Source organism: Salvelinus namaycush, chromosome 18 (genome assembly GCF_016432855.1).
Source record: "Salvelinus namaycush isolate Seneca chromosome 18, SaNama_1.0, whole genome shotgun sequence".
Classification (NCBI taxonomy): Eukaryota; Metazoa; Chordata; class Actinopteri; order Salmoniformes; family Salmonidae; genus Salvelinus; species Salvelinus namaycush.
The window spans coordinates 13,941,294-14,060,157 of NC_052324.1; the positions used below are offsets into that span (position 1 = coordinate 13,941,294).

The window sequence follows — 118,864 nt, forward strand, 5'->3', positions numbered from 1 at the left end:
ATTTCAGGGATTTTTTTTTAGCTCATGAAACATGGGACCAACACTTTAAATGTTGCGTTTAGATTTTTGTTCAGTGTAGCTTGCTAATTCTCTGTACAGACAGACCAATGACTATGACAGCAATTCAGTTCTAACCATATATTCATATTTTGTGGCACTGGCCTGAGACGACTGAAGTTCAATATGTAGCCTAGATGTAGCCTAGTAGGCTCACGTTAACTAGCTAGCTAACTTCGTTTGTTCATTGTTGCCCATGCAAGAAAGTTAGGCTAGCAAGCATTTTAGCTAGGTAGCCTATGACAACAAAAACTAAAAGTGTACTGTATGACAGAGTCATAGACCGTTTAGCCAACATGAATGAGAGGAGGATGACATTGGCATTCAACTAGTCTACATGTAGGTCAAATTTTTTTAATTTTACTTGCGCACACACACATAAATCAGTACCATGGACAGCAACATGATATTTAGCAACAATGATTGAACTAAATTGTTTTTTGATATCTAAGTTTGTTTTCGGTGTATTAAACTAACATATATAGCCTTGTTGATGTGTAAATGTTTAAGTTGAAATGGTGCTGGGAAGCGGAGGCAGTGCTCCTGTTGTCTTTGTGCTGACTTGTGGTAACTCCTTGGTTCTAAATCAGTAGTTAAGTAAATTGTCAAAAATATTCCATTGGGTCAATGCGGGTAGTTATTTGGTTAAGTATTTAACTAACTATTTAGCAGTGTTATGGCTTGGTGGTAGAAGCTATTCAGGGTCCTGTTGGTTCCAGACTTGGTGCACTGGTACCACTTGCTGTGCGGCAGCAGAGAGCACAGTCTATGACTTGGGTGGCTGGAGTCTTTGACAATTTTTGGGCCTTCCTCTGACACTGCCTGGCATAGAGGTCCTGGATAGCAGGGAGCTTGGCCTCAGTGATGTAAGCACAACTCTGTAGCGCCTTGCAGTTGGATGCCAAGCAGTGATGCAGCCAGTCAAGATGATCTCAATGGTGCAGCTGTTGAACCTTTTGAGGATCTGAGGGCCCATGCAACATATTCTGAGGGGGAAGAGGCGTTGTTGTGCCCTCTTAACAATTGTGTTGGTGTGTGGACCATGATAATTCCTTAGTGATGTGGACACCGAGGAGCCTGAAGCACTCGACCCTCTCCACTACAGCCCCGTTAATGTGGATGGGGCATGATCGGCCCTCTGTTTCCTGTAGTCCACGATCAGCTCCTTTGCCTTGCTGACGTTGAAGGATAGATTGTTGTCCTGGCACCACACTACCAGGTCAGTGACCTCCTCCCTATAGGCACTCTCATTGTCGTCGGTGATCAGGCCAACCACCTTTGTGTCGTCACCAAACTTAATAATGGTGTTGGATTCGTGTGCGGCCACACAGTCGTGGGTGAACAGGGAGTACAGTAGCGGACTAAGCACCCACCCCTGAGGGCCCCGCGTGTTGAGGCTCAGAGTGTTGTTGCCTACCCTCACCACCTGGGGCAACCCATCAGGAAGTCCAGGATCAAGTTGCAGAGGGAGGTGTTCAGTCCCAGAGTCTTGAGCTTAGTGATGAGCGTTGAGAGCACTATGGTGTTGAACACTGAGCTGTAGTCAATGAATAGCATTCTCACGTAGGTGTTCCTCTTGTCCAGGTGGGAGAGGGCAGTGCAGAGGGAAATAGAGAATGCATCATCTGTGGATCTGTTGGGGCGGTATGCGAATTGGAATGGGTCTAGGGTGTCTGGGATGATGGTGTTGATGTGAGTGATGACCAGCCTTTCAAAGCACTTCATGGCTACAGATGTGAGTGCTATGGGGCACTAGTCTATTAGACAGGTTAACTTAGTGTTCTTGGGTACAGAGACAATAGTGGTCTGCTTGAAACATGTAGGTATTACCAACTTGGTTGAACATGTCAGTGAAGACACCTGCCAGCTGGTCAGTGCATGCTCTAAGTACGAATCCTGGTAATCTGTCTGTGAATGTTGACCTGTTTAAAGGTCTTACTCACATTGGCTACGGAGAGAGAGATCACACAGTCATCTGGAACAGCTAGTGCTCTCATGCATGGTTCAGTGTTGCTTGCCTTGAAGCGAGCGTAGAAGGAATTGACCTTGTCTGGTAAGCTCGTGTCACTTGGCAGCTCGCGGCTGGGTCTCCCTTTGTTGTCCGTGATAGTTTGCAAGCCCTGCCACATCCGACGAGCATCAGAGCTAGCGTAGTAGGATTCTATCTTATTCCTGGTTGACGTTTTGACTATTTGATGACTCGGAGGTCATAGCGGAATTTTCCGCTTACTGAGGCAAAATGTCACTGAAGTCAGATGCCAGTGTAGGTTACACAGGCTTGGCCATTTCTCTGTCCAATGGTTTAATTTTAGTATTTTCCCTTGATATAGATACGCACATATTAGATTTAATAGACTTAAATTCCTGAATTTCCCTGTAGGCTCTCTATCATGGATTACTATATAAGAACTGTGAAATTTGATTTAGAAAAATACATAACCTTACAGCACAATAAAAGGAATGTATTGAGAACAAAGGCCTATTTTGTCAAGTAAGTACCAAAAAGTACCCATTGTTACCCCCACTTATGGGTTCCCGAGTGGCGCAGCGGTTTAAACTGCATCTCAGTGCAAGAGTCGTCACTACAGTCCCTGGTTCAAATCCACGCTGAATCACATCTGGCCATGATTGGGAGTCCCATAGGGTGGTGCACAATTGGCCCACGTTTGGCTGTCATAAATAAGAATTTTAAATAAAGGCTAGATTTTTAAAAAAGAATAATGTTCTATTAAATACAAAGAAAATACCAGTGGAAAAAGTCATGTAAAATAAAGTGCTACCGTAAACAGAAAGAAAAGTTTCCTTGTTCCATTGTGTTGTCATCAGCTAAGACGACGATTACACCCCAAGGTCACAAGTCTACAGCTCTAGTCACCTAGCCTGGTTAAACCAGCCTAAACGTGGAGCTCACCATTGTTAAACATTTAACCAGCCTACTAATCACCTATTGACACTGTTTAAATCTGCCCCATGTCCTGACTGTGCCAACATGCTGCAACTACTGAGCTGAAGAGTCAACTGTGAGTTGGTGTGAGACTTTTGGCCTTTTCTCCACCACCATTAAACCTGCTAATGGTGTGTAAACGGAGCAATGTGCAGCTGCTGGACACAGGCATACAGCCTGTGGGAATGGACAGGCGACTACTCTTAATCCATTGGGGATACACTAGACTAGAATCATACTTTATTAGGATGATAGAACTACAGTACCAACAAGTTCTCTATGCAGTTATATCCCCCTTAATCCATCCTCAGTTACACAGCATTCCGGTTGTTTACAATGTATATATACAATATTACTATGTATATACGTCTGTGTCTTTTTGCTGTGCTAGTATTGATATATGGTAGAGAAATTGCACACATTATGCAGTACATGGATTTATTGTTGCTCAGCAAACTATAGAACTCTTTTAAGGCCAAACAAATTTGACATTTTCAACACAACACATAGGCCTTCAGTGTAATCATATTGAATCAAAGTATCATTTACTGTGTCATTTATGCACGTTATTTGCAGAAAACATCCAAACACAGTAGATGCTTCAATGCTAACTCACTAGCTACTGAAAATCAAATCTGTATTCTGCTCATCTCATTCAAGTATATTTGCCTGATTGACTATTCTCTCCCAAGTACAGGGGTAATGGTCTATTGACAGCACATTTCCTTATCTGCGTCTAGCACACTGTCTGAATCTGTTATCACAATGGACCAGATCAGTGCAGGCAAGCCCTCTCACTCCCGGCTGAGGCGCCATGAAAAAGAATTTCTGGAGCTGGGTGCCAACCGATAGGCCCTGAGCTCTTTATCCCCTTAAACCAATTCACACTCTGCATGTTTAAATATTTCAGCCCCCCCCCCCCCTTCCCTATCCCCTCCTTTCCTCCCCCTCTTTTCTTCCTACCCATTGCTCTGGTCTTCCCCCAGCAGCGTCGGCAGGGAGAGGAGGGCAGCCCAATGAAGGATGGATGCAGGTGCAGGCTCATCGGCGGAAGGGGGACCCCATTGTTGGCTGGACAGCACCCTCTCCTCTGGAGCACTTTCTTACAGGGCCTGACACAGACAAACCCACATTCTAATCAGATTATGCAAATGTATACTTCAAAAAGCAACACGCTGTAACCCACACCCAGGCGCTGAGAGGGAGGGAGAGAGAGAGAGAGGGGTTGGTGGGAGGGAGCGAGAGAGAGAGGGGTGAGAGAGAGAGAGAGAGAGAGAGAGAGAGGGGTTGGTGGGAGGGAGCGAGAGAGAGAGGGGTGAGAGAGAGAGAGAGAGAGAGAGAGAGAGGGGGGGGAGGGAGAGAGAGAGAGAGAGGGGTGGAAGGGAGAGAGAGAGGGGTGTAAGTGAGAGAGAGAGAGAGGGGTGGGAGAGAGAGAGAGAGAGGGATGGGAGAGAGAGAGAGAGAGAGAGAGAGAGAGAGAGAGAGAGAGAGAGAAAGAGATTACTAAGGATGGTTAGAAAGAGGAAGGAGAGCAGAGGCAGCCGTTTAGAGAACAACAACTTATAGTGTATACTGAACGCTCCACGCCAAAAGTTCACCTTATTAATATAATACCCACGTCCTTCATCATAAAAGTAGCATCGAACTATAAAAGGAAGGCTGACTTTCTTACAGCCAGGCAAATTAAGCATTCAAATCCTTATTGTTTTCACAGACACTCCTGGATCCAATGTCAAAAGGAATCTACAATGATAATGAGGGGGGCCAGAGTGCCATGTAGGAGATGACATTATTTCCCAGAGAAAAACAGTCAGTCACAATACCACAGCTTCCTAAAGGACCCTGACCCTGGAAGAACTCTGTGGCCCCACACTCAAACCAGCTGCCTCATTCACCTGATCACTATACTAGTACTACATTTCACATTAAAAACAGAGATTGGGTCATCTAAAATAAACTATACTATACTTAGTGAGAAAGTTTACTTAGTTTAGAAATGTCTATTCCCAATTATAATAATTGTTTGTCACACACATAATAGTAACACAAACATTTACAATAATGACTTCCATTCACTTTTATATTTGTTCTACTCTGTTGACTTTCTCTGTTTTTTTTTTTAACCCTGTTCAGATTTACAATGTAGGCTTTTACTTTTCACCCCCAAAGACCAGCTGTTGGCTCTTTACTCTGGTGACGTGCAAATCATTGAGTGCAACTATGATTCAGAGTTAAAGTTATTCTGTTAATGTTTGCTTTACTTGAACGACTAGTTTAAAAAGGGATTGATTACAGCTGAAAGAGTGCATACCTGTTTGAATAATCATACAGTTATATGTATCATAAGGCACATAGACTGTTGGAAGCATATTAGTTTGGCCCACTGAAGCCAGTCACTGGATCAACTTCAAGCATGTATTGGACACTGATAGACAGAGGACACAATGTTACTGTGCTGGTGCACTGTGCTTCTCTATACACGGACCCCACTGAATGCTGTTGTTTCAGCTATGAACCTTTTCATTTCTCGGTCTCTGTGGAAGCCTTGGAGGATTTCCTTGAGGAGTTCATACACTTCTCCGTGAACGAGATGGACTACCTGTACTACTAGCAGATCAACTTGAGACTTCATGAACTTATACAAAAATAAATTCAGTTTAACATGCAGATTTTGAACTTTTTGGACTGTTAAGGTAGGAGAGAGTCATGGGGAGACTGAAAGAGGTCAAGTACAACCAACTGTTAGTTGACCCCATTTAGCGGTGAGCTGATGACTGAGATTCTGGCCATTCCTCTCGTTTAGAACCTGCGTTTCTCTATCGCCCACACCTGGGAGAGGCTCTGTGAGCAGCTTCCCACCCCACGGTCCTACGTCCCCGGTGCCATGGTGAAATGAATGGGCAAAATAAGCTTCCTGTTCTGAATTTTCTGTTCTCTGCGTCCCAGGACATGACAATACAGTCTGTGGCCATGATACTGATACTACAGTGAGGCTATGGGTGAGCTCATTTACAATATCATTGGATGAGGTCAATTTAATGATCACACCACAAAACAACAGAGTATAGTGTATTTTTTAAAGTTTAAATGGATGTTCTAATGCCAATACTACTCATGTTCTACTGATTTGTAGTAATTTGTAATGTCTAATTTTATTGGAGAAATTACTTTATTACTGACCTGGAGCTGCACTCAATGTGTGTATGGGGTGCATTCCAATACTCTAGCAATGATACCAATAGGTACTCAAGGGCTACGCCCCCTGGTGGCGTGTATGTGTATTATGGTTAATACCACATTCCTCCCCTCTTATTAAATAAGTCCTTTATTAGGATATACAATATAATACATTCCCTATGCTCTTCTATTGCGTTAATGAACTCATTATGAAATAAAGTTCCTCTAACTGAAATATTCTTTATAACTTGTTATGTACTCTACTGATCCAAACAATAAACATGACATTTCACATGTTCACAATAATTGAATTTTCTTTTCACATGCATTAGGTAACTGTTATGTATTTAATTATTGAGTCTCATTTACTGTGAGTCTTTTAGTTGTCTTTTAAAAAACAATTTATATCAGTTCTTTTTTTTCTTGTTCAGAGTTAAAGGTTTTTTAAGCAGCTTGGAAGCTCTGCATGCCTCTGAACGACGAACACTGGGGGTAGTATTTATTCTCAACGGTGGGAAAGCCACCCGCTGTTTCTGAGCCAGGCTCAGAGTATTTGACTGAAATTGGGTTTTTCTCTTGGTGAACTGTTTTCTCTGTTACAGTCTCTGTCTGTGGCACGTGCACCACAGAAGCACTTGGATAGCTAGAGAACAGCCTGTCCTCTGCCATCACAACTGGTAACTCACTTGTTGTTCCTTCCCATCTGGAAATAGTCGGATCAACATGTCTGCAAACCACTTTACCATCTCCCAACATTACCTTGTAGGAGACAGGACCAGTCACTGAGTCTATGAATCCAGAAATCCATTTTGACCCCTGACTGAAATTTATGGTAAGGACAGGGTCCCCTTCTCCAAAACTTCGGCCCTTGGTGAATTTGTCGTGGTTCTCTTTCTGTCTGTTTTGTTTGCGTTCAACTTTCCTTTTCAGGTCTGGATAGACTAGGTCCAGTGTGGAGCATTGTCTACGACCTCGTAACATCTCAGCAGGAGAACGTCCTGTTGTGGGTTGAGGTGTTAGTCTGCAGCTGAACAGAACACGTGACACTTTTGCTGCTACGCTCCCTTCTGCACTTTTCTTCCTCATTTCTTTGAATGTCTGTACTGCGCATTCCACCAGTCCATTTGAAGATGGATGATATGGAGCAGATGGCACATGCACAATACCGTTGTTTCTGAAGAACTCTTGTGTTTCTGTACTCATGAAACAGGTTGCATTGTCGCTCACCACCCTCTCAGGTATCCCTTGATTACTAAAACTCTGTCTTAGGCCATGAATGGCCCTGCGTAGTCTATATGAAATCTTCTCCAAGGTTTCTCTGGGAAGTCCCAAGGGTGGAGGGAAGCTGTTGCTTTTGCCTGTGTTCCTGACATGTGTTACATGTCTTGACTAGATTCTCTATCTCCTTATCTAGTTTAGGCCACCATAAGTAACTCCTAGCCAACCCCAGGGCGACTCTGATGTAGCTGCTGTAGGATAGCCTGGCATGCTGATAGTGGAATAATCACTCGTGCTCCCCACAAAACGCAACCATCCTGTACGCAAAACTCTGTTTTCCTGACTCTGAAATTCAATCCCTTCTGTTTGTTGTGGTCATCCCCTTAGCATATATTGTCTAACTCTAGACAGTACTGTATCTTTACCTGTCCAGGTTCTCACTTGCTCTGCAGTCACGAGTGCCGTGTCTGTCCACGAACATCAGCACTCTGTCCTCTTGAGCTGTCATGATGGCGTTGAAGATGGCTCAAGGCATCTACATTCCCATGGTACTTTCCTGCCTTGGAAACGATGACATACTCATACGCCCTCAACGTCACTGCCCACCTCTGAATTCTCAGAGACACCATCTGTGGAACTGCCTTCATTTCTTTGAAAAGAGACAGTAAAGGTTTATGATCTGTACATATGGTAAACTTCCTGCCATATACAGTGCATTCGGAAAGTATTCAGACCCCTTGACTTTATTTTTCTTCAAAAATGTATACAAATATTCCTCATCAATCTACACACAATACCCCAAAATGACAAAGCAAAAACAGGCTTGTAGAAATTTTTGCAAATGTATTCAATATAAAAAAATGAAATATCACATTTACATAAGTTTTCAGACCCTTTACTCAGTACTTTGTTGAAGCACCTTTGCCCTCTTCTTGGGTATGACGCTACAAGTTTGGCACACTTGTATTTGGGGAGTTTCTCCCATTCTTCTCTGCAGATCCTCTCAAGCTCTGTCAGGTTGGATGGGGAGCGTCGCTGCACAGCTATTTTCAGGTCTCTCCAGAGATGTTAGATCGGGTTCAAGTCCGAGCCCTTGCTGGGCCACTTAAGGACATTCAGACTTGTCCTGAAGTCACTCCGGAGCTGTCTTGGCTATATGCTTAGGGTCGTTGTCCTGTTGGAAGGTGAAACTTCGCCCCAGTCTGAGGTCCTGAGCGCTCTGGAGCAGGTTTTCATCAGATATCTCTCTGTACTTTGCTCCGTTCATCTTTGCCTCGATCCTAACTAGTCTCCCAGTCCCTGCCGTTGAAGAACATCCTCACAGCATGATGCTGCCACCACCATGCTTCCTCGTAGGAATGGTGCCTGGTTTCCTCCAGACATGACGCTTAGCATTTAGGCCAAAGAGTTCGATCTTTGTGTCATCAGACCAGAGAATCTTGTTTCTCAGGTGTCGCTTATTATCCCCGGTGTATATATCCCTGTGTTTCCTGTCTCTCTGTGCCAGTTCGTCTTGTTTGCCAAGTCAACCAGCGGTTTTCCTTGCTCCTATTTTTTCCCTATTTTTTTTGGTTCTAGTCCTCCTGGTTTCGACCCTTGCCTGTCCTGACTCCGAACCCGCCTTCCTGACCACTCTTCCTGTTCTGTCTTCAAGCCTGCCTATCCCCTTGTACTGTTTGGACTCTGATCTGGTTACTGAACCCCTGCCTGGCCTGACCTCGAGACTGCACTTCGTCTGGTACTGTTTTGGACTCTGACCCGGTTTATGAATTCTCGCCTGTCCCCGACCTACATTTGCCTACCCCTTGGATTAATAAATATTGGAGCTCAACCATCTGCATTTGTGTCTCGCCTTGTGTCCTTATAGTCTGAATACTTTCCGAATGTACCCCAAACTGTACTGCTAACCCCTCTTTGTCTAGTTGGGAATAGTTATTTTCTGCCGGGTTAAGAAGCCTCCTGCTCTTTCCCCTACTGCCACTTTGTCTCTTTACGCAGTAGTGTGTGAAGAGGTGCAGAAACCTGTTATAATAGTTTAGCAGTCCCAGGTAAACTCAGTCACATTTGTAGGAGCAGGTGCATTCTGGATTGCTTGTACCTTGTCATTGAGTGGATGGATACCCGTGGCGTCCAATCTGTGTCCTAGGAACACTGCCTCGTTCCCTATGAAGGTACACTTACTCCGCTTGAGACGTAAGGCCGCACTCTCCTCCCCGTCACCAGGACGTCATCTCTCCTCCCCGTCACCAGGACGTCATCTCTCCTCCCCGTCACCAGGACGTCATCTCTCCTCCCCGTCACCAGGACGTCATCTCTCCTCCCCGTCACCAGGACGTCATCTCTCCTCCCCGTCACCAGGACGTCATCCAAGTAAATGGTGACATGTGGAATCCCTTGACGTACACCCTTGATGGTCCTCTGAAAAATAGCAGGACTGCTGGAGACACCAGAAGGTAAAAGTTTATACAACCTCTTGTGTGTGTTTACTGTACAATACTTCTTAGATTCCTCATCCTGTTGCTATGCATGGCTCATATCTAACTTTGTGAACTTCTGTCCACCAGACAGATTTGCAGATAGATCCTGTTTTTGGAATAGGATACTGCTCTAATTTGGATACTCTCTTAACAGTCAATTTGTAATTCCCACAGTATTGTCAGGTTTCAAAACAGGCACTATGGGAGCTGCCAATTCCAAGAATTTGACTGGTTCCATAATGTCCTCTCTCAAGAGACGGTCAAGCTCTGCCTCTACCTTTGACTTCATGTTATAAGGCACAGGTCTTGGTTTGTAAAACCTTGGTGTGTCCTCCTCGTCTACATAGATTTTAGCTGGGGAACCTTTCAATGTTCCTCTTTGAACACATTCTCATGCTTTGTAAACACCTCTTCCAATGTGCACCGTTGACCCTCATCAATCTGATTTAATGTTCCCCATTCTAACTTCAGTTCTTTTATCCTGCCTCGACCTAGCAGGTTCTGATACAACTCCTTCGGGTAGCTGAGTCACTGTGTATCTGTGCTGCACAGTTACATTAGCTGCACCTAATGTGTCTCTCACCTGTGTACGTTTTGAGATGCAGAGAACAAGTCAAGCTTGGAAATGTTGCACTGTCCTACAACTTTGAGTACTCTGATCTGTTCATTATGTTTACACTGCACCCTGTATCCACTTCAAACTTCACATCTGATTCAATGACTTTCAATTTCAATGTGATAGGATCCACTTTTGGAATGTCATCTGACATGTTGTACATTGTAAACATATCCTCTTCTTCCTCTTTGTTTTTTGTTCAGCTTCCCCACTGATGTAATGTGTCCCATACTTTTGTACAAATGTTTCTTAGTTTTGCTTTCCTCACACTTTTGGATTGGAACTCTCTGCAGGGGATTCAGTCCTGCATGCACGTTTTATAGATCCTTGTTTACCACAATTATGGCACTTCCTCCTGAAAATGGCACTCACTTCCCATGTGATCACCTTCGCATCTGTAACATACTTTCACATGCTCACCTAGCTCGTGCTGGTTCGTCTTCCTGAGGCATTCTCAGCTTGTGCACACTTCCCTGGTATGTCCCTTGTTTCCAAGTCACATTAGCACTGTCCACACATTTTCCCTGGATTTCTTTTACACCCTTGTTGGCAGGAACAATGCTATAATCAAATGTAAGTCCAGTCTCGGATAATAACTTCAGTTGGATCCAGTCATTATTTATGCTGCAAACTAGCCTCTCAGAATTTCCTTCAGATTGTCCCCATAATTGCAATCTTGTGCCAGTATACGCAAGACAGCTACACAGTCCACAACACTCTCATCTGCATTTCTGTTGCTTGAATTGAACTTAAACCATTGCACAATCTCACTCGGCTTCCGGTTTAAATGTGCTTTTCGCAAACTCCACTATATCCTCAAAGTGTTTATCCCCAGGCTTACCAGGACCATGCAGATGTCTCATAAGATTGTAGGTTTAGCTCAACAGAATGGCTCTTTTCTTGACATAATCTACAATTTCATTTGCCTTGAAAAAATGACCAAGTACTTCACAGTATTCCTCCCACAATTGTGTCTGATGATAAAAGGGAGATACCTACACAGATAGAACAATGAAACAGATATTTCACTAGAGGTATAAATGTGAAGCATCTGACTGGCGTTTCCACTCACTACCAAATATGACATTCTGCTCATTTTCTCATCAATGAAACATTTGATCTCACTACAGTTTTCTGCTCCCAAAACTCCCAAAACTACACTCTGTTACGAACAGAGTGTACTAAGTTTTGTAGACTTTACCCTTTGCCAAAGTAAAAAAAGTTGCACTGTTTAGAAGGAGTGCAAAAGCGAATTGAGTTATTGCACACGTGCACTTCACACACAAGGCGTTCCTTAACGGAAATACGCAAATGTCGCTAGAAGGTGCATTCCAATACACTTAACAATGATACCAATAGGCACTCAAGTGCTACATCCCCTGGTAGTGAGTATGTGTAATGACGTTAATACCACATTACCACACTATCCCTATTTTTCTGGGAGGGTTGCCTGTTTTGCATGTTATTTTGGTATTAATACGTGTCACATGTCACTTTGCAAACAATGTAAAAAATTAATACAAATCATTGAGTTAATAAAGCCGCATTCAAGCATGGTCTCTTTGTTTTCTTGAGTAAGGCAGCTCCAAAATGCAGGTGTTTCAGTCTAGCTCAGTGCTTTCTGTGGTGGTGGGGCAGCCAGCTGAAAATACGGAGCGTAGGGGTTGGTAATGTTCTCTAGTTGCGCCGTGATTGTCTCAGTGTTCTGTCACCAATGGGGACACTACGTCACTGACAAATCTAAGGGTAGAGCTTGAAAATTCTAGCCCCTTAGGTGCTGCCATGCAGTTACATTAGAAGTGCCCATCCAAGAAGGCTCAAGGTCATTGGCCACAGATAAAATTGTCAAATCACGTTATATCGGCCTCCCGGGTGGCGCAGTGGTCTAGGGCACTGCATCGCAGCGCTAACTGTGCCACCAGAGTCTCTGGGTTCGCGCCCAGGCTCTGTCGCAGCCGGCCGCGACCGGGAGGTCCGTGGGGCGAGGCACAATTGGCCTAGCATCGTCCCGGTTAGGGAGGGTTTGGCCGGTAGGGATATCATTGTCTCATCGCGCTCCAGCGACTCCTGTGGTGGGCCGGGCGCAGTGCGCGCTAACCAAGGGGGCCAGGTGCACGGTGTTTCCTCCGATACATTGGTGCGGCTGGCTTCCGGGTTGGAGGCGCGCTGTGTTAAGAAGCAGTGCAGCTTGGTTGGGTTGTGCTTCGGAGGACGCATGGCTTTCGACCGTCTCTCCCGAGCCCGTACGGGAGTTGTAGCGATGAGACAAGATAGTAATTACTAGCGATTGGATACCACGAAAATTGGGGAGAAAAGGGGGTAAAATTTAAAATAAATAAATTTAAAAAATATATATATAAAAAAAATCACATTATGTCTACAGTAACTTTGACTCATGTCAACATCATACTTAATCTTAGCTAGCAGTCATCATCATGAATCAAGTCGACAATCTGCTGGCAAAGCCTTTTTAATCCTTGTCATATGAAGAGAAGAATTTATAGATAAAACGTATCGGAGCTCATCGGCCATTGGACTTAAACATTACACAACAAGTTGGAAATTGCAAATTCAACAATGAGTGGTTTGGAAGGAATCAGTGGTTAACTGCATGCATTGCAAAGCCATCACTAGCCTGCTATTCAGTGGAGTGGGTGTGTGGTTCCAAGTCTGGGATTAAGGGTCTCTTTTCAAACTTAAAATTATAAACATTCAACATTGACCATGCTGTCAATCCAGCATGATTTCTGCCGCGCTCAAAACAACTGTTAACTAGAAACTGGGAAATCTGACTTCCGTGAGTACAAGACAACTGGGAACTCGGGAAAAAAAGCAACTGGTATCGATAGACTTTCCATATCGGTGCGCATTCAGTAATAAATAGTTACTATTAATAACTAATGCAGCTTAACTCACCTTAAGTGCACAGAGGTCAGTTTCTAAGCGTTGGCCAATCAGTATAGTCGCTGCACTGACAAAGCTCAGAAGAGTCTCCTGAACATCTCGTATGGACGAGCTTGTTCCTTTCACATTAACTTCACTGATGCCTGAAAACCTGAGCAGGAGAGAGCATTAGTGACTGCGATGCCATCTTTGTTTAAAATGCTGGATAAAATAAAGCAGTCTGTCAAGATTCTATATTCATTCTGGAGTGTTATGTGGCCCTTCCTGGTGTTGTAGTCAATGACTTCATTATCAGCTTTCACAAAACGTGTCATAGGTTACCTGCAAACTGGAGTTGACAAAAGTCACTCTAGCCAGCTCCAGACCATGAGTGGTATAGCACTGAAGGAAGAAAGACTAAATCTATTAGTCATACAGTAAACAAAATAACTTTACCAGATCACTACTATGGCAATGTGGACATTGATGTTCAAAACACACTGACCTAACTTTAATTGGCATGTCATGCAAAAGGTTGCCTATGATTTCCATAATCAGACTGTTGAATCTCACCGTTTCACAGTCGACTGAGAACACCTCCAGGCAGCCCTAATCAGAGGCAGGTCTAGGAAGGGTACTGACAAAGGCATCCAGGCTAACTGTGTCGTGGACATGCAGCTGAGGGGGAGACGTATGTGGGGGATACGAAATGTTTCATGACATCTTTGAAAAGTCTTATGGAAAACAGGTGCTATGCCTTGTTTGTCTTCTTATTACCTTGAAAACGTGGCATCCAGGGCATCCAATGACACCCTCACAGCAGCTATGGCGTGTTTCCACTCCACCTGGAACTGTACAGTAGTAACAAGTTACTCAAACAGAATTACATTTCTAAATTCAGAAATGTGGAACATACCGTAATGTCCTCACCCTTCTTCTCAACTCCCTTCCCATTGTGGTAGTTACACTCCTCCTTGCGAGTGTGCTTTCCCACTTGGTTCATAGAGTAAGTGGCCCCACACCGACAGAAAACCCTCTTTAAAGCTTCCTTACCCAGAAACAAAAAACACACAAGTTGCCAATTAGGAGTAAAACAGGACTAGCCCTGAATGCAAATACATCATAAAGCTGAAGTATGCCCTATTCTGGCATGATGGTCAATGAACAGAGCACAAAGAACAGGCCCATGTTGACTACAATACCCAAAGTAGGACAGTCCTAGGGAAATGAATCATACCACAGCCTATAGGATATATTGCCTACACCAAGCATGTAAAAGGCATGCTTATGACTAAATCTGTCACATTTCAAGAGGTGCATTTTTACACTTGGTCAGCCCTCAGCAATATACAACTGAACAATGCTTTGCTTCATACTTTACTCACAGTCAGTGAACATCACTGAAGCCATTTTAGTCCACCTCTACATCTTTAAGTTTGCACTCACCTTAGCAGGGATGAAGGCAGTAGGGAACAGGGGAAATGGGTGAAACTGGTTTGACTGGGTATGAACTGGAGTGACTGGAGTGACTGGAGAACTAACTGAAGTGATGGGCAGAGTATAGCTTCCCTCTGGGAGGATGAAGTGCAGGTTGTTGCCCACCTGGATGGTTGTTCCCACAGGTATGATGTTCACACAGGCTAGCAGGGAAAAAACACAAGAAATGACTTCGTACACACAATATCAACATGTTCCCATATCCAACTGTCCAAGTATCCTACCCAATGCGTGAGAGTGTGGGTGTACCAGCCTGGTCTGTTGATCCCTCTTCAGCTTGTTGGCTTCCTCCAAGAAGATACGGTAGCATTCCTCCACAAAATCACTATCAGATAACTCAATACTCAAGCTCCTCAGAACTCAAAACTTGTTCATTCACTTCTTCTATGGTAAGTGGTTCAAAAGGAGCAGATTCTAATTCTATTCCATTAGTTAGCCAATATAACAGCTGGCATTTTGTGATACCCGCGGAAGTGGCTGCTTGCTCTACAAAGTTTGTTGCCGGAACTGGACTAGGCAAGGCAAAATCATGCCCTGGAGTTTGGCCTGGTATTTTCTGAAGACATGGCACTGATGATACGCTTTGTACAAGTGACCAGAAGCTCTGTGTTGCTGTCTGCTTATCTCTCTGGGTCTCAATGGGGAGTTTATGGGGGGAGGAGATCGAGGGAGGGACTAAAACATTGTGAGGTAGTGAAGATACATGTCCATATAAGACTTCATTGGGTTGAAGAGGGTTACTGTTCTCAACACAGTTGGAGGCAAGCTCACTTTCAAGCAATTCAGGCTCTGCCATCAGTAAGTCGACATCCGCATAACCAACTGGATCATTATGGTGACGTGTCTGTAAAGATGAAGCATCCATTTTGGGACATTCAAGTTCTGTCTCAGTTACTTTCCGCAGTGGCCTCAGCCTCTTAGTAACAAACTATTCTCTCACTTTAACTCCTCAGCTTTTCCAAGCATTTTGAGAGGTCATCGAACACACTCTCAGCACTGGGTTTACCTTCAATTTCCTGACAAGCAGAAACAGTAGATATGACAACACTTGTAACCTCATCTTTCACAATCTCAGACACTGCAGGTGGGGATATGACTTTGAATACTTCAGGACTAGGAGTGGACACAGGAAGTGGAATAGCAAGTGGAGCATCAGCCACAGCAGGAACAGCAACAGGAACAGGGTGGACTTCCGCTTTGACTTCCTGTGGAAGGTTTGTGGTGGTCTTACAGGGCTTCTGAGCTCGACTCTTCTTCCTGTCGCTCTCCAGAGGTGGAATATCAATGATGAGGACCCCTTCTTCATCAGTCATCAACTAGCTTGTTTCTACTAGCTTGTGAGGGAGTGAGCTCTTGAGAAGTTTGGTTTGGTTCCCCTTACAAACATTCTCTCTCGTCCTATTCACACTTTGTTTTAAGTACAGGGATAAGTGGGCAATGACTAGATCACAAAGAAGCTGAGACGTTGGACAAGGGCTATTATTCCAAATCAGTCCTCTGTTTGGAGTTGTCAAACACGTACTTCCTCCTAGAAGGAGAATAGACTGTAGTGGACTGCCTGTGTGAAGATTTGGTGCTATTTCCATTCAAATCGTCACCTGCCGTTTCAGATTTGGGAATCGAGACTTTCTTGGACTCTATGCCTTTACTGTTAATCTGCACAGTTTGGTAAAGGGATAATCTCCTCTGCTCCTTCTCTACCTCATTCCCATTCTCTATTTCCTTGTTAATCCTCTCCAACTCCAAAAGGCAAGGGTCTTTGTCCTCATTGACCTGTGGGGCTCTATTGATGGAAGTGGAACGGGTTTTCCCATACACCTGTTTATGGAGAAAAAGTCAATTTTAAACAGATTTGTCATTAAGAATATTAAACGATGTAATAAAGTCCATTGCTACACATCACATTACACTTTTTCCAAAGTGAAATAAAATGCAGCCAAATGATATTGCCTTCCATCATTCCTTACAAAGGCAGGTTAATGCAATAAGGTTATAGGCCGACTTGAAAACAAGTAATCAGATCGCAAATTGATTAAATAAATGTGCTCCTGCCCATTACCATTTGAGAATGGCATGTTGGAATTAAGTAATAGGCCTATTTTGAAAAGTATGGCGAAACCAAAGGCAAGCTGAAGAAGAGATACTTTGGGAAATTTGCATGTAAATACATTACAATAAAACTAGACTAACCTGCCACTTCTGTTACCGGTGATTCATACAGGTTGTTGTCCAACATTCCTCCCTCGACTTTGACATGCTTGTACAGACAGTAAGGCCTATCACAGAGGTCACGTCTGAAAAATGGATAGTATAATTCAGCAAAGAACCCACTGGAAGGCAACATCGGCAACTTATAATTTATCTGTATTCCCGGTATGTTTGATCAAATTCATTAGCGCGTGCACGCTTTCCATCAGTGGCCCACTCACATCACCATGCACCTGTCATGATGTCAGTGTTAGCTGGGGTTTTATAGCTTCCGTCATGGCGGGACATTCTGCCAGAAAGGAAGATGCAAAGCGAGACGGATAACTGGGAGCCCAACAAGCGAGGAGTTTTTGAATAGAGGTCAATGAGAGTGTCGAATTTGGTTAACATTTATGGGATATTTGATCAAAAGTTTCGTAATGATTAGGGTACGAATATACATATATATATAAGTAGGACACACAACTTTGAGAAAAAACACTTTATATTGGAGTTGTGCCTGGTCGTCATTAGTTACCACAGCCACAAAGTCATGGGATTTGCTCCATTGGTTTTGTTGGTAGACCTACATTATGCTGAAATAGCCTGTTGGCTACTGTTTTAAACTGTAAGGGTACAGCCTTAGTGTTCCCTGTAAACGTGTGCTGGAAGTTGCACAAAATTCTCAGAATGTTTACATTTTTGCACACAAGACCAAAAATTTGCTCAGTGCCCCAAAAAATGTGAGGGAACATTGGCCCCCTCCTGTACTCCCTGTTCACCCATGACTGCATGGCCACGCACGCCTCCAACTCAATCATCAAGTTTGCAGACAACACAAGTGGTATGCCTGATTGCCAACAATGACAAGACAGCCTACAGGGAGGTGAGGGCCCTGGCGGAGTGGTGCCAGGAAAATAACCTCTCCCTCAACGTCAACAAAACGGAGCTGATTGTGGACTTCAGTAGACACCAGAGGGAGCATGCCCCCATCCACATCGGCCGCAGTGGAGAAGATGAAAAGCTTCACGTTCCTTGGCGTACACATCACTGACAGTGTGTTGAAGTAGTTCTTCAACATCAGGAGGTTAAAGAAATTCAGCTTGGCCCCTAAGACCCTCACAAACCTTTACAGATGCACCATTGAGAGCATCCTGTCGGGCTGTATCACCGCCTGGTACGGCAACTGCAATGTCGAGAAGCGCAGGGCTTTCCAGAGGGTGGTGCGGTCTGCCCAGCGGATCACCGGGGACACACTGCCTGCCCTCCTGGACATCTACAGCACCCGGTGTCACAGGAAGGCAAAAAGATCATCAAGGACCTCAGCCACCCGAACCACGGCCTGTTCACCCTGCTATCATGCAGAAGGCGAGGTCTGTACAGGTGCATCAAAGCTGGGACAGTGAGACTGAAAAACAGCTTCTAACTCAAGGCCATCAGACTGTTAAATAATTAAGGCAGTTATACATTTTTAAAAACATTACAGTACATTCACAACAGATTTCACAACATATTAAGTGTGTAGAGTAGAGCTTATTGATGCTCAATGTAACCCATAGCTGTTGTCAAGCCATTCAGGTCTTTACCTTAACCCATTCTGGCCCATTTCAGGAGTTAGTTTAGTTTATTTGGATAGGAACAAATACAAACACATTGAACAAACAATTGTCCTATAGTGTTTCCTAACTCACGCTCATTTTCAACACCTATCCCTAGTTGGACTTTAATGGAAACCAAAGCGAAGAAATAAGTGCATAATCAATGTTTAAAATAATAATAATCACATAAAATAACATATCTGTACATTATCATAATTATATCACTAAGCAGATGTCAGTCAACAATTAGACGTACAAAGCAAGTCTCAAACATCCAGTATATACCCCTAATATTTACAACTTGGATGTACAGCGCTCTTAATGGAAGCACTTCATACAGTTAATACATGATTGCAATATTGGAGCTGTAGCAACCAGTTGTTGGGGTTTCTTTTGAAACATGTTCCAGCAGTTTATGTTCTTCTGATAAAGTGTTCCATGCATGTGTCTCCTCGGTAAGAGGACTGACCTATAGAAGTTTTATATAGAGGGACCTTGCAGTTTCCCCTGGTGCACCCCCTGGTGGACATTCCAGGCCACTGCAGCTTCTGCATGTGTTTGGTCAGGGATTTTGTGGCAATACCATTGAGACACTTAAACACAAGCTTCACATTTGCAAATCTGATTAAGTTTTTAAACGCTCAGTACATTGTACTATTTCAGGATGTAACAGTGATGGTACCGTACAATGGCTACCCGGACTATTTGCATTGGGTTGCTGCTACTCTCTGTTTGTCATATATGCATAGTCACTTTAAATATACATTCATGTACATACTACCTCAATTGGGCCGACCAACCAGTGCTCCCGCACATTGGCTAAGCGGGCTATCTGCATCGTGTCCCGCCATCCACCACCCGCCAACCCCTCTTTTACGCTACTGCTACTCTCTGTTCATCATATATGCATAGTCACTTTAACCATATCTACATGTACATACTACCTCAATCAGCCTGACTAACCGGTGTCTGTATGTAGCCTCGCTACTTTTATAGCCTCGCTACTGTATATAGCCTGTCTCTTTACTGTTTTATTTCTTTACTTACCTATTGTTCACCTAATACCTTTTTGCACTATTGGTTAGAGCCTGTAAGTAAGCATTTCACTGTAAGGTCTACACCTGTTTTATTTGGCGCACGTGACAAATACACTTTGATTTGATATGCTTTTGGACCAGTATTTTCAGCACACACTTATACGGTGACTCTGAGGGTCTCAGCACTGTCTGGCTGGCCTGGAACCAGGATGTTATACAGTGTGACATGTGAGAGAACACCATTGCATGTAAGAATAAAAAGGCACTGTCAAGACACAGACGAGGTCTTATTAGTCTGAAACAGTAGAAGCTTGCTTTGATAGTTCTGATCTTTTTAGCGTGTTTGTCAAATTTGACCTCTGTGACTTGTTAAATTGTCTCTTTGATGCGGACAGAGAGCGACTGTCACTGGCAGCTTCCTTGTTCAGAAACAGATTGAGACTGTTTTCTTTACATTCAGTCAGACAAGTCAGACAGAGTCCAACCAGGTGGCCACTGAGTCCAGGTGTTCTGTCAAATGTTTAGCGACATCAGCACATGTTTTATCAGACACATAGACAAGTGTCATCAGCGTACATTTGAAGGCCGGAACTTGGGCAGGTCTCTGGTAGATCATTAATGTATAATGAAACGAGAATTGAGCCAAGCACCGGACCCTGTGGAAGTCCCATTTTTTTGGTTTTGGAAATGTGGATTAGGTGCTATTGATGACCACACATTGTCCACGGTTTTCCAAATACGAACCAAACCAGCTTATTGCTTTGACTGAGAAATTGAATGTGTGGAGTTTGGGGAGCAGTACACTGTGTCAAAGGTCAAGGAAGACTGATCCGACCACAATTCCCTCATTCAGTGATTTCTTGATGTTCTCCAGTTGGAAACAGTTTGCTCTTTCAGTGGAGTATTGTTGTCTGAATCCAAATGGTTCCCAGTGCAAGTACTGATGCTCTTCCAGATGTGACATGAGCTGTTCTGCTAGGACTTTCTCCAACACTTTACTTACATCATTGCCACTGGTGGTATTTGGAGGATGAGCAAACGTCATGGCAAGCTCCGTCACCTATTGTATAAAAAAGTTGTTAAATTAATTTCCAGTCTGTCCTTGATCAGACAACACTCTACCCCAACACTCTAGTCACTTTTTGTTTTACTTGTGGATTTATCAGGCTATTTATTTGTTTGCATTTTATTGTACTATTTCCTTTGGCCTCTGTTAAAACGTTCACATAATGTTTCGCTTTTGCAGCACGTAGTCCTTTTACCACAAGATTTCTTAGTCACTTGTATATTTGCATGTCAGTACTCCTGCGACTTTTCAGAAACGTTTATAATGCAGCATCGAGTTGTTTCATGAGTTATATCGGATGGTGGGTTTTATTGACCAGTTCCTCTTTGTTGGTGAAAATGAGGTCAATCCGTGTTAGGCATGTTTTGCCAATTCTAGTTGTCCCTTTCACCAATTGAGAGAAGTGTGATTTGGTCATGACAGATTTGAGTTTCTTTTTGCCTTGCTTGTCCAGCCAGTTAATGTTGAAGTTGCCTAGGATTAGCCATTCAGACTTAGATTTAAAACCTTTGATCAGTTCATTTAATTTATCATAAAAGGCAACAGTACATGCTCCCGAGTGGCGCAGCGGTCTAAGGCACTGCATCTCAGTGCTAGAGGCATCACTACAGACCCTGGTTCGATTCCAGGCTGTATCACAAACAGCCGTGATTGGGAGTCCCATAGGGTGGCGCACAATTGGCTCAGCGTCGTCCGGGTTTGGCCATCATTGTAAATAAGAATTTGTTCTTAAACTGACTTGCCTAGTTAAATAAAAATAAATAAACAAGAATGTTGAAGTCCATTTGTGCTGACAGAGTAATATTTATGCCAAGACATTCAATGTCGTTGTCAAGTAGGACTTCATAGGGTCTTTGATGTAAATCAATACTCCCACTCCTGGTGTTTCTATCGTGCTGCTGTGCTGTTTGTTGCGACTTGGCTACCTGCCAAACGTTTAGTTTTTTACTTTTAATAACGGTTTAATCAAAACTCTGCATTTAACACATTTACCAATGTCTTAGTTTTCCCCTCGCTCAACTTTTTTCATTCGACTTTTTCACTCTGGACGCTTTAGTACCTGGATACCAACAACCGAGCCAGGCCACCAAGAGCTCCACTCATACAACGCTCTCTATAGAACTACTAAAGGAAAGTGCTTATTTCCAGCGTGTGAGTGTGACTCCAATTGTTGTACATGTTGTAATTGTATGTTTTGTATCCCCCACGACTACAGACACTGGGGACACGCCTGAGAGGCTACACCAAATGCTAACACGTATTCGGGCCAGTGCGTAGCAAGGAACAGCCGGTGACCTACAACTGACCCAGCAGCCATCACCCGCCCCGCAGCACTCTTCTTTCACTCTTCACATTCAACAAGAGACAGACAACAACAGTTGTGAGAGGCGCTGGGACGGGCGCCTGCGGCAATGGAGGGAGACAGACTTTCAGGACACTTAACAAAGAGCTTCAGTTTGTCAGGTTAGTTGAGGTTATTTGTACATGTAAGTAGGGGTAAAGTGACTATGCATAGATAATAAACAGCAAGTAGCAGCAGTGTCAGAGGAAGGCCCTAAAAATTGTCAAAGACCCCAGCCACCCCAGTCTTAGACTGTTCTCTACTACCGCATGGCAAGCGGTACCGGAGTGCCAAGTCTAGGACAAAAAGGCTTCTCAACAGTTTAAGACTGTTGAACAGGTAATCAAATGGCTACCCAGACTAAGATATTGACATGTTGAATGCACCGAGCTGTCTGTTTGAACTACCGGCACACAGCTCAGACACCCATGCATACCCCACAAGACTTGTCAGCAGAGGTCTCTTCACAGTCCCCAAGTCCAGAACAGACTGTGGGAGGCACACAGTACTACATAGAGCCATGACTACATGGAACTTTATTCCACATCAAGTAACTCATGGCAGCAGTAAAATTATATTTAAAAAACAGATAAAATATACATTATGGAACAGTGGGGACTGTGAAGCAACACAAACATGGGCACAGACACATGCATACAAACACATGATAACATACGCACTATACACACACAAACACATGGATTTTGTGTTGTAGATATGTGGTAGTAGAGTAGGGGCCTGAGGACACACACTAATATGTTCTGAAATCTGTTGTAATGTTTAAAAAAATGTATAACTGCCTTAATTTTGATAGACCCAGGAAGCAGCAGCTAATGGCGATCCATAATAAATACAAATGAATCGGTGCATTAGCGATCGTCTAACTCAGGTAATACTCACATCACACAGTGTCCATGATGGTTCTATCACCCTTATACTACCTGGGTGGGCTTTCGTGACTGTCTTCTTCATTTGTGATCTGGGGACTTTGGTCCTGTTAATCATCATTTTCTTTGCCTTCTTTTTAGCTGGATAACCTGTTTCAGACAGTGAGTTCTTTTCCCTAGGCTTCTTGCTTGCATGTAGAACACCTAGGGACTGAAAATAAGATAGAATAGAGGATGGATTCCCTTCTTTTGCACTCCCAAGTGAGTTGCACCTCCTCCTGTTCATCTTGCTATCTTCGGTCTTGCCTTTCTCCTTTTGTTTTACTGAGCAAAACAACAGGTCAAGGGCAGGCAGAGGTCAATAATCCAGGGTGGTGTGACAAGGTACAGAATGGCAGGCAGGCTCAGCGCAGGCAGAATGGTCAAAACCGGGAAACCAGAAACTAGAAAAAGACAGGCGCAAGGGGAAAACCACTGGTAGGCTTGACGAACAAAACGAACTGGCAACAGACAAACAGAGAACACAGGTATAAATACACTGGAGATAATGGGGAAGATGGGCGACACCTGGAGGGGGGTGGAGACAAGCACAAAGACAGGTGAAACAGATCAGGGTGTGACAGGTGCAGGGTATTGTGCCGGGCCGGCATGACGGTGTTCATTGCCCTGTCCATAGTAAAATATTTTTGACCCCGTGTGGATCGATCTTTGCAGAGCGGGGTATGGGCAGAGCGGGGTATGGCCTCCTCCCTTGTAAAGATTTCTCTCTCCAAAATGAAGATAGGAAGAACAGTTTCCTTTGACGTGTTGCGCCTGGCAGCCTCCTTTTCTAAACCATTTTCCTTGATGCTGCTTGATGTGTCAGCCTCCATGTACTCGGCCATGTTGACTGGTTCTGATTTCCCAATATTATGTCAAGAATCACAACAAATGCTTCTATCATCACAAAAATACTTATCCAACATTGTCGCGAGTAATGTAGTGAATATAATTCCTGCTGTATAAACATTGGATGGTTGATTTTGTACTATATATTCACTAGGCCACCAGACTGCTAAGAGATTTCAGGCCCTGGGATTGATTAGTGTGCAGGACTTGCAGCTCTTCCCATTGGTTGACCTGGTGAGGGAGTTCGGAGCCTCCAACGCTCATCGTCTCCAGAATCTAGCCTTGGGCATAGATGACACTCCAGTCACCCCACTGAAAATGAAAACTGATAAATGAAATGACCTTGTGATTTAAACAGTTTTCAGCTAACACTGTTACAGTGCACATATTGATATGTCTTTCTGTCTTTTGTATACATATCGTCATAATATCCCAGTCTATTAGCGATGAAGACTCCCTTCATGAAAAAGTCCTCAACCAAACATTTGTTGAGTAGCCTTCTAGACAGTTATTCATAAGGTTTGAACTGCAAGGTGCAGAAACGGTTAAGTCTGTAAGTAGTGTTTCTGCTTTTAAGTTTAACTACAGAATGCTGTCTTGGTTTTAGGATGCATAAAGATGGCAGGCAGCCTCTGACATTTCAACTGACCATCAGGCGCTACTCAGCAACCAACAAATAGTTCAGCCGGGAGAGCAGGCAGTGACCATCCCCAACCACATTGAGCAGAAGATCACCTCTGGTATTGGTAAATAATTCTCACACAAATAAGGAGTATATTTTGTCTGTAAGTCATTACGATTTGAAAATGGACTACCAATGGCTTTGGCAAATATGCAGTAGCTATTGATTAGAACCTACTGTACTGTAAATCTACCTTTTAACAGTACATTCATTTCTAAGGCTGGATTTCACAGATCTTAAATGGTAGATCAGTTACTATACATTTAGCAACTAACCTCACTTAAATCTGCCGTGTTGTTCATCAGGCAACAGTGATGCCTTGGCACAACTGGTCACCATGGCCATGAAGCTCTACCACAAGATGGTGGACACCAGCACAGGCTTCCACCTCACCCTCCTCAACATGTGCTTCAGTAACATGCAGGCCAGGTGTGCTGCTGTCAGCAAGGCATACATCTGTGCCTTCTTCACACACAGATCTCTTGAGAAAACCCAGGCCTCCTCTGTGTCAGGTAAGACATCTGGATTTCACCCATAAGATATCAACTAATATCTCTGTCTCAGGCCTTACCCCTGCAATGTGCACTCCCTATGTGTCATCTTCGGAATTCTAAACATGTGCATCATTTCTCTCTCTCTCCGTCCGCTATAGGATGATCCGTCTCAAAGTGTGCTTGGTAACCTCACAGTGCAGGCTGGATCTGATGTTGAAGGTAGGACAGAGTGGTTGACTGGTCAGGATGCATCACAGGGGATACCAGACACAACTTCCAACCTTAGCATAGCCCTGAGGCCTCCCAGCAGCAGCCAAGGTTGGGTGAGTGCTGCATAGGTGGAACAGTAGATGATAAAAGGACCAACAGTCCTGGGATGACAGATTTTCCTTGATTGCCCCCAAACATTGACCCTGAGGTGTTCAGACTCCTGCCTGGTGACATCCAGAAGGAATTGTTATCACCTGCCTACCTGAGACCGTCCAGGGCCACCTCAGCCGGAGCCAGCAGACAGCCCACTCATCTCACAACAATCTTTCAGAACAGCCTGTCTCTCTCTCTCAGCCTGTTCCATGCAAACTTAATGACTAATTTCACAGCACTCCCAGAGACCATAAATAAACTGCCAAGGGCTTTGACAGACAGCCCAACGCACCAACAACCAACAAACACAAGGAACTCACAGTCACCTCCCCGCAGTCTTCACTCACAGACCGTTTGGAGGAGGGAAACTCCTCTACAGGCCTTGTGTCACAAAGGGAGTCGGCTGACTGGGGAGTTCCAGGAAACGTGGAGATTCATACAGATACACTATACAGTTCATTCGGAACGTATTCAGACCCCTTGAATTTTTCCACAATTTGTTAATGTTCAGCCTTATTCTAAAATTGATTAAATAGTTTTTTCCCCCTCATCAATCTACACACAATACTCCATAACGACAAAGCAAATGTATAAAAATTTAAAAAAATAAATATCACATTTACATAAGTATTCAAACCCTTTACTCAATACTTTGTTGAAGCACCTTTGGCAGCAATAACACCCATGAGTCTTCTTGGGTATGACGTTACAAGCTTGGCTGTGTGCTTGGGGTCGTTGTCTTGTTGGAAGGTGAACCTTTGCCCCAGTCTGGGGACCTGAGCGCTCTGGATCAGGTTTTCATCAAGGATCTCTGTACTTTTCTCCGTTCATCTTTCCCTCAATCCTGACTAGTTTCCCAGTCCCTGCCACTGAAAAACATCCCCACAACATGATGCTGCCACGTCATAGGATGCCACCTTTCCAACAAGTCAGTTTGTCAAATCTTTGCCCTGCTAGAGCTGCCCCGGTCAACTGTAAGTGCTGTTATTGTGAAGTGGAAACATCTAGGTGCAACAACGGCTGAGCCGTGAAGTGGTAGGCCACACAAGCTCACAGAACCAGACCGCCAAGGGCTGAAGCGTGTAAAAATCATCTGTCCTCGGTTCCCTTCACTCAGTTCCAAACTGCCTCTGGAAGTAACGTTAGCACAATAACTTTTCGTCAGGAGATTGATGGGTTTCCATGTCCGAGCAGCCACACACAAGACTAAGATCACCATGCGCAATGCCACGCATCGGCTGGAGTGATGTAAAGCTTGCCTCCATTGGACTCTGGAGCAGTGGAAACGCATTCTTCCCCTCTCTCTGTCCTCGGACACTAGATAAGGGTTCAGAGGTCAGGGATGGTCTCTGTGTCCACACAACGGTCAGGGTGTTTGTTGTGGACAATCAGAGGGATGGCCATTACTGGCCCATTGAGAGGGAACAAGGGCTTTACTAGACTAGGGGATCCAGAATGGACCAGTACAAACAGCTGTACTCTTGACTTACTGGATCGGCACTTTCTGTTACATTAGTAAAAATGGCTGCATGGTGTCAATGGAATCCTCTTTTAACGATAAGAGGATGGCATTAATTACTTTTCATAAATTCAAAAAAGTATTTTTTTATTAATTTACAAATCATTTATTAAATAAATAGTTCCTATAAATAACATATTAACAACATAATATTAACCAACATTATACAAAAAGCATATTAATCACAATTGCCTTGAGAAAAGATGGTAAAATAAAAATCTTTGGCTACATGACATGCCTATTGTACAAGAAGAGCAAGATGAATAAATACTTGAACGGACAGACAACTATTCCTGTTATGTGTTCATACAACACAGTCCTACAATTGAAACATATTTCAAAGAGAATTGTCAGTTGATATCCTACAGCTCATTCCCTGTCGTCCAAATAAATAATCAATCAATACTGTACGTAATCAATACATATAAGATCAATGTGTCACTCAAGGAATGTGGTCATATTGCAGGATTTGAAACGTGTTCTCTGGAGTGATGAATCACGCTTCACCATCTGGCAGTCGGACGGACAAATCTGTGTTTGGTGGATGGCAGGAGAACGTTACCTGCCCGAATGTATAGTGCCAACTGTAAAGTTTGGTGGAGGAGGAATAAGGGTCTGGGGCTGTTTTTCAGGGTTTGGGCTAGGCCACTTAGTTCCAGTGAAGAGAGATCTTAATGCTACAATGACATTCTAGACGATTCGGTGCTTCCAAATTTGTGGCAACAGTTTGGGGAAGGCCCTTTCCTGTTTCAGCATGACAATGCCCCCGTGCACAAAGCGAGGTCCATACAGAAATGGTTTGTCGAGATCAGCTGGGAAGAATTTGACTGGCGTGCACAGAGCCCTGACCTCAACCCCATCGGACACCTTTGGGAAGAATTGGAACGCCGACTGCGAGCCAGGCCTCATCGCCAAACATCAGTGCCCGACCTCACTAATGCTCTTGTGGCTGAATGGAAGCAAGTCCCCACAGAAATGCTCCGACATCTAGTGGAAAGCTTTCCCAGAAGAGTGGAGGCTGTTATAGCAGTAAAGGGGGGACCAACTCCTTATTAATGCCCATGATTTTGGAATGAGATGTTCGACGAACAGGTGTCCACTGACTTTTGGTACGTAGTCTAGACCTGGTATAAAAATGATGTACAAACGGTGGGTGACACAATACAAGTTACCCCCACATGCCTACCCACAAGTTGATCTCAAGATGATGTCCTAATGCATTAGAAAGGGAAAAACTCAGTTTAGAGTATTAGCCAACTTGTTGAGATTCCAGAAGAATAAGAGGGAGAAATGACCTTTAGGGGGTTTACAAAGCTCACAGTTTGCTGAGTTCCACGGAAATCCACATAAGCACACATTATTTGTAGACAGGGCCGCAATCCAGTTATTAAAGAGCTTTTTCCCCCTGAGAAATACCAGAAAACACAAGGTCTGTGAACACCGCACTCTGTGGTTCTTTTTTTAGCTGGAAACTCCTCCCTTATAGCATGTGAGAGGGGGAAAGGTTCAGGCAATAGCTATGTGTTTGCCAAGGACTGGTTGAGCTCCCTGAATGGAAGTTGGCAGTACCTCTGGCTAAATCGGTAAGATTGAATTTATTTAATCTTTATTTATTTATCGTTTTTCTCCAATCTTGGTAGAGTGAAGTTCATGCATTTTGTAGCAGCATCATTGAGTGGCATATTGGTTCACTCATCTCCAGGCATTTCATCAGGCATTGTATTGTCTGTCACACTGTATTGTTGGGGGCATTATCGTTGGCCTACATTTTCTGAAAAGGCATTTTGAGACGTTCCTTACAGTGAGGGGAAAAAGTATTTGATCCCCTGCTGATTTTGTGTTTCTTCCATTTGCGAATAATCACACCAACTGTTGTCACCTTCTCACCAAGCTGCTTGGCGATGGTCTTGTAGCACATTCCAGCCTTGTGTAGGTCTACAATCTTGTCCCTGACATCCTTGGAGAGCTCTTTGGTCTTGGCCATGGTGGAGAGTTTGGAATCTGATTGATTGATTGCTTCTGTGGACAGGTGTCTTTTATACAGTTAACAAACTGAGATTAGGAGCACTCCCTTTAAGAGTGTGCTCCTAATCTCAGCCCGTTACCTGTATAAAAGACACCTGGGAGCCAGAAATCTTTCTGATTGAGAGGGGGTCAAATACTTATTTCCCTCATTAAAATGCAAATCATTTTTGACATGCGTTTTTCTGGATTTTTTTTGTTTTTATTCTGTCTCACTGTTCAAATAAACCTACCATTAAAATTATAGACTGATCATTTCTTTGTCAGTGGGCAAACGTACAAAATCAGCAGGGGATCAAATACTTTTTTCCTTCACTGTATGTGCATAATGGCCATTTATCTTCAAAAGAATCTGCTACAGATTCATTTGTTCTATGGATAATTTGCACATTCTCTGCATACAAAATAAATATTATCCAATGTCTTAAATATTTCGGGCATCACAGACATATGCCATTGAAAGAATTTCCTCCAGCCTACTTTTTCTCATCTTTCAATAAAGACAACAGACAACTGAGCAGAAATATCATATTGATAATCCACACTGGAAATGAGTCAGCATTTCATATTGGCATCTCATTCCTTTTTCAGTGCCTAAGGAATCTGAGTCGTATGACAGGCCATTTCCAAGTATGAAGCAGATTTGGAAATAAAACATTTTAAATGAACAATAAGGCTGTGCTTTTAGACTGTTCCCAACACAATAATGGATCAATTGATGTCCATGGCGGTAATGATGTAAAAATGTCAACGTCCCTTTTGATATTTTCTTCCACTTGATCTTCATCCACATACTACAAGATGCTTTGTCATGCTATTACTCAAATAAAGAGTTACCAGTGGAACTGAATAAGTTACAGGAGCCCAAGGTCGTTTTGCACTCTTTGTATTCTGTCTCTGTACTATTTGAGAGTGTACTGTATGTAGACAATGAATAGAAGCCACAGTTTAGAGTTTTCCTGCAGCTCACACAGGACAGCCACTTGACCGCTCATGTGAAAGCTGGGTCGAGTCATGTGCTAGCTCTGCTCTGATCAGCTTTTAATGACTCGAAGTTGTGACGGCCTACTAAGCCCCTGTGATCATGAACCCACTGACTGGGAATTTCAGCTATGTGTTAGGCCAATGTTTGCCTATTTGTTCAATCCTTTTAGGGCACTTTGTAGTATATTGGCTATATTTACAGTACTTACAATGAAATTACAATAGCCTATATACAGTATATGTATGACAGTTTCAAAGTATATTCGTTAAGGGCACGAATCAAGCCAGCAATGTCTTCTGGGAGACCTGTATTGAATTTTCTGAAGTCCTGGCAATGTAATAGTAATTAATAGTAATGTATTCATTGTTGCTGTATTAATTGTAAATGTGGTGAATGTACCACTATTCACAGTAACGTCTGTAATATCAGTTATGGCTATATTTACGAGTAAGATATGACTATAATAGCCTACAGTACTTTGGTTTCATATTTTAGGGCAGGTTTGGCACGAGGCTGCACAATGACAACTGATTGGGATTATGACTACCTGATCAAGCTCTTGTCGTTAGGGGACTCTGGAGTGGGGAAGACCACTTTCCTCTACAGGTACACCGACAACAAGTTCAACCGCAAGTTCACCACCACAGTGGGAATAGACTTCAGGGAAAAGAGAGTGGTGAGTCGTGATGCTTTACTTGTGTGCAGCCCATGACATTCCTTTCAAACATATCATTCATGTTCAGTCATCCTTGCTCCACACCAGCTTCCAATGATAATGTGGTTATACAAATTCAAATGTTGAAAAAAAAACATATTCCAGAGCAGAAGAGCATGCCTTTGGTCCCAGCTCTTGAGATGACACTTATTCTACAACTTTCTTGTTTCTTCAGACGTATTTGGGGACTGGCTCTAATGGAACGACAGAGAAGACTTTTAAAGTGCACCTACAGCTCTGGGACACAGCAGGGCAAGAGAGGTAGGCCACAACAAGCTGACAGTACATGTGATATCTGAACTGTCCTGCTCTGCAAGTCTGTCACATTTCACGGTATTTGCCGTTTTTCTAGGACTATACTGTATTTAGAAATTCAAAGGCAATTTTGTATCATTGTTTGATTAGCATTTTCAATGGTATAATCCACATCCATAACGTTACCAGTGTTCGAACATTGTTGTAATTGTATAAATTCCAGGTTCAGAAGTCTCACTACAGCCTTCTTCAGAGACGCAATGGGCTTCCTTCTTATGTTTGATCTGACCAATCAGCAGAGTTTTCTGAATGTCAGGAACTGGATGAGTATGTCTCAGCACACATATCTGCTAAAGCACTTAGATCAATGTCAGCCTATAGTCAGTTTGAATCATCCATTTAGTAGAGCCTGTAAGTACAATACCACATTGATAGTGTATTTTACGTTGAATTTGGCATTATAGTAAATTATCTCAATCTAGCAGGGTAGGTTACTGTTTGTGATTCAAATACTAACTTACACATCCATCAATAACTGGAATTTGATTACCTCTTGTTGTGATTGTTCAGGTCAGCTACAGGCAAATGCCTATTGTGACAGTCCAGACATAGTCTTAGTTGGCACCAAAGCAGACCTCAAAGACCTGAGAGATGTACAAGGAACACAAGCCAGGGACCTGGCGGACAGATATTGGTAAGTGAGATGGATACCTGCTTGCTCAGGACAAAGTTCTGCTATCTCCACAAAATGTGATCTGACCATTGGCACGGCTCTCTTCTCCAGCGAACCTCCATGAACTGAGGGTGTTTGAGTTCATACTTTTAGCACAACTGTAAAGCATTCGTACCGATCTAGAGCGAATGCTCCAAACAGAAGTAGTACTATTGTACTACTTCTGTTAATTCACCAGGAGGTTGAGTCAGTTAGCTACTACCACCCACTCTATGGAGCCTCTTCAGCATCTTTAAAGGACCAGTGCAATCAAAAATGTGATTTCCTGTGTTTGATATATATTTCCACACTGAGGTTAGAATAATACTGTGAAATTGTGAAAATTATTATAATGACCTTTTAGTGTAAAAGCTGTTTGAAAATACTGGCTGAAATTTCAGCCTGTTTAGGTGGGATGGAGATTTGGCCTGCCTTTTTAATTCACCAGGTGGTAAATTAGTTATTAGACCAATAAGAAAGAGTTCCTAACCTCTCTGCCAATAACGGCTAGTGAAATTTCCCCCCCTCCCCACTCAGACAACTCCCAGACAGTCTGAGGAATTCCTCAGAAAACAATCACAGTAAGGTACTTAATTGTTACCCAGAATTGATTTGATATTAAGATACAAACGGCTGCATTAGACCTTTAAAATAAAAATGACCCTATTAGAAATAAACCACAACTCAACTGAACGTTGTGGCCTTTATCCATTCATTAATAATCACTATAATCAGTATAGTGTTCAGGTTAATAAGTCCTTCCCTTTCTCCCTAGTGTCCCCTACTTTGAGACGAGTAGTGCCACAGGGGATGAGGTAGACCAGGCAGTAACCACTCTGCTGGACCTGGTGATGAGGCGCATGGAGCAGAACACAGAGGGGCCTGTGTCAGAGGCTGCCAATGGGAGCGCAGTCATTAACAAAGTGGCCGAAACCTCCACCAGCAGGAAGTGTGCCTGTTAGGATGTCAGCCACATTTCATGGACATGTGGTTGGCTGCATTCAGAATGAAGGACCATCCATTCAAATGTGTAACTATTGCATCATAGGAGTTTTATTATATTGGAAAGTTCAATTATCCCATACAGTATTTTAAGGATGTGTATTATCCTCTTATGCAATAATGTGTGTTTATTTTTGGATTGATAACTGCTGCACTGGCTATTTATTCCCAACCTGGTTAGTATTATTTTCAGAGTCTGTACTTGTGCTGTATGTTAATGACCCAGATACAAGTAATATAACACACAATCCAGTTTTATAACATTTGTAAAATGATTAAAAAGTACATGAAAGCACCATGTGTAGATCTCAAGCCAATATTTGTAATATGACTAGGCTTTGTGTGATTCTAAATTGATAAATACTAATCAAAAGTGTTTGAAGAAGAGTCATATGTAAAAAGTATGTTTTTTTTTATTTGACACATTGAGGCATCGATGGAAGGAAAATGCAGCCACATACATTTATAATTGACAACATATAATCCAAAACTGATTATGCAACAACTCATTCACAGTCATGGTTACATTTCTTATATATGAATGAGAAAATCTATTATTGTGTTACACAAACATAGATAGCAATGTGCATTACAGGATCCATGAGTTCTACTGTATACGACAAGGAGCACATTTGGTACTAAGCTTGATTATTACTGGAACAAAATTATCATGCACATTTAAGAAAGTATAGAAAATGTTTAGAGGTCATAAGTACTGACAGAAAAAAATATGAAATAGGTTTTAATACAAAGTCTTAAGAATAAATGCTGTCATTTTAAACACAATTAATGCCAGTTTTACCAATGATTGCCTTTTGACATAAAAATGTCTGGCTGCTTTGATGACTTATCAGTTTGTTCTTATCAAATAAATACATGCAAGCACAAACTTGGGGTGATTTGCAATCCGGGGTTCTGTTAGTACCATTCCTTTTGAACACAAACGCGTCTGCACACACATTACTACACACACATTACTACACACACATTGGACATTTTGCTCTAAGGAAATGTGGGGGAGAATACATTCTCTTCATTTATGTGAGTAGTACTGTAGTTTTCTTTGGAGATGATCAGTACATGGAAGCATTTAAAGGAGGACATTCATAGAGGCATTATAATTCAACAACAGAACCCATTAGACAAGACATAAAAGGCAAATATACCACACAACTACCCAAGTGTTTTCTATGTCAGGAAATCATTTGACAACACATCAAATAAAAAACATAAATTGAATGAAATATATTGTTGTACATTGGTTGCCATACTTAAGCCAACATTTTAAATCACATCACATTCAGATAAATAAGTATCTCTTGTTTAATGGCTTTCTTTGGTGTATTTACTTTTAAGAAATAAACATGAGTGAAAATATAAATGTAATTTAATCTAAAAACGAATCTACACGACCAGGGTATGGACTAAGAGTAAACTACTACCTAACAAATTAATGGCACATTCGTATCATATATTTGTGTCATAATAATGATGACAGACAGTACTATGATGGGAAAACAAACCGGCCTGTTCTAAAATACTTCTGTGAGGATGACACCCATGGTCGATGTAATACTGAGTAACTTGTCTTTTAAAAGTACCAATAATCTGGTTCATGAGCATAGTAAATCTGAACTCATAAGCAAAATATGTTAAGGTAAATTCCTAAGATTTTCTACCCCTGCTCATAAGGGCAATCCCATATCTTGTGCATGACATGCACACTATGACGCAACCCTCTGTCTAATAAATACAGCCAACTTGTGGTGTTTTTCACCAACCTCACGTCCTTCCCAATGTGAGCATGTGCTGTGAGTCATCATGTGGCTATTATATGGTACCGCTTGAGCAAAGTCAATGTACAGACATCAATGGTTAAATCCTGAAAGCTACAGTACCAATCCATACCCAATCCTCTAACATAGTGGAGCTTGACTTGATACAGTATATGTTTCATGTAACATTTTGTTGAGGAGAGTAAATATAATCTAGAGATATAAAAATAAAGTTACATTAGTTCTTTAATTGTCAGAAAGGTAAAACAAAGAATTTTGGTCCCAGTGGTTTGATAGGAATTTCTGCCTTGAAACAGCTTTCATACAAAGTTTCAATTAGAATATCAGCACAAATAATTTGTTAGTTTCTTACATGCAGTGTCATTCAATAGTGTATCATGCTCTTTGTACAAGATGCTACAATTATTCAACAAAACGTAATTTCTCTGGTTTATGTCTCAAAAGTCAAAGTAATGTATACACTGAGTGTACAAAACATTATGAATACCTTCTCTTTCCATGACATAGACTGAACAGGTGAACGCTATGATCCTTTATGGATTTCACTTGTTAAATCCACTTCAATCAGATCAGTGTAGATGAAGGGGACGAGACAGGTTAAAGAAGGATTTGTAAGCCTTGAGACAATTGAGACAATATTAGGAAAGTGTTCTTAAAGTTTTGTACACACAGTGAATGTGGTGGGAAGCAAAATGTTTCCCTGCGTTGATACATGGGTCATAACATGAGTTATGTGTTCAGCGTTTGACTAAAACAAAAAATGCTGTTACGGTATGCATCCCACAATGTAAAGACTGGTTGGTGAAATTCCTTTTACCTTTAGCACCATGGTGTTCAATGGTATTTTGAAAATAGATAGAGTTGAAGTCATATGCAACTAAAACAGAATTCTGACACTTTTTCTGAATGTTTTGTTCAATTACTCAAGAACAATTCTTAATCGGGATGATAACAACAATATATATACTTTAAAGTGTACTGTAACTAAGCTCAGTCTATGGCTTGGTGTTGGAATGTAGATGACTAATTGGCAAATTTTAATATTACCAGAGCTATCACCAGAATCTCAGTAAAATAGTGGGACTATGGCTATCGCTACAGTATCTTTATCTATATAGGGCAGCAATTATATACATTAAGGGGCATTGTAAACAAATCTCACTGCTACAGTAGTTAGCAGTGCAGTGTGCTGGCTGGGCCCATTGTCTGTCTGCTGGCACCTGTGGTACTTCACTGTATGCTAAAAAGGGATGGAAAATAGACAGTGTGTCTGTTTGCACCTCAGTGGGAGCATTTGAATCTGATAAAAAAAATAACAACATTCCTTCTCTTAACTCCTTCCCTGAGACTAAGCAGTGATATCAAAAGAACAATCAAATCCCTTTGAAATAAGGCTATAGCCTAATAATAATTATGCCCCCCACCTCACACCTACATTCTGGAAAAAACTTTTGTTTGGAAATAGTTATTATTTTTCATAAAATGTCTGTGTGTTTTATTGATCTATTTATCCACACAATTATGATAGCAATGCAAATAATGTGATGTGAAATATTGTATGATAAGTACTATGATAGTGTGACATAATATATTCAGCATAATATACATCATAACGACATCATCAACCAGTAATCCAAATTTGAAATACTGTGCCATGTTCCTCGCAACCTAAAGTGTGAATTACATACCCTATGACGAAGCTGAAAGGCAAGATGCAGTGGTGGTATGATGGTGTGTTTCTGGAGTGAAAGAGTAATACGTCTTACTACTAAATCATGCATTGTCTGCTTCGAGTCGCAAAATATATTACGTGAGCGCAAGGTCAGCTGCTGTGTTGGAGCTCTACCAAATTAAATTCTTGACGCCCTGTCACCCAGGCTGGAATGTCTAAGAACAGTGTGAAAGGCTCAGCTTGGTCACACCTTCTCCATGCATCTTGTAAAGCAGCTTAAACTCACTGGGCAGCTGGTGGGTCTCCTGCCACTTGGTGGTGAACTTGGTTCCTTTCTTGTCATAGTAGTGGTAGGGCAGCTCCTTGCCTGTGTTGGGATCCCAGCCGAAGGGCCAGAAGCCATACAGATGGATCTCCTCACACATGGCCGATGCCAGAGTGTACATGAGGATACCAGTGCTGAGTCGCTTCGGGGACAGGTTCTTGGTCTTCCAATATCTATGGGAAAAAAGTAAACACTTTTTTGGACACTGAAGTGTTCGACAGATGGCAAAAACAGTTAAAAATAAATCATAAGGAATAAGGTTTTGAAGTGTCTGTCCTATATCTAAGAGATATAAGAAAGCTTAGGAAATATTTGAGCTTTTTTGGCACAAAACTACCTCCATACTTCCATTCGTGTTACCTTCAGACAAGTCCCGTGACACTTGTGTGGGTCATAGAGCAAAACAGAAAGTCGCACCTTTCCATAGTGGGGTCCTATTTGTTTTGTAAGCCAAACTCTTTGGACGCTACAGACGTTTTCATGAAAATATCGATTTTTGGTATGTCTCATGGGCTGACAAACACAGCTGTAGCTCGGCCACTTTCCGGATATGTCTAGCTTAAACTGATGGATTTTGATGGATTTTTTAAATTATGTTACTTAGATAGACACTTAAAAATAACCCAATTTGTTTTTTTGGTTAACTCAGCACTGGGTAAATATTGGACAGAACCCACGGTGGGTTATTTTGACCCAGCCAGTTGGGTTGCGTAAATAACCCAACATGTTGGGTTGTTAGGATTACCCAAACATGGGTTAATTTAACCATCAGTTGGGTTTTATTCACTTTCATGCTGGGTTGACCCAGCAGCAGGTCTTTTTTAATGTAATCCTTATTATTTTCAGGAGGTATGGCTTATTAAGGGTGTGGCTTTCAGATAGTTATTTTTGGTCACCCATGAGAGTAAATGTCATGCCTGTTCATTTGTTCTGTTCTATTGTATCACATGTTAAGATTGTACAGTGTAATTTTAAATGTTCCTTAAATATTTTTGGATATTAACATTATTAATTACATATTGTAATAAAGTGGTAGCTATCCCAACACTGGAACTTGCATAGGTGCTTCAAGATGGAATCCGCAGTAGTGGGAAACAGCGCCAGTGGCCACCCCACCACCAATGTTTTTTTGTTTTGTTTTTTAGAGCGGAGGAGCGTTGCACAGCATGATAAAAAAACAACAATTGGAGTACATATTGTGCTCTTCTATCTCGCATCCAATAAAAAAATGTGACTGTTTCACCATTAAGGACTCCAGCTTTATAGGTCCAATGCAGACATTTGTATCTCAATATCAAATCATTTCTAGGTGTCAGTTAAGTACCTTACTGTGATTGTTTTCAATAAAAAATATAATACAAATAAAAGCTTCCTAGCAAAGACTCTAGCAAGAATTGTGCTAGGAATGTCTGGGAGTGGTCTGAGTTGGGAGGATAAAACACAAAACTAGCTGTTATTGGTCAATTGGTCTATTAACTAATTTACTGCCTGGTGATGTGACCGGGCAGGCCAAAACTCCATCCCACCAGGCGGTCTTTGCAAAGTGCTCTTACACAAAAAGGAAATTATCATATTTTTCAACATGTTCACAGTATTATTCCTAACTCATAGTGTGGAAATATATATAAAATACAGGAAATCACATTTTTGATTGCACTGGGACATTAAGGAACACAAAACCTCTGTAAGCCTTCTGTAAGCCTCATAAAAGCTTCAAAACTGCCAGTGTTCAACCTTAACATGTGGTAACAATACAACAGAACAGTTTAACAGGAATGGCATTTACTTTCACAGGTGGCCAAAAATAACTATCTGAAAGCCACGCCCCTACTAAGCCACGCCTGCAGTCTATTTCAATAATCCAGCATCAATAACCCAGCATTAAAACCCAACCTTGCTCTTTTAAAAGAAACAACCTAAGTAACCCAATGCCTACAACCCAGCAGTTGGGTCATTTTTTGTGTGTACAGTTTGTAGTAACAATGGTGTCTGAAAGTGAGAACAAAACCACCAATGACAGTTCTGATTCCCAGAACTCTGGCACAATAAACTCAGTCTCTCCATACTCACTTGTTGACATCCTGCATGATGTTTCCCGGCCAGGCCAGCTCGATTTTCAGCTGCCCCTTGTGCTCAACAAAGAAGTCCACCAGGGTCCGTGTGACGGTGGCCGAGGTGTGGAGGAAAAACGCAGGGATCCACAAAATGGCCCCCTCCAGCTTCTTCAGGTTGAGGAAGAAGTTGTTGCGGTCCTGGATGGTCAAAAGGTTGTTGTAGTACCTCTCCAGGATGCTGGGGTTAAAGGTGGTGAGGTTGGTCTTCCGGCCCACATCCTTGTAGTAGGAGTCGGTAGGGGCGAAGTTGCAGCGGAAGATAAAGTCGGCACTGTCGATCTCTGGCCCACAATGACTACCAGTCAGGATCCCACTGTTACCCACCACGGCACACACGTTGTAGTGCTTGTTCTGGATGGGTGAAGCATCAGGAAGCAGTGACTTCAGGTTGTTGCTTATAGAGAAGACATACTTGTGACTGGAGTAGTCGAAGTGCATCAGCTGGCCGACGCGCACACCATTCTTGGTGAGGGAGAAGTTGTTGGCCACATCAATGTAATGGAAGATCTCTTTCCTGAAAAGTTGTAAACAGATCAAAATATCAGCTCAGAGCTGCTGTTTCAACAAAATGCAATGTTATGTAGCCAACTGCAAACGACAAATAAACTGAAATGTTCTACTAAACACATAAACAGTATTCTGTTTAAACCGAACACTCCATTAAAAACAAAAGAAAATATTTCTACAGATTATCACAGATAACCCACATAATAACAATACCTTTGCTGATAAAAAGCTGTCCTATTGAATTTCCATTTGGAGGGTTTCCCTTGCAGCTCCTCGTTCAGAGCATTGGTTAATGGGATGAAGGATGGGTCCAGGAAATTCATGGCAAACTGTGACCTGAGAAGAAAACGGTTTTCCTTAGTAAAGACGCTATTCATATTGTCAGCATGTCCAAGCCCACTCATAGCATGCATTCATGTGTGGGCTTGTAACAGTATAGGCACAATAACAGCTAGCAGCACCTTGGACAGTTCTCTTGATTAAAATTGGGCTACTGATGGAACAACGATATTTTGTGAAATATGTCTATATACATATACATATAAATATATACAATTTTATTTTGGGGGCAAAAACCTACTGTCGATGATTCTACAGTTGAAATGTCATTAAAAATTAAATGTAAGGCTAATTGACGCAGGGGTTTGCATTAGATTAGGCTACTTCCGCTTGCAGAGGAATTATTATTTATTTTGATTATTTATTCAGGCCCTGATTCCTCTAATACAGTTGGCCATATAATGCCATAGCCTACAGAACAATGTAGACATAATCAATCATTAAGATTACGTTGGAAAAAATTGTAACGCGTGCGCCTTGTCAGAGTGAAATAAATCACATATTATCGGACAATATCAGGAATTTTACCTGCGTCATATCAAAATAAAAATGATGAGCTTCCAAATCTTGGTTTAGCCTACTCACCGAAATCCTGCATGGAACATTATCCGTGGTCCTCCCATATTGTCATTTTTTGTGGAAGAAAAGATGCTGTCCTTTCTAATGGACACATAACTTATTAAGGATAAAATGAGAAGAGCAACCATCAATATGACCAGACCCAGGGCGTTTGCGATGCGGACCATCTTGGAGCGTTTTCATTCCTTGAAGAACAGCGATGGAAATGTGCCAGCCTTCATCACCTCGATTCTAGATGTTGATTTTGGCTATACATATTGTTTTTATGATACAAAATAAACATGCTTTTCAATGTAAAATGGACGGCAAATATGCAATGTGGTTGAAATGGTAGTTAGCGATTTGTCTTCGTGCACTCACATCATCCCTGCTGCCTTGCCTTCGCGCTGAACTACAAATTCTCTCAAGGCAGGCAGATGAATACCATTAGGGCGATGCATCTGAAATTCACGTCAATGTATCAATCCAGCAAAATTCTCACCGGTCTCGGCTACGCAACCTCTCCCCATTAAATCATTTCACATATTCCGGTGCAAATGGAGAAGTGTTTGTTGAGCCCAGATGAAAATACGACTAAAAGTGTCATGACTGTATTACACCTCCGTGGTTTAGAGATGGGAGCAATAAACTTAGTGTGTTATGCATACCAACGAATATTACTTGCTGACTGTACAAAATATTGTATCACATAATATTTTGCAAATGTGCAAGCCTGATTAGCATCTGAATAAGGGATTTCCCTACAAATACTAAAGTACATCTCATTAATAGTAGCATATCAGTGTAAAGGTCCAATGCAGCCGTTTTTTTCACGATAACAAATAATTTCTCTGTAGAAATTAAGTACTTTACTGTGATTGTTTTCAATTGAAATGGTCAAAAAGAAGCAAAAATAGTTTCTCAGGAAAGAGCAATTTCTCAAGCAATAATTTCCTACGACTGTCTGGGCATGGTCTGAGAGGGAAGGGGGAAAATAGCTGTTATTGGCAGAGAGGTTTGGAACTAATTTCTTATTGGTCTTTAACTAATTTACTGCAGGCAGGCCAAAACTCCATGCACCAAAACAGACTGACATTTTCAAACAGCTCTTACACTGAAAGGGCATTATCATGTTCACAGTATTATTCCAACCTCATGCTGTGGAAATACACTGCTCAAAAAAATAAAGGGAACACTTAAACAACACAATGTAACTCCAAGTCAATCACACTTCTATGAAATCAAACTGTCCACTTAGAAAGCAACACTGATTGACAATAAATTTCACATGATGTTGTGCAAATGGAATAGACAAAAGGTGGAAATTATAGGCAATTAGCAAGACACCCCCAAAAAAGGAGTGATTCTGCAGGTGGTGACCACAAACAACTTCTCAGTTCCTATGCTTCCTGGCTGATGTTTTGGTCACTTTTGAATGCTGGCGGTGCTCTCACTCTAGTGGTAGCATGAGACGGAGTCTACAACCCACACAAGTGGCTCAGGTAGTGCAGTTCATCCAGGATGGCACATCAATGCGAGCTGTGGCAAAAAGGTTTGCTGTGTCTGTCAGCGTAGTGTCCAGAGCATGGAGGCGCTACCAGGAGACAGGCCAGTACATCAGGAGACGTGGAGGAGGCCGTAGGAGGGCAACAACCCAGCAGCAGGACCGCTACCTCCGCCTTTGTGCAAGGAGGTGCACTGCCAGAGCCCTGCAAAATGACCTCCAGCAGGCCACAAATGTGCATGTGTCAGCATATGGTCTCACAAAGGGTCTGAGGATCTCATCTCGGTACCTAATGGCAGTCAAGCTACCTCTGGCGAGCACATGGAGGCCTGTGCGGCCCCACAAAGAAATGCCACCCCACACCAGACTGACCCACCGCCAAACCGGTCATGCTGGAGGATGTTTCAGGCAGCAGAACGTTCTCCACGGCGTCTCCAGACTCTGTCACGTCTGTCACATGTGCTCATGTGCTCAGTGTGAACCTGCTTTCATCTGTGAAGAGCACAGGGCGCCAGTGGCGAATTTGCCAATCTTGGTGTTCTCTGGCAAATGCCAAACGTCCTGCACGGTGCTGGGCTGTAAGCACAACCCCCACCTGTGGACGTCGGGCCCTCATACCACCCTCATGGAGTCTGTTTCTGACCGTTTGAGCAGACACATGCACATTTGTGGCCTGCTGGAGGTCATTTTGCAGGGCTCTGGCAGTGCACCTCCTTGCACAAAGGCGGAGGTAGCGGTCCTGCTGCTGGGTTGTTGCCCTCCTACGGCCTCCTCCACGTCTCCTGATGTACTGGCCTGTCTCCTGGTAGCGCCTCCATGCTCTGGACACTACGCTGACAGACACAGCAAACCTTTTTGCCACAGCTCGCATTGATGTGCCATCCTGGATGAACTGCACTACCTGAGCCACTTGTGTGGGTTGTAGACTCCGTCTCATGCTACCACTAGAGTGAGAGCACCGCCAGCATTCAAAAGTGACCAAAACATCAGCCAGGAAGCATAGGAACTGAGAAGTTGTCTGTGGTCACCACCTGCAGAATCACTCCTTTTTTGGGGGTGTCTTGCTAATTGCCTATAATTTCCACCTTTTGTCTATTCCATTTGCACAACAGCATGTGAAATTTATTGTCAATCAGTGTTGCTTCCTAAGTGGACAGTTTGATTTCACAAAAGTGTGATTGACTTGGAGTTACATTGTGTTGTTTAAGTGTTCCCTTTATTTTTTTGAGCAGTGTATATACAGTGCATTCAGAAAGTATTCAGACCCCTTGACTTTTTCCATTTTTTTTTTTTTTAATTGTCCTCATCAATCTACACACAATACCCCATAACGACAAAGCAAAAACAGGTTTTAATATTTTTTTGCAAATATATACAAAATTAAAAACAGAAATACCTTATTTACGTAAGTATTCAGACCCTTTGCTATGAATTTCAAAATTGAGCTCAGGTAAATCCTGTTTCCATTCATCATCCTTGAGATGTTTGTACAACTTGATTTGAGTCCACCGGTGGTAAATTCAATTGATTGGACATGATTTGGAAAGGCACACACCTGTCTATATAAGGTCCCACAGTTGACAGTGCATGTCAGAACGAAAACCAAGCCATGAGGTCGAAGGAATTGGCCCTAGAACTCCGAGACACAGATCTATAGAAGGGTACCAAAACATTTCTGCCGCATTGAAGGTCCCCAAGAACACAGTGGCCTTCATCATTCTTAAATGGAAGAAGTTTGGAAGCACCAAAACTCTTACTAGAACTGGCCGCCCGGCCAAACTGCGCAATCGGTAGAGAAGGGCCTTGGTCAGGGAGGTGACCAAGAACCCAATGGTCACTCTGACATAGCTCCAGAGTTCCTCTGTGGAGATGGGAGAAACATCCAGGACAACCATCTCTGCAGCACTCCACCGATCAGGCCTTTATGGTAGAGTGGCCAGATGGAAGCCACTCCTCAGTAAAAGGCACATGACAGCCTGCTTGGAGTTTGCCAAAATGCACCTAAAGGAATCTCAGACCATGAGAAACACAATTCTCTGGTCTGATGAAACCAAGATTGAACTCTTTGGCCTGAATGTCAAGCGTCACGTCTGGAGGAAACCTGGCACCATCCCTACGGTGAAGCATGTTGGTGGCAACATCATGCTGGGGGGATGTTTTTCAGTGGCACGGACTGGAAGACTAGTCAGGATAGAGGGAAAGATGAACGGAGCAAAGGACAGAGAGATCCTGGATGAAAACCTGCTCCAGAGCGCTTGGGACCTCAGACGGGAGGCGAAGGTTCACCTTCCAACAGGACAACGACACTAAGCACACAACCAAGACAACGCAGGAGTGGCTTCAGGACAAGTCTCTGAATGTCCTTGAGTGGCCCAGCCAAATCCCGGACTAGAACCCGAGCGAACATCTCTGGAGGGACCTGAAAATAGCTGTGGAGTGACGCTCCCCATCCAACCTGACAGAGCATGAGAGGATCTGCAGAGAAGAATGGGAGAAACTCCCTAAATACAGGTGTCCAAGAAGACTCAAATCTGTAATCGCTGCAAAAGGTGCTTCAACAAAGTACTAAGTACAGGGTCTAAATACTTACGTAAATGTGATATTTCATTCTTTTTTTGTATTTATAAATGTGCAAAAAAAAAAAAAAGCCTTTGTCATAATGGGGTATTGTGTCTAGATTGATAAGGGGGGAAAACTATTTAATCAATTTTAGAATAAGGCTGTAACGTAACAAAATGTGGAAAAGGTCAAGGGGTCTGAATACTTTTCCGAATGCACTGTATAAAGTACAGGAACAACATTGACTGCACTGGGCCTTAACAATAATAGGGAATACACAACAGGGTTTAAAAATTGTAATCCTTTTATTTGCAGGGTTCTTTTTTCCAAGCAAACATGGTTTGTTTATAACAACATGTTGATATACAGTAACATAAAATGGCTTATTCACAAAGAATGATAAAACATTCACTTTTTTTTATAATTTCTTATACAAGTTATGCAAATGTGTTATTAATTTACATATAAATATTTTGCACGTGTACTGAATCAACATCATTCTCTAACAGAATCCCATTGACATACTTCCATACAAGCCACCATTAATAGAATACAGTATCATCCTGCATATAATCTCACGAACACATTACAAAAACATGGTGAATTGGCAACTATTACATTAATACTATTCTATAAAACCGGTAAAACTTGCACAATGTACCGATGTTGGGTATTTCCCATTGATTGAACAGTTAGTGTGCGGGACGAACATCCTAGGTAGAAAATAATTTTGCCATTGTGCTTAAAGGGATAGTACACCCAAATGACATATTCTATTGGTTTCATTACCCTGTCTATGGACAAGGAATGACAGCAATCCATGCTTTGGTTTAGCATTCCTAGCACTGTTTCCACATGCTAAAGTTTTAGCATTTGTGGAACAAATCTAATGTTGTATTTTTCATGCAAAATGTTTCAAACATCTAGAAGTGACTTTGTTGAGCTTCATAATCAATTTGAGATACTTTTGTATGATTTGGTGTAGGTGCGCGAAAACAGCTAATTCCAATGACTTGAATGGGATTTGTGCCACAAATGCTAAAATGTTAGCATGTGGAAGCAGTGCCAGGGAAACTAAACCAAAGCATGGATTGCTGTCATACCTTGTGCATAGACTGCTTATAACACGGGTAAGGAAACTAATGTGTCATTTTATAATTTGGGTGAACTATCCCTTTAATGACAACTGGAATGTGTCAAGTTTTGACGTAGATTGACACCAGGAACATATTTAAAAAGGCATTTTAAGATCTTATTGCCAGTCAGCTGCCAAGATATTGCAATTTAAATTCCACTAAGATCTTATCTAAAATCATAACAAAATTGTAAAAACTGCACATGGATTAACACAGGCACTTGGTAGGGCCTGTCGTTCAGTATTTCCAGAATACATACGTATGTAGCAGAGGTGGTTTGTTGAATACGCTCCGGTGATCAGTAACCTTACTTTGGACCGGAAGATTTGTTAGCTTCCACACCTAGGCTTTAGCTCACAGGTCTAACAAGTCGCGCAGGCAACTTGAGTTAGATACCCATCTGTCACACATACTGTATAGTAATTAACATAAATGTTTTACGAACGACAAGGAAAGTTACATTTAGGGAAAAGTTACAGTTAGCACCCTGGTTACACATACAATCTCTATCGAGAATTTAAGCTCATCAAAAAGAGAGGAGTATCAGTTTCTGCCCTGGTTGCAAAACTCTGAGGGGAAGAAGGCTCCCTCTGCGTCACTGCCAGGAGAGCCGCACAGGCTGTCCTCTTCACAGCTCATATCCTCACAGGAATCCTCACTAAATATATGCAGGGGAGAACAGCTGTAATCATTACTATCTTCAGATTAGTGAGTTAACTTTTCTTTCTTCCCTGAAACATCATAGCAATGTAGAAGTGATGTGGTGCATTACGTTGCAGTTCAATTCAATAATTAGCCTTTATGCTCACACAGTAGCTCTAATGTAATCAAATGTTATTATATTATTAAACAGTGAAGTGCATTAAAAGGGGCTGTTTGTTTACCTCTCACTTTCATCCCAGCTGCCCTCTGGAATAGTCGGCAGTTCAGGGACACTGAAGTGATTAGCGTGCAAATTTTGGGCGGTTCGTCTGGACACGATCCACACCAGTTTTTTGTTGTCTGGTTTGTTACATTCACTTGAGCTGTACTCAGTCATGCATTTGGCCACGAGTCCCCTCCAGTAGAGTAACTCACTGTCAACAATCTGTGAAGGGAACAGGAAACATTTGAGAGGCTGGTGGAAGACATAAATATAATAAATAAATAGAGTAGTCATCCAAGCCAGAAGGTGGTAGTTTCCATGTAGCATGTTGTCAGATGACTTCACTTGTTCAGTGCCAGGGTAAAGTATAATGTCAGTGTCAGCCTCAGTGGGTCTTTGTATTATAACAATATAATAACTGTCATTGGTCACAACACCGTCATATCAAACTGAGGGCTCTGTAAGTAAACTGTATAATACCTTTAGGTGCCTTTGGAGTTCTTGGACAATTTCCAACATGGCAAGAGACTGGAGGGCATCAAATTCCTGAGTAATGACAGACAGTGCCAGCACCGATGGCTGAATAAAAAAATTAAAAAAAACGTATCAGTCCTAACACAAAGTTAACATTCTTGTCATTTAAAAGTGTATTGGCCTGAGAATAATTCTTACTTTTGCTTTAGAGAAAATAAGCTGGCATAAGCAGGCTTTTAGCTGGGCTTCCAGTCTCCCAATGCTTGGGATCTCCCCCCTTAAAATAAAGGGAACTCTCATGTGATCCTCATGTCAACTGATCATTAGGATAGCAACTTTACAGCTTCTAGCCATTGTAAAAATACATCACTGATGACATAACGCGAAAAGTGATCAATTGAGAAACAAAGTGCTCACCTTTCTGATGTAAGTGATACAATGACAGCATGGTATAAGTGTAAAAAAGTTAAGGCTGTGATGGCTTTGAGCTCCAAGTTGAGTTTTTCAGAGATGATCTTCTCCATTCGGCTGACGTCAGAAACAGTGAACTTGCTTTGGCTGATGCGGATGAGTTCATGGGTGGGTGAGATGTTGCACTCATCCTCAACCATTTTGGCAGCAATATGGAGACAGGAGACTCCAATGCAGGGCAGGTGCTTAGGTTGGACCTGTGAACATACCATTATAGTGATACACTAGTCAGCATTAATGGGCTACTTCTGCAGAGTTCTATTAAAATAAAAAACGAAATAAAAGGCATGCAAATGTACATAACGTAAACAACAACAGAGGTATCAAACAATAATTTAAAAAATGCATACAATATGCCAATTATGTAGAATATTCAGTATGACCACATCACAAAACAAATATCTTTAAAATACACACCTTCATAATGGCTAAGAACCTATCCAGTAGATTGACAGCTAGGACAAATGTCTGGGTGCTGAAACCAAAGAAACTGGTCAGGCTCCACAGGTCTTCAACTTTGGCATTTCTGCATTTTGCAGAGACTCCGTTGTGATTCTGAAAATGAATGTTAAATACCACAACAAAACATCAAAATAGCACATCAAAACACTACTGAAAGGTAAGTACAGTATATAGAACTGAGTCACTGGGTTAGCAATACCTACCTCTGCTGCAGACTCCATTATATTGAGGCCAGTTTCCCTCGGTAAAAAGTCTGCTTCTTGAGCAATGTATGACTTTAGCTCTTTGACAAGCCAACATGTTTCATTGTCAAGGTCTTGAAGATCCTGCATCCTGAAAAAACATTTAGTTTTATGTGATTAGATCCAAAACAAATAAACTGTGACATTTCCCTCAGAGAAAGGGGGACTGTTTTACCCCACCCACAGGGTGTCAAAATGTCAATGGCAGCCACCCATAATAATAGCTAGCTAGATTGCTAGCTATGTATTACAATAGGCCCAAAACAATTCTTAAAAAACGAAAAGCAAAGCATTATTGATTATTAAAACAGTGACAGGCAAATGTTTCTCAGTTGTAAAAATAACAACAGCTAAACACAAGAGAAAATAATCAGCAATAATATTTTGTTTAGATTAGATTTTGTATCCTTGATATAACACTTAAGCATGACCACCTGTCAACATGTGCCTTTGAAATGCTTGGAATTGGTCATTTCAGGTCATTGTGAAAATGCCATCATCTGAAAAGGTTCAGTTATCTGATGTAAGTCACAATTTCACACATCTCTGAGCTCACATGCTCGATATTGTACCGTTGAGAACACAATCAGAACTCGATTTCACGTTTTACATTTGATCCAGCTATTTCAGTCAGGAAATCATCCGTTGCTGGGATTTTAAAGTATTTTTCCCTTTTCACTTGCCCTGCGCCATGAAGCTGTCGGCAGTAGGTCAGGTTTATGCTGCAGAATAGAGCTCGCCAGTTTGTAGTCCTAAAAAACGGAAATTAAACCTCTGGTTCGTTCAGCCATTCCTATGAGGGAAATTTAAGGGGAAAGACTGGGTTTTTGGGATAAACGCCAAAAATAAGGTCTGAGGTTAACACAGGCTTAGAAGATCTTATACGTTTTGTTCTATGAGATAACATCAGTCAGTTAACATGACCTTTATGAATTATGAAGCCTTATTTTGATTACATAAATGCTTCAAAATTCACAAAAAGTTACATTAGATGATCACGTAGAACAAAACGTATAAAATCTCCGAAGCCTGTGTTTACCAGACCTTATTTTGGGCTTTTATCCAAAAACCCTATTACATTTTCACATAGGCTTTAACCAACGAGCGATGGAGCAGTTAAGTCTGTTGCATGTTTCCCAGTCAAAACAGTTTTTTCCGCCTGTTCGAGCACACACATTTTTTTCTTAAGGCAAGTCGAAGTTCGGCAATAGTGTGTAACTGCAACTGTCTACCAGTCGCCCACCGCTAGCACAGCGGGCGAGGCTTGGACAACACTGTGTGCTAGCTAACTTGCTAGTTTAGCGACACCAGGGGCGGAAGACGCCATCTGCCCGTGTGTACATTGTCGGCCGCGTCTCTTCTGTGGGTTTTATCGGCGGTTGGAATCCAACGTCATAGTGCATTACCGCCACCTACTGTGTCCCTGCCCCTCCCCGTCTATGTACAGGAGACGCGGGAATGTCCCGAATTGCAGTTGCACCCTTCTCATATTCTGTAGCCGAAGCCTGCACCCCTTCGTCGGTGATTGGTCAACAGTACTACTCCTAGTAGGTGTGGGCACACGAAGAATTTGTTGTCATTCAACGAGAGACGGCTCGTTTTCATGCACCAAACATCTTAGCTAGATGTAAAATTGCGCGACTAAGACCTCTTCGGAAAAAACTTCCAAATTAATGACAGATTTCTTGATTTATCTTAGATTAATTCTTACTATTTGAGGAAGTGTTTCTGGCTATGTTGTTGCTACTGTGGTTCAAGAGGAACAAACAGTAATATTGATGCTATTTCAAATTTTTCAAGTGAAGGTCTTTAGGAATTATGCGACACAGACGGCTGCTGTTAACAAAAAATGACAAAACGATTAGGTTCCAGTTTAACAACGTTTAATTAATCGTATTTCCACAGTACATAGTTGCCATTGCACTTAGGCCAGGTCCATCTCCAGTGAGACTCTTGCGCAGGCGTACTAAAAACAGAGTGATAGAACCATAATGACAGAAATATAGGGATACTTAAAACATGAACTTAAACAGTTGCTTCGCCTTGCCGAGTTCTGATAGGAGCGAACGGAAACTATGTATGCGCACGCCTTAAGCCTCCGTTAGTGCCTACAAAAAGACGCCATTACTATTGCTCAATGTTTTTCATTTAACTAGCTAACAGTAATAAAATCACTTCAAACTTCACTGCTGTTTACAATTATCTTTATTTAGGAACAGTGCTACAGTGGTGAGAGTATTTGAGATTGAGAAAAAGATTTAACGGAATTTTGCCAGGAGAGGTCACATGGATATCCTTGGTTAGCTAGCTTAGACACAATAGGGCTAGCGAATGTTTGCTAGGTAAACGTTTGTTCAGAGTACATATTATTTATTTTTCAGAGTACATTTAGCAGAAAGGGTCTAGCTATATGGCAATATTTGATCAGAAATACAATAGCTATATTATTATATTAAAAAGTAAAAAAAAATAAAAAAAATACTGATTTCAGCAACCAAAGAATAGCACACAATTACACAGAACAATCTTGTGTGTAATTGTGGGCTGTTCTTTGGGTGCTGAAATCAGTAGCTAGTTTAAAAAAAATTGAAGTCGCCGCTCAACTCTATTGTAAACGCTGGAGTTAATCAGCTAACAAAAGCCAAATCTGTAACTTGTGTTGCTTGCAGTATTGTTCTTTTCATTTTGACCTGAAATGATGTCCTCAAATGATGTTATGGACAGAAATTACATATTCACCAAAATGTAGAAATAACAGCCCAATGTAATGATAGACAAAATTGCGGTTGAGGCTTATTTAATTAAACCTAAATTAACATTATTGTTTCATGGTTTACATGGAGACCTTTGTCTGTCATCTTTAACATTATTTCTTGAAAAGGATCCACCAAAATCTTATTGATAGTAGAATGTATGGATTGAAAAGCAAGGCCGTCTAGTCTCATAGGCGGGGCACAATTGGCCCAGCGTCGTCTGGGTTAGGGTTTGGCCGTGATTGTAAATAAGAATTTGTTCTTAACTGACTTGCCTAGTTAAATAAAGGTTCAATAAAAAACATCGAATTATTACTATATTACATTACTATATTACTTAGCTTGCTGCTAACGTTAGCTGAAAACAACGGTCGTATATAGGTCACGTATCAAGCTCATATTGGGACATTATTTTTGACGCAATTAATTAACGTTAATCATTTCTTAATGAAAAACGATCCCATGTATCTCAAAATTACATGCTAAGAGTATACAGTATACCAGCTGCAAAGCAAAAAGGGTCAACAAGCTAGGCTAGCTAATGTGAGCTAAGTTAGCTAACAAGACAGAGCCATTTCGTACCTTGCCAAACGCTTGGAACAAGACGAATCTGTGCACATATCAAATCAGTATTCACATTTCCATTTCGATTATGTTAGCTATAACGTAAATTAACACTATGTTTCCTAAATGGTCATCTAATGTAATGTTGGTGTTGATAATGTCCGTCTTGAACTCAATACAACAACGCTTGAACTACAGATAGAACAATGAGAGATATTTTGACGAATGTATAAATGTGAAGCTTCCGCTTGGCGTTTCCAATCACTACCAAATATGATAGTGGGAAGAAGCCCAGTGGCCGGCAGTGGGAGAAGATGGACCGAGATAGATTTTGTCCGACATTCTGCACATTTTCTCATCGATGAAACATTTGATCTCAAAAAGGTTTTCTATTCTTAAAATTATAATATGTTATGAGCAGAGTGGACGAAGTTTTGTAGACGTTATCCTTTGCCAAATAAAAATAAATCGCGTTGTTTAGAAGGAGTGCAAAGGCGAATTTAGGTATTGCACACGCGCACTGCACGGAGTAGGCGTTCCCGAACAAAACATGAAAATACTTGCTAGAACGCGCCAATAGGATCTCGCTAGCTCGGGCGTGGCTCTGCCCACCTCCTTGCTTGTTCTGCCCACTATGACTCATTTGTCCCCATTGGAAACTACCGGCTGTGGTCCGTCTTGGATTAGTTATAAAATCTTTGCATGAACTGCGGATTCAACGACTGTCGTCTCGTAAACTTCGAGAACTACAACATCCATCGGGCACCGGTGGATGACAACAGGTTCTACTACCCTTTAATATGTTCTATTTAACAGTAAAGTAAATATCTTTCTGTTAGTTCTTGAGATAGTATCTATAAAGACAGGAACATGTTTCAGGAACAAGTTTGTGGAGTTAGCTAGTTAACGTTTCTAAAATCCACCAACTCTGAAGAAAGCACGAAATCAACGGTTTCCATGGCGAGCGATTAAGCTTCCCTAACGTTATAGTAGTTACTTGTAACTTGCAGGCGCTTATGGATTTGCACATGCTATCCCACAAGGATAGATAGCTAACCAACTGATAATGTCATCTGTATCTCAAAATTCCATACATAAAGATAGTGATTTATCTATCCATAAATCGTCTGAATTGTTTGATGATGGATTATTGCACGAGATTCCAACAACAACAACAACAAGTAAGTCAATTAACCCGACTAACTAGTTATAACCTCGTTAGCTAGGGACGCGTATTTGTCATAGTGCTGATCCCTAGCGCCATCAGCAGTGGCAGCACTGAGCCACCCCCTTTGGATATCTAATTAAGATAACTACCCCTACCTTACAGGTACAAATGACACCAGTACTGTCCCTAAAAGGTACAAGAATCTGGATGAGTTGAGGTAATTTTTCCACTTTAAGTTTCTCTAGCTAGATAACACGTTAACGTTACCTGTTAAGTGCCCTACCTCCTTTTTCAAAACCCTAACGTTAGCTACCTACCTGTATTTGAAAAGAGTCTGCCTTTTGCACCATGAACCATCATCCATTTGGAAGCAAATTTGTTAGGTTGGCTTTCTTTACAGTGAGGAGCTCAACAGACGAACCAAGGAGACCCAAATGCTGCAAGAAGAGGTGGAACATGCAACTAAAATTGCCATGGAGCAAATGGGACGCACATTTCCCAGCAGCTCACCCTCACAAATAAATTACTTTCCCATTTTTATGGGTGAGTATGAGGTTTTCTTGTATCAGTAATAAAAATATAGCCATTGCAAAGCGTATACACTAGCTAGCTAGTACTAGCTCTATACAGTAACACATCAGAATATGACACTAACCTATTTTGAATTCTGGAACTACCAGTAGTACTTTGCTGTGATATGTTTTCCCTATTGCTCCCTTTTTTTTTATTTTTTTATTTTTACAGATGGTTCATCGGAGGAGAACTCAGAAGTGCTGTCTCCGTACCGACCGTCTTTGATCCAGCCTCTTACATATGACCGAGATGGCCTGGATCTGAAGGTGGTCAGAAGTGGCGTAACCTTCCCTGGGAAAGATGTTTTGGAAAATGTAATAGAGGACTACTCTCAGCAGGTGTCGGAGCTCCAAAAGCAGCTGAGTGAGGTTAGTCTGAGATGGAGGACTATTTATTTTCCTTTCCTGCTGAGAGTTGTTGATATAATCTGGTTGAAGGAGGCCTCCTGAACTAAATTATTCAAATCAAAAGCCATGCAATTCTGTGCCACAGAGTTGCCATTGATTGCAGCACATTTGCTAATACTTTTTCAGATGTGTGCTTTTCATGAACAGCAGAAGTTCAAATTGCGGCAGTCCATCATCAAGCTACAGACAAAGTTGCATGAGGTCCAGATTGAGAAAGATGCCCTGACTGATCTAAGGTATTTCATGCTAAAACCCTTGCAATGTAGGCCATTTGTACTGTATACCTTTGGACAGATCTCAGCTCATTTTAACTGTAAAAGTAAGGAAGTAAAGGATATAAGTTGCGTCAATGTTAATTGTTTTGCCCCTCAGAATGAAAGAGAGCAGAAAACAGGCAGATGTAATGGGGAAAATGCATGCAATAATCAGAGCGCTGCAAATCAATAAACAGACAGGGGACCAGAGGCTACTGGAGGCTGAGGAGGAAGCAAAGTCACAAAGCAGGAAAGCAGAGTCAATGGAGCGTACACTACAGGAGGTTCACTCCACACTGTTGGCTTATGAGAAACGGTGTAGAAACGATTTGTACACCAGCCATGACGCACTGGGAGTTGCGGTGGAGAAAGTATTACAGGACTTGGAGCATGAGAATCACAATCTGAGAGAAAGATTCCTGCTGGTAATACAGTCAGTCTTATGTATTATGCCACTCAAAACACTTTTATCAAAGGTTTGACGTGTTGTTCTTGATATTGTATCTTTCTATTCCAAACTCATTGTGCCAGGTGGAAGAGCAGATGGAGACTCAAGAACAGAAATGCCAAGATAAAGCAGAGATACGGTTGAAGGAGCAAAGGGAAAAGTACTTTTTCATTAACTTTTGACAATTCTTGCCTCAGTCACTTGGGTTACCTGGGATTAGTCATTCATTCACTTCTCTGATTTTTTTAAACTGTAAGTATGTTTACGACATAAGTTCCTTGAGGCGACATGTCAAGTTGCCTTGCTTGGCTTGCTTTGCTCTCTTCCAGACTGGAGCAGCTTATTACCCGTCATGACCAGGAGGTGGCGATATTGACTGAGAAATTGAGCAGCTCCCGAAGCAGTGCCTCCAGTTTGTGTGTCCAGGTGGAATTGTTACAGTGAGAGACTTGAATTAACTAGCAATACAATATCTACACATTTCCTGAGTTGAGTTGAATTCAATTCAAAGCTCTCTCTTTCCCCCCCAAATGAATTATATCACCTATATTTTAATTTAGTTGTAAGACATCAGTCTTATCTTTCAGAAAGTGTCCAAAAACATGTATTATTTCCTTCTGATCAGAAAACAAGGTGAGAGTCAGGCTTCGGTGCACCAGTGTCAGGTCAAGGACTTGGAGTCAGCTTTCTCCATCCTGCGCTCCGATCTACTGGATGGCCAGCGGGTCCATGAAGACAAGGTAATGGCTACATATCCCTATTGTGTTTTAAATGATTAGAATAATGAAAGTGGCCCTGGCCTATTCAAACAGAAGTTTAGGAGGTAGACATTGTAACACAGGAGGTTGGTGGCACCTTAATTGGGGTGGATGGGCTCGTGGTAATGGCTGGAGCGGAATCAGTGGAGTGGTATCAAACACATGGTTTCTATGTGTTTGATGCCATTCCATTAGTGCCGTTCCAGCCATTATTATGAGCTGTCCTCCCCTCAGCAGCCTCCACTGCATTGCAATATTCTATGTGAAGGTTCCGAAGGTTTGGGTTGTCATGATGTTGTGTGCCAGGTGAGTGCTCTGGAGAAGCAGTTGGCTGAGGCCCAGTCTCAGGTGGAGGAGGCCCAGAGAGGGAGAGACGGATCTCTCCAGCAGGCAGAGGAGCTGGACTCTCAGCTCTGCCAGCTCACGGTAAGACAGCCCAGCCTCAGACATAAACAGGGAGGATACAGCCATAGTGTGCTCCCTGTTGCTGTGGAAAAAGCACACTGCACATTTTTTCAATTCCAGAAAGCCTACATCTATCAATGTATTTGATATATAAATGGTAAAGTGGCTTTGATTTTAAAAAAATGGTTTGAATAAATCCAAACATATGAACACAAACAGCGATGAGTGGGTACTGTGTTATGTGTGGGGTTAGTCAGAGCTCCGGCAGGCTCGTGAGGAGTTGGCCCACGAGAAGGAGGAGACCAAACAGCTGTGGGAGCGGGACACGGGCCACAATGTGACCAGCGACGGGCTGCGCAGGGAGCTGGAGGAGCGACGCCTGGGGGTGCAGCAGCTGGAAGTTCTGGTGGGATCTCTCAAAGACGACTGCCAGGCACAGATGGAGGCTCAGGTGAGAATGAAATTAAAAGCCTTGAGCTGTTTGTTTAAATGTTTTTTTTTAAATAAAAAATGACACCAAGGCTTTAGTTGTCAAACACTGATAATTTTGTATCTCCTCTGCCAGGTGTTGGGCGAGAAGCATCAATGGGAGGAGCTGGCTGTGCTGCGAGGGGAGCTGAAACTGACCACAGACCAGCTGAACAGGGCCAGGGACGAGGAGCTGAGACTGCAGGCCCTACAGGGGGACCGGGACCAGGCGCTGCTGGAGGAGAGGGACAGGGAGCTGCAGCTGAGGCAACAGGAGGCGCAGCAGGGCCGGGCCAGGCTGGAGGAGGCCCAGGGCCACTGCCAGGCCCTCAGGGCAGAGACTGAGGTGCTGAGGCTCAAGCTGGAGGACCGGGAGAAGATGGTGGACCTGCTGCGGCTGCAGATGGAGAGCACCACCCAGATGACGGTACAGCATGGACGTAGCATTGACTCCCTGCACGACGAGAAGAGGCGCCTCAGCAACCAGCTCAGTGAGCACAAGCTGGAGATCCAACAGCTAAGGGTTGGTTTGTTAGTTAGCTAGAGTTAGTTGACTACTTAGTTTTGATCATAGTTTATTTGCATCATCCTACTTTAATTTCATGGTTGGTTGTTTCCTCCACCTCTGGCCCAGAGGTCATACAGGCTGCTAAAGGGAATCCTCAGTTAACACCAATAATTGTTCCTTGTCTTGGATTATAATACTCCAATGTTTTCTTTTTGGGTGTGTTTTCAAAGCTATCCTACCAATAATGTTCAAACCCTGCTGTGTCCCACCCTGTACAGACAGACTTGGAGCAGCGTGAGGAGTGTTTGGCAGTGCTGGAGAAGGAGAGGCGAGTGCAGCAGGCTGGCCTGTCCGAACAGAGCCACTGTGACAAGGAGCTAAAGCTGGAGAAACAGAAGCTCACCGCTGAGCTAGAGATGCAACGCATGCAACTGGTCACCCTCACAGGTACACTAGCTGCCATTTATAGATGGCTTTCATATGAGAATATTCCCCGTGCACAGATAAAATGAGAGGCACCCACTCTGTCAGTTCTTTCATCAGCAGAATAATGTTGTGGTTATCCGTCTTGCGGCTGGCTCCCTAATCAACATAAACAATTGTGTTGACGTCGTGTCCTTGATTTATCCAATTAAATGTTTTACTCCTGTGACCAAACCGTTATTTGTTAACGTTTCTCTATGAATTATGATCTTTATTAATTCTGTAATATTGAAGACCTTTCAATGATTAGATATAACGGCCTCCATTTCTCCAGTCTTTGGGGTAATACAGGTCTTTAGTGGCAAAAGGCAAGAATAATGATGAAGTTGCTACACTGTGTTGGAAAAACACTTCAGCATGTACTGTATGTTTTTCATGTTCACCAAGCCCTCATTGTGCTTTGTGTGTGTGTGTCCATCTGTCTGTTGTCCAGAGGAGCATGAGGAGTTGAAGAGGCTCCACAGCAGTAAGAGTGAGGAGCAGGAGGGTGTGGTGGTGAGTCTCAAAGCCCAGCTGAAGACCACCCGGGCTGAGATGGACCAGGCCAGGAGGACCCTAGAGGAGGCGGACAGACACGGTCAGCACTGCACATCTGACAAACATCACGGAGAACATTTATAATATAGCAGAGAATTTTGTGTTTGTATGATTATGGGAAATATACACTGTGTTTAGGAATGAGGTTTTTAGTTGAGAGAACTGACTATTGCAACGGATGAGTAAATAGCTCTGGAAGAAATACATTTTTCCAACCAACATATTTCCAGACTAACCCATCTTTCCCAGTAAGGGTCTAAACCTCTCCCTTTGTACCATTTCTATTGAGATTGCTCCCCAAAATAAATTGTTTACCTAAGAGTATAATCATATTTCCAATTGTTTGATCGTGGTTCTTCAGATCTCCTAACAGTACTGTTTGTAGGTCCATCTGAACATAGACATTATGACTTAACAACCAGTCCTGGACCTGACACCAAAAGTGAGCCACCGAAGGACAGACCCAAAAGAGATGATCTATTGGTTGTGTTTCCTAGTGGCAGAGTCTGCACAGGGATGACTGTTCAATGCCCCATATATTGAGCCTTCTTTCTGTGGCGAGAATTTTATATAATAGTTTTAATTGAAAACAACGGATTGATGTGTCGATTGTTGTTTTGTCTATCAGTTCATAAACCCGATGCCTTGGCATAGTTGTCAAACCTCTCGACCTTAAGTAAAACTGATACATTTTACAATTTATACTAGTCATTTTAAGCCATGCATGGATTTTCTTAGGAGGCAGACCAACCAATTCACTCCTTTCTCTTTTGAGCAATTGCCTCTTCCATTTTTGTGGCAGAGCTGTGACGAGTTTGTTATACTTTTGTATTGAGCATACACCTTTGTTAATAGCTTGTGTGACAATTTTACTGTCTTTATTTACAATGTCATTCATAAACATGATACCTTCCTTATACATTTTTATTTTCCAAGAAAATTGGTATTTTCTCTATCAGTAAATTGGAGTTTTAACCATATTATTTGCTGTAATACTCGTTCTGCCTCTTCTGGAGGATGAAATTGGAATTGTAACCAACTCTGTATCGCTTCATTTAAAAAAAAAAAAAACAGGATACTTTTAACAGGAATCCATTGTCAATCCACCAGAAATGGTTGGTTTTAATCTGTATAAAAAAAAATAACTTTTGAACATTGGATGCCTCTTAGTAGCATCCTGGAAAACAAGTTTGGATGTAAATATAATTTCAGTTTAATGGAGGCTTTAACTAATTCCCCCCCTCCATTGATTAGACAGAAAGAGATGAGAGTAGATGAACCTTGACTGATTTGTCCCCTCTGCCCTGCCTCCTCTTTTCTGTCCAGGCCTGAAGGTTGCCTTGGGAATGCAGAAGCAGATAAAAACTAAGCGAGACCAGGTCCACTCTCTCCAGGGCCGACTCCAACTACTGGAGGAAACCATGGGCAAAATGAGCCAGGTAGGAACACCTGACGGTCTGCTTTAGGGCTCCATGATGCAAAACTCCAAATTCTGAGTTAATCCCCATTCTCTCACTATTACACATGCCCTGGCTTCCACACAGAAAAAATGACTGTGTCCTTAATTATGTAGGGATTTTAAACAACAAGGGATTCTAGTGTTTACTTAAATGTATAATAATCTGCCATTTCAATATGGTCTCTCTCTTCCCAGGAAAAGCATTACCAGAGTCTGGAGAGTAAGCGGCAGGTCCAGGAGCTGGCCTCAGTCACAGAGGAGAGGAGACAGATGGCAGCTGAGTTGGAGACCGTCCGTTCCCTGGAGAGACGGCTCAGGGAGAAAGTGGCCAAACTGGAGACGGCCCTACACAAGGTGGGGTGGCACTACCTTGTATGTAAACTCACTTTATCACACAGTATGGATATATATACACTGCTCAAAAAAATAAAGGGAACACTTAAACAACACAATGTAACTCCAAGTCAATCACACTTCTGTGAAATCAAACTGTCCACTTAGGAAGCAACACTGATTGACAATAAATTTCACATGCTGTTGTGCAAATGGAATAGACAAAAGGTGGAAATTATAGGCAATTAGCAAGACACCCCCAAAAAAGGAGTGATTCTGCAGGTGGTGATCACAGACCACTTCTCAGTTCCTATGCTTCCTGGCTGATATTTTGGTCACTTTTGAATGCTGGCGGTGCTCTCACTCTAGTGGTAGCATGAGACGGAGTCTACAACCCACACAAGTGGCTCAGGTAGTGCAGTTCATCCAGGATGGCACATCAATGCGAGCTGTGGCAAAAAGGTTTGCTGTGTCTGTCAGCGTAGTGTCCAGAGCATGGAGGTGCTACCAGGAGACAGGCCAGTACATCAGGAGACGTGGAGGAGGCCGTAGGAGGGCAACAACCCAGCAGCAGGACCGCTACCTCCGCCTTTGTGCAAGGAGGTGCACTGCCAGCGCCCTGCAAAATGACCTCCAGCAGGCCACAAATGTGCATGTGTCTGCTCAAACAGTCAGAAACAGACTCCATGAGGGTGGTATGAGGGCCCGACGTCCACAGGTGGGGGTTGTGCTTACAGCCCAACACCGTGCAGGACGTTTGGCATTTGCCAGAGAACACCAAGATTGGCAAATTCGCCACTGGCGCCCTGTGCTCTTCACAGATGAAAGCAGGTTCACACTGAGCACATGTGACAGACGTGACAGAGTCTGGAGACGCCGTGGAGAACGTTCTGCTGCCTGCAACATCCTCCAGCATGACCGGTTTGGCGATGGGTCAGTCATGGTGTGGGGTGGCATTTCTTTGTGGGGCCGCACAGCCCTCCATGTGCTCGCCAGAGGTAGCCTGACTGCCAATAGGTACCGAGATGAGATCCTCAGACCCCTTGTGAGACCATATGCTGACACATGCACATTTGTGGCCTGCTGGAGGTCATTTTGCAGGGCTCTGGCAGTGCACCTCCTTGCACAAAGGCGGAGGTAGCGGTCCTGCTGCTGGGTTGTTGCCCTCCTACGGCCTCCTCCACGTCTCCTGATGTACTGGCCTGTCTCCTGGTAGCGCCTCCATGCTCTGGACACTACGCTGACAGACACAGCAAACCTTTTTGCCACAGCTCGCATTGATGTGCCATCCTGGATGAACTGCACTACCTGAGCCACTTGTGTGGGTTGTAGACTCCGTCTCATGCTACCACTAGAGTGAGAGCACTGCCAGCATTCAAAAGTGACCAAAACATCAGCCAGGAAGCATAGGAACTGAGAAGTGGTCTGTGGTCACCACCTGCAGAATCACTCCTTTTTTGGGGGTGTCTTGCTAATTGCCTATAATTTCCACCTTTTGTCTATTCCATTTGCACAACAGTATGTGAAATTTATTGTCAATCAGTGTTGCTTCCTAAGTGGACAGTTTGATTTCACAGAAGTGTGATTGACTTGGAGTTACATTGTGTTGTTTAAGTGTTCCCTTTATTTTTTTGAGCAGTGTATATATATATATATATATATATATATATATATATATATATATATATATATATACACGCTTTGACTGATCCCCTTTTGTTACACTTGCTACGTTCCTCAGATGTCTGGGAGCGTTATTGACTGTCAAGACTTCATCCAGTTGCAAGAGCAGGCGTTTGTGCGACTGAAGCTGCAGCATGCTCAGGATGTGAAGGTACAGTTCAGTAAGACGGGTGTCCATTTGCCTCTATAGCGGTCTAATGCATATGATGTTTTGTTGTTTCTGTCTCTACCTTTTCTACTGTGTGCTTTTTCCAAGTGCTGTGTCTTTTCAGCAGGAGGTGCAGGGTCAAAACCTGCGAGTTACAGGGAATGCTCAGCGTTCTTCCCCTACAAGCCCAACAGCCCAGAATGCACTACCCTCAACCCAGCACCGCTCTAACTTCCTGCTAGAGGTAAATCAATACAGAAATCTCCTACAAAATGGCTCCAATCCTCCCAGGGCCTGGCTTTATTGCTGTTTATTCAGCTGTGGAAAACAAAGATACAAGCTCAGCACATCTGACTTCCCCAAAATTAAAAACACACCCTGATTGCATTCCTGTGGTAGCACGACAGACTCGCTCATCAACCGTTTGACTTGACTCTGGAACGGCCGGATTTAAGCCAATTTATTCAAAGCATGGAGGGATTCCAGCTAGTAAACAAAATATTTCTGTGTAGAATATACTGTAATCCTTATTGGTATTTTACACAGCACCTCTTCACCCCTCTTGCAGTTGAAGTCTCAGCGGCTGCTTGAAAGCCCCACTATGGAGCTGCGTTCTCTAGTCAAAGAGCTGCGACGTGTGATTTCTGAGAACCCCGGACCACACACCAGCATTATCAAAACGACGTCTGCTCAAGAGAGAGCGCACAGGACCACCCTGTAAGTCATCTATTAGAGATCATGTGACCATTAGAGGTCATGATGTTACTAGTGTTCACCCCACATTTTATAGTGCGCGCCAATCTGTTTATTTCACAACCACTAGTGACCTTTTACTCAAATGTTTACAAAGATTGTGTTCTATTTGGTTCTCAATCAACCCATGAACTAAAATAATGTGGAGCCTCTTATTTAAATGTAATACAATCAAATATTTATCTTACAGCAATGAAGTCACCAATTTTTTTACAAACAATGCCAAAACGACAAAGGGGACCTACAGCAGGTAAGAGCCTCTGTGTCTGACTGCCTGAGCATGGCAGTTGGCAACCGGGCCCATACCCGTGTCTTGGCTTTTCTACTCCTCAGGCCACATGCATGTGCAGTGTCTGTGGCATCGTTCTAATGCATGTTTGTGTATGCAATATGTGTAGTGGTGTTCCTCACCTCCTTAGGACAACTGATCTGGATGAGCGGAATTTAAACAGCACCTTCTCAAGCGAGAGTGAGTTTGTCTTTGTTGGTACGACCAACCACTTAAACACAGTTAACAAAGCATGTGCTTAATTTCCCTTATTTCACACGTTTCGTATCACTCTTCTAGTCTCCTTTATCATCCCTGTGGTCCCTTCAAACATAATATGATTAATTTCTACAGGCCAGGACATCTCTTTTGTTGCATCTCTGCCTTGCTACACATCGTCACCTCGAGCCATGGCACTAGGCCGCACGTCCCCTGTACACTCACTCCTGACTACTGACCACAGCCCCACGGATCTACAACCGAGCAGGCCTCTGCCTCAGGCAGGAAGCCCTCTTGCAGACATGTGCACCTGTAAGTCCTACTGCCTTCAGTATTATTACACCTCTGTTGTGTAACCAATGTGGGAGATGACAGGCCTTTGCACCAGTTAAATGGGCTTGGAGTTCCTCTGTTACTACAGTTTGTCGTCGTAATAATGTTTGAATTTCTGAACTCTAATCTGTTGACCTCTGAGTGAGTGAGTTGTGGTTTCACTTGAAATGTTTGTCCAGTGGCCAATCCGCAGGCTGAGTTGACAGGACACACATGCAAGCACTTGCAAGGAAAACTGGACAGCCTTCAAAACATGGTGGATGACTTGCAGATGAAGAACCAAGGTTTGTTGAGCAAAGACACCATTTTTTGAGTTCATATGACTGTTGTGCAGTGGTCGGTGACTGACATCAGTGCTAAAGAACTGAATCTGTATTTAGAGTTGAATTAGCCTAGATACCAATGTTGTCCACACTCTACAGTTGTGAGAATCCAGACTTATGTCTGTCCTTCCCTGCCTCATGTAGCAGACACATCTTTAATAGGAATGTAATCAGGAAAAAGAGGATATTGGCTTGGGGCTTGGTCAATTTCATGATGTACCAGTGGGGCAAAAAAGTATTTAGTCAACCACCAATTGTGCAAGTTCTCCCACTTAAAAAGATGAGGCCTGTAATTTTCATCATAGGTACACTTCAACTATGACAGACAAAATTAGAAAAATAAATCCAGAAAATCACATTGTAGGAATTTTAATGATTCATTTGCAAATTATGGTGGAAAATAAGTATTTGGTCAATAACAAAAGTTTCTCAATACTTTGTTATATACCCTTTGTTGGCAATGACAGAGGTCAAACGTTTTCTGTAAGTCTTCACAAGGTTTTCACACACTGTTGCTGGTATTTTGGCCCATTCCTCCATGCAGATCTCCTCTAGAGCAGTGATGTTTTGGGGCTGTTGCTGGGCAACACGGACTTTCAACTCCCTCCAAAGATTTTCTATGGGGTTGAGATATGGAGACTGGCTAGGCCACTCCAGGACCTTGAAATGCTTCTTACGAAGCCACTCCTTCGTTGCCCGGGCGGTGTGTTTGGGATCATTGTCATGCTGAAAGACCCAGCCACGTTTCATCTTCAATGCCCTTGCTGATGGAAGGAGGTTTTCAGTCCAAAATCTCACGATACATGGCCCGATTCATTCTGTCCTTTACACGGATCAGTCGTCCTGGTCCCTTTGCAGAAAAACAGCCCCAAAGCATGATGTTTCCACCCCCATGCTTCACAGTAGGTATGGTGTTCTTTGGATGCAACTCAGCATTCTTTGTCCTCCAAACACGACGAGTTGAGTTTTTACCAAAAAGTTATATTTTGGTTTCATCTGACCATATGACATTCTCCCAATCTTCTTCTGGATCATCCAAATGCTCTCTAGCAAACTTCAGACGGGCCTGGACATGTACTGGCTTAAGCAGGGGGACACGTCTGGCACTGCAGGATTTGAGTCCCTGGCGGCGTAGTGTGTTACTGATGGTAGGCTTTGTTACTTTGGTCCCAGCTCTCTGCAGGTCATTCACTAGGTCCCCCCGTGTGGTTCTTGGATTTTTGCTCACCATTCTTGTGATCATTTTGACCCCACGGGGTGAGAACTTGCGTGGACCCCCAGATCGAGGGAGATTATCAGTGGTCTTGTATGTCTTCCATTTCCTAATAATTGCTCCCACAGTTGATTTCTTCAAACCAAGCTGCTTACCTATTGCAGATTGTCTTCCCAGCCTGGTGCAGGTCTACAATTTTGTTTCTGGTGTCCTTTGACAGCTCTTTGGTCTTGGCCATAGTGGAGTTTGGAGTGTGACTGTTTGAGGTTGTGGACAGGTGTCTTTTATACTGATAACAAGTTCAAACAGGTGCCATTAATACAGGTAACGAGTGGAGGACAGAGGAGCCTCTTAAAGAATAAGTTACAGGTCTGTGAGAGCCAGAAATCTTGCTTGTTTGTAGGTGACCAAATACTTATTTTCCACCATAATTTGCAAATAAATTCATTAAAAATCCTACAATGTGATTTTCTGGATTTTTTTTCTTCTCATTTGTCTGTCATAGTTGAAGTGTACCTATGATGAAAATGACAGGCCTCTCTCATCTTTTTAAGTGGGAGAACTTGCACAATTGGTGGCTGACTAAATACTTTTTTGCCCCACTGTATAAATAGATGGTTTAGCTGACAACGTCACAAACGGTGCACACGCTTCAATGGGGCAGAAGTCCGTGACTTGTTGTGATTCTGGATGGCCAGATAGCTACCAACAATGACAAACTGCCATGTGGGGAATCACAATTGAATTGTTTCATCTTATTCTTGATACCATGTCTTGTTTTGACTGATTTCATGTCAATGCTAATATGGATAAAATTCACGAGCTAGCTAACCAACAACTGTATCAATGTATTTGTGAGACAATAAGTGCTCATTGTGCAAATGTATTTGTTTTTAAATAAACATTGGACACAAAGTATAGTTTACATGTTGTCAACAATCTAAGTCAACTCGTCTGTTTTTCCCCATTGTTGAGCATGCATCGGTTTTGTTGCTAAACAACCAACCCGTCTGTTTTTTATTTAAATGTCAGAAAAACATGAATTCCTGATTTAATCCGGAGAAATTCCATTTGATGTTTGTGTCCGATAAACAGGATTGTCCTAAAGGTGGAATTTGACATGAAAACTCACTTTCTGTGAGGCTTTCTTTTTTTCTTTTTTACAGATATGTCCTCTATGATAAAGGGTCAGGAGAGGAGGTTGATGTTCAAAGACAAAGGGAGGCTTTATAACAAGCAAGGCTCTGGGTGAATGTCTACATGTGTAACAAAAATAAACTTGTATTTGAATGAAGGCACTCTGATTATTGTGAATTGTCTTTTTATTATTCATTCAAATTGCCAATGTCCATGGCATGTTACTTTCAACACAGCAAGATTGGCACCAAATATGATGACAGAAGGATAAACAGGCTAGCATCTCTTGTTCATAAAATGTCATTTATTCAAGGTAACAGGATGATCTGTGATGTACATGCATTGACAGACAGTCAATGTTTTCTAAACATGATCTGGAAACTCATGAAAAATTAAGATCCAGTTTTTCTTTTTTACCAGCATAGTGTCTTATTCCTGTGTACTATTGTGAAACTGACCTACGTAATGCCTATTGAAACATGCCTGAATGACCAATTTCCCTTTCCGTGTTGAAGCAGAGCCTGCTGCATCTGGCCTTGATCAATTGTCTCGCTCCTCTTCTGCAAAGACAAGACTCAGAAACCGAAAAATAGAAGAAAAGTCCAAGTTAAAAAGCCAAGTAATCTGTATATAATATATATATATTTAATCTAATTAACGCCTGTGCTGGGAAGCAGTCACTACGTAAACGTGAAGCAATGTTGTCATACCCTACCCTCAGCCCCATGCTGATGATGAACACGAGTCCCATGCATCTAAAAGAATTTCAGATCATTTGAACTGAAATGTCAAGGGGGATTGATGGTCTCTCAAAATCATTTGTCTCATAAATACCCACAAAGAACAAGGACGAGTTATATCAAAGACCCACCATTTCACTTGGTTCTGGTGGAAACTCAATGTCCTCAGGGATGATATTGGGGTCTCGTAATGGGTCATCAGCATCTCTTTACTTCCATGTTTTAGCATCTAGGAACCATGCTCCATATTTGGGGCTTTTAGTTCCTGGTTTGCTCTGTTGAACATTTTCTTTTTATTTCACCTTTATTTAACCAGGTAGGCAAGTTGAGAACAAGTTCTCATTTACAATTGCGACCTGGCCAAGATAAAGCAAAGCAGTTTGACACATACAACAACACAGAGCTACACATGGAGTAAAACAAACATACAGTCAATAATACAGTAGAAAAATAAGTCTATATACAATGTGAGCAAATGAGGTGAGATAAGGGAGGTAAAGGCAAAAAAAGGCCATGGTAGCGACGTAAATACAATATAGCAAGTAAAACAATGGAATGGTAGATTTGCAGTGGAAGAATGTAGAAAGTAGAAATAATGGGGTGCAAAGGAGCAAAATAAATAGATACAGTAGGGGAAGAGGTAGTTGTTTGGGCTAAATTATAGATGGGCTATGTACAGGTGCAGTAATCTGTGAGCTGCTCTGACAGCTGGTGCTTAAAGCTAGTGAGGGAGAAGTGTTTCCAGTTTCAGAGATTTTTGTAGTTCGTTCCAGTCATTGGCAGCAGAGAACTGGAAGGCCAAAGGAAGAATTGGTTTTGGGGGTGACCAGAGAGCTATACCTACTGGAGTGTGTGCTGCTATGGTGACCAGCGAGCTGAGATAAGGGGGGACTTTACCTAGCAGGGTCTTGTAGATGACCTGGAGCCAGTGGGTTTGGCGACGAGTATGTAGCGAGGGCCAGCCAACGAGAGCATACAGGTCGCAGTGGTGGGTGGTATATGGGGCTTTGGTGACAAAACGGATGGCACTGTGATAGACTGGATCCAATTTATTGAGTAGGGTATTGGAGGTTATTTTGTAAATGACATCACCGAAGTCGAGGATCGGTAGGATGGTCAGTTTTACGAGGGTATGTTTGGCAGCATGAGTGAAGGATGCTTTTTTGCGAAATAGAAAGCCAATTCTAGATTTAACTTTGGATTGGAGACGTTTGATGTGAGTCTGGAAGGAGAGTTTACAGTCTAACCAAACACCTAGGTATTTGTAGTTGTCCACATATTCTAAGTCAGAACCGTCCAGAGTAGTGATGCTGGACGGGCGGGCAGGTGCAGGCAGCGATCGGTTGAAGAGCATGCATTTAGTTTTACTTGTATTTAAGAGCAGTTGGAGGCCACGGAAGGAGAGTTGTATGGCATTGAAGCTCGTCTGGAGGGTTGTTAACACAGTGTCCAAAGAAGGGCCAGAAGTATAGAGAATGGTGTCGTCTGCGTAGACGTGGATCAGAGACTCACCAGCAGCAAGAGAGACATCATTGATGTATACAGAAAAGAGAGTCAGCCCAAGAATTGAACCCTGTGGCACCCCCATAGAGACTGCCAGAGGCCCGGACAACAGGCCCTCCGATTTGACACACTGAACTCTATCAGAGAAGTAGTTGGTGAACCAGGCGAGGCAATCATTTGAGAAACCAAGGCTATCGAGTCTGCCGATGAGGATGTGGTGATTGACAGAGTCGAAAGCCTTGGCCAGGTCAATGAATATGGCTGCACAGTATTGTTTCTTATCGATGGCGGGTAAGATATCGTTTAGGACCTTGAGCGTGGCTGAGGTGCACCCATGACTAGCTCTGAAACCAGATTGCATAGCGGAGAAGGTGCGGTGGGATTCGAAATGGTCGGTAATCTGTTTGTTGACTTAGCTTTCGAAGACCTTAGAAAGGCATGGTAGGATAGATATAGGTCTGTAGCAGTTTGGGTCAAGAGTGTCCCCACCCCTTTGAAGAGGGGGATGACCGCAGCTGCTTTCCAATCTTTGGGAATCTCAGACGACACGAAAGAGAGGTTGAACAGGCTAGTAATAGGGGTTGCAACAATTTCGGCAGATAATTTTAGAAAGTAAGGGTCCAGATTGTCTAGCGCGGCTGATTTGTAGGGGTCCAGATTTTGCAACTCTTTCAGAACATCAGGAGAAGGAGAAATGGGGAAGGCTTGGGCGAGTTGCTGTGGGGGGTGCAGTGCTGTTGACCGGGGTAGGGGTAGCCAGGTGGAAAGCATAGCCAGCCGTAGAAAAATGCTTATTGAAATTCTCAATTATAGTGGATTTATCGGTGGTGACAGTTTCCTATCCTCAGTGCATGAGCATTATATATATTTATATATATTTTTTATTTTTTACGTAGGCAGGAAACAAGAAAAAAATACAGACTGCTATATCGGTCTGCTAATACAGGACTAGTAAAGGCCCAGTGCACTACTTCAGTGAAGAAAATAGAGTTTTCAGGGGGTGCTGCCACACCCTCAGAACCCCTACTTCCTGTGTTTATGTACGCAGTCCTCCTCACCTTCTTTATGGTCATGGCCGGTTTGTGTTCACTGTGCTTACCAATGAGGCGACCCAGTCACAGAAAAGCTTGACTTTCTTGATGTCCTCCTCTTGAGATGTGGAGCACAGTCGTTTGACATTGATTATCTGGTCTGCCTTGGCACTGCTCTGCTTTGCTTGCAGCTCTTTGGGCAGGAATCGTACATCCTTTAGAAAAAAAAGAAAAGGGTTAACAACAGCACAGACTGTTGGCTATATATAATACATCACCGGTACTTATACCAGTAGATCAGGGTCGGCTCTAGCCTTTTGGGGGCCTGTTATGCCAAATAGTGTCCCCCTCTGCGGGACATTATTTGGCATGACAGGCCCTAAGTGAGATTTGGTTGAGGGGGCCCCCACCTCACGGCAAAACATTTTCATGGCCCCTCTCTTGACGGTGGAGAGAGGATTTTTACTGCAATTCTACACATTTTGCAATGACTTATGCCATGTTGATATGATATCTGAGTGAGAATGACTAACAAGTAAGAATGACTTAAGGTCAGGGCACATGCCCTGCATGTCCGGTTGATATTCGGCAATGATTACTACACATTAAGATAGATGGCAAGACTATTCTTACTCTCAATAGTAAGTCGAGATCCCGACTGAGTTATTTTTGTTCAGGGGTCTGTCATGCTAAATAATACCTGCCAAAGAGTGTCCCCCACTGCATCACAATGGGATTCCCACTGTGACGCAGGGGGGATGCTTTTTGGCAGGTGGACACTATTTGGCATGACAGGTCCCCTTGTGGCCTGGCGCCCTAAGCAAGCGCTTATGTCTTACCATCTACCTGCCACTCACCTCTGGGGGCATGTCATGCTCTTAATGTGGGTACAGAGTCACAGGATGCTGTTTGAGTTTGTGCTCCACTGCAGCCACATGCTCCCTGTGTGCCTGCTGCAGAGCATTCTGCTTAGAGAAGCAAGCCTGCTCTTTTGAGAAGCACTTCCTTTGTGTTTTATCAGAGAGAGACCTAGGACATCCCAACTACCGAACCATACAATGATGGGATTTATAAATGAATTACGACGCTGGGCCAACTAAGTCAATTAAACATATGACAAAATATGTCAGCCAGATATTAAAGTATGACTGTTATCACTATAACAAATGCAACCCAGTGCTGTCTTTAACGTTAGCTAGCTACGGTGGGAGTGACTAAGGACTTAATAAATGGAACACTAGTCACTTTAATAATGTTTACATATCTTGCATTACTCATCTCATATGTATAGGTATTCTATACTATCTATTGCATCTTAGCCTATGCAGCTCTGACATTGCTCATCCATATATTTATATATTTTTATTCCATTCCTTTACTTAGATTTGTGTGTATTAGGTATTTGTTGTGGAATTGTTAGATATTACTTGTTAGATATTGCTGCACTGTCGGAACTAGAAGCACAAGCACAAGCATTTCGCTACACTCACAATAACATTTGCTAACCGTGTGTATGTGACCAATACAATTTGATTTTATTTGACATATTTGAACTTCTTTGGCAAATATGTCCTCTTGGCTCCAGGACCATCTCTCAAGGAGTTATTGTACCATCTTCCATCTTCATGTTACTGTCTTCTGATAAATGTGGTATGTGGTTCAGAACACTTGATAATAAATAGACCTTACCAAGACTGTACTGTATACAGTATATTAAAGAAGTATTAACGTATTCAAAATATGAAAATGAGTTTGAAATGGGCTTGTTTGCATCCTAAGATTGTTAACCGTCACTGTAAGATTTTAAGGTTTTGAAGAGGTGTAAATTCTCCATATGTTGTAATCTCAAGCATTTCTAGTTGGGAAACGATTTCATCACTTGTGTCATGGATTTATATTGACTGAAATATGACACGTTTGGAAGTTGTGATCACCTGGATGATGCCTCCAAATAGTTGCGTTGACCATGGTCCGACTCCCTGGAGCCTTGCCATTTGGCAGATCCATAAGAGAAGTAAATATTTGGATCGAAAAGGATCTCAGGATTATTTGTCCGACATACTCCCAAAAAACAAACACTATTTACATGTACAAACTTTGGCACTGTGACGCGTGACATACTTGAACTTCAAAGTCTGATTGTAAAGGTGAAGTTGTCAGTGTACTTTAACATTAGTACTCCTTGCATGATGTAAACTTTCTAACTAACTTAAGTGGGTGTGTGTGGAACTATTATTCTATGGCTAATCATATTTTGTAATATATTCCATTGTAGATCTTGTTCCATTTGATGTTGGGGGTTGACAATCAAGTACGCATTTCCAAAAATGTCCCAACAACTTGGGAACCAAAGCAACAGGACAACATTAGTGTTTTTTATAATCATCTGCAATTCGTAGATTTCAGAAATCTGCAGAGAAGTAAAACAATAAAAAAGGTGAGGCACTGTCAGGCTTTTCCTCAAATTGTGTGCAATAAGATGAAGATATAAGACATTTATGTTTTGTATTGTAGTCTGGTTCATCCTTGGGACCAATTTCCAAACGCCTGAAGGTACCACGTTCATCTGTACAAACAACAGTACGCAAGTATAAACACCATGGGACCACGCAGCCATCATATCGCTCAGGAAGGAGACGCGTTCTGTCTCCTAGAGATGAACGTACTTTGGTGCGAAAAGTGCAAATCAATCCCAGAACAACAGCAAAGGACATTGTGAAGATGCTGGAGGAAACAGGTACAAAAGTATCTACATCCACAGTAAAACCAGTCCTATATCGACATAACCTGAAAGGCCGCTCAGCAAGGAAGAAGCCACTGCTCCAAAACCGCCATAAAAAAAGCCAGACTACAGTTTGCAACTGCACAGGGGGACAAAGATTGTACTTTCTGGAGAAATGTCCTCTCGTCTGATGAAACAAAAATAGAACTGTTTGGCCATAATGACCATCGTTATAGTTGGAGGAAAAAGGGGGAGGCTTGCAAGTCAAAGAACACCATCCCAACCGTGATGCACGGGGTGGCAGCATCATGTTGTGGGGGTGCTTTGCTGCACGAGGGACTGGTGCACTTCATAAAATAGATGGCATCATGAGGGCAGAAAATTATGCGGATATATTGAAGCAACATCTCAAGACATCAGTCAGGAAGTTTAAAGCTTGGTCGCAAATGGGTCTTCCAAATGGACAATGACCTCAAGCATACTTCCAAAGTTGTGGCAAAATGGCTCAAGGACAACAAAGTCAAGGTATTGGAGTGGCCATCACAAATGTGTGGGCAGAACTGAAAAAGCGTGTGCGAGCAAGGAGGCCTACAAACCTGTCACATTTACGCCAGCTCTGTCAGGAGGAATGGGCCAAAATTCACCCAACTTATTGTGGGAAGCTTGTGGAAGGCTACCTGAAATGTTTGACCCAAGTTAAACAATTTAAAGGCAATGCTACCAAATACTAATTGAGTGTATGTAATCTTCTGACCCACTGGGAATGTGATGAAATAAATAAAAGCTGAAATAAATCATTCTCTCAACTATTATTCTGACATTTCACATTCTTAAAATAAAGTGGTGATCCTATCTGACCTAAGACAGGGAATTTTTACTCTGATTAAATGTCAGGAATTGTGAAAAACTGAGTTTAAATGTATTTGGCTAAGGTGTATGTAAACTTCCGACTTCAACTGTAGAAGTGCTGGGACATTATCATTCAATTGCATTTGACATCTCATGTTTTGTCTGAGAAATGCTTCACTGTTGTGCTACAGGTACTGCCTCCAAAGTGCAAACCAAGCGCTATGGGCACACTTTCTTGCTTCTAGGACAGGAACTTGTGAGAAAACAATGAATGATATGTGGGGAAAACAGATACCCAGACGGGTTAGATTAGAAGAATTTATTCAAAATGATTTACCTTCTAATTAAAAGTCTCCTTGTCCTGGTATGTATGAATGGTTGCCTTATTTGCACACTGGACTCTTTTAGAGTGCCCAAAGGATATGTCCCTTGCACCCAAAAGTTTTTGTTCCCAATATGATCAAATAGTGTTGTGCGTATGGGCCGTCAATTTTTATTTATTTAACTAGGCAAGTCAGTTAAGAACAAATTCTTATTTACAATTGACGGCCTACCCCGGCCAAACCCTAATCCGGACGACGCTGGGCCAATTGTGCGACTCCCAATCACGGCCGGTTGTGATACAGCCAGGAATCAAACCAGGGTCTGTAGTTACGCCTCTAGCACTGAGGTGCAGTGCCTTAGACCGCTGCGCTACTCGGGAGCCTCTCTTAGGAGCAACTACAAATAAAATCAGTTTTCGCTTCACTAACCAAACCGTTTTTCCCCCCCAGAAACAATGTTGCTGCATTACTTGCCTATTATCATTCTTCCCTGATGATTTGCTTCAGTATTTTTCGCTTCTCTTGTTTGAACAGATGCCACCCCCCTCCAGCACGGCCCGACCCCCGGGATTGTTATAGTACTTATTAGTACATTGAAGTAACACGCAATTATATTCATTTTAGAGTACACCCAAGTAAGTTCCCTTTTGTTAAACAAGCAACATCTAATAATATGATGTATAACTTTTCCTATGGATTATAATCAATGGGCATCTTTTGTCTGAATACAGGGAATGGCATGCAAAAGGTTGTCTGAGGTAAAGGTTGTTGCATGACTGCACTCAACAGCTCAGTCTGTAGCCTCCAATACTGTTCAAACAGCATTTTAGCAGGATGTAACCTATTGGCAAACCAAATTACAATAAAGTCATGGTGATAGTGAAAAGTTGGGTTCCTGAGTGGCGCAGCGGTCTAAGGCACAGCATCTCAGTGCTAGAGGTGTCACTACAGATCCCGGTTCAATTCCAGGCTGTATAACAACTGGCCGTGACTGGGAGTCCCACAGGACGGTGCACAATTGGCACAGGTTTGGCCGGGGTAGGCCGTCATTCTAAATAAGAATTTGTTGTTAACTGATTTGCCGAGTTATATATATATTTTAAAATAGTCAATGGGAAACAGATTACATTTTAGGAGCCGGTCTACTTGTGAAACTTATATTAGTTTGGTGCTGGATTTATACCTCATTGTAAAATAAGAGTGGCTGACTGTTTTGCCAACAATAATTTCAGGGCGGATATGCAAAGTGTTGGCAGTCTTTAGGGCCAACACCCAATGACTGTTCTTTATAAATATTTGCCTAATTATCCATGTCAAGAAAATAAGAGACGTTATTGGCCGACTTATCCATTTCCCTATGCTTAACCTGTTATCTGACCGCTAATTCACTCCATAGAAGTTCTGTGTAAATACATGTCCTTGAGTCAAGCAGCAGGTGTTATCTGTAAATAAGGATGGTTGCTCACAATGTGCTCTAAAAGCACCCGTGTCCTATTACACCCAACTGTCCATCTCAAGTTGTGAATGACACATAATCCAAAAGGTCGTTTGAAAAATGTCCCTGAAACCACATATGGTGGCAATGAGCTTGAGCTATGACACCCTGGCATCCAGTCTCAACATGGCGTGATCTGTTTCTGAAGGTTAACTTGTGTGACTGTGAAACAAATTAACCTAAAAACTTGATAACAGCCCCCTACAGAACACTGGTTCTCTGCTATGCAAGGCCCTCCTATGCAAGGGTTCCAAAATTGGGGAGCGTTGTCAAACTTTTTTTTTTTGCTTTGGGGAGGGTTGTATGTTTTTTTGGGGGGGGGGGGGGGGCACAGGGAAGGGTAGTACGTTTTTTCCCCTGGTTTAAATTCACTCCGCAGGTACTATATAATTGCTTCCATCCTAGCCAAATTTCCTCATCTGCTTGCTTGCCCCTCCCCTATATCAAGGTGTTTTGGTTCTTTCCTTATGCACTACGCTTTTCTCCACACTAAATTTTACTATACCACAGGTCAATATAGTCTACCAGTCTAACTGTCTATCCTTCCATCTCATTTGTCCAGATCTGCAATAGGTTAACTAGCAATCATATCACACATAAAAGCATTCAAAGCTGCATACATTTTCAATATGAATCCACAAGAACAAATAGCAATAGCGGAGAGGCAGCGGAGAGGCCAGATGCATTCTTACAATGGTGCCAGAGGGGATGGCTGCCGTTTTATGGGCTCCTAACCAACTGTGCTATTTTTGTGTGTTTTTTCACATTGTTCTTAACTTATTTTGTACATAATGTTGCTGCTACCGTCTCTTATGACCGAAAAGAGCTTCTGGATATAAGAACAGCGATTACTCACCTCGAACTGGACAAAGTTTTTTTCTTTAATGAGTCCGACGCGAAGGATATAAAAACCGATGCCGGCACTAAGACCGTACTCAACGAGCTGTATAGGGCCATAAGCAAGCAAGAAAATGCTCATCCAGAAGTGGCGCCCCTAGTGGCCGGGTCACTTTAATGCAGGCAAACCTTTTACCATTTTACGTCATTTCTACCAGCATGTCACATGTGCAACCAGAGGAAAAAAAACTTGAGACCACCTTTACTCCACACACAGAGACACATATAAAGCTCTCCCTCGCCCTCCATTTGGCAAATCTGACCATAATTATATCCTCCTGATTCCTGCTTACAAGCAAAAACTAAAGCAGGAAGTACCAGTGACTCGCTCAATACGGAAGTGGTCAGTCAAAGCGGATGCTACGCTACAGGACTGTTTTGCTAGCACAGACTGGAATATGTTCCAATCACTGGCTACATCAATAAGTGCATCGACGACGTCGTCCCCACAGTGACTGTACATACATATGCCAACCAGAAGCCATGGATTACAGGCAACATCCGCACCGAGCTAAAGGCTAAAGCTGCCACTTTCAAGGAGCGAGACACTAATCCAGACGCTTTTAAGAAATCCTGCTATACCATCAGATGAACCATCAAACAGGAAAAGCATCAATACAGGACTAATATTGAACCCTACTACACCGGCTCCGACGCTCGTTGGATGCGGCAGGCCTTGCAAACTATTACGGACTACAAAGGGAAACCCATCCACGAGCTGCACAGTGACGTGAGACTACCAGACGAGCTTAATGCCTTTTAGGCTCGCTTCGAGTCAATCAACACTGAAGCATGCATAAGAGCACCAGCTGTTCCGGACGACTTTGTGATCACACTATCCGTAGCCGATGTGAGAAAGACCTTTAAACAGGTCAACATTCACAAGGCCGCGGGGCCAGACGGATACCAGGACATGTTCTCAGAGCATGTGCGGACCAACTGGCAAGTGTCTTCACTGACATTTTCAACCTCTCCCTGACTGAGTCTGTAATACCTACATGTTTCAAGCAGACAACCATAGTCCCTGTGCCCAAGAAAGCGAAGGTAACCTGCCTAAATGACTACCGCCCCGTAGCACTCACGTCGGTAGCCATGAAGTGCTTTAAAAGGCTGGTCATGGCTCACATCAACACCATCATCCCAGAAACCCTAGACCCACTCCAATTCGCATACTGCCCCAACAGATCCACAGATGACGCAATCTCAATCGGACTCCACACTGCCCCTTTCCCACTTGGACAAAAGGAACACCTATGTGGGAATGCTGTTCATTGACTACAGCTCAGCGTTCAACACCATAGTGCCCACAAAGCTCATCACTAAGCTTAGGACCCTGGGACTAAACACCTCCCTCTGCAACTAGATCCTGGACTTCCTGACAGGCCACCACCCAGGTGGTAAGGGTAGGCAACAACACGTCTGCCACGCTGATCCTCAACACGGGGGCCCTTCAGGGGTGCGTGCTTAGTCCCCTCCTGTACTCCCTGTTCACCCACGACTGCGTGGTCAAGCATGACTCCATCATCGTCATTAAGTTTGCTGACGACACAACAGTGGTAGGCCTGATCACCGACAACGATGAGACAGCCAATAGGGAGGAGGTCAGACACGTGGCAGTGTGGTGCCAGGACAACAACCTCTCCCTCAATGTGAGCAAGACAAAGGAGCTTATCGTGGACTACAGGAAAAGGAGGGCCAAACACGCCTCCATTAACATCGACAGGGCTGTAATGGAGCGGGTTGAGAGTTTCAAGTTCCTTGGTGCTCACGTCATCAATAAACTATCATGGACCAAACACACCAAGACAGTCGTAAAGAGGGCACGACAACACCTTTTCCCCTTCAGGAGAGTGAAAAGATTTGGCATGGGTCCCCAGATCCTCAAAAAGTTATACAGCTGCACCATCAAGAGCATCCTGACCGGTTGCATCACCGCCTGGTATGGCAACTGCTCGGCATCCGACCGTAAGGCGCTATAGAGGGTAGTGCGTACGGCCTAGTACATCACTGGGGCCAAGCTTCCTGCCATCCAGGACCTATATACTAGGCGGTGTCAGAGAAAGACCTTAAAAATTGTCAAAGACTCCAGTCACCCAAGTCATAAACTGTTCTCTCTGCTACCGGATGGCAAGCGGTACCAGGGCGCCAAGTGTAGATCCAAAAGGCTAATTAACAGCTTCTACCCCCAAGCCATAAGACTGCTGAACAATTAATCAAATGGCCACCCGGACTATTTACATTGCCCCCCTCCCCCTTTACCTCTACCTACATGTACAAATTACTTAAACTAACCTGTACCCTGCAAATTGACTCGGTAACTGGTACCCCCGGTAGATAGCCTAGTTATTGTTATTTTATTGTTTTACTTTGAATTTTATTTTGTAAGTTATTTTATTTAGTAAATATATTCTTAACTCTATTTCTTGAGCTGAATAGTTGGTTAAGGGCTTGTAAGTAAGCATTTCACAGTAAGGTCTACACCTGTTGGATTCGGTGCACGTGACAAATACAATTTGATTTGATTTGATCACTGCACATGAAAGAACAGTGAAGACTTGAGACACGCAGCTCAAAAAAGCTCCCCTATTGATCTTGTTTAGGGACAATACAATTATCCGACCTAGACTAGCCTACAACACTAAAATGCAATGAATAATTGCATTATTGTTTTCAAGTGAGTACAAAATTCTACTCTAGGTGAAAATGTAATTTGAATAATGGCGCAATGGCCCTATGATTTAAATGTTTCATTCCATTTGGAACCGTTGTGGGTCTACTCTCGACAGTTTATAAGGTATAGAATGGCACAGTAGCAGGCCAGTCTGGCTGTATTTCTACTTCTGATACTGGGATGCGCTGTCTGCTGCAGATCATCATTCTCCCAAGTCGTCCTATAATAATGTGGCGACATATGCTCCCGGCAGGCCCAGTTATTCAGGAAGGTTTAACGAACGCTCTGCCTCCTCTCCAATCAGAGAGGCTGTTCCTCATGCCCCCTTGAACCTTGTGCTTCAATATAGCCTAAATATTTATCATTTAACTTTTGAAATGTATTATCTTTTATATGTGACTTAAACACAACCAGTCACAATGTTTTCATCTGATTAGGCTACTTCAAAAGTATTCTGTAGGCATGAGCACGTTTGTCCAAAATATAATTCCAGCAGTCTCAAAATGGCTTGACATTAACCAGGTTTACGTCCAACCTTTTGGTACATGTCGGATTAAAAATGTCACGACATCATGGCATGCAGTTTATTAGGCTACAAATTAAATAAATGAAGATAAACTTCACAGTGTGGTGAAAGTGCATGGTGATGAGCTTGATGCTCCTTTCAATAAATACCAAGGGTCTTATTCTGCTGACATGATGATCAATGCTTGGCTGCCATTTGACAAATATAAATAATCTTGCACTTTTGTCCATAATAATATCATTGTGTATTGTAGGCTATACCCGCACTGTATCTACAAACTGTTGGCTAGAGCGCACGTGCCAATACCCGAGTGGGCACATTCGCTATACCTATACAACATTTTTTGTGACAAAATCAATTGTAGGCCTAGAGATTAAAAAAGTAAATTCGAGGGAAACAAAACTCTTATGGGGAAATGTGCATGTTGTTTTTAATGCAGATTTGAGAATATTCACATGAAAATCTGTAGCCAATGGGATGGAAACCTAGCTATAGACACCCTAAAGACTCTGGCAAGTGCGTTAGTCCAGTGTCACTGTGACTATACCTGCACATCATGGTTCACCAGCAGCCCCAAACATCTAATGAATAAGCTACCAGCCAAACAAGCTTGTAAGAATTGTGTTAAAACTCCCCACTCACACTCATCTGGAGGTCAAGCATTTGTTGTCTCTATCTCTGTAATGTGTCTGTATCTATCTACAGTTGAAGTCGGAAGTTTACATACACTTAGGTTGGAGTCATTAAAACTTGTTTTTCAACTACTCCACAAATTTCTTGTTTAACAAACTATAGTTTTGGGAAGTCGGTTAGGACATCTACTTTGTGCATGACACAAGTAATTTTTCCAACAATTGTTTACAGACAGATTATATCACTTAGAATTCATTGTATCACAATTCCAGTGGGTCAGAAGTTTACATACACTAAGTTGACTTTGCCTTTAAACAGCTTGAAAAATTCCAAAAAATGATGTCATGGCTTTAGAAGCTTCTGATAGACTAATTGACATCATTTGAGTCAATTGGAGGTGCACCTGTGGATGTATTTCAAGGCCTGCCTTCAAACTCAGTGCCTCTTTGCTTGACATCATGGGAAAATCAAAAGAAATCAGCCAAGACCCCAGAAAAAAATTGTAGACCTCCACAAGTCTGGTTCATCCTTGGGAGAAATTTCCAAACGCTTGAAGGTACCACGTTCATCTGTACAAACAATAGTACACAAGTATAAACACCATGGGTCCACGCAGCCATCATACCGCGCAAGTATCTATATCCACAGTAAAACGAGTACTATATCGACATAACCTGAAAGGCTGCTCAGCAAGGAAGAAGCCACTGCTCCAAAACTGCCATAAAAAAGCCAGACTACGGTTTGCAACTGCACAGGGGGACAAAGATCGTACTTTTTGGAGAAATGTCCTCTGGTCTGATGAAACAAAAATAGAATTGTTTGGCCATAATGACCATCGTTATGTTTGCAGGAAAAAGGGGGAGGCTTGCAAGCCGAAGAACACCATCCCAACCGTGAAGCACAGTGGGGGCAGCATCATGTTGTGGGTGTGCTTTACTGCAGGAGGGACTGGTGCACTTAACAAAATAGATGGCATCATGAGGGCAGAAAATTATGTGGATATATTGAAGCAACATCTCAAGACATCAGTCAGGAAGTTAAAGCTTTGTCGCAAATGGGTCTTCCAAATGGACAATGACCCCAAGCATACTACCAAAGTTGTGGCAAAATGGCTTAAGGACAACAAAGTCAAGGTATTGGAGTAGCCATCACAAAGCCCTGACCTCAATCCCATAGAAAATGTCTGGGCAGAACTGAAAAAGCGACTGCGAGCATGGAGGCCTACAAACCTGACTCAGTTACACCAGCTCTGTCAGGAGGAATGGGCCAAAATTCACCCAACTTATTGTGGGAAGCTTGTGGAAGGCTACCCGAAACGTTTGACCCAAGTTAAACAATTTAAAGGCAATGCTTCTAAATACTCATTGAGTGTATGTAAACTTCTGACCCACTGGGAATATAATGAAATAAATAAAAGCTGAAATAATTATCTCTACTATTATTCTGACATTTCACATTCTTAGGATCACCACTTTATTTTAACTGACCTAAGACAGGGAATTTTTACTCTGATTAAATGTCAGGAATTGTGAAAAAATGAGTTTAAATATATTTGGCTAAGGTGTATGTCAATCAATCAAGTTTATTTTTTTCAAGTTTATTTTCAATCAATCAAGTTTATTTTATATAGCCCTTCGTACATCAGCTAATATCTCGAAGTGCTGTACAGAAACCCAGCCTAAAACCCCAAACAGCAAGCAATGCAGGTGTAGAAGCACGGTGGCTAGGAAAAACTCCCTAGAAAGGCCAAAACCTAGGAAGAAACCTAGAGAGGAACCAGGCTATGAGGGGTGGCCAGTCCTCTTCTGGCTGTGCCGGGTGGAGATTATAACAGAACTATGCCAAGATGTTCAAAATGTTCATAAGTGACAAGCATGGTCAAATAATAATCATGAATAATTTTCAGTTGGCTTTTCATAGCCGATCATTAAGAGTTGAAAACAGCAGGTCTGGGACAGGTGGCGGTTCCATAACCGCAGGCAGAACAGTTGAAACTGGAATAGCAGCAAGACCAGGTGGACTGGGGACAGCAAGGAGTCAACATGCCCGGTAGTCCTGACGTATGGTCCTAGGGCTCAGGTCCTCCGAGAGAGAGAAAGAAAGAGAGAAGGAGAAAATTAGAGAGAGCCAAGATTTTCAAAATGTTCATAAATGACAAGCATGTCATGTGTATGTAAACTTCCGACTTCAACTGTATGTAATTGTATATGTATTTATGTAGAAAAATAGGGACCACAATGCAATCCGACAAATAAAATCAATAAATCAATCCAGACTGTGCAGAAGGCCATTTGATGAATGGAAGGACACATCATTGCAAAACACCAAACAGTTGAATGACATCCAGACATTGTCATGCCAAGCCTTTGATGCTGGGTAGGCCTACAAGGTAGGTAGGGATGCATTTTCTGTTTGTCTAGATTGACACAGTCTTTTTATAGTGGTGTTGAAAACGCAAACCATGATATTGAAGTGCCTGAAGTGGTTATGCTTTGTTCATTGGTTGTGCGATGCATTGGCACAGAAAGCTGTTGGTGGAAAATGTGTTGCATGTTTTTTTATATATTCATAAATATGGAATCAAAATGTTGAAAATCTGATTTCCCCCCCTAGCGAATCATTGTCTGCAGCCGGCTCTGACCGTAGTGTAATGAAACAGGCAGGGAGAATGAGCTCATCCATGGTGGTCGGTGAACCCTCAACCTTCTGGCTCGTAGCCCTGCGGGGCATTGACTTTGCCACAAAAACATGCTGAAGTGGCAAAGTCGATATCCCCATTTATAAACACAGGGCTTCTACAGTTACTGTTATTTTTTGTCGTAAACAGTATTTTGATATAATTCTATGAGGGAAGAGGGTGTGCAATTTATTTGACAGAACAAGGGAAGGGTCATGTGAAAATATTGTTTACATTGGGGAGGGGTGCACTACACAGTATAGACATACACTACCGTTCAAAAGTTTGGGGTTACTTAGAAATGTCCTTGTTTTTGAAAGAAAAGCATATTTTTTGTCCATTAAAATGATATCATATTGATCCGAAATACAGTGTAGACATTGTTAATGTTGTAAATGACTATTGTAGCTGGAAACAGACACCTCACAAGTCCTCAACTGGCAGCTTCATTAAATAGTACCCGCAAAACACCAGTCTCAACGTCAACAGTGAAGGTGCAACTCCGGGATGCTGGCCTTCTAGGCAGAGTTGAAAAGAAAAAGCCATATCTCAGACTGGCCAATAAAAATAAAAGACTAAGATGGGCAAAAGAACACAGACACTGGACAAAGGAACTCTGCCTAGACGGCCAGCATCCCAGAGTCGCCTCTTCACTGTTGACGTTGAGGCTGGTGTTTTGCGGGTACTATTTAATGAAGCTGTCGGTTGAGAACTTGTGAGGTGTCTGTTTCTCAAACTAGACACTAATGTACTTGTCCTCTTCCTCAGGACCTCCCAATCCTCTTTCTATTCTGGTTAGAGCAAGTTTGCACTGTTCTGTGAAGGGAGTAGTACACAGCATTGTATGAGATCTTCAGTTTCTTGGCAATTTCTTACATGGAATAGCCTTCATTTCCCAGAACAAGAATAGACTGACGAGTTTCAGAAAAAAAGTATTTGTTTCTGGCCATTTTGAGCCTGTAATTGAACCCACAAATGCTGACGCTCCAGACACTCAACTAGTCTAAAGAAGGCCAGTTTTATTGCTTCTTTAATAAGCACAACAGTTTTCAGCTGTGCTAACATGATTGCAAAAGGGTTTTCTAATGATCAATTAGCCTTTTAAAATGATAAACTTGGATTAGCTAACACAACGTGCCTTTGGAACACAAGAGTGATAGGCTACAGAGACCAATTATCAGCAACTATGTAGATATTCCATTTAAAAAATCAACGGTTTCCAGCTACAATAGTCATTTACAACATTAAGAATGTCTACACTGTATTTCAGATACATTTTCTTTTCTTTTAATGGACAAAAAAAAAAATGCTTTTCTTTCAAAAACAAGGACATTTCTAAGTGACCCCAAACTTCTGAACGGTAGTGTACATGTATCTGCATTTTGTCATTAGTGCAGAGGCAATAATCAATGGTAAGCATAGTACAGATGGGGAAAATTGTATAACATTTAACAAGGGAGAACCAGAGGATAACTATTTGCTGAAGGTAGGAATTATTGCAAGATATGCGTCTGTACCTATTTAGCATTTTCTCTTTTCCCCTCGACATTAGCTTGACTGAGTAGCTTGGAGATTGCCAGTCAGCTCTCTGAACACATCTGATTCACTTTGCCATTCCCCCTTTAAACGAGCCCCGCCCCGAAATCAGTCGATCAAATTCTGCAACACGCTCAACCTCGTCTGTCCAATCATAATCCACTGGGGGTGGTCTTAGGATGGTGGTCCGGGAGGCTGTTAGCCAATAAGATGTACTGCTCAGTGAACTAACGGTTCACGTCAACTATCGTTGGTTCTCCGAACAAGACATTATTCATGTTCATGTTGTAGTTATTTAAAGAGACATGATGAGGTGATATAGCGGAATTTCATTTTGAGAAGTAACAGTCGGTTACTCCTAAACATGTATGAAGGCAGTATCATGTATACATTCATTTAGCTAACTCCTCAATTCAGATGCACTGTTTTTTAAAATGTTTTATAGTTTCGCAATAGTATATGCCACCCTGCTAAGCAGTGGCAGTAGTAGGCCTAGGTTACACTCACTCAGTTTATAAAGTTAGCTAGCAGCAATCCTAGGGTGATATGTGAATGAGCATGCGATGCCAATTCATTCACAAGCTCCATTCAGCACATTCACGTTGTTAGCCTCACTACTTCATAATGTTACTTGCAGTTTCATATGAAAGTGAATTGGTATAAAATTGTCAGAAACTTAAGTTTACTTTCAAATCGTTGCTTGGTTGAACGTATCCAAATACAAATCATTAGCTAACTATGTAGAGAAAATCAACGGCAAACATCGAACGTGTTTTAGTTTGTGCCGTCTTATTATGGTGCGTTAAAGTAAAACCCTGACCTCAGCCACACGGAAAGCACGCTACATTTAACATCATATCCAGTCATTGATTTTAACACACCCACCAGAGACCAAAACGACGCCTTGTTCGAGTTAATTTGAATCTGCTAAGGAGGGAGTGGAGGTCTTCCGCCCGTCCTCTGCACTGCGAGCTGCTATTTCTCCCGCTGCCTCAGAACAACACAGTCGATTTCCGTTAGGCACCGACTGTATGGGCAGAATAACAGTATTTTTTGACAGCACTAAGTACCAGTATTTCTTATTATCGAAGACAGTTTGCGAGTAGATAGCTACATATCAACGAGACATTTTATATTCGTTTCAAGTGTTGTCTGTAGTGAGTATGAGGCAAAGTGAGAAGTAGCAGCTATCTTTGAGGAAAGAAAGTCAAAATAAAGATCAGAACCTACAGTCAGTATTATCGTTAGTGTTATAAGTAATTTCAAATTTGCCAAATTAGCTAGTTTGATAGCTGGCCAGCATCATGACTCGGAGATCATGTGCAATTTACGCTACTGGGATTCTCTGCGCCCATCTACTGATAGTGGGCATCGCATTGGTCGTGGCTCAAGTCTTCCAAACAATGATTTACAATCGGCTTAAAAAGGTGAGTTTTAACTTTTTCCCACTTCAAACATGCATTTTATAGTTTTTTTGTTGTCTGGTGGCTTTAACTTGTTAACGTCTGTTGTCTTTGCACGGAACAGCAGACGGTGAGTCACATTTCCCATCCCTTGTCGTTACTAGTTTTCAACCTGGACCCAGGAGTAGACGTAACATAGACTCCCATAAATGCAGGTTTACTAACATTATTTCGTGTGATATGTTATGAATTACAATTTGTATAATATGTTACGGATTGCAATTCGTACAATATGTTAGATTGCAATTCGTACATGTTGCGAATTTGCAAACATGTGTATGTTACAAATTCTAATTTGTTGTACTAATGTTAGCTAGGTGGCAAGGTGGTTAACTAGGTTAGGGTTTAGGAGTTAGGTTAAAGGGTTAGGGGATGGGTTAACTCCCATGCCAAGTAGTTGCAAAGTAGCTAAAAAGTAGTAAGTAGTAGCAAAGTTGTTCGTGATAAGATGCGAACACGCAACCTTTGGGTTGCTAGACATTGACGTTATACCTTCTGTTTTATGTAACCATACCAAATGTAACACAGCATACTAATTTCAGTGTCCCGGTTTACTATGTTACGTCTAGTCTGAGACCAGGCTGGAGCTTTAAATGTGATGTTTGCTAGCTAGCTACAGCATTGAGTTCACTCAATCCGCATCTCCAGTCATTTGCCCACCCAACATGGGTCAGTGCAACATACCATGCATTCCAAGGTCGCCAATTTGTGCTGCATTTTTTTACCACCAACCAGTGATGTTTTTTTGTGGTAGGACCGCAACATTGTATCATTCATAAATCCGCAACATTGATTCTAACCTCTTGAACAGCTCTGCATGTTAACTCAGTGTATTGTAGTAGCCTATGGATGGAATCTCTGGCAGATTTACAATGCGGGATATGCTCATGTCACAGTGCGTGGTGGTAAAACCATCACCATGGATGGGTGCTCTCAGAGCAAGCAACCTGCTTTATTCCATCAGTACAATAAACCCAATATAAATAATTTAAAAAAATCATACTCAGTCAAGTTATTATACACGATACAGATTATTTTAATTAGAACTGCTGCACCTTCAACTGCAGTGTATTCATCTTATTTACGTGTGTCTCACAATATAATTGATTTGGGATTTAAAGTTATATGAGCTTTCCAAGTGGTTTATTGGGTTTATCAGTCAGGGGTTGTAGTAGGGTAGGAATTTTGTCAGAGGAGGGTAGGCAGGTGTGTGCGTGCGCATGGGTGGGGGGAAGGGAGAGAGATCGTGAAGGATCGGAGTCCAGCTCCCTTTTGGAATACTTTGCATTTCATTCTTCCCCGTCTTTGCTGACAAGGTTGAATACCACACTATAAAAGAATCCCCCCCAAAAGTGTCCTAGAGATCTGAACAGGTTCAATTTATTTTCCTGAAACTGCGAACCTCAGCAGAAATGTCAAACTGACAGTGAGAGTATGCAGACACAAACAGCCCAAGGTTCCCTGCCACAGTTTAATTGCTGCTGTTAAATTCGCGTCTGGGTTTATTTTGGATATGGTAGTGTCATCCTAGACCTAGAATACATAACATCATGAAATGAAACAAACAAAAAATTAACAAATATCAGCCTACCGGTCGCTTTACGTTCAATAAAGTGCCGAATCTTATGTGGACATTGCCGGTGACTGAGAAGATAAATGATAAATAAAGAATTTATGTCCATCCGCAACTGTACCACTTCTAAAACTGATCTGATGTTTCATGTCATGGTGCACTTTTAGAACAACTTTCCAGTATCCTACCTAGAGGACTTCTGGTGAAAGGGCGTGGATGAGAGGAGTGTTACATTCATGTAAGGAATCTGACGGACTCCTTTGGCCTGGAGGCAGGATATTTTTTGGTCAGACAGCAGTCATCTGTAAGCTTTTTGTTTCAGCCCTGGCCTGATCTAGGTCTAGAGGACTGCTCTTCCAGGAAGAAACCCTCTGCCCCTCAAACTATATTTTGGAGGGTAGAGTAAAAAACCTTCACAACAAATTAATGGGTGACAAACCTGTTTACTTTAATTCAAACAGGTTTCTTTCATAATTCATAGATGGGAAAACCAGAGAAAATTATGGCACTGAATGTAATTTCTTATTATCTTGAACAGTTATCAAACCACAGTATATTTTGGCATACGTTTATTCATTTATTTTTGAGTGACCCTAACAGTTGTTATGCTTTCATGTCCTTACCACTCATCATGTGACCCACCCACCAGCTACATGCACATAGTGAGTTTGATTTATGATAAGATTGATAAACCACAACCCTCTGTCCCTGCTTGCTTGTGAGATCAAGGTTTTAAGCATTTCTAAGAGATAAATGATGTAGATGATGTCTGTGGAAGCCTTTAGGTGGCCTTCCTTTTTCAAGGTTGGTAAACACAGGAAATCTTCTAATCTAGACCTTGGTTTTAGTTCAAATGTTGTATACACAGAAACTGTCTCTTGATTTGTATCTGTTTGAAAGGTATTCAATTTAATGTAGAAAACAGAACAAACTTCACTGATTGCGAAATTTGGAAACTTGGTAGAACAATGCTGATGACTCTGAATCACGTGTTGGTGTTTCCCTCACTCTCTCATATCCTGTATGCAAACAGTGTTTGGCTTTAAACACATTCAGTCCAACACACAGCATTGGAATAGCTAGCTTACTTTGGCTTTACTTTTAAATTCACACCATTCAGGTGACTCATATGATCTTGTAAAATAAAAGGAAATGTCTTCAAAGTATCAAATAGGCTTTTTGTTGCTTGTTCCAAAATAACTCTGATATTTTTTCTTTAATGCGAAGCGATATTTGACTCTATAGCATTCATAATTTGCTGTACAGCATTGATTATTTAATTTGAGTTGATTCACATTCAAGGCTCTAAAGTGCGACCATGTTGGTTGCATATGCTCCCAGATGTTTTATTTTGTGAGTACCAGTGCGACCAGGGAAAAAATCCCCCAGATAATAATTTTTGTAATGATAAGCTTCACTGTGTAGTTGTTTCCGAGAGCCCTAGAGAAAAAAAAACGTGAGTGCAGATTTGTTCAGTCAAAAGCCTAGATTTTAAAGAATGCATTAGTGATTTTGTATTTCTTGTAACTTTCTGATGACATAATGGCATGGGAATGCCTCTGTCAACCACTTTGTGTAGCCAGTCAGCAATGCTGAAACAGTCATTTCTAAAGGCTTTCTCATAAAACATAACAAATGAAATGTTAATTTCAAAGTAGGCTTACCTTTTTGAATGATATGATATCATAAATATTTGTATCAATCGGGTCGTCTTTTGTTTTGCAAACTCTGCTATTGCGCATGCAGTACAGAAACACTGCCAGCCAAACACCAGTCTCTTGAGGTGTGCAATTGAAATTTAAAGGGAAACAATACCCTCCAAAATATGTTTTTTTTAATTGTCTTCCCTAGACCTCAAAAGGGATCTTCAAAACCACTCACGGGCATTTGTTTACACCTTGTTCAGTAATGTTACCTCATTGGCTAGCTTTTGTAGCTAACAACCTGGTTACTTTACCAGTATATCTGGACATTTGGGGGCACAGAAAGAAAGCAAAAGTGATAGTTTCTTTAGAAGATTAATGACAATACCAATGAATGAATGACTGAGCTCATGTCGTCACTAACTTTACCCTCTTAACGTCAAAGTGTAGAATTGTCAATGTAATGCATCTCAATAGGGTGCTCTTTTACACAGTGTAGAAACGTGATATTCCACAAATGACTTTAATTTCAATGACCTGTTTTTGTATCAACATTTTAGCTTTTTATAATAAACAAATGTCATTACAAAGTTAAATATTAGTTTCTAGAGCACAACGTTTGCTTAAAAAGTTGCTAATTTATATAGACCAAATATGCAGTGCATTCATGAAGTATTCAGACTCCTTGACCTTTTACACATTTTGTTACGTTACAGCCTTATACTAAAATGGGTTAAATCGTTTTCCCCCTCATCAGTCTACACACAATACCCCACAATGACTAAGCGAAAACCGATTTTAAGATTCTTTTGCAAATACTTATTTACGTATGTATTCAGACTCTTCGCTATGAGATTTGAAATTGAGCTTGGGTGCAACCTGTTTGCATGGATCATCTTTGAGATGTTTATACAACTTCATTGGAGTCCACCTGTGGTAAATTCAATTGATTGGACATGATTTAGAAAGGCACACACCTGTCTATATAAGGTCCCACAGTTGACAGTGCATGTCAGAGGAAAAACCAAGCCATGAGTTCGAAGGAATTGTCCGTAGAGCTCCGAGACAGGATTGTGTCAAGGCACAGATCTGGGGAAGGGTACCAAAAAAATTCTCCAGCATTGAAGGTCACCAGAACACAGTGGCCTCCATCATTCTTAAATGGAAGAAGTTTGGAACCACCAAGACTTCCTAGACCTGGCCGCCCGGCCAAACTGAGCAATCGGGGGGAGAAGAGCCTTGGTCAGGGAGGTGACCAAGAACCCGATGGTCCAGAGTTCCTCTGTGGAAATGGAAGGACAACCAGCTCTGCAGCACACCACCAATCAGGCATATATGGTACAGTGGCCATGCGGGAAACCACTCCTCAGTAAAAGGCACATGACAGCCCGCTTGGAGTTTGCCAAAAGGCACCCAAAGGACTCTCAGACCACGAGAAACAAGATTCTCTGGTCTGATGAAACCAAGATTGAACTCGTTGGTTTAAATCTCAAGCATCACTTCTGGGCAACAGGGCAACAGCTGAAAAATAGCGCACTTGGTAGTGTGTACCGGTGCGTGACCAGTCGGCAAAAGCCAACATCACCCACGACAGAGAACGGTTGATTGTCAAGGGCAATGAATTCCATTATCTTGGCATTAATGGATTTCGCCTTTGAGTTGTCTCGCTGAAATTTTCTTACTCTTTCAAATGATTGCTCGATTGGATGATCCACACAGCAGACATTGTGGGCTCGGTTAAGAATGCTGTGTTGCACGTGTAGCGCAACATTTTACGCGGCGTCATTACGTCATGTACCTACGTTATATAGGAATGCACGGTTGCTTTGACATCGGTTTTTAACATCGCCGTTAAACTAGACGTCGGGCCGATACCAATGTTGGCATTTTTAGCTAATATCAGCCGATTCCGATATGTTCACCGATATATCGTGCATCCCTCGTTGTGCTCCTAACTTTTTATTAGAACCCTGTTTACATGACTTGTGCTGGAAACTAGCCTATTTCACTGCCGCAATATGCCCGCTCGAAGTTATGATCATGTTTTAAAACTGACTGGAATCTAAGTGACGCAATAGGCTTCTGTTTTGCCCCTGAGGAGTAAGCCTCCCAGTTCAATGCTCTAGCTAGGGAGTTCTGACCTTTGGCCCAGTTGTATAGAGTGTTTCTCTCAGAATGTGTGTGTATGAGCCAAAATACTGTCCTATCATTTAAGACTCCATAGGGAGTATGCACCTCCATTGTTGGTTGCACTAAAGTCTTGACAGGAAACAAGAGTTTGTGCACCCCTGTTGGGCCGCACCTTAAAATAAACATCCTCTTTCAATCACCGAGCTTCGCTGAGCTTCTCTGAGACTTCAGCTGAGTGAGCTGTGTGAATGGTAAAGGCCTTTCTCAAGTACATCCTCGCTTTACTCAGAGGATAGAGAAAGCAATCAGGAACCCCTTACGTAAAGGATGGGGGAAGTGAGACATTTCTCACTTGAAGTTAGTAATACCGATTTCTCATATACGGTAGGCCCTATACTTACCAGTATTTTATGGATCAACAGACGGCTTAACAGTAATTTGCTCTTTAGATTTGACAACCATGTTTCAACACGCTTCATTCATTCAAAGTGTTGAATGTCACTGCGTCAGTTTTAATTACAGTTGAATTACCTTGTTGAAGCTACTGTCTTTTCTAGTCCAGGCATGATGGCTAACTTTAACCACTTTCCTGTATTCAGATGATGACTAATAGGACAGTGATGCTAGTCCATATTGTTTATTAAAACTGTCATGCTGCCACTATGGTTGGTGTTAATTTAGGCTTTTTGAAGATTGTCCTGAGCAAAATGCAAATATCTTTCTCATCCTGCTGAAGTCGACAGAGACTCCCCCTGGGCAGTTTTCACTCAGGTTTTCTGCTTGTACTGACAGTTATTCAGCTGTGAAGGACCTTTCCCCCTTACCCTGTTTTGGTGTGCTGGCATAGAGTGTACACTACATTAATTGCAGTGTGTGCTCTCTCCTGGCATAACCTGAAAAGGATTGTTGGTGGATGATGCTGCCGCAATCAAAAATGTAATTGCTTGAAATATCCTTAGTTTAGAAATGAATGAAATGGTTTTAAATAGCCTTTTAGGCTAAATAGCTTTCTATCTCTCCGGAATGTACTACCGTAAACAAATTATGCTTGGAGATATCACTGTTGTTTTGGTCTGTCCTCCATCATTAACTGTATTTTGCTCTCTTTTTTTTGTAGGAATTGACCTTGACTGAGGCGAGCCGAGTATTTGAGTCGTGGAAGAACCCGCCTCCTCCAGTCTACATGGAGTATTACTTCTTCAACGTGACCAACCCTGAAGTGTTCTTAGCAGGGGGCAAGGCAGCTGTCACCCAGATTGGACCTTACACTTACAGGTAGGTTGACAACACACTAACTGCTCTCCTTTCAAATGAGATGGCCTCAGTTCACAAAGGGCTTGAGATCAACACTCGTAATTCAGACGTCAGTGGAACTCCTATATCGATGCCAATGAAAGGTTTTTGATAATATTAGTGTTTCGTGTGTATATCTCAAGTTAAGATTCGGGCCACTATGTATTTGTTTTAGGATCTGTTTGTTTGATCATGGGAAGCTGGGGATGCAGGTCTTGGGAAAGTCATATGGACTGAATGTTAGTCCATGCTGCTGATCCTGCTCATGGACTTTTTTGACATGGGGGGGGGGATATTTGTTTGGAATGACAACCTTTCTACCCACACCTTTCCATAACAGGGAATACAGACCCAGGGAAAATGTAACTTTCCTCGAAAACGGAACCAAGGTGTATGCCCTGAACCCCAAAACCTTTGTCTTCGTCCCAGAGAAGTCCCGGGGTAATCCAGAGGTCGACATTCTGAGGACAGTCAACATCCCAGCTGTGGTGAGTTAGTGTGTGTGTCTCTCGGTCTCTGCTTGTTACCTCTACATACTTGTAGTCTTCACATATGCACTTTATCTTAGCTGACATGGGATATCCGCAATACAGTGTGTTGGGCTGCAGATGGACTAGCGGTTAGGAGCATTGGGTCAGTAACTGAAAGGTCGCTGGTTCGAATCCCAAGCCAACTTGGTAAAACAAATCTGCCGGTGTGCCATTGAGCAAGGCTCCGGGGACGCATTCAATAATGGCTGATCCCTGGCCATGACCCCACTCTCCGAGAGGGTCTTCAAGGGGGGAGTGGGATATGCAAAAAACACATTTTCAATTCACACGTGTATAATTCACACTTGTACGTATGTGAAATAGGACAAATGTAAGCACCCACCTAATCATTATTATAAACTATGGTGCAGCGCCTTTCTAAGAATACATAGAAACATGAGGGTGGGAATCATTCCACAACTGTTCTGTTTTGGTCAACTTTAACCTTTCAAGAGTTTCAATATAACAATGTACTGACATTCCTTTACTGCAGAAGTATCAAACTCATTCCACTGAGGGCGGAGTGCTTGCGGGTTTTCTCTCCTCCCCTGTACTTAATTGGTTAATTAAGGTCACTAATTAGAAAGGAACTCCCTCACCAGGATGTGTAGGGCTTAATTTAAAGGAAAAAACAAAAACCAGCAGACACTCGGCCCTCCATGAAATATGTTTGATAACCCTGCTTTACTGAATCATTCCAGTAGACTTTCCAAGCATTTTGCTAAACGCCGTATTATGACATCTTGGTGACTTGTTCCTATAAGCTTGTTACTTTATCACAGACACTTTTGTGGACTTAATGCAATTTCCAATGACAAGGACCAGACCAGATGGCAACAAAAGCTATGGACTTAGAAATGTTGCTGATGATTGTGTTGCATAGTGCCTATGATCTCTAACCCCCTCTCGCTCTCTGTTTTCTCCCTGGACAGGCGGTGATGAACGAGCTGAACTCCTACTCTTTCCTGCTGCGCACCTTCGTCTCCATGTGGATGAACTCCATCGGTGTGGAAATCTTCATGACCCGCACCGTTCACGAGGTGCTATGGGGCTTCAAGGACCCCCTGCTCTCCAAAATCCATGCCATGAAGCCAGAGGTGGACGAGATGTTTGGACTGATGTGGAAGGTAAGCACTGTTTTTATTCAGTAAAAACCTTGAAATACTGTAATAAGCCATATGCTCACTCAGATTATACGTCAGAGCTGGTCCTTGTTAATAGTCATTCACTAAAGTTATAGCCTTAGCTAATGGCCGGTCTTGAAATTGTGATTTTAATAGAAGTTGTGACATTGCTCGATAAAACCTTTAGTCATCGGACCAGGCGGAGGTTGGTAGTGATTGAGAGACGGGGATGAGGTATTGTGATGTCATCACATGATGAGAGTGAAAATGACAATATGCTGAGGAAGCTTGCTTAGTTCCTCTTTTTCTGGGAGACTCATGTCTGCTTTGGAGACTTGTGTCTGCTATTCTGCCTCACGCAATAAAAAGCAAACAGTCTGATTTAATAAACAAGTTCAGTGCATTATTTGGAAAATCCCAGAAAGAAGTAGACAGTGGGTAGAATTTTACCTGTACCTAAACTTTCAAATCTCAACTGTCAAAGCGTTTATCTGGAAGGGACTTTTTATTGTTCGTTTGGCACTCTTACGGAGTCTTAATGTTGCCCATTAGGGTTGGGCGCTATCCATATTTTCATACTGTCATATCGTTTCTGTACCATACCGGGGTATTACTGGAAGTGCACACAAAACAATTTAGGCAATGGGGATCTTGATCCAGGACGGGATTGAATGCCTCTGCTGTAACCAAGAAGCTTGATCTTGACATCTAGCCACTTAGCTAGCAAGTTAGCAAACCAAATGCAAAACTGGAGCCCTGAGCTGGATATATTTTATTTGACACATCTTAGATTTCTTATAGTTATAATTCTAGTTATAAGCAGTGGCGTAGCACACAACCCCCCCGCTCCCGTTTTTTAAAATGGTATTGAAAAGCATATTTAGAAATACCCCAGTATACAGTATAAACGGTATATCGCCCAAACCTACTCCCTATAAAACTGTATTATGAGAAAGAGAAAACTGAACTGGATAGGCAGGCTACAGTAATACAGTGGCATTTTTATTTGAGCCTCTAGAGCACAATATTCCCCGTCAGTACATTTCCAACAACGACAACCAGCCACTTTAAACACAGAAATGACTTCTCAATTCACTTAACGTCAATAAAGGAAGATGTTCTAAATTTAACTCTGCTTATTAAAGCTTGTTTGTCTGTTTCTAATTCTGTACCTGTCCGCTGTTCCCTTGTTTGTTGGATGTATTTGTTTTGATATGTCACTCTCACTGAACTATTGTTGCTCTCTCTGTCCTCCCAGAAAAATGGAACTGACGAAGGAGAGTTTGTGTTCCTGACTGGCGAACGGGACTACATGGAATATGGCAGAATAGACACATGGAACGGGCTGACGTAGGGACCCTTTTCCTCTGTTTTTCTACCGTCATGTTGTTGTGATTAATGGATAACAAGAAAGTTTCTCATGTCATCATTTTGCTTTTTGGTCCTTGCCCCGGCCATTGGGTTTACTCATTGAACGGGGATGACTTGGTATCTGTCCAATTCAAGTATTCAAAGTCCAAGGTTATTCCCAGTTGCTCCCTGTCATGACAGAGCAGATTGCAAAATGTTATGTTTAATGGCTTCCAGGCAGTTTAAATGGAATCAATATTTGGTTCCGTTATGTTAGAATAACCTTATGTAGACGAATGCGTCCTCTTGATGTCTAACATTTCCCCTACCTTTCCCCTATCAACAGTGAAATGTCGTGGTGGTCCTCTAACCAGAGCAACATGATAAACGGCACGGATGGCAGTGTGTTCCACCCTCTGTTGTCCAGGAAAGAGCTGTTGTACATCTTCGCTGCTGACCTCTGCAGGTACGTCACAGTCATATCTCCAAATCTTGTATTATCGGTAGTCTATGATTTGTTTACAGTCAAAGTAGCAAGTACAAAGCGGGGCAGTGGTTTAGGTGACAGCCAGGAATTCTTGGAAAACAACGGACTCTTATCCCTATCAGACTGATAAACCGCGACCTCACACTCTTCTCTGGAAATGACATGTAGAACTGAATGAAGAGTTTCAAAATCCTGCCATAATTTCGATATGAGAAAGTCCTACTACACGTCGTGTCCCCATATCCTTATTCCCACTTCTCCCTGTGTTCTAGGTCTATCCATCTGGGTTATGTTGAGGACGTGGAGGTGAAGGGCATCCCAGCCTACCGCTTCGCCCCTCCACGAGATGTCCTGCAGAGTCCTAAGGAGAACCCTACCAACGCCGGCTTCTGTGTGCCAGCTGGGGACTGCCTTGGCACCGGGGTGCTTAAAGTCAGTGTTTGCCGAGAAGGTACGTGACGGTTCGTCACCCTGTTGCAACCCTGGTTTGCATAACAAAGCATGCGCCCCACTTACCCACTGTTTGATTTGACTAACAACATAACCTATTGTTTAGATAACCCTAGTCAGTCCAGTTCTAGCTGCGCTTCCAGCTGCAGTAAACATCAGAAATTCCCATGTTTGACTATCCAGATTTTACAATGGTGTAGATGGTGAATGATTAACTCTGGGTGAGGGCTATAAAACACTTGAATTGCCTGCATAGCTGTGGACTTGAGGGCTAGGATAAGGCTTATCTCTAAATGGTTTCCTCTCGTAAAACAATCCATGTACAAACGCATGGCATATAAATGCACTACTGTAACCCTTCATTCTCGTGGGGGGAGTAGATGTATTTTTAAGTCCTGTACTGTATGTGTGTTAAGAAACATGCGTTTTCACGGTGTGGTGCAGCAGAGAAAGTTCAACAGTCTGGATGCTGTTATGGCTGTCCGGTATGGGCTGCCTTTCCAATGGCAAGGAGGAACTCTACACACATTTTTGCTATCTGTTCCGCTGTCTCTGTGCGTGGGTTATAATACCAGATAGCACACATTAGAAATCTCTCACATCTGTCCATGATATTTCCTTTTTTTAGACCATCAATATTCAAACATTTGACTTTGTTTTGCTTAATCCTCCCTGATGGCAGTCCAGGATAAGGATATAGGTTAGTTGATCATATTGGTTGCTTGTGTTTTATTTTTGTCTCTTTAAGGTCCAATGCAGCCATTTCTCAATATCAAATCATTTCTGGGTAACAATTAAGTACCTAACTGTGATTTGTTTTAAATTAAAATGGTAAAAAAAGAAACACATAGCTTCTTGGAAAAGAGCAATTTCTCGAGCAAGAATTTTGCTAGGACCGTCTGGTAGTGGTCTGAGTGGGGAGAAGAAAAAAAGTGCTGTTATTGGTAGAGAGGTTTGGAACTCTCTTTCTTATTGGTCTGTTAACAAATTTAGCAACTGGTGATGTCACCAGGCAACTCCATCCAACAAAAACAGGCTGAAATTTCAGGTGCTCTTTTCAAACAGCTCTTACACTAAAGGGCATTATCATAATTTTCACAATTTCATAGTATTATTCCAACCTCAGAGTGGAGATGTATATAAAACACAGAAAATGTTTGACTGCACTGGGCCTTTAAATCATGTTTCACCCCCATCTCCTTCCTCTTGTCCATAGGTGCCCCTATCGTGGTGTCATTTCCTCACTTCTATCAGGCCGATGCCATGTACATTAATGCTGTTGAAGGACTGAGCCCCAACAAGGAGGAGCATGAGACCTACCTTGATCTTAATCCGGTATGAACAAACATTTTATCTAACATGTATGCATGTATGTATGTGTACGTACGTACGTACATGTATGTCATAAGGCCAATATGTGGGATTTGTTATGGACCCTGAACTCGGTGGCCAGTTTATTAGGTACACCATCTAGTATCAGGTCGGACCCCTCTTTAGCCATGAAGGGATGCACCTGGTCAGCAACAATGTTCAGATGCACTGTGGCGTTCAAACTTTGCTCAATTGGTATCAAGGGACCGAACATGTGCCAGGAAAACACTCCCCACACCAACTCCAGCAGCCTGTACCGTTGACACTAGGCAGGATGGGGCCATGGACGCACGCAGCTTACGCCAAATCTGACTCTGCCATCAACATAACACAACAGGAACTGGGATTTGTGTTCCTGTTTGACCGGCCTGTTAGTTTACACGATTCTTGCCATTCTCCTTCGACCTCGCTCATCAACAAGCTGTTTTCGCTAGAGGTCGACCGATTAATCAGAATGGCCGATTTCAAGTTTTCATAACAATCGGAAATCTGTATTTTTGGACACCGATTTGGTGTCGGGCAGAACGACAGTTTTTTACCTTGTCAGCTCGGGGGATTCAATCTTGCAACCTTACAGTTAACTAGTCCAACTCTTTAATCACCTGATTACACGAGGAGCCTGCCCGTTACGCGAATGCAGAAAGCCAAGGTAAGTTGCTAGCTAGCATTAAACTTATCTTATAAAAAACAATCAATCAATCATAATCACTAGTTAACTACACATGGTTGATGATATTACTAGTTTATCTAGCGTGTCCTGCGTGGCATATAATCGATGCGGTGCGTATTGTTGCTCCAATGTGTACCTAACCATAAACATCAAGCCTTTCTTCAAATCAATACACAGAAGTATATATTTTTTAACCTGCTTGGGCCGCCTAATTTGCCAGAATTTTACGTAATTATGACATAACATTGAAGGTTGTGCAATGTAACAGGAATATTTAGACTTATGGATGCCACCCGTTAGATAAAATACGGAACGGTTCCGTACTTCACTGAAAGAAAAAACGTCTTGTTTTCGAGATGATAGTTTCCGGATTCGACCATATTAATGACCCAAGGCTCGTATTTCTGTGTGTTATTATGTTATAATTAAGTCTATGATTTGATAGATCAGTCTGACTGAGCGATAGTAGGCACCAGCAGGCTCGTAAGCATTCATTTGAACAGCACTTTCGTGCGTTTTGCCAGCAGCTCTGCTGTTTATGACTTCAAGCCTATCAACTCCCGAGATGAGGCTGGTGTAACCGATGTGAAATGGCTAGCTAGGTAGCGGGGTGCGCGCTAATAGCGTTTCAAACGTCACTCGCTCTGAGACTTGGAGTAGTTGTTCCCCTTGCTCTGCAAGGGCTGCGGCTTTTGTGGAGCGATGGGTAACTCTGCTTCGAGGGTGGCTGTTGTCGTTGTGTTCCTGGTTCGAGCCCAGGTAGGAGCGAGGAGAGGGACGGAAGCTATACTGTTACACAGGCAATACTAAAGTGCCTATAAGAACATCCAATAGTCAAAGGTTAATGAAATACAAATGGTATAGAGAGAAATAGTCCTATAATTCCTATAATAACTATAACCTAAAACTTCTTACCCGGGATTATTGAAGACTCATGTTAAAAGGAACCACCAGCTTTCATATGTTCTCATGTTCTGAGCAAGGAACTTAAACGTTAGCTTTCTTACATGCAATATGTGTCACTTTCTTCTCCAACACTTTGTTTTTGCATTATTTAAACCAAATTGAACATGTTTCATTATTTATTTGAGGCTAAATTGATTTTATTGATGTATTATATTAAGTTAAAATAAGTGTTCATTCAGTATTGTTGTAATTGTCATTATTACAAATAAAAATAAAAAATCGTCTGATTAATCGGTATCGGCTTTTTTTGGTCCTCCAATAACCGGTATCGGCGTTGAAAAATCATAATCGGTCGACCTCTAGTTTTCGCACACAGCACTGCTGCTGACTGGATGTGTTTTGCTTGTTTCACCATTCTCTGTAAACCCTAGACACTGTCGTGTGTGAAAATCCCCAGAGGCCGTCCGTTTCTGAGATACTGGAATTGGCGCACCTGGCACCGACGATCATACCACGCTCAAAGTCGCTTAGGTTACTCGTTTTGCCCATTCTAACGTTCAATCGAAACAGTAACTGAATGCCTGTTTGCCTGCTTTATATAGCAAACCACGGCCGTATGACTCACTGTGTAGGAGCGAACCATTTTCATGAACGGGGTGGTGTACCTAATAAACTGCCCACTGAGTGTATACTGTTTACATAGTCTCAATCTGATTATAAATAGACCGTATTTAATAGCTTTGTGACATTTTGTATTTGTGTGTTTTATGAAGTACCAGTGGATTATTAAAATTAGCTGTCTCCATATCGGAAAGGACAAGATTTAACTGCATTTTTAAAAATATTTTATTTTATTTTGTATTTCTAGACCACTGGGGTCCCCATCCGTGCCTGCAAGAGAGCCCAGCTCAATATAATTTTGAACAGAGTTCCAGGCTTTCCGTAAGTAAAGACCAGAACAGTTTTACACACTTTGAAGCCTGATCTTTTCAAACTCAATTCGTATGAAGGATGAGAAGGCCCCTTGTTGAACCTTGAGTCCTCATTACATTTTCTCTTCCTCAGCAAAACCAAACATCTAAACGTTACAATTTTCCCTATCATGTTTGTCAATGAGGTAAGACATATCTCCTCCCTCCCTCTCTCCATTATTTTGTGAAATTCAGTCAGCCTCACGTGCAGCCTAGAAATGTCAAATGAAGTTTCTAAATTTTGCCAGAGAAAATCCTTTATTACTGGTATATTATTAAGACTAGTTAATAACTGGTTTACAGTTAAATAACACCAGTTAATGAAATAGTAAAGAGGGGTTGATAACCTTAGTGACCTCCCCCAGACGGCCACTATCGACGATGACTCTGCTACCCAGATGAGGACCCTGCTGCTCATCGTGACCCTGGTGTCCAACTTCCCTCTGCTCATTGTGGGCATGGGCGTCATCCTGCTCGTAGTCTTCGTCCTCCTGGTCTGCAGGTCTCGCCAGAAGAAGGTAAGACCTCCCCTCTACCCCTGCACTTACTCCCAGGACACCCCAAACAAGAATATTCATTAGCTTCTCTGAAATATAGTGTAAATTGTACATTTAATTTACAATTGGGCACTTCACTCACAATGTCAGTTGTGGTGAAGGATTTCATAAGTGGTTATTAGTCTATAGTGGTGCAATGTCACAACAAAGGTTTTATGTTAGCTTTGACTGTATTCAATGTTTATCTGTTTATAGACCATTTATACTTCTATATTAACATCACTGGTCTGGTGACTGAGGGTAACCTCCAACTACTTACATGATAAAACTCACATGGTCATCAAGTCCTACCTCCTGTAATGTCTGTATGAAATGTTATTCCGGCTGGCCTTTCTAACAATTGAAACCACTGAGGTCAGAACAGGAAGTATATATCTGAATTGAGCAATTCCTCGTTGGCAGACAGTCTACAGTGACGTACAGGCACTGAACTCTAGTAATCCTGTAGGTTAGCCAGTGTACTTTCAACACTTATCTGTATTTGTCTTGGTTAGTTGTTCTGACCCCTTGTGCATGACCCCATTCCCCACCCATCAGTCATAACTCAGTTAGATAAGAGTTAGCTTAGTATCTTCCCCACATGGTTCAACAAAACAGATATAGGCCTGCCGGCATGTTCATGTTGAGAAACAAAGTAGGAGTTCACATCACAGACAGAGAATTGGTATTTTAAAGTGTTCAGATAAAGCCTGTTTTATCAAATACAGCTATTGTAAAGAACTGTATAGTTAACATATTATGATAAAGCATTTCTGTACCCCCCCCCCTTTTTTCCTTTCTGTTTTAGAATGAAGTAAAACGTATTGATTTTACTGAAGCTTTTCATTCTTTTACTGTAAGTCTTCATTTTGCTTCGTTTGCTATTTTCTTTGAGCTGTTAGCAATTCTTGCTTGTTGCTTATAATTTTCAATTATCTTTAGGGATTATATATACACGGCCAAAAGTATGTGGACACCTGCTCGTCAAACATCTCATTACAAAATCATGGGCATTAATATGGAGTTGGTCCCCCCCTTTGCTGCCATAAAACAGCCTCCATTCTTCTGGGAGGTCTTTCCACTAGATGTTGGAACATTGCTGTGGACACTTGCTTCCATTCAGCCACGAGAGCATTAGTGAGGTCGGGCACTGATTTTGGGTGATTAGGCCTGGCTCACAGTCGGCGTTCCAATTCATCCCAAAGGTGTTCAATGGGGTTGAGGTCAGGGCTCTGCAGGCCAGTCAAGTTATTCCACACCGATCTCGACAAACCATTTCTGTATGGACCTCGCTTTGTTCACGGTGGCAATGTCATGCTGAAACAGGAAAGGGCCTTCCCCAAACTGTTACCACAAAGTTGGAAGCACAGAATTGTCTAGAATGTCATTGTAGCATCAAGATTTCCCTTCACTGGAACTAAGGGGCCTAGCCCGAACCCTGAAAAACAGCCCCAGACCATTATTCCTCCTCCATCAAACTTTACAGTTGGCACTATGCAATGGGGCAGCTAGTGTTTTCCTGGCATCTGCCGAACCCAGATTCGTCCGTTGGACGGCCAGATGGTGAAGCGTGATTCCATCACTCCAGAGAACGTGTTTCCTCTGCTCCAGAGTCCAATGGCGGCGAGCTTTACACCTCTCCAGCCGACGCTTGGCATTGCTCATGGTGGTCTTAGGCTTGTGTGCGGCTGCTCGGCCATGGAAACTAATTTCATGAAGCTCCCGACTAACAGTTATTGTGCTGATGTTGCTTCCAGAGGCAGTTTGAAACTCTGTAGTGAGTGTTGCAATCGAGGACAGACTATTTTTGTGCGCTACGTTTCCACTTCACAATAACAGCACTTACAGTTGACCGGGGCAGCTCTAGCAGGGCAGAAATTTGACGAACTGACTTGTTGGAAAGGTGGCATCCTATGACGGTGCCACATTGAAAGTCACTGAGCTCTTCAGTTAGCCCATTCTAGTGCTAATGTTTGCCTATGGAGGTTTGCATGGCTGTGTGCTCAATTTTATACACCTGTCAGCAACGGTTGTGGCTGACTTAACTGAATCCACAAATTTGAGGGGGTGTCCACATACTTGTGTGTATATATTTATGTGTATGTACTGAACAAAAATATAAACGCAACATGTAAAGTGTTGGTCCCATTTTTCATGAGCTGAAAAAAATATCCCAGAAATGTTTTTTTTTTTTTTTGCATTTATATTTTTGTTAAGTATATATGCATACACTGAACAAAAATATAAATGCAACATGCAACAATTTCAAAGATTTTACTTTCTACTTTTAATTTCAAAAAGTTACAGTTCATATAAGGAAATCAGTCAATTGAAATAAATTCATAAGTCCCTAATATGGATTTCACATGATTGGGAATACAGATGCATCTGTTGATCAGAGTACTTAAAAAATAATAAAAGTTAGGGGCGTGGATCAGAAAACCAGTCAGTGTCTGGTGTGACCACCATTTTGTTTCATGCAGCGCGACACATCTCCTTCGCATAGAGTTGCTCAGGCTGTTAATTGAGGCCTGTGGAATGTTGTCCCACTCCTCTTCAATGGCTGTGCCAAGTTGACATGTATGGTGGCCATGGAAGGACTGTGACCGATTTAGTTTCCAGGAATTGTGTACAGATCCTTGCGACATGGGGCCGTGCATTATCATGCTGAAACATGAGGTGATGGAGGCGGCTGAATGGCACCACAATGGGCCTCAGGATCTCATCATGGTATCGCTGTGCATTCAAATTGCCATCGATTACATGCAGTTGTGTTCGTTGTCCATAGCTTATGCTTGCCTGTACCATAACCCCACTATGGGCCACTCTGTTCACAACGTTGACATCAGCAAACCGCTCACCCACACAACGTCATACACATGGTCTGCGCTTGTGAGGCTGGTTGGACATACTGCCAAATTCTCTGAAATGACGGAGGTGGTTTATGATAGAAAAATGTACATTCATTTCTCTGGCAACAGCTCTGGTGGACATTCCTGCAGTCAGCATGCCAATTGCACGCTCCCTCAAAACTTCAGACATCTGTGGCATTGTGTAGCATGACAAAACTGCACATTTTAGAGCTGCCTTTTATTGTCCCCAGCACAAGCTGCACCTGTGTAATGATGATGCTGTTTAATCAGCTTCTTGATATGCCACACCTGTCAGGTGGATGGATTATCTTGGCAAAGGAGAAATGCTCACTAACAGGGATGTAAACAAATTTGAGCACAAAATTTGAGAGAAGTAAGCTTTTAGTGCGTATGGAACATTTCTGGGATATTTTATTTCAGCTCATGAAACATGGGACCAACACTTTACATGTTGCATTTATATTTTGGTTCAGTGTACATCTATCTCATTCCTGCTTCATATTATATTTGTTCTTTAAGTTGAAAAGTATTTTGGATTTGGTGGTTTTGTACAGTGACATTAATTCATTATATAGCCACAATTAGTTTATTCTATAACATTGCATTAAACATTTAATTAACATGTGTACAATATTTCAAATTTAGTTATAAGTATATAGCTGGTTGTTGTTTTCATGATGGGATTCTTTTGACCTTTACAAAATGTTTTTCCCTCTTCAGACGGCAAAAGACGAAACTGCCTACACTCAAGTCAGCGACAAACCAGAGGTTGAACCATCAGAAAACAACCACACCAACCAGCCAATGAGGAACGGCTCCTACATCGCCATGTCTCCTGTGGAGGCTCAGAAGTGTTGATGGAGGCTGCAGTGTGCGGAGGGAAGGGGCAGGCGGAGCAGCCTGGGCGTGGTATTATAACCAAGGCAGGGTTTTGCAGTGCGGACAGGGGTTTTCACTTTTGGGGACTGTCCTACTCTCCTGCTGAGCATGGCCTTTCTTCCTGCCATAGTGCAAAACAACATCTCCGGTCTACTACTAATGTCACTTGTCTTTTTTCTGTCGAGCTCACCGCTGGGTTCATGACGAAAACACTAGTTATCTCAGCCAGGACAATAGGTTTTGTGAGTATTTTCTGCACTTTGAAGTAGAATATTAGTCAATGATTAACAACCACTGAGCAACCACTATCAGCCTTCCAACAGGGCTCAAAGAGCACTGACTGACTGTAGTATTTACCTGAACAATGAAGACCAGAAGGTCCTTTAACATTTCTTTGTAACGGTGTTTGTGAGGTTACCTCCAAAACAAGCCAACAGTTTAAAACCTTTGCTCCTTAAGTTAAATAGTATGACTAGTAGTATTCCCTCCATCCCTGTAACTGAGTTTTCAGCAACTCAGAATGTGGGTTTGCTAACAAAACTGTACTTACCATATCCTTTGGGACTGAGCCAAACTATTCATATTATGTTGAGCATTTTCCTGAGAAATCAGTCAGTTCACATACCCAAGTTGTCATCAGAATTTGTGACTGTGTGTGCATGTCTTACACTGTAGTGTCCTGTTTTGATGACTATGGGTTACTTTTTCTTGATGCAGGCACTGTGTAGTATGACAACTGAGAGATTTTGCTTTTTTTTTTGTTTACATATTGGAATTTTTTGAAACATTTTGAAGACATGGCAAAGTCCTCAGAAGATAAGGCATTAGTAGATAGCTGCTTTTCCCATTATGTGGTGTTAGGGGATTGTACCAATCGCCGAAGTAGATATACCATAAACTTTCATCTAATATTCCAAATGGAAGAAAAACCGACATTACAAGGGAGACTTGAACCTACTTTCTGCCTTACAATTGTTCAGTGTGTTGATTCTTCATGTGGATACGGTAAAAAGCTGGATATCTTAGTTGTACATACGTAATGGGGAAATTATAGGCTACCTCTGACCTAATCCAGCAAGTAGTCAAAGGTGTGCCTAAAACACTTTTTCATTTTAACAACAGTGTCGACCCACATTGTGTGTCTGCACTGATACTTAGAATAAGCACAATTTGGATTGCTAATACAGTCCTCCTAAGGTAACAGGTCTTCACATAGACTGTACCCTGCTAGAAGCATATTATACGTATTATATTTACCATTTTGTTTTTTAACACTGCGTTGTTGGGAAAGGGCTCGTAAGTAGGAGTTTCACTATAATACAATATTTGTTGTATTATGCGCCAAATGGGCTTGTATACGATTTGATTTGAAGACGATGGGTGCCCTGTAAAGAGAACATTTTTAAATTCTAGAATTAACAGTCAGGCCCTGCTTCTGCTGTGCATGTTATGTCGAACATAGTCAACTGGCTAGCCAAGGAGCTTCAGGTATTCAGACAAACATGACACTTGAATCACTATTTGTCTTACTGTATGTTTTGATGTGTTGTGTTTTTTGTTGCTGTCGTTGGTCTCTGTGTCGTGTCAAGGCTTTTGGCAGTCGCTTCTGGAAAAAATATACTAAGTCCATAATACGGTCAACTTCAAAATGTGATTCCTGCACTTTCCAAAAAAAGAACTTGCCCTGTATTTTTTGGGGTTATGTAAAATGCAATGGTCCTTCTGTGTATTTCAGTGGTTTGACCCAGGGTTGTTTTTCATTGGTTCCTGAGGTGTAATTCTAGATGGACACTTTGCCTTTGTTACTTGCTTTTCGGCAGATAGAATTAATTCTTTCTTTATCTATTATTGCTGCAATTAATTACCATAACCTATGGGCTTGTATTTTTCAGTGGAGAAACCATCCATGCTCATATTCTGTTTAGGGTTGTTCCAACAGAAACTGGTATCAACTCTTCTGAATTGTTAAGTCTGGTCTGTGAACTCCTTAAATGTTTAAGAATATTTGAGCATAGGATACAATGCCCAAAGCTTGCTGTCATTTACTGGAATTAGCAGATAACTATAGATAGCAAAATTGTAACATCAATTATCATGGTTTTTAACCCCACTTCGGTTAACTGATGAGGACTTGATCTCAGTTGTCATTGTGGCAGACCTTAAAGTGGCTGAAGAATTGTCCATATTGAGAATGTTTCTGTGGGTGATGATGGTTTGGGTTGTTAAAACGGGAAACTATTTCTGGAGGTCTAGATGGATACTCTAGTAAACAAATGAAGGTATTAGTTTGTTTAGTATTATGAAGTATTAGTTTGTTTGGTTGTGCCAGTAAGAACGTCTGTCAGACATGGCTTTGGGGATGTACTATGATAAACTGGTCCTGATTTTATATATCATGATTATATATCAAGAACCAATTCACAATAGGCCTTCTTTTCAGTTTGAAACCTACTGTACTTGCAGGCAATTATTGCATTGTGCAAGTATGGCTGTATCATCACAGTATATCATACTATCCTTTTTTGACTTGAACATATAAGACCTCAAACCAGAGCCATGTGTGTGTTGTATGCTTAACAGTGCGCATGCGCGCACACACACACACACACACACACACACACACACACACACACACACCTGAGACACTGTCTGACTGACTAGTCCCATTCACCTTTGTACCCAATCATTCATGTCCATTCGCTCCTCTGTGCGTGACCAAAGATAACCTACATGGATCTGTTCTAGCTTGTGTCTACTCTCCTCCGAGATAACGGTTGTGCCACCGCCTACCTAATAGTAATTGCCCCATATACCTTTTCAACTGCACTATTTTAGACCAGGGCCCAAAGGGCTCTGGTCAAAAGCACTGCACGGTTTAGGGAATAGGGTGCCATTTCAGATGCAAGCCATTTAAAACAGTGCCAGGATCCAATTGCAGTGTATTTACAACAGTGTTTGAGTTGTCTTTTCCCAACAAGACAAAAAAAAAAAGGTTTTTAGAATTCCATAACTATTGTTATAATCAAGAGACTGGGGCGATATGTATTGCTTGTTATGCACAAATGCCGCTCTAATGTGCGGGAGAAAAAAATACGTTTTATGTATTGACACAACAATATAATGTTATGTAAAAAATACATTTTATTAAATGTTTTTTTAATCTGACACAATTTATGTATCCATATGTTCAATGTTGTCTTTGTTTTTCTGAATTTGTATGTTTTTTTTTTGTGGTTCCGTTTTCATTTCCTTTATTTTTTTTCTGTTTAGTAATATTCAACTGGGGGACATCGAGCACATTTCAGTTGATCATTGAATTTTTATGTCTCACAAATGTTCTTAGAGAGAATTCCTAGATGGTCGTGTGTGTGGGATGATAAGCTTATGTAGACATTTTTGTACAGCCAATGTACTGTTTTGTCAAACGGGAGTGATTTAATTGGAAGGCTGATAATGTGTATGCATGTGGAGGGAGATTGCCTTAGTGCCTGGATGTGTACAAGCAGATTGCCTTAGTGCCTGGATGGGTACAAGGGTCGTGTACAAGCAATCTAACCCATAGATGAATGAAGCCCTCCTTCATGGAAAAATAACGGTAATGCCATACCATCCTTTATTTCCTTAATTTGCTTTCAAGTAACCAATTTAGTTAAGCAGTGTAGCAACTGTATTTTTTTTCACATTTCATTTTGTGTACGTTTCTAAAGGTCTCAGTCACCATCTAACAGACATTTTAATGTTACTTCTGAGTTAAATGTTTTTTTGCTGCTGAAAATGACAATCGTCTCATGTTGGGTGAAAAACGATTTCACATGTAATATACATTAGTTTTAGTTTTGATAATTTACACTGCACAAATGTTTATACAATGCTTTTGTAAACATTTTTAGTGTATTTGCCAAAAAAATAAAGTAGCAAAGAATACAGTTGATGGCTGTGTTTTGCTTTTAACACGATACCAACATTACCATTAAATACTGTTTTTACTTTTAATTAAGACTGTACAGTCATGGCCAAAAGTTTTGAGAATGACACAAATATTAATTTCCACAAAGTTTGCTGCTTCAGTGTCTTTAGATATTTTTGTCAGATGTTACTATGGCATACTGAAGTATAATCACAAGCATTTCATAAGTGTCAAAGGCTTTTATTGACAATTACATGAAGTTGATGCAAAGAGTCAATATTTACAGTGTTGACCCTTTTTCAAGACCTCTGCAATCCGCCCTGGCATGCTGTCAATTAACTTCTGGGCCACATCCTGACTGATGGCAGCCCATTCTTGCATAATCAATGCTTGGAGTTGGTCAGAATTTGTGGGGTTTTGGTTGTCCATCCGCCTCTTAAGGATTGACCACAAGTTCTCAATGGGATTAAGGTCTGGGGAGTTTCCTGGCCATGGACCCAAAATATCGATGTTTTGTTCCCCGTTCCACTTAGTTATCACTTTTTCCTTATGGCAAGGTGCTCCATCATGCTGGAAAAGGCATTGTTCGTCACCAAACTGTTCCTGGATGGTTGGGAGAAGTTGCTCTCGGAGGATGTGTTGGTACCATTTTTTTTATTCATGGCTGTGTTCTTAGGCAAAATTGTGAGTGAGCCCACACCCTTGGCTGAGAAGCAACCCCACATATGAATGGTCTCACGATGCTTTACTGTTGGCATGACACAGGACTGATGGTAGCGCTCACCTTGTCTTCTCCGGACAAGCTTTTTTCCGGATGCCCCAAACAATCGGAAAGGGGATTCATCAGAGAAAATGACTTTACCCCAGTCCTCAGCAGTCCAATCCCTGTACCTTTTGTAGAATATTATTCTGTCCCTGATGTTTTTCCTGGAGAGAAGTGGCTTCTTTGCTGCCCTTCTTGACACCAGGCCATCCTCCAAAAGTCTTTGCCTCACTGTGCGTGCAGATGCACTCACACCTGCCTGCTGCCATTCCTGAGCAAGCTCTGTACTGGTGGTGCCCCAATCCCGCAGCTGAATCAACTTTAGGAGACGGTCCTGGCACTTGCTGGACTTTCTTGGGTGCCCTGAAGCCTTCTTCACAACAATTGAACCGCTCTCCTTGAAGTTCTTGATCCGATAAATGGTTGATTTAGGTGCAATCTTACTGGCAGCAATATCCTTGCCTGTGAAGCCCTTTCTGTGCAAAGCAATGATGACGGCATGTGTTTCCTTGCAGGTAACCATGGTTGACAGAGGAAGAACAATGATTCCAAACACCACCCTCCTTTTGAAGTTTCCAGTCTGTTATTCTAACTCAATCAGCATGACAGAGTGATCTCCAGCCTTGTCCTTGTCAAAACTCACACCTGTGTTAACGAGAGAATCACTGACATGATGTCAGCTGGTCTTTTTGTGGCAGGGCTGAAATGCAGTGGAAATGTTTTTGGAGGATTCAGTTCATCTGCATGGCAAAGAGGAACTTTGCAATTCATCTGATCACTCTTCATAACATTCTGGTCTGGAGTATATGCAAATTGCCATGATACAAACTGAGGCAGCAGACTTTGTGAAAATGTATATTTGTGTCAATCTCAAAACTTTTGGCCACGACTGTAGTAGTTTAACATAACTTTTTTCTGCTCATGGTATTTATTAGTGCCTTCACATAGTATGTTTAGAATCTCTGCTTTCAGTTATTTAGGATAAGCTGCAGAAAGCTCTCCTAACTATAAGAAATGGTCACAAACTATAGCGTTAACTTATCAAAATAGTAATGTTTTCCTCCTTAGTAACACCTCTAGCTTGGGTTGCAAAACTCCTCTAGCTTTTCCACCAATTTCAGGTTTTCCAGAAATCCCAGTTAATAGATTCCCGGAATCGGGAGGAAATAAGCAGGAAGTCTGATATCCTTCAACCAGGATTTCTGGAAAACCATGGAATTTAGAGAAAGTGAACAGAATTCTGGGGTGTTGTGACTGAGAAGAGGGTCGGAGTGCAGGATGTGCCATGTGTGTTACCTCTGTAGTAGGCGGTCACCTTATTGGCCAGCCAAAGGAACACAGTAGTTTCAAAACATAAAAAACTTTGCCTTGCTTCCGGCATAGAATAATGCTGTTTGTCCCTCTTCTAACATGACCTCGGGCTCAGAATTCCTGTAGGCCATCCTATTCTTCCCACAGACATTGAAAATGAACACTTATGGCATGGTTTTCCACCTCCATATCCTCTACCATAGTTGTTTTGAAAATGGACATGCCACCATGCTGAATTTCAGGCATGTTTGGGCACTGTCGGCAATGCCTGGGTGTAAGCTGAACTTTTTTTAGTGTTCTAAGGTCCTTTTATTCCTGTTCAGTTTAGTAATTCAAATGTAGGAATTCAATGAACATCAAATAAATAAATAAAAATTCTCTTCAGAAATCACATCATACATGCAAGCAATAAAACAATATCATCACGAAAGGCTCATGCAGGAGGAGTGTAGGGCAAATTGTGCACTTTACCCATGGTTGTATCTCAAGTCTTATGGTTCCCTTTCCTTCCTGACGGCTGATCTGAATGAACATGACAGGTGAAAGAGATGTGGCCTATCAGTAATAATTAAGGAAAGGAAGTAATAGAGTACTGAAACTGTCTTCTGTCTGATTTGATATATCTGCGTGAACAACAAGTAGTGTATGTGCGCCTTCTGGTGGTTACTAGTAAAGAGCTCAGTATTCACATCCTCTTTAAAAAATAAAAATAAAAAAAATGCATTGACCTGCTTGCAGTGTTTCTTATTGACTAATACCAATGATTTCCTTTGGTTGTTTCAGATGTTTTTATTTGAATGTATTGTTATATGATATTATGATCTAATAATTGCCACTATTGATCTCCAGTAACTGTATTCTGTTGTACCTCTAAAAAGAAACTCATCGTTTCCTCAAACAGACTTTTTTTTTAATGAGTTCCAGAACTTCCATTTGTTACATTACCAAGTTTGCTATCATGTCATCAAGATTTTGTGTGTGAAACACACACACACAAATAAAATACAGAAACATTCTATCGGATATTCTTGGATTCATTACCCATACGTACACAAGCTACGCATATTTGGTTAAAAAGATTCATTCAAATGTATTGTCACTTGTTTACATCCAATGCATTCCAAATGTTACCTTCCGACATGTCAAATAACATTCCTGCATCGACAGCAACTTACAGTAATTACAAGTGAATCAAACATCTGGCAAAGTTAAAGGTTGCCCAACAATTGCATTTAAAAAAAATGTTTTATTTATGATGGAAGGAATTATGGTGCTTAGTAAAAGTTAAGACAATTACAGTGATGGGTCCAAGACAAACCAAAAAAGCATTTGGAGAGGTAGGTTCTGCTTCCTTCTCCTGTAGTTGTGTTTACACAGTAAACCAGAGGGTGACACTGAGCTTGAGTTCTGCTCTTGTGAGAAAGGACCGATGTCCCCATGGAGATATAATCCTACTGCAACATCCAGTGAGCCGGTGTCCGTTGGTAATGACAGTAAAGTCAGTACACTAATAAGAGTTTCACTAAATTGATGGCTTTCCCCACTTTATCACTAAGGCACCAATAACAGTTAGTCTGCTGCAGTAATTTGTGTCAGGGGGCTAGGGTCAGTCTGTTATATCTGGAGTATTTCTCCTGTCTTATCTGGTGTCCTGTGTGAATTTAAGTATGCTCTCTCTAATTCTCTTTCTCTCTCTCGGAGGACCTGAGCCCTAGGACCATGTCTCAGGACTACCTGGCATGATGACTCCTTGTTGTCCCCAGTCCACCTGGCCGTGCTGCTGCTCCAGTTTCAACTGTTCTGCCTGCGGCTATGAAACCCTGACCTGTTCACTGTGATTACTATTATTTGACCATGCTGGTCATTTATGAACATTTGAAGATCTTGGCCATGTTCTGTTATAATCTCCACCCGGCACAGCCAGAAGAGGACTGGCCACCCCTCATAGCCTGGTTCCTCTCTAGGTTTCTTCCTAGGTTTTGGCCTTTCTAGGGAGTTTATCCTAGCCACCGTGCTTCTACACCTGCATTGCTTGCTGTTTGGGGTTTTAGGCTGGGTTTCTGTACAGCACTTTGAGACATCAGCTGATGTAAGAAGGGCTATATAAATTTGATTTGATTTAGTCCAGAATCAATTGAATCTGTGCAAGTTACTCTGCTTGGAATGATGACGTTTCTCATTGGCCTCTGCATATGCGTATGGACTAAATTAATCCAAACCACATCCCTCTGGTGTCTTCTTGAACTTCAACCTATGATGAAAATTATATCCATCCATCTCTCTAATCACCAAGGAGATGAATTGGCTTCTATTCACCTTCTAGCCTGTAACACTCCATAGTCTCAATGTGCGTCAATGATCAAGCAGCTTGTTGGTTGATTTGTTTGTTCTCGATTCCTAGTCCCTGAGGTAATGAACAAGCAGTCTCTTCCATCCTCTCTCTCCATACTGAACTACTCCCACTAGTAGTAGTTCCTGTTCTTGGGTGTATTGGGTCTTGAGTGTCTGCTTTTTTTCACTTATTCCCACTACTCCCTCATATTGGTGCACCCCTCCAGCCCCACTACTCCCTCATATATTGGGGTCCCCCTCCAGTTTTGTCAGGTCAGTGGCTGTCCCCATAAAGCTCCCCTATCCAGCCGGCTCTTATTGTCGGTCAGCAGGAAGGCCTCCTTGAACTCGTCAATGTTGCCTTCCTGGTTGGTGTCTATGGTGATTGACAGGTCTGAGATGGCCTTGTCAGTGATCTCCATCTTTAAGTAGGCACTCAGCAGCTCCCACATCTGACGGAAGCTCTCCATCGTGATAAACCCTGGAGGGAAGAGGGGCAGAGAGCCAAGGGAGAAGCAGGAGAAAGGGGGAGAGAGAGAGCCAGTGGGAGGAGGGGAGAGATGGGTAGCAGGAATGGCTTCAGTTAGCTGGATGTGACACTAGGAGATCAGTGTGTTAATACTCAACTTGGAGAGTCAGCCACCACCTGCTGCTGACATTAGCTTTAACACCTCAGACGGATTACAGGGTGATTGGCTTCTAACTACGGCGTCTGAGTTTGCATGCAAACCACGCATCCCAAACAAATAACCGAGTCAACACAGGTAACAGGTGGTTGACGTCACATCTTGTGGGATCAAAACATTCACCTGAAGAAACAATACATGGACTGAAACAGTATTGTTACCTGAGTTGTCTAAGTCCACTATTCTGAAGGTCTCCAGCAAACCCTGCTTGACGTGCTGAATGGGCAGACAAGGGGAGAGTTGTCTGACACACAATGTTTTCTATGGTATCAGGTTTTTGAAACAGAGGTGTGTCATGACATAATAGGTGGGTTCCCTCAATGCTATATAACCACAGTATGCTTGGACAGGACACACTAACACAATTAGCCTGTTGGGAGAGGAGTATGTACATTCATTAGGATTTAATCAAATCAAATTTTATTTGTCACATGTGCCGAATACAACAGCGAAATGCTTACTTACAAGCCCTTAACCAACAATGCAGTTTTAAGAAAATACCCCCCCAAAAAGTAAGAGAAGAATAACAAATAATTAAAGAGCAGCAGTAAATAACAGTAGCGGGGCTATATACAGGGGGTACCAGTAGAGTCAATGTGCAGGGGCACCAGTGTCGAGGTAATTGAGGTAACATGTAGAGTTATTAAAGTGACTATGCATAGATAATAACAGAGTAGCAGCAGCGTAGAAGAGGTGGGAGGGGGGCAATCTGGGTAACCAGCTGTTAAGGAGTCTTATGGCTTGGGGGTAGAAGCTGTTTAGAAGTCTCTTGGACCTAGACTTGGCGCTCTGGTACCGCTTGCCGTGCGGTAGCAGAGAGAACAGTCTATGCCTAGTGTGGCTGGAGTCTTTGACAATTTTTAGGGCCTTCCTCTGACACTGCCTGGTATAGAGGTCCTGGATGGCAGGAAGTTTGGCCCCAGTGATGTACTGGGCCGTATGCACTACCCTCTGTAGTGCCTTGCGGTCGGAGGCCAAGCATTTGCCATACCAGGCAGTGATGCAAGCCATCAGGATGCTCTCGATGGCGCAGCTGTAATACCTTTTGAGGATCTGAAGACCCCTGCCAAATCTTTTCAGTCTCCTGAGGGGGAATAGGTTTTGTTGTGCCCTCTTCACGACTGTCTTGGTGTGCTTGGACCATGTTAGCTTGTTGGTGATGTGGACACCAAGGAACTTGAAGCTCTCAACCTTCTCCACTACAGCCCCGTCGATGAGAATGGGGGCGTGCTCGGTCCATCTTTTCCTGTAGTCCACAATCATCTCCTTTGTCTTGATCACGTTGAGGGAGAGGTTGTTGCCCTTGCATCACACGGTCAGGTCTCTGACCACCTCCTTATAGACCGTCTCATCATTGTCGGTGATCAGGCCTACCACTGTTGTGCCATCAGCAAACTTAAAAAATAAATTTCACCTTTATTTAACCAGGTAAGCTAATTGAGAACAAGTTCTCATTTACAACTGCGACCTGGCCAAGATAAAGCAAAGCAGTGCGATACAAACAACAACAGAGTTACACATGGAATAAACAAACGTACAGTCAATAACACAATAGAAAAAAATTAAGTCTATATACAGTGTGTGCAAATGGTGTGAGGAGGTAGGCAATAAATAGGCCATAGTTGCGAAGTAATTACAATTTAGCAGATTAACACTGGAGTGATAAATGAGCAGATGATGAGCAGATGCAAGTAGAGATACTGGTGTGCAAAAGAGCAGAAAAGTAAATAAAAACAATATGGGGATGAGGTAGGTAGGTAACTTAATGATGGTGTTGGAGTCGTGCCTGGCCGTGCAGTCATGAGTGAACAGGGAGTACAGGAGGGGACTGAGCACGCACCCCTGAGGGGCCCCCGTGTTGAGGATCAGCGTGGCAGATGTGTTGTTACCTACCCTTACCACCTGGGAGTGGCCCGTTAGGAAGTCCAGGATCCAGTTTCAGAGGGAGGTGTTTAGTCCCTGGGTCCTTAGCTTAGTAATGAGCTTTGAGGGCACTATGGTGTTGAACGCTGAGCTGCAGTCAATGAATAGCATTCTCACATAGGTGTTCCTTTTGTCCAGGTGTGAAGGGGCAGTGTGGAGTGCAAAAGAAATTGCATCATCTGTTGATCTGTTGGTTCGGTATGGAAATTGGAATGGGTCTAGGGTTTCTGGGATAATGGTGTTGATGTGAGCCATGACCAGCCTTTCAAAGCATTTCATGGCTACAGATGTGAGTGCTACGGGTCGGTAGTCATTTAGGCAGGTTACCTTAGTGTTCTTGGGCACAGGGGATATGGTGGTCTGCTTGAAACATGTTGGTATTACAGACTCAGACAGGGAGAGGTTGAAAATGTCAGTGAAGACACTTGTCAGTTGGTCAGCGCGTGCTCGGAGTACACGTCCTAGTAATCCGTCTGGCACTGCGGCCTTGTGAATGTTGACCTGTTTAAAGGTCTTACTCACATCGGCTGCGGATAGTGTGATCACACAGTCATCCGGAACAGCTGATGCTCTCATGCAGTGTTGTTTGCCTTGAAGTGAGCATTGAAGTTATTTAGCTCGTCTGGTAGGCTCGTGTCACTGGGCAGCTCTCGGATGTGTTTCCCTTTGTAGTCTCTAATAGTTTGCAAGGCCTGCCACATCTGACGAGGGTCAGAGCCGGTGTAGTACGATTCGATCTTAGTCCTGTATTGAAGCTTTGCTTGTTTGATGGTTCGTCGGAGGGCATAGAGGGATTTATTATAAGCGTCCGGGTTAGAGTCCTGCTCCTTGAAAGCAGCAGCTCTACCCTTTAGCTCAGTGCGAATGTTGCTTGTAATCCATGGCTTCTGGTTGGGGTATGTACATACAGTCACTCTGAGGATAGAATTATGGGCAGATTTGCCAAATGGAGGGTGAGGGAGAGCTTTGTATGCGTCCCTGTGTGTGGAGTAAAGGTGGTCTAGAATGTTTCCCTCTGGTTGCACATTTAACATGCTGATAGAAATGAGGTAAAACTGATTTAAGTTTCCCTGCATTAAAGTCCCCGGCCACTAGGAGTGCCGCCTCTGGATGAGCGTTTTCCTGTTTGCTTATGGCGGTATACAGCTCATTGAGTGCTGTTTTGGTGGTATGTAGACAGCTACGAAAAATACATATGAAGGTAGATAGTGTGGTCTACAGCTTATCATGAGATACTCTACCTCAGGCGAGCAGCAAAACCTCAAGACTTCCTTAGATATCGTGCACCAGTTCTGTTTACAAATATGCATAGTCCCCCGCCCCGTGTCTTACCAGAGGTTGCTGTTCTATCCTGCCAATAGAGTGTATAACCCGCAAGCTGTATGTTTTTAATGTCGTCGTTCAGCCATGACTCAGTGAAACATTAGATATTAACATTTTTAATGTCCCATTGGTAGGATATACATGCTTTCAGTTCATCCCATTTATTTTCCAGCGATTGAACGATAGCTAGCAGGACGGAAGGCAAAGGCAGATTAGCCACTCGTCACCTGATCCTCACAAGGCACCCTGATCTTTTTCCGCAAAATCTCCTTTTCCTTCTCCAGCGAATGACAGTGATCTGGGCCTGGTCGGGTGTCTGTAGTATATCCCTCCCGTCCGATTCATTGAAGAAAAACTCTTAGTCTAATCTGAGGTGAGTAATCGCAATTCTGATGTCCATAAGCTCTTTTCGGTCAGAGATGGGAGCAGTAACTTGAACAAAACAAGTTACCAACGACGCTGCTAGCGGCACGCCTTTCCTATTTGTCTTTTTATGGAGAGTTCCCAGAACTACTCCTGGTAGTCCAACATGCCCCCCGTGGTCTCAGCTGACCAGCCCGGAGAGCAGCATCCTCCAGGACAGGCCTAGACGCAGCACATTTTCTACCGCCGTGGCAGAGTCATTCAGAGACACCTGCCCTGTGTTGGGAGGAGGGAATTGCTTAATGTTTTAGTCTGTTTATTTCTTATGAAATATGAGCACAAACAAGTGAAAGGGGTGTTGGTTGGATCAACCCACATGAACTCATAATCCTTTGGAATAATATTTGATCATGGCTATACTGAGGTTATGACACCTGTTTTGTCTTTGTCAAACTCTTGAAAGGCACGGACAAGGTCCGACTTGTGTGAAAACAACTGTTCCAGCAGGACCTTGAGGGCTGAATGTTCCCGCCTTCCGCACACTGTAAGCCAGACAGGGAGAGCAGATCAAACTTTTCCTTGTCAATTGAATAATCTAAATACTTTGTATGTATGAACAATCTTGTTTACATGTATGCATGTGTAGTTGTGTACAAGCTATTGTCTGATCCTTAATACGAAGAGACCAAAGCGTTCTCTCGTGTAGTGTCATATCAATCTCTATATAATTACAGTCGTGGATGTTAAATATCACAGTGCAACGTTCTCAGGGAAACTATAGATAATGTCATTTTCCATTGTATCTTACTTTTTCCTCAGGGTCAGTTCTCGAGTCAGTGCTAGCCTGATACTGAATCAAGTAAGGCACAAGGTCCGGTCCCAGGTTCATGTAGGCCCCCTGTTGCTGCCCACTTCACACTAGTTGGAGGCAGAGAACGGGGTGAGGACATGTTGTACAGAAGTAAACAATACAGAATTACCATGCAGTGTAAAGCAGTGTTTTAGTTTGTTGCACTTGTACCAGAAACCTCTCGTACTGCACTTCCAAAGCAGACACATTTAAATTGACTCGGGTAAGTGATAAGCTTTACAACTCTTGACTCTGCAACTCCTCCCATCTGCCAAGTGAGATAATACCGTGGTGTGGGCCTATGCCATGACAAGTCAGTGGGCATATTGAGATTTAGCTTTAAAAATGTCCCATTACCAAGGCCAGGAGGTTCTTCCTGGCTACATACTGTAACCTGACCAGGGCCCATATCCACAGTTTCTCAGAGTAGGAGTGCTGATCTTGGATCAGTTTTGCGATCATAATGAATCATATCATATGGATAGATCCTAGATCAGCACTCCTACTCTGAGATGCTTTCTGGATACTGACCCAGGACAAACTCTGAGCCAAAGTTATAGCTTATAACGAGGGTCTAGAATCTTTCATGATCCGGTCACATGGTCAGGAAAAACTCTTGGTCTCGGCTCAGAGTAGTGCTGATCTGATATCAGTTTAGCCTTTTAGATCATAATGAATGAAGAGTATATGGACAGGTGGGAAATGATACTAGATCCACACTCTGACTTTGAGACACTTTTTGAATATGGGCCATGGTCTTACCCATCCTATGTAAACCCTTAGACATCTGTAGCCTGACTGTTCTCACCCTGCGGTTGTGGCAGAACTTGTAGCCATCCTGCTTGCACTCATGGGAGCGGCTGATGAGCTGCATGTTGTGTCTGTTGAGGAAGCCCTGGGTGACATCTGGCCCCCAGGAGCAGCCTCCTCCCCACACCTCGCTGGGCACACAGGCATTCTGAGGCATGGGGTCACTCCACAGCAGGTCCAGGATCATAGAAATAATACAGCATTTTTTTAGTAGCATTTTTTTCATTTCCAAAGACTTTACAATAGGGAATTATAAGAAATACAAAAACAACAGTAAACAAATAACTGGTATATGGATATAAGGGGATATAGAGAAGACCATGTCTGCATCTCAAATGACACTCTATTCCCTAAATAGTACACTACTTTTAGCCAATGCTTATACGCTATCCACGTCGACGGGACAGTAGTGGAGAAGGTGGAACGTTTTAAGTTCCTCGGCGTACACATCACGGACAAACTGAAATGGTCCACCCACACAGACAGCGTGGTGAAGAAGGAGCAGCAGCACCTCTTCAACCTCAGGAGGCTGAAGAAATTCAGCTTGTCATCAAAAACAAACTTTTACAGATGCACAATCGAGAACATCCTGTCGGGCTGTATCACCGTATCAACTGCTCCGCCAACAACCGTAAGGCTCTCCAGAGGGTAGTGCGGTCTGCACAACGCATCACCGGGGGTAAACTACCTGCCCCCCAGAACACCTACACCACCCGATGTCACAGGAAGGCCAAAAAGATCCTCAAGGACAACAACCACCCAAGCCACTGCCTGTTCACCCCACTATCATCCAGAAGGCGAGGTCAGTACAGGTGCATCAAAGCTGGGACCGAGAGACTGAAAAGCAACTTCTATCTCAAGGCCATCAGACTGTTAAACAGCCATCACTAGCGCAGAGGCTGCTGCCTACGTACAGACTTGAAATCATTGGCCACTTTAATAAATGGAACACTAGTCACTTTAATGTTTGCATTACTCATCTCATATGTATATGTATTCTATACTATCTATTGCATCTTAGCCTATGCCGCTCTGACATTGCTCATCCATATATTTATATATTTTTATTCCATTCCTTTACTTAGATTTGTGTGTTAGGTATTTGTTGTGGAATTGTTAGATATTACTTGTTAGATATTGCTGCACTGTCGGAACTAGAAGCACAAGCATTTTGCTACACTCACAATAACATTTGCTAACCGTGTGTATGTGACCAATACAATTTGATTTGATTTGACATATTTGAACTTCTTTGGCAAATATGTCCTCTTGGCTCCAGGACCATCTCTCAAGGAGTTGTCCCTTTGACAAGGCCTGCCTACTTTCCTTGACATGTTTAGGTTATTGTACCATCTTCATGTTACTGTCTTCTGATAAATGTGATATGTGGTTCAGAACACTTGATAATAAATAGACCTTACCAAGACTGTAGTGTATACAGTATATGAAAGAAGAAGTATTAACGTATTCAAAATATGTAAATGAGTTTGAAATGGGTTTGTTTGCACCCTGAGGTTTGTAAACTCTCACTGTAAGATTTTAAGGTTTTGGTTAGGGGTAAAATCAGACGGTTAAACAGCCATCACTAACATTGAGTGGCTGCTGCCAACATACTGACTCATCTCTAGCCACTTTAAAAAGAAAAAAATTGGATGTAATAAATGTATCACTAGCCACTTTAAACAATACCACTTTATATAATGTTTACATACCCTACATTACTCATCTCATATGTATTTACTGTACTCTATACCATCTACTGCATCTTGCCTATGCCGCACGGCCATCGCTCATCCATATATTTATATGTACATATTCTTATTCATTCCTTTACACTTGTGTGTATAAGGTAGTTGTTGTGAAATTGTTAGGTTACTTGTTAGATATTACTCCACGGTCAGAA

The 118,864-nt window shown here is 42.2% G+C and overlaps 6 protein-coding genes and 1 pseudogene across 8 annotated transcripts; 5 read left to right on the forward strand and 2 right to left on the reverse strand.

The window, feature by feature from the left end:
* Nucleotides 1-3,766: 3,766 nt before the first annotated feature.
* LOC120063558 (UDP-glucuronosyltransferase 2A3) lies at nt 3,767-5,897 on the forward strand. The gene is given in 6 exon segments (XM_039013914.1): nt 3,767-3,839; nt 3,988-4,067; nt 5,357-5,427; nt 5,429-5,648; nt 5,651-5,757; nt 5,759-5,897. Coding segments are annotated over 6 exon segments (690 nt in total).
* An 18,585-nt stretch (nt 5,898-24,482) lies between these two features.
* Nucleotides 24,483-28,425, forward strand: LOC120063559 (annotated as a pseudogene).
* Nucleotides 28,426-28,446: 21 nt separating this feature from the next.
* LOC120062695 (ras-related protein Rab-27B-like) lies at nt 28,447-32,992 on the forward strand. Its single transcript, XM_039012752.1, has 6 exons — nt 28,447-28,515; nt 30,435-30,615; nt 30,830-30,915; nt 31,133-31,236; nt 31,480-31,603; nt 32,397-32,992. The coding sequence occupies exons 2-6, from the start codon at nt 30,460-30,462 to the stop codon at nt 32,581-32,583; spliced, it is 657 nt and encodes a 218-aa protein (XP_038868680.1). The 5' UTR covers nt 28,447-28,515; nt 30,435-30,459; the 3' UTR covers nt 32,584-32,992.
* Nucleotides 32,993-36,306: 3,314 nt separating this feature from the next.
* LOC120062696 (sia-alpha-2,3-Gal-beta-1,4-GlcNAc-R:alpha 2,8-sialyltransferase-like) lies at nt 36,307-40,122 on the reverse strand. Its single transcript, XM_039012753.1, has 4 exons — nt 39,962-40,122; nt 39,251-39,373; nt 38,487-39,044; nt 36,307-36,589 (listed from the first exon to the last, which is right to left on the reverse strand). Exons 1-4 carry the CDS (start codon nt 40,120-40,122, stop codon nt 36,307-36,309), a joined length of 1,125 nt encoding a protein of 374 aa, XP_038868681.1.
* A 4,157-nt stretch (nt 40,123-44,279) lies between these two features.
* Nucleotides 44,280-51,177, reverse strand: LOC120063105 (cyclin-G2-like). 2 transcript variants are annotated; one of them, XM_039013274.1, is made up of 8 exons: nt 50,983-51,177; nt 47,609-47,738; nt 47,361-47,498; nt 46,890-47,140; nt 46,671-46,749; nt 46,479-46,577; nt 46,018-46,220; nt 44,280-45,791 (listed from the first exon to the last, which is right to left on the reverse strand). In XM_039013274.1, the coding sequence occupies exons 1-8, from the start codon at nt 51,018-51,020 to the stop codon at nt 45,677-45,679; spliced, it is 1,053 nt and encodes a 350-aa protein (XP_038869202.1). In that variant the 5' UTR covers nt 51,021-51,177; the 3' UTR covers nt 44,280-45,676. The 2 variants fall into 2 exon arrangements, with proteins under 2 accessions (XP_038869202.1, XP_038869201.1); XM_039013273.1 differs by having other exon boundaries at nt 44,280-45,815.
* A 1,119-nt stretch (nt 51,178-52,296) lies between these two features.
* Nucleotides 52,297-65,009, forward strand: LOC120063106 (coiled-coil domain-containing protein 158-like). Its single transcript, XM_039013275.1, has 23 exons — nt 52,297-52,349; nt 52,533-52,675; nt 52,877-53,073; nt 53,239-53,348; nt 53,485-53,791; nt 53,898-53,974; nt 54,144-54,254; nt 54,440-54,554; nt 54,879-54,998; nt 55,231-55,428; nt 55,543-55,968; nt 56,232-56,400; nt 56,870-57,013; nt 58,300-58,412; nt 58,628-58,786; nt 60,507-60,599; nt 60,721-60,840; nt 61,165-61,313; nt 61,540-61,599; nt 61,748-61,818; nt 61,972-62,148; nt 62,349-62,453; nt 64,872-65,009. Exons 2-23 carry the CDS (start codon nt 52,567-52,569, stop codon nt 64,955-64,957), a joined length of 3,216 nt encoding a protein of 1,071 aa, XP_038869203.1. The 5' UTR covers nt 52,297-52,349; nt 52,533-52,566; the 3' UTR covers nt 64,958-65,009.
* Nucleotides 65,010-83,113: 18,104 nt separating this feature from the next.
* Nucleotides 83,114-106,623, forward strand: LOC120063107 (lysosome membrane protein 2-like). Of its 2 annotated transcripts, XM_039013276.1 has the most exons (13): nt 83,116-83,872; nt 90,372-90,529; nt 90,888-91,035; nt 92,010-92,204; nt 93,460-93,551; nt 93,898-94,017; nt 94,311-94,489; nt 95,705-95,823; nt 98,304-98,377; nt 98,501-98,552; nt 98,772-98,924; nt 99,751-99,798; nt 102,536-106,623. In XM_039013276.1, the coding sequence occupies exons 1-13, from the start codon at nt 83,750-83,752 to the stop codon at nt 102,671-102,673; spliced, it is 1,599 nt and encodes a 532-aa protein (XP_038869204.1). In that variant the 5' UTR covers nt 83,116-83,749; the 3' UTR covers nt 102,674-106,623. The 2 variants fall into 2 exon arrangements, with proteins under 2 accessions (XP_038869205.1, XP_038869204.1); XM_039013277.1 differs by lacking the exon at nt 99,751-99,798 and having other exon boundaries at nt 83,114-83,872.
* The last annotated feature ends 12,241 nt before the right edge of the window (nt 106,624-118,864 follow it).

Excerpts from the sequence above, each read along its gene's own strand:
- LOC120062695 (XM_039012752.1), top strand. The coding sequence starts at position 30,460 with ATGACAACTGATTGGGATTATGACTACCTGATCAAGCTCTTGTCGTTA. Across the intron at positions 31,237-31,479 it reads GAATGTCAGGAACTGGATGA|GTCAGCTACAGGCAAATGCC; the intron begins GTATGTCTCAGC and ends GTGATTGTTCAG. Across the intron at positions 31,604-32,396 it reads GACCTGGCGGACAGATATTG|TGTCCCCTACTTTGAGACGA; the intron begins GTAAGTGAGATG and ends CTTTCTCCCTAG.
- LOC120063106 (XM_039013275.1), top strand. The coding sequence starts at position 52,567 with ATGCTGCAAGAAGAGGTGGAACATGCAACTAAAATTGCCATGGAGCAA. Across the intron at positions 54,999-55,230 it reads CTCAGCTCTGCCAGCTCACG|TCAGAGCTCCGGCAGGCTCG; the intron begins GTAAGACAGCCC and ends GTGTGGGGTTAG. Across the intron at positions 62,149-62,348 it reads TCTTGCAGACATGTGCACCT|TGGCCAATCCGCAGGCTGAG; the intron begins GTAAGTCCTACT and ends ATGTTTGTCCAG.
- LOC120063105 (XM_039013273.1), bottom strand. The coding sequence starts at position 51,020 with ATGTGCACAGATTCGTCTTGTTCCAAGCGTTTGGCAAG. Across the intron at positions 46,578-46,670 it reads TTATTTTCTCTAAAGCAAAA|CCATCGGTGCTGGCACTGTC; the intron begins GTAAGAATTATT and ends TTTTTTATTCAG. Across the intron at positions 45,816-46,017 it reads AGCTGGGATGAAAGTGAGAG|CTGTTCTCCCCTGCATATAT; the intron begins GTAAACAAACAG and ends TAATGATTACAG.
- LOC120062696 (XM_039012753.1), bottom strand. The coding sequence starts at position 40,122 with ATGGTCCGCATCGCAAACGCCCTGGGTCTGGTCATATTGATGGTTGCT. Across the intron at positions 39,374-39,961 it reads ATGTTCCATGCAGGATTTCG|GTCACAGTTTGCCATGAATT; the intron begins GTGAGTAGGCTA and ends TTTTCTTCTCAG. Across the intron at positions 39,045-39,250 it reads ACAGCTTTTTATCAGCAAAG|GAAAGAGATCTTCCATTACA; the intron begins GTATTGTTATTA and ends ACAACTTTTCAG.
- LOC120063107 (XM_039013276.1), top strand. The coding sequence starts at position 83,750 with ATGACTCGGAGATCATGTGCAATTTACGCTACTGGGATTCTCTGCGCC. Across the intron at positions 83,873-90,371 it reads TTTACAATCGGCTTAAAAAG|GAATTGACCTTGACTGAGGC; the intron begins GTGAGTTTTAAC and ends TTTTTTTTGTAG. Across the intron at positions 95,824-98,303 it reads CCTACCTTGATCTTAATCCG|ACCACTGGGGTCCCCATCCG; the intron begins GTATGAACAAAC and ends TTGTATTTCTAG.